The sequence below is a fragment of the Bactrocera dorsalis genome, chromosome 4, assembly GCF_023373825.1.
Source record: "Bactrocera dorsalis isolate Fly_Bdor chromosome 4, ASM2337382v1, whole genome shotgun sequence".
NCBI classification, from domain to species: Eukaryota; Metazoa; Arthropoda; class Insecta; order Diptera; family Tephritidae; genus Bactrocera; species Bactrocera dorsalis.
The window spans coordinates 65,436,921-65,576,495 of record NC_064306.1 but is presented as its reverse complement, the minus strand read 5'-3'; the positions used below and the strand labels follow the sequence as shown (position 1 = coordinate 65,576,495).

General features: G+C 35.4%; 3 protein-coding genes across 3 annotated transcripts in view; all 3 read left to right on the top strand.

Annotated features, from left to right (window-relative positions):
• Window positions 1-12,054, top strand: part of LOC105225209 (small G protein signaling modulator 1) — a 40,640-nt gene extending 28,586 nt beyond the window's left edge. Inside the window, exons 2-13 of the mRNA XM_011203578.4 lie at window positions 6,031-6,430; window positions 7,644-7,863; window positions 7,921-8,148; window positions 8,217-8,721; window positions 8,790-8,926; window positions 9,179-9,338; window positions 9,399-9,558; window positions 9,617-10,649; window positions 10,842-10,966; window positions 11,030-11,209; window positions 11,275-11,552; window positions 11,618-12,054. Coding sequence (XP_011201880.2) covers window positions 6,031-6,430; window positions 7,644-7,863; window positions 7,921-8,148; window positions 8,217-8,721; window positions 8,790-8,926; window positions 9,179-9,338; window positions 9,399-9,558; window positions 9,617-10,649; window positions 10,842-10,966; window positions 11,030-11,209; window positions 11,275-11,552; window positions 11,618-11,706 — 3,515 coding nt within the window. The 3' untranslated portion in view covers window positions 11,707-12,054. The remainder of the gene's footprint in view (window positions 1-6,030; window positions 6,431-7,643; window positions 7,864-7,920; window positions 8,149-8,216; window positions 8,722-8,789; window positions 8,927-9,178; window positions 9,339-9,398; window positions 9,559-9,616; window positions 10,650-10,841; window positions 10,967-11,029; window positions 11,210-11,274; window positions 11,553-11,617) is intronic.
• Window positions 12,055-22,445: 10,391 nt separating this feature from the next.
• On the top strand, window positions 22,446-25,051 carry LOC105225208 (elongation of very long chain fatty acids protein F). Its single transcript, XM_011203577.4, has 3 exons — window positions 22,446-22,640; window positions 24,144-24,331; window positions 24,394-25,051. Exons 1-3 carry the CDS (start codon window positions 22,580-22,582, stop codon window positions 25,045-25,047), a joined length of 903 nt encoding a protein of 300 aa, XP_011201879.2. The 5' UTR covers window positions 22,446-22,579; the 3' UTR covers window positions 25,048-25,051.
• Window positions 25,052-30,748: 5,697 nt separating this feature from the next.
• LOC105225226 (dopamine D2-like receptor) lies at window positions 30,749-130,341 on the top strand. The gene is made up of 5 exons (XM_049455249.1): window positions 30,749-31,448; window positions 104,502-104,699; window positions 106,410-106,973; window positions 126,577-126,955; window positions 128,967-130,341. The coding sequence occupies exons 1-5, from the start codon at window positions 30,860-30,862 to the stop codon at window positions 129,364-129,366; spliced, it is 2,130 nt and encodes a 709-aa protein (XP_049311206.1). The 5' UTR covers window positions 30,749-30,859; the 3' UTR covers window positions 129,367-130,341.
• Window positions 130,342-139,575: the final 9,234 nt, after the last annotated feature.

Sequence of the window (139,575 nt, the reverse complement as noted above, 5' to 3'; positions counted from 1 at the left end):
TACTACAGATCAACCACCGTATTCACCAGATTTGGCTCCGTGTGATTTTTTCTTGTACCCCAAACTGGAATTGCTACTCCGATAATTGTCTTAAAATTTAGACCCGTGTTCTTTGTAGGAGTTGCCACCCGTTTTTAAGAAAATAAATAAATAAATAGAAGTTATTAAATGGAACTTGCCTGAGTCAAAAATTCAAGGACAGATAGTTAAAAAAAATTAGGCAGAGTTGCCACTTGTCTGAAAAGATATAAGAAAAAAATAGTTTTCAAATGGCATTTGCTTGAATGGTAAATTAAAAAACACATAGCTCAAAAATATTTTAGACAGAGTTGCCACCTATTTAAAATAAAATAATTTATAATAGTTTTGGGGAGGATTATTTTCGACTTTGCTCGAAATTTCCAGACAAGTGTATCGAATTTGGAATAAGTCGGTGTTCTTTGTAATAGTTGCCACCCGTTTTTAGAAAAACTCACTGGCCAACGAAAATAAATAGAAGTTATTAAATGGAACTTGCCAAAAATTCAAGGACAGATAGTTAAAAAAATTAGGCAGAGTTGCCACTTGTCTATAAGAACTTCAATATAAGAAAAAAAAATAGTTTTCAAATGTTATTTACTTGAATGGTAATTTCAAAAACACATAGTGCAAAAATAGTTTTGACAGAGTTGCCACCTATTTAAAAATAATGTAAAAAAAATAATTTGTTATAGTTTTGGTGAGGATTATTTTAGACTTTGCTCGAAATTTCCAGATAATTGTATCGAATTTGGATATATACATAAGTTCGTGTTCTTTGAAGTAGTTGCCACCTGTCTTTAAGACAATTCGCCGCACAATGAAAATAAATAATAGTTAACAAATGTAACGGACTTGAGTAAAATTTTTGATTTTTAAAGAACTTTTAATTTAAAAAAAAATAGGCAGAGTTGCCACCTGTCTGAAAAAACTTACTTCAATATAAGAATCAAGAATCAGAATAGGTATCAAATGGCACTTATTTGATTAGTAAATTCAATAAACTTAGTTCAAAGTAGTTTTGACAGACGTTGCCACCTAATTAAAAATAAATTTAAATCAAATAATTCATTATAATTTTTAAGAGCAGTATTAGACTTTGCTCAAAATTTTCATATAATTGTAACGAATTTAGAAATATAATTGAGATTTCTTATTAATTATTTAAATTAATTGCTTTAATAAATTAATTACTTTGAAAAATAAATTAAGTTGAAATTATTTTGGCAGTAATTCCATTTGAAATATGCACTTAATTTACACAATTAGCCTCTGCAGCACAAGAACACTTCATACAACAACTAACATTTGCTTTATTTTCTAACGCACAAAACGAAAATGTAAATGTAACGGTAACTGTACATGTATTTGTGTATAATTGAACTATTCAACACCCACCTCTAGACATTTGTGCATTTCCCATGCAACACTGCTAGTCAAACAAATTAGAAACACAAGCGCTGTGGAGGCGTTGATTACCCCGCAGTAATTGAATAGAGTAGCACTATGCAGAAGCGTCGAAGCTGCAACTGCAATGCTAATAATTGCATTACATTCATTTGTAATTTTCTATTTTTAAATATTTCAGCGTCTATGTGTGTGTGTTTGTATGCGCATAACAGTAGTCTACCTACGAGTTTGAATACTGCTCTGCTACTACCCGGTTTCTATTTTTAAAGTTTTGCATAACTCTAATTAGTACTGAAAATATTTCAAAATTTTAAAATAAATAATTGTTGTTGTTGTAGTATTTTTAAATTTAAATTTTGAAAATTCAAAAATGCCAATTTAAATTTTGTTAAGGTTTGCTTATAAGGACACATCCTAAATTTTCATAGGTATGGATGGAGAAGGTCTACGGACTAAAAGAAACATCAGTCGCGCCATCTATCGAACTAATAACTTAGGAACATCAGTTAGAGTACCACTTAGCATATCTAAGGTTAATTTTGTCTCAGATTATATCAAGGTTTCTTCTAGAATAATTCCCAGAACTTCTAAAAATTCGAAGAGAAACATGAATGTACGACTTTCAAAATCTAAGTTCGGTGAAAAATACAGAAAGTACCTACAGGGTCCGGCACTCGAAGTGTAACCAATTAAAAAGCAATAAATTCGGTTTGGAAAATTATTTTTATTTATTTTAAAGTACAAAATGTGTGAAAATAATCATAAATTCAGAACCAATTCACTTTTGCTCGATATGACCACCTTTTGCCTTAACTATGGCCTTGAGACGGTCAAAAAACGAATCGCAAGCTGCCCGAATGTGACTTGCCGGTATTTTGGCCCACTCACGGACAATGGCTTTCTTCAGCATCTCGAGACTGGTGTATTTTTTACTTCGGACCTTGCTCTCTAAAATGACTTAGAGAGAATATTCCATTGGATTCGCATCTGGTGAATTCGAGAGCCATTGTGTGGTCGTAATTAAGTTCGGAACGTTGTTTTTCAGCCATTTTTGGTTCACTCGCGCTTTGTGAGATGGTGCTGAGTCTTGTTGGAACGTTCATGGTTTGTCTTCGGCTTCAAATCAGCCTCCAGAACACTATCGCGATAATATGTCGCATTTACTTTGACGCCAGGCTCGATGAAAATAATTAGAGAGCGCCCATCTGCGTTAACAGCGGCCCAAACCATTATTTGTGATGGATGTTGCCTCTTGGTGGCCAACCGATGACTTAGATTCTTGTATGAAAGGTCGGTCAAGTAAACCCTATCGTTTTGAGAGTTTACGAATTGCTCAATTGAAAAAAATTTTCGTCAGAAAACACAATGTTCGGAATTTGACCGCAACTGCTTCGCTTTCTCAAGTCTTACTTGTTGCTGCTTCGGTGTGAGATCATGGGCCTTTTGGAACTTGTAAGGCTTGACCTTGAGCTCATTTTTCAATATGCGTCGGATGCTGCGGTCGGATATTTTCAGTTCTTTAGCCATTTGATTGGCACTTCGTCGTGGATTTCGCTCAAGTCGCTTCTTCACTTTCCGAACCATCTCACGTGACGTTGCAGTCTTTTGATGACCACCTCCATGGCGTTTTGCGATGCTACCAGTATCATTGTAACGAGTGATGGTGCGATAAACAAAAATTTTATTTACATTATTTACATGTCGAGACAATCATGTAATACATCCCTCACTCCTTTATATTTCTTCTAGATAAAGTAATAATAGCAATATAAAACATTTATGCAAATCGAACACCTGTATGCCGGGCTAAGTAATAGAATTACAATAACTACTAGCTCATTGCTTGATTTTTCCGCTACTTTGCATACCTTTAAAGATGATGCCACAACAAATTGTCGCCGGTGGCCACATGTTTTTGTTTTTTTTTTTAATGCTGGCACTGCAGCCGCATTAAACCCAGTGCACGTAGGTACTATTTACATAACCCACCCAGTGTGTTGGCGCCAGCGTTCGCCATTGTCCTCATTCGATTGACTGGCGGATTCACCTCATAATCGTCAATGTCGCATCAACAAAACGCCGACGAAGGACATTGTGCCATATTTGTGTTGGCGTCGACGAGGCCACGTAAATGGGCGGCAGACGTGGGTCTCCGAGCAACCAGCCGCGTGATAATGTTCCAGCGCAGTGTAGGATTGTTGGTTGGGGAGTAGGTGCTTTGGATGCTTGTATGGAATCACTGCCGTTGCAAATGTGCACAGGGTCGTTGTCCAACTTACTTGATGTGATTGAGTGACTCAATGTTTGTTTTTATTTGTTTGACTGTTGTTTCTTGTGTACAGTGGGATCTCCCATATGTAGACGTCGGCACCGATGAGATTTGCCATTGTTTAGAGAGCAGTCGAGTCGGTACATAGGTACAGTCTGTTTAATGAAAGGCAAATTTTTGTGGCTTAAAGTTGTGCAATGTTTCTGAATGCAAAATCTAAATCGAAAATAGTTTTGACTACACACTGTTGTTGTCACTCTCGCGCTGAGGCTGTTCTGGTTTCGCCAGGCTAAGTACCTCGATTGTCATCTTCTTCTTTGTCATTGTCATAACTTCTACGAATGTTAGCCAACACGTTCATCATTTGTGAAAGACTTGGATTATATTAGATAAAAAATGAGAATTGCACCGCGACCTAAGGTCGCTTAATCCCAGCATATTGATAAATTCCATTATACTGCTCGGTGCTTATGAGGCGATGTAATCCCTCTTTGGAAACATGAGTTCATGGGCCTTTATCCTGCATCTGCAGACTCCTACGCAGTCAATCAGCAAGTGTTCTGAAGTTTCAGGCTCACTTTTACAGAAAATGAAACATCTATTGTTTGAGACCAGATACCCGCATCCGAAAGAGTAACGGACTTGGACTAATATCTGTCATAGGAATGTATTTTTTCACTACAACAACAAAAACTTGAAAACCGAATCGCTTAGGTGATGGTCGGGTCTATGTTTTCTTCTTCTTTATCTACCTGGCCTTTTTAACGGAGTGGTGGACTTCTCCTTCTCTGCTCCCTCCGGCGGGTACTTTGTCGAATACTTTCAGAGCCGCAGTGTTTCATCCATTTGGACGACATGACCTAGCCTGCGAGGCCGCTGTCTCTTAATTCGCTGAACTAAACAGGACCATAAATATTCTGAAGAACTTTTCTTTCGAAAAATCGTAACGCTAACTCATCACATGTTGTCTTCGTCCAAGCTTCTGCACCATATAGCAGGACGGGGATGATGAGTGGCTTGTAGAATTTAGTCTATAGTCATCGAGAAAGGAATTTTGCGTTGAATTTCGAGACTGAAGTTGTTGTTGGTATTAATGCTGGTTCCAAAATATTCGAAATTATCTACGACTTCGAAGTTATGATTGTCAACAGTGACATGGGAGCTAAGTCGGTAGTGCGATAACTGTTTGTTTGATGGCTAGAGTCGGGTCTTCGTAGCCATACCGAAACCAGATTTATAACATCAAAAAATATCTGATGCATAAGTCTCGGGTCAAAAGCATATCCTATGTACTTATATACAGCTCTTGGGTTCTGAATGCTCCACAGTTCCTATTCGTAATATTAATCCCGCCAGCTATTGCAAAAGTTGCTACTTTTTTTGTGATTATTTAAACGAACTTTTATGGGTCGCCTCGTAAATAATACAATTAAGCAAAATGCCCGGAAGGAAAGTGTGCGAGAATATTTCGTTTCATTAACTCAGCTGCAACATTTTGTGGCACACATCACACGCCAGTATAGATATTTTATGAGTAATGCGGCAGCAATTAACGGTCAATGCACGTTTTGGTTAGCCACTTGTTGTTCCATTCGCTGACTGCGACGCTTGTATACTGCTTAATGACTGTGTTTAGTACTTAACGCTTGCTGTGTCGCGTCGCGCCATGCAGCCAGCATGCTTTTATACGAGTATATTTCACGTATCGTTGTTGTTGTTGCATTACTTTTCTCCTTGTCATTCACCCGGCGCTGACATTGCGGGCTTTATTGCCAACAACGGAACTTTCTTTTGATCCACTGCCGCTGTCCGACCGACCACCGACCGAGCACTGACCGGTCGACCAATCGCCCAGCCAACCAACTGACGGACTGAGCGCCGCTGCCACCCTCGCTGTCGCTAAGTGTGCTGATGTCGGTAATGGCGAAATTTTATGTGATTTCAATCATAAAAATTATACGAGCGCATACTCAATTACGGCAAGTCTGCACTTAGCCGGGAACACAGAGACACCCATGGCTATAGCACAATACTTTGTGTAACGGTTTATCGGTGTATCCACACGCGCAGATGGCAAACATTTTTTACTGACATCGGAGTGGTGGAATCGTAATGAATTGGTGACTAAGACCAGTTCTCATTTCGGACATTTTTGTGCTGTGATAATGTAATAAACTAATAACCTTATGAGGGTATGAAATCTTCGCTGGAGTGTTGGATATTTTTGGTAATCTGATGCTTCTAGTGTAATTATGACTTTACTTTAATTTCCAAAAGCACATTTAATCATAGCACTCCTAATATGTTGTTTGTTTAACTTCTCTTCCTTACAGAAGTTGAGCTCAAGGAGCGTCTAGTTGCCGCTGTTAAAAAGGAGGTCAAACAGCTGATGGAAGAGGCTGTCACCAAGAAATACATACACGAAGAAAGCAGTTCGGTCACACAGTTATGCGCCGCCGTCGAAGCTTGTTTGAGTCAGGGTTTGCGTCGACGTGCTTTGGGTCTATTTAAGACCTCCTCCACAACAGCTTTGCTACATAAAATCGCTAAAACCTGTGAAGATGCCGAATGTATTAGCAAGAAAGTGTTGGAAATCGAAGCAGCCGACCCAAGTAAACGCTCATCATCTAGCAGTGATAGTGTAAATCGTCCGCCAATGTTGAAAAAAGGTAGCAGCACTTCGGTCACGACGATGAGTTTAAGTGGTTCCAATATCACGATGGCGTCAATGAAGTGAGTATGGTTGAAGTAATGATAATAGAACAATTTCTCTCTCTAAATATGGTATTTGGTAAAACCACTGAGGTGTCGATCAGGTTCTTCTGCTTCTTCTACAGTAGCGTTAACACCGCGATTATAGCCGCGTTTGTAACAGCGCGCCAGTCGTTCTTCCTTTTCGCTGTTTGGGAAATTCCAAGTGTAGCCAAGTCCTGGTCTTTCCAACGTAGTGGAAGTCTTCTCTTTCCTCTGCTTCTCTTTGCGGGTAATGCGTCGAAAATTCTCAGAGCGGGAGTGTTTCATCCATTCGGACGGCATAACCTAGCCAGCGTAGACTCTTAATTCGCTGAACTATGTCAATCATGTTGTCGGTCAGATTAGGTTAGGTTAAATGGCTGATCCCTCAGTATATGATTTTTGTCCTCAATCTAAGATTTCCATATCTGCTCAGCTACGGTTACTAGATGAGGACAACGTCGGCACGATATCGAGATAGACAGAGTTTAGGTTTGCGGAAGACGCCTTAGCATGCTGGAGATTAACCTATATTCTTAAGGCTTGGTCAGTTCCCTGCTCCTTAACGTTCCGCTCCTCCTCGAACAGCCGTTCCAAACTGAAGACAGATTTGCTAATTGACGGTCCGCCCTGGTTATTTATGGCTAGGTTCGATAGAACCAGGTCTACCTCCTCGGCCTAGGTCGTCTCCTTCTTTCTCCTTCACTATATTAGTATTTACAGTTACCGTACCGTTATCCGTAATTAGGATTTTAAGAGCGACCAACTCAAGCCATAGCCTATTACCCCCTCGAACTCCTTGAGAGGACTGTGGAACTCCGCATTGAGCAGTTTTGGCGCTTGCCAGTAAGGTTCTTCGGTTCGTAACGAGAGATTGACCACTTTATAACAATCTATGTAACTTTGAAGAAGCGAAGTTAGCCGAGTTTTTGTTAGATTTTGTCGAACTTGTAACTCCAGAAAGTAATCTACCCATTACCTAGATCCAATAGATAAAATCGTAGTATCCGACTCGTCAGCCGCTTCATATAGTTATCCCAAATTCGATGAAAGTCTCTCTACTTTATTTAGGTATGACAACGTCAAAAACGAGAGAGATAGAGATAGGAAAGGAAGAGTCAGAGAGAGAAAGAAAGAAAGTAGTTCGGGAAAGATTTAGGCATATAACGAGGTACAGATATACAATAAATAAATATATTCGTTTCTTACTCAGATACCTATGGATCCGCTTGGCTTTGTTCGAAAAGAAGTTAGCTAAAATAATTGAATATTTAGTGGCCAACGCTAGTACCTATTACGATCGGGACTCACTTGTAGCCGACTCAGACTATGGCTCCATATTGAGTTCGCTTTTGGTTGGACCATGTGCGTTGGAGTTCACACGTGTCAAAACTGCCGATCACTACTGGACTGATCCGCACGCTGACGAACTGGTTAGTAAATCAAATCTCAATGATTCCAAATTATTGCTAATATCTGCTCCCCAACAGGTCAAACGCCATCGCATCAGTTCAGGACGTCGTTCTTCCTCAACTTGCTCAAGAGCACCAATATTAAATTTCAAACGTAGTCTAAACACCAGCACAGACGATTGCACCACCGCCGCCGGCTTCAAATCCATAGCTTCGACTACAGTGGCCAAAGATTACGTTGAGTCGTTGCATCAAAACTCCAGAGCCACGCTGTTATATGGAAAGAATAATGTCTATGTGGTGCCGGTAAATAAATGCTTTTGATTTATAATATTAAAGAAATTCTTTACTGCTAATTTTTTCAAAACCCATAGAAAGACGTAAATGAGAAAATGCCCGGTTACTTGAGTCTACATCAACATGTGCAGACGCTCATCATTAAGTGGACGCCGAATCAACTTATGAACGGCTACAATGAGGAGGAGGAGGAGGAGAATGAGGAGCAAGATAAGGAGTCATACTGGGCCTATGCGCTCAATATAAATGTAGATGAGATTGTTTATGTGCATTGTCATCAGAATCGTGGTGAGGATAGTGGCGGCATTATTGTGTTGGTCGGGCAGGATGGTGTGCAACGTCCGCCGATACATTTTCCCGAAGGTGGACACATGCAACAGTTCCTAAGTTGCTTGGAGACAGGCTTACTGCCGCATGGTCAGCTGGATCCACCGCTATGGTCACAACGTGGCATCGGCAAAATATTTCCATGGCCGAAGAGTGTACGCAGGCGTATTTTACCCTCAGTCATGGAATCGTTTGATGAGACCCCAATTGATTATGTCTTTCGCATTGTGAGCAAAAGCAAACATGAGGAGTTTGGTAAGAATGTCTTTGGTCTAATAAATGGATTGGAAAATATTTCATGACATATTTTTTACTATTTTCAGCTGCCACTCATTCCATACTGGACTTTGTGCGCAGCACTCCACGTCGTGCGCAATTAAGCAGCTGTTCGACAACTGGATCGAGTGATTGCTCGAGCAAGAGTCTCTCTATGGATCAGCATCCACTGGAATCTCCATTGGTAAGAGATTATTTAAGTTTGCAGACGATGTTGATGAGTTTTTTGCACTGGGAATACTTTACCATAATATTTAAACTCTACATGTGGGAACCAAAAACTGACGGCCTTCACAGCCGAGTTTTGAGTGAGGTTCCACTTAAAAATTTTGTAAGAATCAGCATTCCTCGCTCATAACTGCAAGGCTTAATAAAACTTAACGAATCCTTCGAGGACCATTCTGTAAATTTGACTCCTCTCCGTCTTTTTCTGCAGGTCCAGACAAAACAAAATACGAGTATTGAGATGGTTTGCTCAACAATGAGAAGACAAATAATATCGAGAGCATTTTATGGTTGGCTGGCCTACTGCCGACACTTGTCAACTGTGCGCACTCATCTCTCAGGCTTGGTAAATGGACGCATAACACCGGAATGTAAGTTGAAAACAGTTCTCATATTTGTCTTTTAAAACAAAACCTTACCACTTCGACCAGTAAAAGCCGATGAGGATGGACTAACAAAAGAGCGCTGGGAAGCTTTGAATGTCAATGGTGTTGTTAAAAACGAAGTGGACGTCTATCGGCTTGTGTATTTTGGTGGGGTGTGCCCAGAACTGCGCAAGGAAATATGGCCGTATCTGCTTGGACACTACAGGTTAGTCTTCAAAAAGAAATTACCAACTAAACACTCTCTAAAGTATTGATATCAACAGTTTTGGTTCGACACCAGAGGAGCGACAGAAACAAGATGAGACCTGCAAACACTACTACGAGACGACAATGAGCGAGTGGTTGGCAGTGGATGCAATTGTACAGCAAAGAGAAAAGGAGAAGACAGCACGTGCTGTGGCCAAACTGAGTTCGGGCAGCAATAGTGGCAATGATAAGACTGTGCGTGCCGCCTATATAGACGAGGGCGAGTTAGAGAATGAAGTCTTTGAAGATATATCTGATATTTCGGATCCTGGTGAGTTAGAGTACGACGAAGAGCAACAACGGCAAGCACAAGTCGAGGCAGCAACAGGAAATGCACAAAATTACCTAACCGTCAAACCCATACCACGTGCTATGAAGACAAGCACTGACTCGGGAAATGTAGACGAAACAATGGAGGAAGAGGATGAGGAAGAAGAAGACATGGTAAATAAAGATAGCTACAGACCACAAGCAGATGATACGTTGCCAAAGGAGCAGGTCACTGATGCGGGCGTCAATGAACCAATTTCGAATAAGAGCAACAAAAGCGAGCAAATGCCGACTGAAGCAACTGAAGAGTGCACACAACCCGGTCTGAGCGAAAAGACCTCGCCCTCTTCGTCTTCATATGAAACGGTTGGCGCTGGTTTTGGCTATACTGAATTGAATCTGCATACATCAATATCGGCGAATCTGAATTCCACCGAAGAGCGAGATAAGAGCGTGCTGAGTCCAGAATTTTTGAGCGCGGACGACTTGCCAGCACAACTGGACGTTGCCGACGAAGTAGAGCGTGAACTGACAGCGGTAGAGACGAATGTTGCTGGTCGACCTTCGGCTGTGATTGTAACGAACGCTTCCATTGATGTGGCAAATTGGCTGCCGGATGTAAAATCGGAATGTGAACAAATGCCAACTTTATTGGAACAAGGTTCTATGGAGGCGCATACGGAAGTAGCTGCTGTGAGTAGTAGCTCTATTATGGATGCACTGCAGGAGCCGAAATCGGCTTGTGTTTCACCGGCGAGCTCGAATGGTGGTGTTTATAGTGTAAGTTGGTTGCATAATTAATTGAAGTTAATAAATTCAGGGTCTCAAAAATTTTTTAAGTCTCAGTAGAACATTTGACGCCAGAGAATGAGTTTTAGAGGAGTTTAAGATCTTTTAAAAGATTGCTATCTTAAAGCAACTAATTCTAATATAATTTTCTTTCATATTTTGTTCTCCAATTCTTCTTTTCAGAGCGAATTGCTGGAACAATTCGGATTAAACCTACATCGCATCGAAAAAGATGTGCAACGCTGCGATCGAAATTACTGGTATTTCGCCAACGAGAACTTGGACAAACTCAGGAATGTTATATCCACGTAAGCGCTTCTAGTTTAGCCTCACTTGTACTTTGATTAAATGATATCTGTCTTTTTGCGCAGTTATGTGTGGGAACATTTGGATGTCGGCTATATGCAGGGCATGTGTGACTTGGTCGCACCATTGCTCGTAATATTCGACGATGAGTCTCTATGCTATAGCTGCTTCTGCAAGCTTATGGAGCGCATGATCGAGAACTTTCCGAATGGCGGGGCCATGGACATGCACTTTGCGAATATGCGGTGAGTAAAATTGCCTCCTCCTTAACAATTGTAGCACAAAATTAAACCTTCAAACAATATTACAGTTCGCTCATACAAATTTTGGACTCGGAGATGTACGACCTAATGGATTCGAACGGTGACTACACACATTTCTATTTTTGTTATCGCTGGTTCCTGCTGGATTTCAAACGTGAGTTGGTCTATGATGACGTCTTCGCTACCTGGGAAGTCATTTGGGCGGCAAAACATGTGGCCTCCAGTCATTTCGTGCTCTTCCTCGCTTTGGCGTTACTAGAAACTTATCGTGACATAATATTGTCGAACAGCATGGATTTTACGGATGTCATCAAGTTCTTTAATGGTAAGTCGTTAGTTTGGTTTGCTGTGCTGAAGTATAATAACTTAAAACTGTTTAACAATTTCCAGAAATGGCCGAGCGACATAATGCCCAAGCGGTGCTGCAATTGGCACGCAGCTTTGTCTTGCAGTTGCAAATGATAATCGAAAATAAATAAACTATTTATTGTTGTTATTAAATCCAGGAAATCATCGCATGGAGTTGAGTAAACGAGCGCTTGCATTCCAGTTCGTAAGCGCCAACTGACAGTGGCTTCCAAAAGTAAAGTTACTAAAGCGAAATGAGAAATATTTATATTTGTGGAGGCAAATATGAATATTTACAATTATTCCAAAAGAAAAGAAATATAAATCATTTTCTATAGTTAATATTTTAGCAAAATTATTTTAAAATTAAAATTAAAATGATAAAAAAATAAATTTACTTATGTACCAAATATTTCATTTAAATTAGTACGCAATAGTATTAATGAAAAATAATATGAAGAAATTTAAAAGTATGCATAAATATAATGAAAAAATTATTAAAAAAAACACATACACACACACATGCACATCATAATAAAAAAAGAAGACAGGTAAAACTCATAGTTCCCTCAATAAATGTAACCTGATATATCTTCAAAAATATTTGAAAGTAAACCGGAAAATATTTTTTTTCATACAAACTAAAAGATAATGTAAAACAAATTTACTAATATGTAAAAATTACTAATATTTCTATTACGGTTTTCAACTACACTCAGTTGAATTGGAATTGAAGCAATTCAACTTAATCTCAGCACTTTTTGGTGCCACGAATTTCAACTATTTGCAGTCGTAGATTCATTGATGTTGCCAACCTAAAAAATGAAGACTTGACAGATAATTAGGTTAGGTTAAGCGATTGATCCTGAGGAGTTCTCAGTTGGACAGCGTAGAACGCCGATCCGTTGTGTTACTTGACACTCCAATATAATAGATCATAAGACCCTTAGAAATCAACAAAGCGCTTTGAGCCTATTAAAAAACTTATTGAGACGGTCAACGTCAGTTTCAGCTATGTCAATTTCGGCTATATCTTTTAGTTTGCCGAAGATAGTCTGCCGCTGCTTTGTACTCAGTTTTGCAAAGGTTGGACAATGGAGAAGGAATTGTCTGGATGTTTCCAGCTCACCATACTGTTTTGACAATTGCGTCCGTCTAGATTTGTAGCCTTACCGCATGAATGTCTATTGAACAATCTCCGTTATGAACCGCCACTACTAAAGCGGGTAGATTTTTTTATTATGCAAAATCGCGTATGCGGGAAATATTCTATGGATCATTCTGAACAATTTTGAGCGAGACTATAGATCTGAAACCGGTTTCAAGTCAACGATTTTTAAGGTGGAATTTTTTAGGTTTTTAAAAATTGGTTCGTCAGTCGTTTTCAGATATCCCAATGACATTAAGTACTTTGATATTCTCTTGAAAAGCCTTCGTGATCGCTTAAATCCATTTGAACTTCTTTACACCAAATAAGCCAAAATTTTAATGACATTTAAATGACTTCAAAATACTTTTTGTTGCGTATTCATAAGTAATTTTCGATTAAATTAGAAATAATTTTGAGTTGGAAGTTGAGGAACATTACCACAAATTCTACGCTTCCTTGTTGGCGGTAGTTATGAAGAATGTATATTAAGTGAGTGAGTATGTAAGATTTTAGGTTTTAGGATTTCAGGCTGCAGCAACCTACGATATTTATGTTTGTTACGAAACCTGCTTTTTAAATATTATGAACCCCAAAACGCGTCCCGTGATTCCCCAATTTTATTTCTACTGTTTCCAAAATTTGGCCTGACTCATACAGATGCCGGATTTCTCTTCACGAGTTCACTTTAACATTTCCATTATATTTTTACAATATAACTCATTAAAATAGTTTAGCTACAAATTTCCATTTTCTAATATTTTTCCCTAAATAAACGCGGCAATCTTCAATTACAACTACTTGGTACCAGTTGAAATTTTTTGATACTTTTGTCAATCCTACTGGCACAGAGTTGAAAACTGTAATACCACAAAAAGTTGATGTTTCACACCACTTTAACAGATTTCCCCTTTTTTGACGGGTTGAGTGGATAACCATAACACCGAATTTTAAAACTTCAACCACAATTCAGTTGGGTTGAAAACCGTAATATAGGCCTAAATTTATTTTTAATTTTTGTTACACTTTGCAACTATAGAATAATTTTTAATAAAGGTTCAACATTTTAGGTAAAAGGTTAAGTTGTTTTATATTATTTTGGAATTTTACTTAATCAAACATAGGAAAGTATTTAGTTAAATTTTCTCCTTTACTTTTTTAACTCTTTCAAGCCTAGAAAATTTAATAATAAGAAACTGCTTTGCTTATTTAAAAAAAAATATTAAATTTATTATATTTTACTTTATTACACTGTATAAATTTCATAGCTAAGACAAATAAAATAATTTTTTTTTTAAATCTTTAATTTACCAAAACTAATTAATTAATATAATTTAATTTAGTTAATAATTTTTATTTTATTACACTGTATAATGTGTATAGTTAAGATAAATTCCTTTTCTTAAATTTCAAAAATTTTTCTTTTTTGCAAATTTTCAACCAATTTTCCACCGGAAATAATTAATTGATTAAATTATTAATTAATTAAATAATTATTAAATTAAATTAATTAATTTAAATTAATTAGTTTTGGTAGAAAATTATTTGAAAATTTTTAAAAAGAAACTTAAAAAAAATTAAATTAAAATTTAGATTTGATAATTAATTAATTTAATTTAATTAAGAAAATTGCTTGAAAAATACTTATTAATTATTAATAATTTATAATTTCATTATATTTATTGATGTCGGTATAAAATAATTTGAAAATTTTTGAAATTAAAAATTTAAATTGAATTTAATTTTAATAATTAACTAATTTCATTTAACAATTAATTAATTATTAATTAATTTATTTATTTTCAGTTAGTTTAATAATTAATTAATTACTAAAATTAAATTATGTCGGTAATTTGCAAATTTTTGAAATTAAAAATTTAAATTTAATTTAATTTTAATAATTAACTAATTTAATTTTCTACCGAATTTAATTTAACAATTAATTAATTATTAATTTATTTTCAGTTAGTTTAATAATTAATTAACTTAATTATTAATTAACTTAATTAATTAATTACTAAAATTAAAATAAATGTAAAAAATATTTTTTTTGTGATTTCAGTCATATTAGAAAAAAATATTTGTTTAATTCAATGCTAAAAAACAGTAAAATAATACGAAACAAATAATAACCACTAGTCATTCCTCACACCCAAAAACGCAAGAAAAACGTCTACTGTATGTATATCTAGTGACTAGTTAATAACGCAGAAGAGAAGCATCTGAAATGCTGAGTATGTATACTGAATATCAATTAGAATGTGAACCACTAACAATCAAAGTAGAATTTAATAAATATTCGATGAATTTTATTGAAGTAGAAAGTTTAAAACCCCAAAATATGTATAGAAAAATTTAAACACGAAGAAAACAAATTATTACAAATAATAATAAAATTATGTGCGCACTTCCAAAAATATTTATATATACTTAGTATACCTAGTAACAAAGCAAAAGTTAAGAAAAAACTGAATGAAAACTGCAAAATTGAAAGAATAGAAAATAAAAATAATATTTTTAAAGGAAATTTTTTTGAGTGACACAAAAACTTAATTGAACAACTTTTTTGAATAATTTGTACTGTCTACATATCGTCACTTGAAATGCAAAAGAAGGTCTCAACAAAAAACTTGAAATTGTGTTTTTTATTGCTTACGATTCACGACATCATAAAACCAGTTCATAACCAATACATAACCAGTTCATAACCAATGCATAACCAATATATAACCAATACATAACCTGTTTATAACCAGTATATAACCGTTTCATAACCAAAACTCAATTTTTATTTTAACAAGTGTAGTTTCTATTATATTGTTTTTCCTTCACCTGTAAACTTATGAAAGTGATGTTGCATTATTTTGAATTTTAGGTGACGATATACAATGTGTTTATGACAAGTTGTTGAATTTATACCAAAGTTTGAGGCGACTTATGTTATTTTACGAGTAACATTATTAGAACAGCTATGTGACAGCTCCTATTTAGGCATTTTATTTAAGTGTTAAGTTTAAAATAAAAATAAATATTTATTTTACAGTCATTGAAGAGCACTCCTTAATTAGAAAATTGCAAAGCTATAAAAAAATACTTTATATTGCAAACCGATTATATTTGAACCGGTAATTTTCATATCACAAAACTGAAGAATTTATAAATCTACCGATATACATATGTATATGTATCTTCTATGTATCACTTTACAACTTTTTTGAGCAAAACTTATATACACATGTAGTTAGACTCTTTAATATTATTTCAATTTAAAATGGTACAGAAAACTTCTCACCAAAGCTCTCAAAATAAAAACCTATGTAAAATTGTACATTATTTTTGCACAGAAATTTTGTACCGTTATTATTACAGGTATTTGCATATGTAAAATATTCAGTATACTTATCAAGTTGGTTAACATATACTATATACTATATATCATAACTACTAGTTATTGGTTTCTTTTGTTACCGAGTTTCGAAAACAATACCACAACTCAGAAAGTCGGACGACATGACCTAACCAGTGTAGCCGTTGTCTCTCAATTCGCTAAACTATTTAATGTCATCTTATATCTTGTACAGATTATCGTTCCATCGACTGCGGTACTCGCCGTTGCCAATGCTCAAAGAACTATAAATCTTCCGCAGAACCTTTCTCTCGAAAACTCGTAAGGCCGACTTATAAGATTTGTCAACGTGCCTCGGCATAATATAGAAGGACGGGGATGTTGAGTGACTTGAAGAATTTGGTTTTTGTTTGTCGAGAGAAAACGTTATATCTCAATTGCCTACTCAGTCCGAAGTAGCACCTATTGGCACCTATTCTGTATTGGATTTCAAGGTAGATGAAATTATCTAAGATCTCGAATTTATGACTGTCAATAGTGATTTCTGTGACCGTTTCTTTGAGAGCAGAACATATTTCGTCTTGCTTTCGCTCACTAGTAGACCTACTTGTTTTGCCTGGGGAAAGCAGAATTAACGGCGCCGTTGTTGATGTCACTGATATCAATATCATCGGCGCACTTCAATAGTTGTACGTTCTTGTAGAAGATCTGATCAGATCAGATTTGCAGTTCGAATTATTTTCATCAACAGTAGATTGAAGAAGTCGCCTTGTTTGGTATCGAACGGCTCGGAGTGGTCTTTCCTGATCCTTATAGAGGTTTTGATATTACTAAAGGTCAGCTTACACAGTCGTATTAGCCTTGAGGGGTACCAAATTCAGACATACTGGCATAAAGGCAGCTCCTTTTCGTGCCGTCAAAAGCAGCTTTAAAATCGACAAAGAGAAGGTGTGTGTTGATCTTCTTTTCACGGGCCTTTTCCAAGATTTGACGCATGGTGAATATCGGGTCAGTTGTTTGTTTTCCAGACCTGAAGCCACACTGATAGTGTCCAATCAGTTTGTTGACGGCGGGCGTTAATTTCTCACATAGTACGCTCGATAGAATCCTACATGCGAGATTGAGGAAGCCTATCCCATGGTATTTGGCGTAGATTGTGGAGTCTCCGTTTCTGTGGATTGGGCAGAGCACACTTAAACTCCAATTGTCGGGCATGCTTTCGTCGAATATATTCTACAAAGAAGCTGATGCATTCACCTTATCATTTCTTTGCCGCCGCATTTGAATAGCTCGGCCGGCAAGATGTTGTGCCGTGTTCTTCAGACGGGTAATTGCTATTCGAAATTCTTCATTGTCTGGCAATGAAACGTCTGCTTCATTGCCATCGATTAGGAAATCGGGCTCACCATCTCCATGTTTTTTCTGCCGTTCAGGAGGATGAATAGGTGTTTCCTCCATATTCGAACTAGTCTCGCAGATGAGATATCGATTTGAAATTTGGCACACGTCATTTTCTCATCAAGAAATTGCGCATTTGTTGTTGTAAATCGAACGATGAAAACCAAATTCTTGTATGGAGACCTTTTTATTTGTGCTTCGGTGCCACGAAAGTTTTTATGGTTTATGAATGTCCAAAAAACATTGAAATATATGTATAAGACTTCAATGAGAAGATATGGTTGAATTTGAGCTAGTTTATCGCGAAATAAGATAATATATAACTCTCTTTCATGGGATTCTTTCTAATATGAGTAAGTATCAGAAGAGCGAGCGTTTAAGGTTAGTTGAGAAGTAGCTCACCTCGTTATCAATGGCATCACGTTAGGCCACAGCGACAACGCAGGTAACTATTAAGGCAATGAGCTAGCAAGGCACCATAGTCCCGCTATTATTAGAATAGAAACGGATCGATGTTTCATACTTCTCGTGTGTTCTACTCGTGGACAGCTGGGCTACGCGGTAGCTTGATCAGCGCTAGGTTAGCGTGGGCTCTTATACTGCCGCAAGATACTTTTGGCCCAAATCCGATCGTAAAAAATCCAGGTTTTGCACTCAAAAGTTATGAGAGATCTAACAGGCTATTGCACTATCGGCGTTCACGCTGTAAGGCGGAGAGTCTAAACTGATGAATGCTACAGAAGCTGTATGGAAGAACTTGATAGAAACATTTTAACACTTCTTTCTTGATCTTGATTATAGAGGTTTGTAAAAAGTAAAGTTGAGAGTCAATTTGATATATAATCCCACATATTAAAATATATAACTATTTTTTTATCAACTATTTGCACTACAAATGCAATATATCTATACTTATAGACACACACACAAACAAACACCGATTTTAATGAGAGTTGCCAAATATATTTAATGTCTCATGTACCTACATACAAACTAACTAATTTTAAGCTAACTATTTGGATACCGATCTATGTATTTATATGTATGTACAATCGTATTATTTACCTTTTATATGACTAACTGTTTTTATATGTACATATATATTGTATGTATATTTCAAGTGGTGTTATTTGCCCTTTATACTCGTATAGACATTTATATTACGACGCGTCTGTAATAAAATCAAGTGTACCGTTGAAGAGTTTGCAAATTTGTACCTAAATTGTAAAATACTTTTTGTTTTTTTTTCGAATATCAAGCAAATTTCCGAAACTTTTTACGAATACCAAAAATGGAGCGACAAAAGCACAAACAAATATATAATTACTATTGTTGAAAGAATTTGGCTTTAAGCAGCTCAATTTAGTCAAGTAACTGTACTTAAATACATATGGTTACGACATAAGTGTTGTATTGAAGTTATATGTTGAAATTTAACTTAACTGAAACTGAAATAAATAAGAATGTATTTTTCTCTCTTAAAAATTTGCTTTATTTCTTATGATGAAAGAGAAAATTGAAAGAGGTCGAAATGCGTGAGTAAGAAGAGCTTGATTAGCTAGTCGACAAGGGTAATGCTCGAAAATTCTACGAAAAGCTGCGGAGACTAACGAAAGGTTTCAAGACCGGAGCTTATCTTGTGGAACCGAAAGTGGTGAACTAGTGGCTGTTGTTCAGATTAGAGAGAGATAGAGAAGTTATATAAGAATATTCTTGAAACATCTGGAAATGCCAAACCCGATTCCCCAATCGATGACGTGGAATAGATGTTCCTTTGCCCGTCTATGATGAGGTTTGAAAAGCAATTACCCGTCTGAAGGAAGCGACGGGAACCATTGGATTGCCGACCGAGCTATTCAAATACGTTGCACGCATCAGCTTCATTGCAAGATATGGTCGTTTGAAAGCATACTCGACGGCAGGAACCATAAAAAGGTGAACCCTACAATCGGCACCAATTACAGTGGGATAAGCATCCTTAACATCGTATATAAGGTCTTATTGAGCGTATTGTGTGAAAAACTGCAGCCTTCCGTCAACAAACTGAATGAACCTTATCAAAGTGGTTTTATACCTGGAAGATTTACCATCGACCATATTTTCATAATGCGCCAAATGTTGGAAAAGACCCATGAAAGGAGGATCGACACACCGGAAATGCGCCGAAGCCAATAAGTCTAATTTTGGTATCTCCGCAGAGCTAATACGGTTGTGTAAGCTGACGTAAAGTAATTACAAAAGCTTCATAAGGATCGGGAAGGACCTCTCCGAGCGGTTTGATACCAAGCGAGGTTTCAGACAAGGGGACATTCTATGGCGTGACTTCTTCAATCTATTGCTGGAGAAAATAATACGAGCTGTTGAGCTAAATGAAGAAGGTTTAATTCAGATTAAGTCGATTCAGTTCCCACAGGTGGAAGCAGAGGAGAGAAAGACCCCCACTCCGCAGGAAAAAAAAGAAGAATTCAAGAGCGTTAAACGGGCGGCACTCATCAGCATGTGTGGAGCACTAAGGTCCACTCCAATTATGGCACTTAACGCCATCTTGCATATATTGCCCGTGGACAACGCCGGAAGGTGTATGGCTACGAAACTTACTATCAGACTCAGACAATCTGGGTTTCTAAAAGAACACACGTCTGATCATTCGGAAATCCTTACTCACTTTGACTTCATAGCGGATCACTTTGATCATAGAATCGACAATCCGAACTCTGGCGGCTCCTTTACTGCCCATATACCGGCGAGGGAGTTGTGAGTGGAAAGAAGGTGTTAGAGAAGCGGGGAAGCGGAGGAGCTCTCTATCAAGTCCAGCTTCAGACTCCCTGACTATTGCAATGTCTTCCAGGCCGATGTAGCCTTAAGTTAGTGGTAGATTTACTGCTTCTGTGTGTAGCCTTCTTCATAGAAGTGACCATCCGCTCAGAAAGCAGAGCGGCGATACCAGCCTTGAAGTCATTAACAATGAGTTTAGAACTGGTCAAAGAGTGCCTAACCTCGCTATTAATAGCATCGAGTGTCTTTGTAATAAGACTGGTATGGCTGCCAGGTCATAGTGGAAACACAGGAAACTGTAAACCCCTATCGGTATAATGGGAGCGGGTCGGTGTTCCCGTATCGTATTGTGTTCTATTATTAGATATCTCGGCTTCGCGGAAACTTGACCAGCGCTGGGCCATCATCAGTACATGTGCTGTCGCAAAATCGATCACAAGAGATCTAGTGATCTCTTTGCCCTCAGTAAGACTAGCCTCTAACAGGTTTTGGGACTTTCAATAGGCCATTGCTTTATTGGCCTCCGCGTATTACCAGACGCCATCTTCAGAAGCTGTATGGAAGAAGATGCTGAAAGCAACTCAACACTTCTTTCTTGACTGGCCCACGTTTAAGAGTTCAAGGTATAAACACTTCGTAGCGCATATTTTCAGACATCCCACCGAGCTGACAGGAATGGAAATTAAACGCCTATGCAAATTTGTATTGGCTACTAAACGTTTTTCTAATTTATAAATTCGAACACAGGAGTTCTTCTTTTCTATGACCTCACAAAGACCGTGCGACTTTTTCCTTTTCGGAAAAATGCATTTGCCCATGAAAGGAAAGCGTTATGCAGACGTAGAGGCCATTCAAAAGGCTTGCACCGGCATACTGGCGGCCATACCGGCCAACAAACTAAAACTCTCATTCGACATGCTTTTGCAAAAAGCTGTATTGAAGCAGAAGGAGACTATTTGAGCGCCGAAAAACCATTTATGCTTTTTTAACGTTTTGTTTACTTTGGAAAACACCTTGTATAACACAGAACAGTAAACTTTGAGTGGTACAAACCACATATCGCCTGAAACAAATGCATTTTTGAGCACTCAAAACATCAATTTGGTAAGTCATCCACCGTATAATTTTAACTTCTTTTTATTCCCGTACGTAAAAGATAAACTAAGTTGTCAACGTTTTTCGTTGCCTTAAGAGGGGTTTCGATCCTCAATCAGAGTGACAAAAGCGCTTCGACAATTGGTTCATCCACAAACAAAAGTGTATAGATCTTAATAAAGAACGATTTCTCTGTTTATTTTGAATGCTACAAGCAACCATTTATACTGTTGCACCTAACAGAACTGTTATACTCTCTGCAAACATAAAACTTATTGGAATAGCTCTCTGCATTAAATTATTTCTAACGAACTAACTACAAATTACAAGTGACTTAACTTAAACATTAATACATATTAAGTGACTTAATTCGTATTGTGTAATTGTTATAAACATGAATATTTATGAACGCACTGGGTATTTATTTACAGTGCTATATTTTGTTTTTTACATATCGGCCATTCCATCAATTGGCGACGTGGTTTTGCACCCGTGGTTCTCCGATTTCGACCAAACTTTAGAATATCATATTATAGACCAGAAGAAGAATATCTGTTAACTTTTTAGTGGGCAAAGTTTCTCCACTGTTTTTAGGCGCGCAATTCAAATTGCGATCAAACAAAAAAATGACTATTTCTTTTATTTTTTAATGAGCTGAAAATTGAGTTATCGAATTTTATATAAAAAAATCTCAGCTTTCTGATAAAAATATATTTTGTATTGTAAATATTTTGTATATATACAAATCAAACCTAACCTAACCTAATAAAACTGACCTTCAAATTTTGTCTAAAATATGTCTCAATACACTTTCACTCATTTGACTCTTTAGCTTTTGTTGATCGAATTATTGAAAATTAAACACATTTTACTTACAAGTCACACACATATTCATACAAATATTTATGGCATACATGTATGTGTGCATGGTTTGTGTTTTAATGTAATTCATTTAAGTGTTCCATTAGTGAGGTGCATTTGCATAATACATTCGAGTTGCAGTTTTTTAGAGGCGATTTAAACATCCAATGTTTCAATTATATTCATGAAATACATATTTACATATGTAAAGCAACTGCATTTCCCTGTTTGCTGTCATTGATTTTGAGCTGCAGTTCTAAGCTCAGTTTAATTCCAATAATGGTTCTAGTTTGTGCGGAATTCACTCGTTCTTGGTGTTTCAAACTTGGAAAAATTGCAGAAATATTGAATAAAATTGTGCAATAATAGAGTAAATAGTACAATGTTTATGCTGCTGCGATTGTTGTGGGAGAATCTTCGAGAGTACGATAAGAAATATAAAGGTGAGAAAAGTGCAAATCCTTGACGCTTTCGGTTAACGAGTTTGGCCAGACTTTGGATACCAAACATTCAGCGGTATGATTGAATAACTTTTTTTCTTCTTCTTCTTTAATGAGGTAGACACCGCTTACGCGATTATAGCCGAGTACACAAGAGCGCGACAGTCGTTCTTCCTTTTCGCTCTTTGGCGTCAATTGGAAATTCCAAGTGTAGGCAGGTCCTCTTTCCAACGGAGTGGAGTTCCTCGTCTTCCTTTGCTTCCCTCGGCGGGTCGTCGTATATCTCGTCTCATCGTTCCATCGACTGCGGTATTCGAAGTTGCCAATGCGCAAAAGACCAGAAAACTTCCGCGGAACCTTTCTCTCGAAAACTCGTAACACTGACTCATCAGATCTTGTCATTGCCCATACCTCTGGACCATATAGCAGGACGGGGATAATTAGTAACTTGTAGAGTTTGGTTCTTGTTCGTCGAGAAGAACTTTACTTCTCAATTGCCTACTCAGTCAGAAAAGTAAGGAGAATATGTTTATCAAATATAATTTTTCTGTTTACTCTTCAAAATCAATTTCGTCGCCTTCAAAGTAGTCCATGTCCTGCAAAATTCCCTTTTGCCAACGCTTTTTTCCGTCTTCGAAACGCAAGGAATAGTATTTAGGCTTTACTAGCTTGAAGACCTTCTGCAATTCAGGTTTTTTGCCTCAATTACCGCGTCCCCACATTCGCCTTTTGAGTTTGTTGAACAGCCAGAGGTTTCACGGAGCCTAATCAGGCGAATACAGTAATTACGGAAAAAATTTGTGGGAAACAAATACAGTATGACAGCATTTGAGTGATTTTTGAGACAAAAATATTTCTCAAAATGTTTTTCCAACGCTATCAGCAAGGTCTCTAGTTGTCAATTGACGATGTTAAACTACCAAGTCTTTAATGTTTAGGACGTGGCCCTTGTCGTTAGAAATTGATGGTCATTCCTTGAATAATAGTAAGGAAGCTACAAATTTGGCAGTGATCGACCGTATAAAAATGCGAATTTGGAACCGGAGACCAAATAAACGTTTGACTTGCTGTTAACCGATTTGTTCTGACCTTATCTATTTGGAGGTGAGATAAATCCGGCACTTTGACTCACAGTTTCTGATTAACTTCAACACATTTAAATCTATCGTATACCATAATATTATATTGTATCATACAATTGGGTGGAAATACTCAGTCAAGTCTTAAGAAAAGTGTCAGGCCTAATATATGCATCGGTGCTATGGAAAAGGGCCATAATGAGAAATTTTAGGTATTCCTGTTATGGATAAACTAGGACCATAGCAGTCGCTTTCTGGACAAACCGTATGTGCGTATCGCTTCAGTAAGTCTCAAGAATGTCGCAAACTGCATTTCTCTCGACATTTAACGCTTACTTTTTAAAATACTGTCCTTTCCATAGGCTAAAACATAAACTTTCCATTCGTTTAAATAAAAACCTGCATTCCATTTAAAACCCTCTTTCAGATGAACGTTCGGAGAATTATTTTCTATTGACTACGCTGCAATTCTTTTTCATGTTAATCGCTTACTATGCCTTCGTCAAACATATTGGTCCGAAAATAATGGAAAAACGCAAAGCTTTTGACTTGAAGTACGTCTTATTGGCATACAACGCTGCACAGGTGCTCGTCAATGGCGGCATGTTTATATCGGTAAGCATATAGGCGCATATTGAAAAAACTGAATCGAATTTATTTTAATGAATTTCTTGCAGTGCATTTACATCATCTGGCTATATAAACCCTACGATCGCTTGTCTTGCATGATGCCTGATAGGCGGCGCACGGAATTCGGTATGTTGGAGCTTAAATTCGCGTACGGCTACTATTTGCTGAAGATAGTCGATTTCGCCGACACTGTGTTCTTTGTGCTACGCAAACGCCAACATCAAGTGAGCTTTCTCCATGTTTACCACCACATCCTGATGGCGTGTGGCCTTTTTTTCTCTGTGCGTTATCTGACCGGTGGTCATGGCGCATCACTAGTTATTGTGAATTTAGCGGTACATACCATTATGTATTTCTATTATTTCATATCGGCGCTGCGACCAGAGCTGAAACACTCGATGTGGTGGAAGAAACATATTACTCAGGTGCAAATTGCGCAGTTTTTGGTATTGCTACTGCATTTCACACACGCTCTCCTCGATATGGAGTGTGAATTTCCTAAGTGGGCTTTGGGTTTAGCCTCTTTTCAAACGCTTGTTATGCTGGTGCTATTCTCTGATTTCTATTATAAAGCATACTTGCGTCCGAATAAGAGAAAATTGGTGTCGCAAGCGAATGTTGAGCAAGTTTCTGAGCATAAGGAAGAAGACTTTAGTGCGGAGCAGTTGGCCGTGGCGGAAAGTAAAAAGAACACAAATTAATGTTAAATCTGTTATATTTGAATTAATGTGATGAGTTGTATTTTAGTTTAGAAGATGAAGCTTAATTATGTGCCGAAGTTCAATATTTTAGTGCTGTTGAGCTTTCATAGTCTTACTTACAGTATAGGTGCTTGACTTGGGTAACTTCCATGAACGCAGTGCCTTTAAAACTGACATCCCTTTGCGGAATGCGAACTGTTTTTGAAGCTGTCTACAGAATCTTACTCGCAGCACTGAACCAATGACAGCTTACGCTGTCTTTTCTTCATTCAATATATATTTTATAAACAGAACTATTGTATTTGTATTGTTTTTTAAGACGTTTATGTATCGGAGGTTTATTGTTGAAGCCTAAAAAGCTTACAGCTTTTCTAAGTTCGGAATAGAATCACACACCGAACCAAATTGTAGTATATACATATATGATAACAGTTGCTAAAGTTGTCTTCAGAGTGGCTTTTGCAGACCTGGCTTTATAAAGCTTACACGTTATTTCAGTAAACGTTTTATAATTCGAACTATTGTCTTCGGAAACTTATATATTTTTCCGATGTTCCTAATTGAGACCTATAAAGCTTAGAGCTTTTTAATAATACGAGTTTGTTAAAAGCTTTAAGCTGAGTGGCTTTTGAAAATCTAACTTTATGAAAGCTTACAGGTTATTACGCTAAACTTTTTTATATTCCGAACTATCGTCTTCAGAGGTTTACATATTTTTTCCATGGTTATTATTTGAGGCCTATAAAGCTTAGTGCTTTTTAAGGTTCAGTTTCGATTTTCATAACAAATTAATAATTTTGTAAAGCTTCTAACTTTTTAAGACCATTTTTGTTGCTAGCTCTAAAGCTTTAATATTCAAAAAAGTTAGAGTGCAAAAGCTTTTACTGGATTCCCTAAGTGTATGACTTTAATATACTTAAAAGTTCAGAAAGCACAAGAAGACGACAATGGATAAAAATTTTCAATCGGAAACGAAAATTAGAGTGGTTCGAATTTTTGGTATAAAATCGTGGATGTTCTACGGTTTATTCTGAACAAAAAAAAATAAATATTTTATATGATTTTTTTACAAATGGTTTGTGTATAAATATTTTATATGATTTTTTTACAAATGGTTTGTGCATATACTCATCTACCGGTAGGACAGTTTGAAGAGCACTGGATGTATATTTAAGCTAATTGAAGACAAGAAAAGAAAATCCATACCTCTATTGTAGCCATAATTTAAAAATAACCGCAACCATAATTGAAACCGTTACTTTCTCCCCAACCACTTTCTAAACATGTTTCTTATTATTTGTTGCGGCAACATTGTTGCTGAGCATGACTTTATAAATACTTGTATAAGTGCCATAATTATGCGCAAAGGTTCATACATCTGCTTGTATAACAGTTGTATAACAGCAGTTGCGCCACTGCAAACCTCTTGGAAAGCTTTCTAAATACCATAAAATTCAACTCCAGCTCCCCATAAAGTCATACATACAAACACTGTTTGGCTTTTATCTAACTGCATTTAACAGTTAACAGTCGCAACCCACCCCGCTAACCACTATGCAGCCAAGGCGTGGTGAAAAGCTCACGGGTCTGTTGCCACAGCAACGCCTTTCATTCATACCGACCGGTTTGTTATTCTTGGTGTGCGCCGAAAGCCGGTTTACCACGCAACACCAAAGCAAAATACAAAAAAAAAAATCGAAAAATAACAACTGCAGGATGCTGCTTTCACCGCTGCCTTGTGAGGCTTAAGCCAGCGACCACACACATGAAGTGTTTAGTCCACGTTGACGCGTTCACGCGAATGGGTGCATCCAAACGAAAATCGCTCCGCTGAGAAAGTGGTTTATTTACAGTTCAGTTTGGCTGAATGAGCAATGTGCCATCACAGCTGTCTATTAAATCATTGCATTGAGCATGTGACAGATTGTGCTGTAGGTGACAAGTTCACTTAAGAAAAAAAAATTACTACATGAAAAAATTATGGTTTCAGTGATTGTAAAAGTGGTAAAAATAAAATATTAACAGGTATTTAAAAAAAATAAATATATATAAATATAAATAAATATATATAAATATAAATAAATATATATAGTGATTAAAAACGAAAATTTTGACAGTTATGTATAAAAAAAAAATTTTAATAAAAAATTTGTTTGATTATGTGTTTTACAAATATCTAATATATTCAATCAATAAAACGAATTAATTATTGTTTACCGTTATTGTATCGTATTGACTCCTGCTTGACAAATTAATTGCTGCTATTTATTCCTCACGTGTTCTTAATTAGTGTGAGGCAGTGCGCTGCTGTTTTTGAATAACTGTTTTTTCTTCAGCTTGTGTTGTTTACCGTTAGTTTCTGAATATTAGTCACTTAATATTAATTGAATTCCATGGCATTAATGCGCTTAGTTGTTATTATTAAAAGCGCTAAATGCTGATACTTTACGAATTTCAAGGAAAATACTCGAAGTGGTTACTCATACGCAGCGTGCAACAGTAGTTAATGTGTGGTTATTAATATTATAATAAATATAAATAAAATATAAGTAGCTATTTTATGAATGAAAATTAACATAAAATAAATTGATGAAAAATCTCAAACAAAAATAAAAAAAAAATAGAAAATTAAAAAAAAAATATTTCAAAGAACTGCTGATTTACATAACTATTTTATTTTGTGTGCAAATTGTTTAAAATATAAAAAAACTTAATGCAGTGTGTCGTAACGAGGGAAACGGGCCACAAAATTGATGTGAGAAAAATTAAAAAAAATTTTAGAATGGATTAGAAAAAAATTTTTTTTAAATAATAAAAAAAAAAATATTTTTAAAAATTACTGGGAAAAATATTTCATAAAAAATGTGCCATTAATTAAAATAAATAAAGTTAAATAATTAATAAAAGAAGTTGTCAAAAATTATTCAGACACATTTGAAAAAGATTCTACAAAGAAAAAAATCATAAAAATAATAGCAAATAAATAATAGCGAAAATTAATCATTTAAACTAATGTTGAAAATGCGTTAAAAATATACCGAAACTATTCTAAATAATATGAAAACATAAATAATATTAAAATTCGCAATCTAACCTAAAAACTATGAAAACTTAAAATAGCTATAAAATTACCGAATTTATACAAAATTTTTAAAAATCAAACGCAAAACTGAAAGAAATATAATTTGTATATTAAAATGAAAAGAAAACACAATACAAAAAATTAAAAAGTAGTAATACTAGTTTGAAGTTTGCTAATTTTGATAATTAGAAAAAAATTGTATTAAAATAAATATTTAAATTATAAATGCAGTTAAATAAATCAATTAAAACTAACAAAAATTGCTAAGAAATGTTGAAATATTGTAAATAAGTAAAAATAAAGCAAAAAAATAAAAATAAATTAATAGAATAAATACTCGAAGTGGTTACTCATACGCAGCGTGCAACAGTAGTTAAGCTTCATTCTTAATAAATAAGTTAAACTAAACAAAAAAATGCAGAAACATTAATAAAAAGTAACTAAAAATATTGTAAAAAAGTGTAAATGAAGTAAAAGAATAAAAAAAAAAAATTTTAAATTTAAGAAAAAATTAAAAAAAAATTAATTGAAAAAAATGTGGTAATAAAAATATAAAATTTAAACACGTTTTGAAATTTCCATATATATATGTACTATATATTAATAAGTGAAAGTTATTGTAAATTTATCTCAAGGGCTTCGTATTGGAGCTGCTAATACAAAGGAGCGAAACTGGTCCATGCCTGGCTCATTTGATTACCAGTCTAACCAAAACTAAGCCATTGTAAATTGAAAATATTTAAAAATTGTGTGTGAGAAAAAACTAATAAAATATACAATAAAGTAATATATATATTTAAGTAATAAACCAAAAAATGAAATTTAATTCAGTTGGGAATACATAACGGCAATTACAAAAATATTTAATTTACAAAAAAATCAAAGCTGCCTCCTTTTAATGTTCGGACGAAATGCGTCTACAACGAATATACTCGTATAATGTATATCATTTTCAAATCAAATTTAAACCTATACTAATCTTGTATTTTCACAATGCTGTTGTTGTTACTGAAGTATACAAATATTTTACTGAAAAAAGCAGCAAAGACTAACATAGCAATGCTGTTAAATTATGGCTGCTGTAAGCAATTTCCATGGATGAAGCTTTAATCTGCTCGAAGAGAAAATTGTGAAGTGATTTTGCATAATGAAAGCTTGCCAAGATAAACGGATTAGTATAGAACGTGATTAAATTTTGATTTTCATATGATATTAAAGTGAAAATAACAAATTTTAAAGCATAATTTAATATAAACATTTATTTTTTGTAAATAAAAAAATATAGAAACACAGTTATTGCATATAACTGTGATAAAAAATTTATAGAATGCATGCAATAGTCCCTAAAATCAAGTGAAATATATAAATATTTTTTATTTTCTATTTTTTTCCAAAAAGGATAAATATTGAGTAAAAACTAAACTAAAAATATTAAATGCTTCCGCAAAAAAAAAAAATATTAAAAAAATATTTGAAAAAAAATTTAATAAAAAATATAAATATTAAAATAAAAAAATATAAAAAAATTTTAGCAAGATGTTTTAGGAGCTTTCGAAAATCATAAAAATAAAAATATTTAAAAAAATATTCATTTGTTTAAAAATATTAAAAAAATATTCTTTTGTTTGGAAATATTAAAAAAATATTTTTTTTCAGTGTTTAAAATATTATTGTTGAAATACAATTAATCAAAAATAAAAAAAATATAAAAAATACTTGTAAAAAAAGAAATACAATATTTAAAGTGCTTAAAAATAAGAAAAAACTAAACAAATATTTTTTTATTTAAAAGTATTAATTTTTTTTTTAGTGTACAAAACATTATTTCTGAACTTCACTTAACAAAAATTAAAAAAAAAAATATATAAAGAAATATTTAAAAAAAAAAAATATTAAAAAAAAAAATTTTCCTAATAAAAAAATAAAAATATTATTTTTTTTGTTTTATTTACTTAATATTTAATAAGTGCATAAAATTATTTTTGAACTTCACTTAATATTTAAGAATTTACTTCTGAAAAAAAGATAATCTTCTGAGTAATTAAAAGTATAAAAAATACTATTTTAATAATTTTAAAACCTTGTGCACAAAAAAAAAATAAAAATAAAAATATTGTTTTTCTTTCAGTGTATAAAACATTGTTTTCGAACTTCGCTTAACTAAAAAAAAAATATTTTTAAAAAGAATAAATAAAATATTTAAAGTGTTTTAAAATATAAAAAAAAAATTGTTTTTGTGTTTCTATAAAAAATATAAACCTATTTAAATATTTATTTTTCAGTGCATAAAATTATTTTGAACTTCACTTAACATTTAAGAATTTACTTGCGAAAGAAAGAAAACAGTTTAATGTGTATGTGTTTCATCATAAAAAAAAATAATTAAAGGTGATAAAAAAGTTAATTTAAAAACAAGAAAAAAATATATGAAAATAAATAATAATTCATTCATTGGTGGAAAAGAATATTAAATTTAAAGGAGAAGATAAATAAAAAACAAAAAATAAAAAAAATTTTTGTTGGTAGAAAAAAATTAAGAGGCGAAGATTAAAAAAAAACCAAGATATGTATGTAAATTATACCATACTTATGAACCCATTTTAAAAATCAAAACCCTAGCAGCACAAAGCGATTTATGTCAAGTGTAGCACTCCACCAACTAAAAAAATCTGCAAAACAAAGCCTCAACAACAGCAACAACCCAAACACACCGACCGCACCGCGCTCATCATGTCAATTACAGCGAACCAATACAGCGATTTGCTTGCGTACTTCAGCAACGATTCCGCCGCCAACAATATACTCTCACTAGCGCTCACACAACTAAATGACACACACACATTGACAGTTGGCAATTTTTCTAACTTTTCCAACGTCGCCGGGGAATCGAACATGTACGCCACCACAAACGACAGCAGCGACACCAGCCTGCTCCTCTTGGTCACACAGTCGGCCATGTACGCGAATGCGTCTGCGAATGCAAGCGACTACGGCGACAACGAGGCGAGTGCGGTGGCGAATCGCAGTGCATACGTGGTGACGGCCGCAGGACGACCGCGTATGCCGACCGAGATGCCATTCTGGCTAATACTCTGCTACAGCATAATATTCTTCTGTGCGATAATTGGCAATTTGTTGGTGATATCGACGCTAATACAGAATCGTCGTATGCGCACTATCACTAATCTCTTTTTGCTGAATTTGGCAATATCCGATATATTGTTGGGTGTCTTCTGCATGCCGGTGACATTGGTCGGCACCTTGTTGCGTGACTTCATATTCGGCGAGTCCTTCTGCAAGCTCATACCGTTTTTGCAGGGTAAGTAGCAGGTTGTAGATATATACATATATATTTTATTATGTTTATGTATATATATATTGACAGTTTTACAGAATATGTGGTTTTTTGTTATGTAGGCACTCTATATTTATAGGCTGTAAGCTCTAATATACATATTTACATATATAGTGTATTCTAAGCCAACTTCATTTGCTATTTTTCATTGCACACCTACACACATACATACATGTTCTTGGTGAGACACGTGTCTGTACGCATTTGTAGGTCTATAAATTGAGTTGTCAATTTTTCGTAAACGTTACGGACGATGCTGAATCAGCCGCAAACGCCTTATCGGTTATTCATTGGGGTCAATTCTGTGTGTTAGGGCGTTAATCCGACAAACCAACACTGTCACATACATGCACACATATGGACATGTAGTTGGTGTTATATATACATACATAGATACATGTGCATATATGTACAGATATATTCATATAAACATATATGTATACATATGTATATACTTGTATTTATAAACACCCGCGTATGTCTGTCTGAGCAGGCTTTTATTTATAACTTTCTTTGCTTACTCGGCGACAAATAGATGACAACGCATACTTTTATAATTTCCTGTTGCCAATACACATATACTTATATATATTTTCTTATTATAAATAACTGTTATATACATTATGTTGGTGAAGTGCCGAAGTACGTGACAATTGGCTGAAATATTGCTTCTGCTGCAATGTAACAGTGATTAAGCCTGCGTGTTTTGTGTTTGTAATTTTGCTGCTTTTCGCCATTGTTCTTGCTCTTCGTCTTAGAAACATGTTTTTTTATGAATATTGGCATGTTGGTTGAGGTTAATTCCTGAATCTAATACATAGCAATTAGTTCGCATGAATTTGTATGCGGGCGCGGGGGAGTTCATTAAAGTATATCTAAAGTACTTAAGAGATTTTTTGTATATTAATTTTTTTTTCGAAAAAAATGTTTGAAATTATAATAAGCTTGATAAATTAAATTAGCTACCATCAAATAGAGATTAAAATTTATTTACAAGGCAAGCGCTAGAAAATGTGGGGGGTCGCCAAATGATAATAATCGCTTTATGATAATTTAATTTTGCGTTGGAGGAGAGCAAAGGAGACGGAGAGGCGGCGAATTAATAGAAAGTAACCAAAAAAACGTGAGTTCGAGTACTTTTTTCACTAAATAAAGTCATATGTCATAATTAGCACGTTCAATATTAACTTCTAAAGCTTGAAGAGAGTTTGGTTTATTGCTAAAGACCAATGGCTTCAAATAACCCCATTAGAAGTAGTCTAAAGGTGTTAAATCACAACTTCTTGGGGGCCATTCAATGTCACAATTTCTTGAAGTAATTGAATCTCCCTACTTTTTTCACAAAAATTCGTTTGTGGCATGTGTTGTGTGGCACGTAGCTTCGACTTGTTGGACCAGATGCTGTTAAGATCAACTTCTTTCAATTGCGGCCATAAAAAGTTGGTTATCAACGATCTATACCGCTCTTCATTGCTAGTAACGTTGTCACCAGCTTTATTTCGAAAAAAGTGCGGATCGATGTTTCCACCAGACAGAAAAACTCACCAAATTGTCAATTTTGATGAATGCAATAGTTCTTCATGAACAATTTGTGGATTTTCTTGACACCAAAATCGACAATTTTGTTTATTTAGCGCATCATTCAGATGAAAGTGAGCTTCATGGGAGAAGATGATTTTCTTATGACAATAGTTGTGAAAGCGGTTCCAAGGCAAAATCATCAAATTTATGACATTTATGGTGGTCTAATGGTTTTAGTTCTTAAGTGAAAACAATTTTATAGGATCCAAGCCCGAATCCTTTCTCAAAATCCGCCATGTTTTGGTTTGAGTAAGTCTCAATTCTTGAGAACGTCTTGGAATCGTCAAATTGTGGTCTTCAGCAACGCTTGTCGGAACGGCAGCAATATTTACAATACTTTGGGCGATTGTTTGTCTTATTCTCATTTGAACATTATGTAAAGAAAAGGTACCCTCGACATTTGCTACAATTCGACGAATAGCGGGTACAGGGGGAAGATTATAACAATTAAAACGACTATAATTACTTCTTTGTAATTAAAATTACTTCAGCTTTTGTCGTTTTTTTTATTTTGATTTGACGGAGACACCTATAATGTGAATGCCTGAAAGTCAATACTTTGAATGGATAGCAACGGGTTCTTAAAACTGTTATTTCAGTTATTCTGTTGTTAAGACAGCAATTTTCAAGTACAGTTCTCTCAAGGTTTTCGAGCATATCGTCGTATGTCCCATAAATGTATGTTTTATGAATCACTTTTTTCTTCTTTATTGGCGTAGACACCGCTTTTAGCTGGAGAGGATGTAGCCATGAGTAGAAGTTCACGCAAGTGTGGAAAGTTCTCTGAGCGCCATTTACTTGGGAATGGCCATAAATAATAGTTCTACAATGGCTCAAGCAGCTCACGACTTCCGCTCATAGACCAAGTATCCTCTGGGTAGCCAAAAAACATCAGCTTGAAGGCGAGTGAAAAGGCGAAACATCCCTTAGCTTGGGACACAGAAGAAGAACAGAAAAGAGGAAAGCAGTCTCTGAGAGAAAAAAATCTCTTGTCATAGACTTTCCAAAATGCTTTGATGTCGTCAGACGTCATCGTATTTTTCAATAAAATGATATTAGCGGTCATCGATTCGCCATTTCCTTGAACAGCACATACAAAGTTTGCCACAAAATTTGTAATGTCTACTTTCTCAGTTTTCGAGATATCGATCTGACCTTCTGAACGCGTCCTTTACTTCCCAAGAAGCTGCTCAAAATTGCTCAGCGCTTTCAAAGTATTGAGTCAGTGCGACCAAATATACATATTTAACCTCCATTTCAGTGGTGCCAATCAGTTTGAACTGCTGCTATAAGGGGTTCGATTCCTTGCACATCTATTAGGTTGAAGACGCAATTTTCATTAGTTTTTAATTCTCTTATTTATTCAATTCTTGGCTTCATACCGAAACTCTTTTCATATCAAAAGCTTTTACTCATCACTAGTTCTGTATCTTTTCATTTAATTTATGGAAGGATATACGATGTCTCCTCTATTTACGCTGTCTCAACGAAATTCAACCAACCATCGCCGCTAAAGCCACATTTTATGACTTCTAGTGTACGCTTTAAAGCACAAATCTCCATCGTTTTAGTTCGTCTCTGCGTGGCTGATCCATTAATTGGACGAATCGAGCACGATTGATTAGTTGTGCCTTTTATGGGATTTTTCTTTGAACTTTTGCTATTACCTTGTGCTATTAATTAAATACTTTAAATGCAATTGCTGGGAGAGCAGACGTAGTTATTAGATAGAAACAGCTGTAAGCGTGCTGAAGACTGCCGTGTGCAGTTAGGAGCGCGTGCTAACGACCCGGTTGATATATATATGTATGTATGTATATATGAGAGCACATTCTGCACGTGAACGGTAATAAAGTTCGCGTGTTAAGAAATTTTAACTTGACTTCAAGTGCACTCGATATTAATGTGCTGTCGGGCGGACAGCAAAGAAAATAAATGCGTCTTCGTATGTGTCGTCGGCGTGCCACAGCTGGTGTCTTACTTAAGTGAAGTGTGTATATACTATTTACACGTGCACATATCACCGTCTGGTGCAGAAAGCAAGAAAGAAAGCGATCAATTAAGCAGATTATAAAAGACGCCCAGGCGCTTGCAGCAATTAATTTCCGATGTGTGCGAGTGCATCTCAAAGTGCGCGCCGTTATAATACATTCTGCAGTTAATTTGAGCATACCGCTTGCTCCTTTGTTTACCCAATCCTCCTTGGTAGTAAGTGAAACCGTCTACAAAGCATGAAGGTTAAGCTGCTATTTGCCTCTGAAGAACAATAAAGAGTTCATTCTGTTTGTGACTTGTTGTTGTTCTTGTTGTAACGATTACCTAGTCCCTGTTAGGATGAGATAAGGTATGCCGAGGAAACGAGCTGTTTCAAAGTGGTTGGACCATAGGGTGAGGGGTGTCAGATGTTTGGGGTTAGCAGAGCATGCAAAGAGATGGTAAGTCTCATGCGGACACTCTTTGCACGATGGACCTTTATTTGATAGGCCAGGATCGATCAGTAGGAGCTTAACCTGCTACAGTATCCAGAACAAAGCTGCGCAATGATCATTCTAGATTCTCGCGGCACCTCCAGCTCGTCGTCTACAATGGATGATTGTTTACTCGAAGTCAAACAAACGTCATTCACTGAGAGGGAGTCGGTGAAGGTGTTGATGGCTCCACTGTGAATGCCGGTCAATGCATGTCTAAAGGTAGTTGAGGTCGAACTCTGGTCGGCGTTATACACCAAATTACGCCATTCACTGAGAGGGAGTCGGTGAAGGTGTTGATGGCTCCACTGTGAATGGCGGTCAGTGCATGTCTAAAGGTAGTTGAGTTGGAAGTCTGGTCGGCGTATTGTTTTATGTCGCCAATGTAGTTGAGGAAGGACCTCTTGATGCACCTAGTAGGCGCTTCGACTACAAGCAGATGACTGCAGGGATGTTTTTTACTAAAGCCCCCAGCTAAAACTACTTGGAAAGGAGTTTATCCTGTTCCTCAACTGGGAACACTGTGTAAGTCTTCGATGAGTATCCTATTCTAGTCCGGAGTGCAGTTTTCCGACATGTCTATAGCTTCCTCGTCTGTGTTTCACTGCATCCAGGCGACCATATTGGTATGGGGTAGTTAGGGATCAGCCAGCCGATTATCTTGAATGTTGAAAACAATGTTTCTTTGTCTTTTCCCATGTGCTGCCGGCTAGCGACTTGAGGATTTTGTCGCGGTTCTGTACTTTAGCAATTACTGCGGTCGTGTGAAGAATGTGGGAGCACGGGCTGTCGAATGTCACACCTAAAATCGTAGAGTTATAGACGTTTGGCTAGTGATTTGTCGCTATCACTCATTGTATTTTTGACTGTAGTTCGTAACGAACTCTAAATCAGCAGTAATTTTGTTTTTTCTTATCTCTATTTTTGGTGGAAGAATCTAGGCACTTTCTTCTCCATTGGATAAAGGCGGTCTTTGCTAGACTTGATGAAACATCTCGGCCGTCGTAAAATCGACGAACCGGGGCATATCCGAAACTGGCACTAGTCGTCTCAACAGTTTTGTGATATGCCTAAAGCGCTTTGTCGATTTGTTCTAGGATCCTTTTTCTGAGATCCCTGTAAGGATCCACCTCTTAACCTAACCTATCCTCTTTCTATTTTCTGAAATTCCCGCTGAGGAGCTGAATATATGATCACGCATTTAATTTAATACAAAGGATTCCAACTCGTTGGAGACCATAAAGGTTTGTGAAGAAAATATTATGGTGTTGTTGTGTTGTTGAAAAATATAGAAAATTTTCTTGTTATAGCTTTTAAGGTATACATGTTTGTGTTACATATAAATTTCTTCTGTTTAGAGTATTTTGCTTTTCTCTCCATAACGCACAAGAAAGTCTTTCGTTTTCATTTTACTGATGAGCTGCTGCACGCAATCCCCCACTCTTTCTAAACATAAGAGTTGAGACTGTCGCTTTTTGTAATTTTCCAGTTAGTTTGCACAGGTATTTTCCCCAGAAGTTTCCTTTACGCCGAATGGCAGTGCAATGGCTTCGCGCTCATCTCAAAGGAAGCAAAACGAAGATTGGTCCAACCACTTCTCTTACTCAGCTATGCATAATCTCATTTTCTTATGCTCGCACAATTGACTTTGGCGTGCTCATAAATTACTTGTTTGTAGTCAAGTCGTTGCGAAGAAAAATTACCAAATTCTTTTCGCTCGCATTTTTTGGCACTTTTTGGAGGCATAAAGTTTGCGTATTTCCAGTTGCTTTGGCATATGGTTGGCAGAAAGAGTGAAAATGAAAGTTCTTTTGTTAATTAATTTTTGTTATATTTTTGCGAAAAGTATTGCCGTTTAAGTTTTTAAACTGTTTTAAAACTATTTGCTCTGCGAGAAGATTGAAGAAATCGCACGAGAGGTGTTGCCTTGTTTGAAACCTCGCTTGGTATCGAACGGGTCGGAAAGGTCCTTCCCAATCCTGATGGAGCCTTGTTGTTCTTCAGACTGCTATTCGAACTTTTTCATGGTCGGGCAATAAAACGTCTGCTCCATCGTCATCTATTGGTGGTGAATCGGGTTCATCAACTCTAGGTGTTATGTTTTCACTGTCATTCAGCAAGCTGGAGAAGTGTTCCCTCCATAATTTTAGTATGCTCTGGGAATCTGGGCATCACTAGAGCACCTCTGAGGGTTCCGAAAGATTATGCTCCGGTCTGGAAACCTTCTGTTAGTCGCCGGATCTTTTCTTAGAATTTAGCATTACCTTTGTCAGCTTGTCAAGCCCTTCCTACTCACACATTTCGGTCTCTCTCTTATTTTGTCTGAAAATGCGTCTCGCTTCCCTCTTTAACTATCGATATCTATTCCATCACGTACGTGTTGGGGTCGATTGTAACGTTGCGAAGAAGGCAGTCTCTTTTCAGTCCCATGCGGCTCGGCACTATTCGTTGTACCAGCTGTTCTTTTGCCTTTTCCGAATACCAGTGGTTTTGTTTGCAGCTGCACTTAAGGAGCTTGGAACTCGGCTGATGGATAAACTCTCTTTTATTTTTCGTTGGCGTTTTGAGAGATTTTGCCTCTTTTTATGCCTAATTGTTAATATGGGGGCTTTGCTTGTGATTGTTTAAGAGAAATCTGATTTTTAACAATATTTTAATTCTCTTATTATTTACTCCAATGATAGCTAAAAGCAATAGCGATGATTTTGTGTACAGAAAAGAGCGATTAAGATCATATATTTATATAAGACTGACAACACACTCGACGCTCCATTGCATTCAGTGCTTACAACAGAGACAACCTTAAAGCACATATACTCATACAAATATATCTGCGTATGCAAATACTTATAGGCAAACATAAACATTTCTTTTGCAATAAGACTCATTCTTACGAATTCACTCTGATATATGCCGCAAGTGGCACGCCATGTCTTCTTACGCATTTTATGAGTCTTAATGAGACAGCTGCTGGTGGCGGAGCTGGTGCAGTAAAACGTAGCAAATGTTGCCGAGCTTGATTGAATATGGCAATTGGCGACATAAAAGCGTTATATAAATCCACATTGTAAATTTTATTGGCGGTTGCTATTATATGAGCCCAAGGATGCAATGGCATGCCACAGAAGAAGTGGTGCGGAGGCGTTTGTCAGAAGATTGCATCGTAAATCTTGAAGCGAAGATATATGTGAAAGCATATCTTCACATTAATTTGTGTACGTGTGTATGTGGGTATGAAATATGGAGTTCATTTTGCAATTCTTTTTAATTAAATATTTCATTCCTTTTTTTTTGAAAAGTCAATGAGAGAATGAAAAAAGTTTTCTACATGGATATTTTTTTTTAATCTTCTAAAGCTTACCAAGTTACGCAATTTAATTCAGCCAAAAATTAGTTCGAAAAATTTATTGATTTTCTTCTCGTTTTTTGGTTATTAAACTAATTCTTAAATTCCAGTTATTGTTAGTTAAATATAAATAACAATATTTCAGTAAATTGCCCAATCTATTCCAATCCAAGCTAACTGTCACATCAAATCTTCTATTTGCTGGCATTCATATTTTACCATTTTCTTCCTTCAATATTAAAGCATATTATTTGTAGGCGACATCAGCCTGAGACTGCCAAGTATGTCTCAGCCGCACTGCTTTTTCATTTTTATTGCCCAATATCAATAACAAATAAGTATGTATGGCACATCTCAACCACTAAGAGACACTTCCGCCGGCAAGCGCACAGCCAAGTGCATTTAATGTAAATCGAAAGCTCCATTGCCTACATTTATTGGCTCATTAAAATTCTTGTCGAGCGTCGTGAAGTTGTGGCAAGCAATTTGCCGCTACTTATACACTTTATCTCTTATATCCTGACACATATTGCTTTTCCTCTTTCGCGTCTTTTGATTTAAGATAATTTAAAGAACTGCTTTCTTGGGAATCACTGTTTTAAATGATCTTTTTCATGACTGAATAGTAGAGGAGGAGAATCTGGTTTTAGTGTTTGATTTTTTTTTCATATACGAGTGGTAAGTGGTGTGGTTGATATTCCATATTGACAAAGACTGACTGTGATGAGTTTGAGCGTAGTTTTAATATATAATTTTTTATATTTCTCTCTCTATATATATATTTCTCTATATATATGGTTTCAGTATATATGAATTGGTTGAGTCTTCTGAACGTTTCTAGTTTCATTTTGAATCTTGGCTGCCGATTAATAGTCCTTTGGTGGAGTTTACTCTAAACTATTCGGGTATACATATAGACTGATTTTTTAAAAGCATCACTTCTAATTACAACAAAGGACTTTTCATTTATGACCGATAAGCGAAAAGTAATATTCAAATCTAATTGGAACCCTTCCTAGTCACAAGCTCAGATACTTCAATTATATGTAATAACTTCTTACCACGGACTCAGTGTTAGAAAAGCTGCTGTGTCTAAATTGTCTAAATAAGGTACGAAGACAAACGAAACTCTCTTCGTTTATTTTAACTAAGACCTCGGACTTTTATATAACCAGTGCTGCATTACATAGTACCTTAACGCCTTCTGTTAGAAGATCTGATCTGCTTTAGCTCCGATATCCACGAAGTGGCTTTTATTTTAGCTTTCTGAGTTTCTAGAGAACGGAGAGATAGAAGTCCAACATACAGAGCTAAAAACTACTCGTCAAACGTGCTCTTGTCGGGCATGGTTGGATGATCGAAACAACTCGCTTTCATACAGGTCCCACTTTGTGTTCCTAACTTTACTATAAGTTCTGTTACATGGACCCAATTTGCCGAAGCCAAAACTAATGCATCTATGATCAGAGAAGGAATGATCATCTAGAGCTCGCCATTCCGGCATTAAGGGAGAAATTTATCTAGTTGCTAGCCCTTATTGCAAATAAATAGCTATCACACAGATAACGATCGGTTTCGCATTTGGATATAGATTGACACAAAAAAAATACCCGAAAACTGTATATAAAATGTAATACATTTAATTCTTCATCAATATCTATTTTGTCGCCTTCAAATTAATACCCACCAGATGTAATATGTACACTCATGCCAACGATTTTTCCTAACCTCGAAACACTTTTTATAATCCCTTTTTGGGATGGTTCAGTTGCTTCAGCGAATTTTGTTGTATCTAGTCGATCGACCGAAAACAAGTTCCACGAAGCGCCAATTTCAGTTTGAGGAACAAGAAAAGATCAAGCGGAGTCAAACCTGGTGAATATGGTGGTTGATCGATGGTATTCTCTGGATTTTTGGCGCTAAATTCAGTTAAAATCGTACCCTTTTTGAAAAAAATTCAGCTTGATCGGGACGATTCGAGCACAAACGCGTTTTATACCCAAAACATCAATCAAAATCATTCGACGGTACTCACGAGAGATGTCGAGATGTCTCTTGCCATCTCTTTAAGACTTGCCTCACGATTTTCAAGCCCCATATTCTTTACTTTTTTAGTATTTTCATCAGTTGAAGAGGTCGAACGTCGTCCAGAACGGGACATATATTCAACGATCTCTCGACCGTCTTTGAAGGCTTTGCACTACTGGTAGGCTTGTGTTTTCGATGAAAAAGAATCAACGTAAGCCTTTTGTTTTCGAAATTTTATTAGAAATACAGATATTTAGGTATACCAACTTAAGCGGCTTCTGAAAACAAACTGGTTGACAGATCGCGCTCATATTTGGCTTAGTAATTAAAGACAGTCCCAGCTACTTAGCACATCTTTTTGAAATATTACTTACCTAGGGAAAGTATATATTTTTCAGAAATCATTTGTTGATTCATTTTAATGAATAGGTATGTTTCGCAATTTTATTTTTGAGTTACGTTAAACATTTTTCTTTTAAACACCATTCATCATAATTAGCAAAGAAAAGTAGTATGGCTTTGTCATCATTCAACTTTAAATAAACTCAAACGCCCGCATTGGAAAAAACATGTGTGTGCATAACTTTCTGAGTAATTAAATGATTCTCAGAAGTACTCATTGGCAAATTAAACAAAAATTTTGAGATTTACAAGTTTTAGAAACTTGTCGCATGTTATTTTCGTCGCTATATGTACCATTTTACTCAAAAATGTTCAGATGCACTGCAATTGAAAACAAGTTCGCCTGAAGGCCAAATTTTTAACAGTCTTTTGTTACCAAACTGCTACTAACTTTCACGATTGCTGTACTTGTTAGTTAGTATGTTTGGAGGTGGAATGAAAAGCAAGTTGGATAAATTCACTGTGTGAGCGAAAAATTGCGGCATTTATTTTATAGAAATGACAAGATTTTTGTTGTACATTTTGTAAACGTAAAAGTGTCTACAATAGCCGTAGTTTGAGTGCATGACAAGTCAATGGGTGGAAACTGGAAAAAGTGAACAAAAGCTTCTCAAAATATCATTAAAATAAGTTATTTAGAGGGAACTAGATTTGTGGAGCAGAATGAGAAGATATTCAATATTTTGTAAAGATAAAATTATATATAAATACTATACATACTACTGTGAGCAAAACATAGTAAGAATTTGTTCATAATTTTAAAATTCTTTATTTATTTTTCAAAATCTATGTCATTTCCCTCAAAGTAGGCCACCTTAGCCCATTGCACTTGTGTCAAGGTTTTTTGAAATCCTCGAAACAGTTGTTAAAGTTAATTTTCGGAATAGCCTTCAATGTGTGAAGCCATTCATGTATCCAATTGACTCAAAATGGTTTCCGGGTCGTAAGCACAGATCCAAGACTTATCGCCAGTAATAATACCTTTCAGGATATTCTGGTAGTCGGAAAGCATGGTTTCACAGACGTTAACGCGACGCTGTTTTTTGAAAATAATTGAGTGATTTTGAGACACATCGTGTTTTCACTTTTCTTGGGCCCTTGATCTTTCAAAATGATTTTCATTTATCCTTCCGATATTCCAACGATGCCAGTAAGATCTCTGGTCTTAGTTTCTACGAACGCTTCTTCATTTGTCGAAAATTTCTTTCCAGAAATATAAAGAAATAGTCACTGGTGGCCAGATCTGGAGAATACCGTGTGTGCGAAAGCAATTCGAAGCCCAATTCATGGATTTTTGCCATTGTTTTGACTGACTCCATTGCCTTTTCCTTCAAATGCGGCCGTTTTACAGTGATTTCATCCTTCAAACGGTCCAATAACTCTATATAAGAACCGCTGTTGATGGTCCTCTTTCAAGGTCGTTAACAAAAATTGTTCCAAGCGCATCTCAGAATACAGACCCCATAACCTTGCCAGCCGACTGCTTTGTTTTTCATGCTTTGGAGCGGGCTCATCGTGTGCAGTCCATACAAATGACTTGGACTTTCGGGAGAAATGTTGGAGCCCTGTTTCATCCTTTGTCAATTTCGATGCAAAAACTGGGATTTCTTGTGCTTGAACATCTCCAAACACAGCTGCAAATCATTAACTTTTCGTTGTTATTGATCAAAAGTGAGCTCGCGCGGCACCTACTTTGCACAGAGCTTTCTCATACCCAAAGATTCGTGAATGATTTGATACATACTTACGTTCCGTTGATATCTTTAGAGTGCCTTCTAACTCGAACAATTTCACTTCAAGCTCATCCAAACTTATTTTGTGGACTTTTTTGATGTTTTCATCGGTAACAACCTCTTTTGGACGTTCACTGCATTCACCGTCTTCGGTGCTCATTTCACCACGTCTAAACTTAGAGTATCAATACGAAAATGTGAGTGTCGTCTAAATATACAAGTATGTTAATGTCGTTATAGAAAAGTTGGTGGTTTAAATCTCTACAGAATATTTTTCCAAAAGTCTTATAAAAGTCTAGACAAAATGACATGGTGATGTATGACCCCGGTGTACAATTTCGTACCGATTCCTCTTATATTCTCTAATGATATAAATAGTGCATGCATAAGAGCAGTTAAGATTTCCATTAATTCCGAAGTTACTAAAACCCATAACTCTTAATTTTTACTTATTAGAAATATGTAAATACTTCCGCACTCCAATCGAACAGTTTCTTCTAATTTCACCGAGCTGATTGGATTGTGATTTGAACATATGGTTGCAATAAAACGGCACTTTATTGCCAACGCATGTGATATTTAATTACTTAGTAGTGTGAGCATAACTATAGGACGCGTGTGCTAGCGCGCTTGCAAACGGCTTGCAATAAGAGCATCAAACAGAGGACAATAATTTCATTAATTTAATTTACGTTCACATTTTAATGTACCGCACAGCTGATGTTACAGCATTTCGCATAGCTAACGGAATCTCCATATTTGCTAATGCACACGTGCAACAAATGAAAATACACTTAACCGTGTGGTGGGTGTCAGTATGTCTAAGCATGCCCTGCAGGAAATGTCTGCTCCTCAACCAGTTTTATTGTGATTTCTCACAGCCGCGCTTTCGTGCGAAAATCCCTGCTGATTGCTGCTGAAAGGTGCTGAGCTGTCTGGTCGCCCACTCAGTATAGCTTTAAACACGCTCAGCTTGAAGTCTGCGCACTTTTCCGCAGGGCACGTGTGCACTTAGGTGCGAGTATGCGACACGAAAAACGAAATCAAATACGCATTTGGTTAGTGAATGAAGGCTGTATAAATGGAAAAACCACAAAAAAGCAACAAAACTGCTGCACCTACCAATTACGGTGGCACCAGCGTGTGCGTGCTTGGAATTCACGAAAAAAAAGGTGGACGTGTAGCACGCATTTAGGCGCACACCACTGGTGCGCCATTGTGCCCATTGTGTTGATTGTTTGAGACTGCGACGAAATAAATGCGAACGCAGGCATTAATGCAGCTGTTGTTTGCTCAATGGCCGCTCTGAGTGCGGGTCATAAGTGTGCGTGTGTGATGGTGGTCAAAAATATATGATAGTTATATAAACAAAGGAAATATAAAACAGAAATATTATAATGAGGACTTATGTCAATTTGACGCATAAAATGTTGGTGGTTTGGGTTGCCCGTGTGAAGTGCCTGGTGATGACATATGTATAGAGGTAATCCTAGTCTCAATTTATTGTTATCACTTGTTGGTGGACGGACAATATTGCAGACAATAATTTTTTTAGGTTACATACGTTTAATTTCATATATTTTGAGCAGGTTTTTGTATTATGGAAATAGAAATTATAAGTTATATAATATTGCGCCGAAATTTAGTCTTTTTTTTTTATTTTTTTGATAACGACATTTTTGTCACATTGTATTTATTGTTATTTAAGTTTTGTTAAATTATGTTTGAAAAAGGTGGTAACCCTTAAAAGAGTTATTTAAACTGCAAATATTTTATCATATTTTTGTTAAACATTAATTTTTTCGCTTTTATTGAGAAAAAATATTTTAACAGGTGGCAACCCTATTAAAGTCAAATCTTGGGATATTAATTTTTTTTATTTTTATACCAAAATTTTTGTCACATTGTATTTATTTAAAACAATTTTCTTAAATTAAGTTCCAAACAGGTGGCAACTCTAGTTATATCAAATTTTAAATTATTTTTTTTTATTTTGACACCGATATTTTTGTCACTTTGTTTTTGTATTTCAAACTTTTTTGTTAAATTAAGTTTGAAATAGGTGGCAACTCTTACAAAAGTTTAATACTGCAAATATTCTAATGTATTGTTATTATGCATTAAGTTTTTCGCTTTAATAGAGAAAGACTACTTTAACAGGTGGCAACCCTATTAAAGTCAAATCTTGGAAAATTCTGTTTCAAATAAGTGGTAACCTTTAAAAAAGTTATATTGCAAGTATATGATATATTTTTATTATGTATAATTGTTTTTTATTGAGAAAAATCATTGCAGGTGGTAACCCCATTAAAATCAATCTTAGGAAACTCAATTTGAAACGGGTGGTAGTCCTTAGCAATGTTCTATCATATGTTTTTATGCATTAGTGTTTTCGATTTTATTGAGAAACAAATATTTCAAGAGGTGGCAACCTTATTAAAATCAAAATTAAGAAATTCGATTTCCAAATAGGTGGTAGCCCTTAGCAATATTTTACCATACTTTTATTATGCATTATTTTTTTTCTTATGAAAAAGTATTTTAACAGGTGGCAAGCTTGTTAAAATCAATTCTTTGTTGAAAATTAGATTTAAAAAAGGTGGTAGCTCTCACAAATTTATTTTTTATATATTCTTCCAAATTTTTATCATACACAGAATGACAAAATATCTCTTGAAAAAAATTGTAAGTGGTGGCAACCCTGTCAAATCAAATCTTGGAAAACTCAATATGTGATAGCACTTAGCAATATTCTACCAAATTTTCACAATGCTCTTATTTTGTCACTAGATTGAGAAACATTTTTTGATGAGCTGGCAACCCCATTAAAATATTTTCATCAGAAATACATTTTAAAATTGTTTTTACCTATATTTCCTCTACTTGTTAGTTACAGCATAGTAATTTTTAGCATAATTGAAGTAGCTTAACATTTTTTAACAGATGGCAACGCTTTAAAAATATTTTTTTTTTTGTAAACATATTTAATTTAATGAATCCAATAAAATATTTGTTAAATTCGGCAATTAACTAAATTGCAAAATATATTAAGAGTGGCAACCCTTGTCAGTCCGTGGCTGAAACCCGTATACATTCGGGAGTCTAATATGTTAAACACGTTGAAATAAATCATTTGAAGACAGAGGGATTGACAAATTTATTGTTTTCCTAAATCACCTCCTACGATCTAAAAGCATTGCTGGGTCAAGGATGCTTTTTTATAATTTAATGTAGTCAATTTGCTATTTTTGTTCAACCTTTTCACATTTGTAGGTTATTTTCTTTTTTATTCTCTTTGCTTCTTCACTTTTTCTTTATGCATAGAATAACAAGTTTTTGATTTTATACTTCTGTATGTATATGGAAACCCTCATTTCATGCCTGGCATTCATGGGCAAAAGCGGAAATTGCAAATTGCACTTTGAGATCTAAATACACACACACATATGAATAATTGTTGAAACCCTCTCAATTATGCCTTTCCGACCTTACAAAAACACCAGCAACATATAAGCACAGCTGAATCTTAATGACCTCTATTTGCTTGCAAGTGAATTGAATTGAGAAATGTTCATCATTTCTCTTGCAAATCTACTCCTACGCATAGCTTATAGGAAAATCAAATCTACATCTGCATACTTTTAAAACTACTTCTAAATATAGTTTCCTCAAAACTTCTTTGTGGAATTGGACAGCCAATTACTTTACTGGTTTTTTATTGCAGATGTTCGAATGTCTGTAGTACATATATATGTACGTATGTACTTACATAAGTGTGAAGAATTGAATTAAAATGCCGATCTAAGCAAGATACGTCGGCCAGTGAGAGATTCTTAATAACTAAATAAGTATGCTTTTCTAAGAAAACAGCATGAAATGTTGAATTAAGTGCCAGTGGTCGGGTTAGGTCATATTTAATCACTTATCTATGTATGTACATATGTATTAGTTTATTAGAAATGCAAACAGTTGGCCTGAGTTTTTCTAGCAATACTCTTAATGATTTTGCTATCAATTCTTTCTTGTGCTTTCAAATCAAATATAGATTTACCAAGAAGTGATGTTCTGCTGCAAAGGTTGTCGTTGAACCATAGCTACAGAAGAAATCCGAGGCCTAATTCACACAATTCTTATAGACTTTTAAGATGGTGCAATGTCTTTTTTTCCAATGGTACCGTTTTTCAGTGATTTCACTTTACAAAAATGCCATTACTTGACCTAAATCGACCCAAAAAAATGATGTCCGGCTACGTTTAATTCGGTTGTTCCGAAGTTATACTACCCTTCACAAAGCCGTTTTTTCGAGTGGAGTTTAAGTCACCGAAAAGCACCCGGATTTTTATATGGCCAACGACTGTTAACTCGGCACTATTTCGCGAAATAACCTAAGGATACTTTGCTGCCGCTATAACAAGAACAACAACCTTTCACAAATAAAACCGTTTCCATAATAGAAATTCATATTGATCGTACAACTTTCGATGACCAGCATTTTGGGTGGAGTTTCAGCTATTTCAGTACGCTAAATTTTCTTTCGAGCTCCTCGAACGTTGCTGTTTGACTCGCGTAAATTTGATATTTAACAAACACGCAGAGAATATAATATAGAGCCTTAAATTACACGATCTTGGCATCCTTTTGACTGGGTCATTTCTCGAAATTAACGAGTCGCCAAACTTTGCACCCAATGAGTCCATGTTGAGACGTGAAACATAAGGCGGTGCAACGGCTCGTCAAATTTTGGAGAAAAATTGGTAAATATCGTGTTATAACGTTAGCTATTGTTGGTAACCTGCCTCATCTCGAAAGAAATGCCTCAATTCGCTTCAACCGGTGAAATTTCCGGAGGCAATTGCGTTATCTGAGAAGATGATGAACTTTGCAGAACGATGTTGAGCGTTGAAAGCAATATTTCTTTCACTATGAGCTTTCCTTTGACGGATAGGTGGCACACTATCGTGGAGATTATAATTATTTTCGAAATTTGCAATAATTTGTTGAATAACGCGCCCAAAGGTATCATTATGACGGCAGTATTTTGCACGAAGAGCTCTTACTGTAAGACCACCGGTCAGCCAGGCACGCGGGATGCCTTAAAGTTTAAATTTTCATCTCCCAAACTCGGGACAGTCAAGGAGGAAGTGTTGATCTGTTTCCACATAATTTTTTTCCATACAGCTTCTGCAGATGGCGTCTAGTAGGATTGCCAGCCTTACTGCGTGGACGCCAAAAGGGCAATGGCATGTTAAAAACCCCCAAAAAAAGGGGGGGTGAGTGGTGTGTTTAGTTGGCTAGATCACTAGATCCCTTGTCTTGTCGGTATCGGGCCAAAAGGCATTTGCGACAGTGTATGAACCGATGGTGGTCCAGCGTTGGTCAAGCTTCAGCGAAGTCTGGCTATCTAGTAGTAGAATACAAGAGGTTGCGGGGCCTCCGACCTACACCCACTCTACCGATAGAAGGCTCTGGGGTCCCTTTTTAGTTAGCTCATTAGCTTAACAGTTTCCTGCGATTCCGCTGTGGCTTGGCACCCATACCAGTCTTATCACAAAGACATTGGATGCTATTAATAGCGAGGTAGTATCACCGCTCTAGGAGGCTGTACTCCGTAGCAGTGAATTAACTACTACCTTAATGGCTACAAGCTCGGCCTAAAAACACTCTAATGGTCAAGAAGTCTGAGTTGGAGTTGATAGAGAGCTCCTGACATAAAGCCCCTCCACCAACCTTCCCTCAAGCTTTGACCCATCTGTAAAGAAGCTCACGGCCTCTCTCCTCTAACAGCTTCTTCCCACCCACTACTTCCAGACTCAGAGACTGATAGCAACTTTCTCAGCCATACACAAAAAAACGATTTCCGACGATTTCTATGGGCAATGTGTGCAAGATGGCGTTAAGTGCCATGAGTGGAATGGACCTTAGTGCACCACACATGCCCGTTGTTCAGGGTACAATAAACTAAATTGGTTTGGTTTATGCATACATTACTCTCTCGGCCATTAGTTTCGACAAAAAAATGGTAACGTATATGCTAAATTAATGAGTATTCACCCCGTATATGCCCGTGTACTATAGAGTATATATGAATATGTGAGTAAAAAAAACTTGTGATGCCCATAAATCATCTCGCATACACCATTACACATAACATATTTTGAAGAAATGTTATATTGCCATTTGGGCAGCTTTTTTCCTGTTGAAAGTAGCAACATTTCACCGAGCAGCTGCTCTCGAGCACCCTCTGAGTATATAATTCTATTTTTTATATTTTCTATTTGGCTTTCCAGCATGTAAATGAGAATGCTGCTGTCAGTTGTGTACATTTACCGTTTTACGAGTATGCAAGCATGTATGTGCTGAAACACACACTATTTTTCTTGCCTTATTTGCTTGCTCGAACGCCTGAGTGTCACAACGGAGAACTGCCTGGAAATGGCCAAATGCGTTTACAGTGGCAGGAGGCGACGTTCTTGTGATTTACACAATAGTCATGGGAAATGTAAGAACACAGCAGAGACCGTAACACACTTTTCATTACCGTTATGACGGTAGCTACATGTGTCGGCATGTAGAGGAGGAAGGAAAGTGCCGTGTAGTGACTGAAGCGGAAGCGGCTGTTTTGTTTCACTTTTCATTTTCGCATTAGCAGTAAATTAGTTGAAGCTGCTTTTTTATTGCCTTCTACTTTTTCCAGCCCACTTGCACATACACACTGCCCGGCGCACTAGCACTACACTAAGGCTGAAGGAGAAAATAATATGTGTGCAATAGAAAGCGCGTGCACACCTCTACATACATTGTAGAATATAGTCCATAGTAGTTGTGCGTATAGAAGACGCGGCTCACCGTTCCGCTTTTCGGCCTACTTTTTGCCTTATTTATTTTGCTGGGCTTTCTACTTTTCGCAAAGGTACACTGTGTGGCCATAAAATCTTGCCGAATGTCGGCGCCACTTTAAAGATCCCAATATTTTAAATTTTCCAGCGCGAGCATAATCATCACCGCCCGTATTTCATTAACACTTGTGTCCGGCGAGCGGCGAAAGATACGACTACACGGCCACTAAGCCCTCATAAAAGTCAGCAGCACAACAAGGGCGAATAAAATACGGCGGCAAAATGAAAATGAAAAAAAGATTAAGAATTAGTGCGGCACAAAGTGCATGGCATGAAAGTAAAAGAATAACCACAACAACTATGTAAAGTAATAAATACCGAAATTCAAGGGTTTCCAGGGTATGAGTTATCACAAAGGTGATCCCTGCGGTTGTGGTAATAACGAGATTGCTTGGCTTAGCTTCGAAGTGCTCGTGTATTTTTAGGCATTTTCGGCGAACACACTTTTTGTGAGTTGATGGCTGCCGTAGCCGAAATTTAAGAAAATATTTAACGCGCAAATACTCACACTGCGAAATTATTTTGCGAATATGGATGAGTGACTTTTTTGGGAACGGCTAAGTTTCATAAAACTTGTAATTAGATTATATTTGTGTTCTCAGAAATTGGTCGGAAATTTAATTTGTGCTGTCTTTAATTATGGTAGTAAACAAGCCTTTTTTTTAATACATGGTATTTGAAAGTGAGTAATAGAGAGTTTGGGATTTCTCAGAGTAAATTCAAAAACGTTTTTGTTTGATGTTTTGAGAGTGCACTATACACTTAATAAATCTAAAACACTGACATTTTTACATTAATGCATATATGTTTACATACGAGTGTATCTTCCAAGATGGCAAAGGGATCGTATTTAGCCGGAAGCAGTCGTAACTACTCTATAAGGTCTTGGGATTGAATCAAACCTCAAACACGGAATGAAACGGAATGGGGAAACGCACGTGCTAAACGAAAGGCGCTCTCCACAAGGTGGATTTCTTTCCGTAGTTCTATGAATCCTGGTTCTTAACGGCCTGCTTAAAAACTTGACGATCGTGACTGCTGAGTTATAACCTATGCGGTCGATGTAGCACTTATGGTCAAAGGAAAGTTCCTGACTAGTTCTTACGAGTTGACGCAAGGATATTTCTGAGGAGCTCTACGACACCATAGTGAAACCCATTATGTGGTAGAGAGCCCTAGCAAAGACCGCACTTGCAAAGAAACTCGAGAGCTTTGAACGGGCGGTGCTTATCATCATGTGTGGTGCGCTATGGTTCACTCTAACCAGAGTCCAGGCTCCTTTAGAGAACTGACCATCCACTCATATAGAATGGTGGTGATACTAGCCTTGAACTCATTAACAGTGGTACATGCGCTTCCGCAAAAGTATTTGGCCTAAGAGAGATCGCAAAGGATCCAGTGTTCTTTTTGCCCTCAGTAAGGCTAACCTCTCCATAGTTGTGGAGTTTTTAACAGGCCATTGCCCTATTGGCGTCCATGTTGTAAGACTGGAAATCTTAACAGACGCCATCTGCAGACGCTGTATGGAAAAATATGAGGTGGAAACAATTCAACACTTCCTTCGTAACTCTCCCGCGTTTGGGAAGTCAAGACTTAAACACTTGTGAGCGCTTACTTTCAGATATTCCACTGAACTGGGGGGAATGAAAATTAAACGACGGTGCAAATTTGTATAAGCTACTAAGCGTATCGCTAATTCAAAAGCTCGAATATAGGAGTTCTTCTTTTATATGGCTTCACAAAGAACTACATATACCTGTGCCTGTAAATTCAACCAACCAACAATCGCTGGTAGATTTCATCACTCTAAATTCTACCATTTTTTTATTAACGCATACTCTGAACCAAAAATTAGCTTCATCGCTGAACAAAATTTTCTAGTGGAAGTCGGGTTTAGGATCTCGTTTTGGCCCCTTTCACCGAACGTGAGACGCGCTTCAAGGACTTAACCTTCAATTCTTATACGAGTACAAACCAAGATCATTCCGCAGAATAATTCGTAAAGAGGAAAGGCGGAGCTTCACATGTTGCTCTCATTTGTGGGTGGACTCATTCACTTCACATCAGCAGTTCCGTTTTCAGTGCGCTCAGTACGTGGCCTTTGAGGCGCGCTTTATCTGGTTGTCTAAAGATGTGAAATCCGATCCTTAGTCTTTATATGCCAAGGACAAGAACGTATTGAGACGATTCTGGCTCATTCTCCTGCAAGCAACTTTTGCATCTGGCATCCAGTAAAATTGTTTCCACATGATTTTCCAATCGTTCAACTTGCAGTTAGAACTCCTATAACTGTGGAAAGCTGAACTGTTATGCGGATGACGATCTCTCTAGACCTCTTACGGCAGAAAAATATTGCGGTAGCGCAGTTCTTGGCCTCTGACCAGCGCATGCCGAGCGCGCATGCCGAACTTGCTGGAACAATCCAGTAATAAACCGCAAGAAGCCAACGGAACTCCTCGTTCCTTTCTGTAACTAGAGAGGCAGAAGAACCTAACCTAGTATGGTCATGAGCCTTCAGCTATAGGCAAACAACTAAATCACTATAATCATGTGGGGACCCGAAGCCAGAGGTAAAGGCTCAAAAGATCGCTGCAATGATCTAAAGTCTGATTACAGAAAGGTTTAAGAATTGGCTAAGAATAAGAATAAGAATTTTATAGGAAGTTTGTAGGAGAAAGAAATCTCGGAGAGCCGCTGAAATATATGTAAATATAAATGATCAGAATAACCAGCTGAAATACATATGTCATGTAGTATCATCTTGAACCATGATCTTTTTCGCACATTATTGTCGTATTTGATCTACTTTTCGCCTCTGTTCGCTTCAGAAATGCTTCGACTTCATTTCCTTTAAGCAAGAATCACAGATGTTGATTCGGTCATTAAATTTTTCACAAACAATTCATGTGGTACCCAAACTTGAGCTTCTTTTTGTAGCCAGCCGTTTTAGATGGTTCAAAACCGTTTGATGATGAATTTTTAGTTCCTTAGCGATGTCAAGGCAGCTTAGGTCAATCTTTTCCATAATTTCATCGACTTTTTCAACGATAGGTCGACCAGAGCGAGGCGCATATTTCACATCGAAATTTCCAGAACGGAAGCGAGCGAACCATTGTTGTGCTACACGAGCTGATACAACATCCTACATGGCTTGCTGGCATTCTTCGCTTTTTTATACAAAAATTTCCAAATATAGTAAAATTCTTCTATATTTTTACTTATTTTTGAACAGCTGTAACTTTTTTTCAGATTCCCTGAATTTAATTTTTTTTTGGTTGAATGAAGCTTAATATCTCACCTCTCCAACGCTATATGATATTGCACAATATGATTGCTATCACAGCATATATACGACTGCAACGAGATCCTATGTCAAAATACGAAAACTACCCAATAGTTTTGTACATAGCTATGTATGTATAGTATATATTCTTTAATGAAATACTCTACTGGCTCCAAGTGTGGAATATATGTGCATTAAGAAAACAATAGCAAAAACTTACGCTCCATAAAAACTTTGAAACACTTTAAAAACTGTTAGAAAACCGCACTGTCAAAAGTAGCAACTTTCAAAGCGTAAAAAAATTATCGAAAAAATTCTTATCTTCTTTGTATGCAGTGTTCAGGTAGCAAGCTCCTGCAACTGCTGGTTATAATCATAAAAACTTTAAGTTGATTTCCATGCAGGATTCATGCGCATAAATAAAGATTATACCGCTGTACACTTAACAAACCCCCATGCAATGGAGAAGCGCCAGAATACAAGCATCGAAATGCATTCGCAACACAATGACTTCACGTACGTGCCCGAGCACGAGCGAGTAGGCAATCAAATTGATATTAATAGAGTGGTGCCTGAGAGCATGCACACTACGAGACTCAAGCGCATATGAGCGGGGCTTGCAAAAGCGCAATACAACAACAAAGCAGGCAGCAAATAAATAAACAAAGTAAAAGGAAAGAAATGAAATTTAAATGCCAATGCATACGATGTGGATGTGTTCTCATGCACACTTCCGCTGCTGTACAGGCGCTGCATTGCAGCTTATGTGCTCTTAGCTCGCAGCTTAAGTCCACTAGAGTACTTTGCACAAAAATACCGAGATACGAGTATATTTTACAGTTACGCACAGCTAAACGTCTACGTATATTGAAAATTCTCTGCAAACGACATTTTTCAAGTGCTAACAAATACAAATACATATGTACATACATATTTGTTCGTATGGTTGCATAAAGTGTTGGAAGAGTGGTTTAGAAATGTCAGCAAACAATTTATATACATACTTATACATTCATGTGTGTGTGGGTATAAAGTTGGAGGCAACATCAACAAGTCAAGAATCCCAATATGCGAGTTAAGTGCAGAGTTGTTAGCACACGGCGCGTTCCACAGATATAAGAGCCGTTAAAAAGTAGTGTTCATAAGAATGGAGCTCGGAGAAGTTTTTGTCAAAGTGTGTTTTAAAAAAGTGTTAAGTGTTTTAAAAAAATCTTTTGAAATATTTTTGAGTAGAGTTGCCATATTTTTAAATATAAATTTGAGTAATTAAAGTGACAAAAAAATAATTACAAAGCAATTGTATGAATGAAATAAAAAACTAAGAAATTTAAAACGGTTTGCGAATAGAAATATTTTTAAAATAGTTGCCACCTGATAAAAATGTTTACTTAAATTAAATTATTGAATACTTGAAGGTAATAAAATAACATGGATGAAACAAAACGAAATGAAGCGGTCTTAGAAAACGTGTAGTTGGAAATAAAATGAAGGTTGCCACCTGATTAAAATTTTGATTTCTCGAAATTATAAAGGTGAATATTAGTAATACTTGCTTATCAAAATAAAAAGTTTAAAAAAAAATTTTTGTTTAAAATATTTTTGTGAATAGTTGCCATATTTTTAAATATAGGTTTGAGTGATTAAGTTTACAAAAAAACAAAATTGCAAAGCAATTATATAAATAAATTAAAAAATTAAGAAATATAAGACGGCTTGCGAATAGAAATATTTTGAAAAGGGTTGCCATCTGATTAAATTTTTTATTTCCACGAAATTGAAAAGTAAGGATTAATAATAATTGGTTTTCAAACTAAAAAGTTTAAAAAATTGTTTTGTATTGTTTAAAGTATTTTTAATAGTTGCCTTATTTTTAAATATCAGTGTGAGTTAAATTTGCGAATAAAAATGTACAAAAAAAATTGCAAGCATTTGAAAAAATAAAATAAAAAATTAGAAATCCAAAACGGTTTGCGAATAGAAATATTTTTACAATAGTTGCCACTTGATTAAAATTTTGATTTCAACGAAGTTATTGAATATTATTACAACATGGTTAACAAATTGAAGGGAAAGTTGTATATATTTTTAAGTAAAGTTGCCGTATGTTTCAATTTATTATTGTTTTAGGAGTATAAAATAAATAAAATACAACAGCAGGGTGAAACTTAAAAAGTTATAGAAAAAAAAATTTTGGACATTTTTTTGAAGGGTTGCCACCTGATTGAAAGATTTCATAAACAATTTAATTTTATAATATTTTATAAAATTTAATTTATTTTAATTTGGATTTTTTTAGAGTTGCCACCTGTTAGAAAAATTTCACAAAAAATTTAAGTTATTCTAATATTTTATAAAATTTAATTTATTTTAATGTGGAAATTTTTTAAGAGTTGCCACCTGTTTGAAAAATTTCATAAATAATTTAAGTTCCACAAATATTTTACAAAATTGACTTTTTTCAATTTGGAATTTTTTTAAAGAGTTGCCACCTGTTTGAAAAATTTAATAAAAAATGTAAGTTACTTTGTATTATTATTTTATAAATTTTAATTTATTTTACACTTTATATTTTATTTCGAACAAAATCCACCAGCTTTGTACCTATCCATCTGAAATTCACTCTTTTAATGCAGCAATTCAATATCACACTTTTCCGTATTCAATATAGTATTTGCAATGAAGTAATGACGTGACCGCTGGATGCTGGAATGCTCTTCAGCTATAATGAAATACGCCTCCCCGTGGTGATATTTGCAGCACTTTTTGATTTTTTGCGACGTAAATTGCAAAAAACTCAAGTGCTCTCACCTAAATAAATTTCAAGTTTTTTTTTCAGACACATTAAAACTAGGATTTCATTGCGATGACAGCATACAATGAGGCCACGATGCAGAATTTTTTAGTGTCAAAGTAAGACTTTGAGTCACGTGAAAAAATTTTCATGAAATCAACTAAACTTTTGAATCGAGAGTTAGCTGAGTGTATATTAAGTAGAACACAGTAGCTAAAACTTAATTTAATAAAATTGTTAGTCAAGCTTTAGAAAGGTAACGGTACTGAATTTGGCATTATATGTACAACAAACAACAACAAACTTCATCTTTTCATTTCGAGACAGGCGAAAAATTTTATGCTATTAATTTATTAACCCACTTTCGGCAGGCAAATTCAGCTGACAAAGCCGACGCTGGAATGCCATTAGTAAGCAAAATCATTTTCAAAGTCACACCCTCAACTTCAGCCTCCTCCTATCAGATAATACGCTTTTAACGCTCTCCTACACACTGTAACCCTCTCAATTTAGGTGACTATGGCTATGGCACTTTATCTATCGGCAAAGTGCGTTTTTTCCAAAAGCACCTGAAACATTTTCCATTTACTAACGATATGTGCATACAGAAATGCACCAAAGTGCCTCTCATATTTGACCTTCAACCGACTCGGTGAATAATGGAATTTCTGTGTATGCATTTCCTACAATTTCAATTTCTGAGGCAGTGTTTGAAATAAAAATTAGCCTTTAGGCGTCCAACAAACGAAACGAGAGAAAATGTTTTAATAAATTTTCTGTGTTTAACTAAGCGCCGCAAGTGTTAAGCGTTCGTAATATTTTTCGAAATATTATTTTTTAAATAAACTTTTGCTTGCATTTGCTTGTTTGCTTACTGAATTTATGATAAACTTGATTGTAAATAGAAGCAAAAGCTTTTGCTTTACTAATAATTTACACATGCATGTTAGCAGAGCAAAAGTGTGCATACGCGGCGTATACGTAACATTGAAATGTGCATACTAGAATTTCGTTTTCAATTATGGAATACATGGAAATAAATTAACTACAATAATTAAATTGTGTTGAAGCTGAGGGAATTTCAAAGTAGATGAATACTAAGAACGGGCCTTATATGAAAATGCCATACTTTTTAAAGTGGAGAATTGGGGAGGTATTGTTAAATACGGCTTATAAGATAAGACTTGCATTTTTTTTTAATTTCAGTACGATAGTAAACTGTTGTTCCGTACCAATATGTTATGATGTATTTATAAGACTTTTTATATCTTTTGTTTCTTAATACGTTTTTCGATATCTCGCTTACTTTTACAGTTTGGATACATGGCGTATACGTAACATTTGAGTAAAAATTCCAAAATATATCAAGAACTCGAGAAGTATGTACTAAACTAAAGTGGTTTTAGAAGCTTAAAGCTGAAATTATTTTTGAAAGTTGTTGCCATCTGTTTACAATTTCCTATTTGGATACTTTTGTTTTAAGGAAGTGTGAAAACGAGAAAGCATTTTTTGCCGGAAAAAATAAACTCTGGTAACAAGAATCGTTACAATTGAATGCACTTTTTTTGAGTGTTGCCACCTATTCAGAATTGTTTACTAAAAAATTTTATATTTTAGGTAGTAATATTTGTAAAATAGTGATACAAAACTAAATGAGAAGAAGAAATAACAAGAAATTATTTTTATAGGGTTGCCATTAGTTTAGTACTTTCATCGTATATTTAGAATAAAAAAAAATTGTATAAGGCAATCATCACTAAAATGGAGATAAAAGTAAATAGGATGAAGAAATAATAAAAAATAATTTGTAGAGGGTTGCCGTCAGTTTGATACCTATTCGGATTTCTTACTAAAAAAAATTTGCAAGGTAATCATCACTTAAACAGAGATATGAAGCCATAAAGGTTGAAGAAATAATAGATAATAATTTTTGAGGGTTACCATCGGTTTAGTGCTTTTACTACCCATTTAGGTTTTTTATTAAAAGAAAAATTATGAGGTAAACATCACTAAAATTGAGATTGAGATATGATACTAAATGGGATGAAGAAATAATAAAAAATAAGTTTTAGAGAGTTGCCACCTACTTAGAATTTTTACTAAAATGAAATTTATTAAGAAGTTATCACTTAAATAGAAATATAAAACTAAATAGGAAGTAGAAATAATAAATAATTTTTGGACGGTTGCCATCAATTTATTACTTTCACCTTTTCAGAATTTTTACCAAAAGAGAATTTATAAGATAATCATCACTAAAATATCGATATAAAACTAAATAGGATGAAGAAATAATAAAAAATAATTTTTAGAGGGTTGCCACCTAATCAGAATTTTTACTAAAAAAGAATTTATCGGGTGGTTATCACCAAAATAGTGATGTAAAACTAAATGGCATGAAGAAATAATAAAAAATAATTTTTGGAGTGTTGCCATCAGTTTAGTATTTTTGTTTTAAATAAGAATTTTTGACTAAGTGAAGTTCGATATAGACATCAAACGCAAGAGCATATTCTAAGTTTTAAATGTTTTCAGCTTGTAGGCTGTTTTAGAAGGTGGCAACACTTAAATTTTTAAAATAAAAAAACATGTATAAAATATTCAGCAATATTATATTACCAATAAACTAGAAGCATTTAAAAAAATATTTTTTTAGACAGACCGACAGTACTAATATCAGTTTGGACCTGTAAATCTTAATAATTGTAGAATTTGAAAAACAAATTAATACTAACAATAATTTATTAGTATAAATAAAAAAAAAATATGTTGAAGTTTGATTAAAAATATGAAAAGACTTTGTCTACTACCATATGAAACATACCTACCATATAGTGTATAGTCAAATGTTCAGATTTCAACCTTCACCTTATTCTGAACTCTTCCGCTGCTATATTTCATGTGGAAAATGTGCTGAGCGTGCAACACATGTGCGATTTGCTTGCCATCTTATTTTTAGTATCTCCTCTTTACCGCCATAATGGAGCACACGTCAGATATGCAAATCCTCGTGCATTTTGTTGCGTAAATGTCATGTGGGAAGACAACTGGCTACCATGTAAGAAAATAATTTAAACTGAAAACTATTTTGTTTTTCAGTACAAAAAAATCGAGCAAAAATATCTTTGAATTTATAAGAAAAATTAATTTAAAAATATGTATGTACATATATGGATAAAAATTTTATTAAAAATATTTTCTTACCATTAAAAATTTTTTCGACAGGGTCACACTTATGTGACAACTGCAGTTGACCAGAATGTGCATTTTCTCCCATTTTTTATGCAAATTTTGTCGCACCAACGGTACACATGTAAACATATAAGCAACAGCTCACCTGTATCCACTTCTTTTGAGCAGTGAAGTGTGAAATGGAATGTGTGCATCATTGCCATTTACCAGGTAAACAGTGTGCTGCCACTAAATAAAAACATGCGAAAACATTTACTCAGCGAAAACAAAGGAGAAACAAGAGAAAGTGGCTCGGAAAGTATAGAGTAGCATATGCATTTTTGTGGATATAAATAAACATACTCCACTATAAATTTTCAAACAGGAAGAAATGTGTGCAACTAGTGCAGAACTAGTTCTTTTGAGGTGAAAACTGCTTATATAATACTAATGAAAATACCGCGGGATTTTTATAATAGATTTTTCACTGAAAATTTAAGTGATTTGAAATTTTTTGAGAGGTTGCCACCTGTTTGAAAAATAGAAATCAATAAAATGACAAGCCAGCATGGATATAACACCACAAACTGAATTGCTTTATGAAATTTGCAGTTGAAAATATAAAGAAGGTTGCCACTTGTTTAAAATTAGTATTTCAAGGTAATTGTAAAATGAATATTTCCACTGTTTGATTACTAAAGTAGAAGATTATAAATAATTTTACAATTTAAATATTATTTTGTGGGCAGTGAGTAGTTGCCATATCGTTAAAATTTTTGTGTAGTTAGATTTACAAAATAAATTGAATATTACAAAGCATTAGCAAAGACACATACTAAATGTAGTTTAATTAACTAATAGTTGGAGTTTTTTAAAAGCAAGGTTGCCAACTGTTTAAAATTTTTATTTGTAATTGAATTATATGTTAAATTTTGAAGATAAATTATATTGGTAACGTGGATGAAAAACTGAACGAAATATTTTTAGAAGGTTGCCACCTGTTAAAAATTAGAATTTGAACGGAAGGGTCAAACTGAGTACTACTATCAAACTAAAGGGTTATAAAAATTTTTGTAGCTTAAAAATTTAAGAAAGCTTCCGGTGGGAAAATTTTTTAGAAGGTTGCCACCTGTTAAAAATTAGAATTTGAACTGAATGGTCAATCTGAATGTTACTAACAAACAAAAGGGTTATAAAAAATTTCATAGCTTAAATAGTTATGAATATTTTTAAGAATAGTTGCCATATTGTTCAATTTACTACTAAAGAAATTTACAAAAAAAAAAAACAATTTTTACAAATTATATATAAAATACGGCAAATTGAAGAAATTTAAAATTGTTTGCGGTTAGAAATATTTTAAAAATGGTTGCCACCTGTTTAAGATAAAAATTTTAACGAAAATTAAAATAAATATTATTACAATAATTGTTTAATTATTGCTATAATAATTAATATAAATATTAGTATAATATTGTTAACAAAGTAAAGTGTATTAATAAGTCTTAAGGTTTTATATATTTGTGAGTAAAGTTGCCAGATGTTTACATTTTTTAATGAATTAATTATGTAAATTAAATTAAATACTACAATGAAAGACTCAACTATATAAAAAAAAAACATTTTGCAAATTTTTATAGCAAGGGTTGCCACCTGTTTGTAAGACACAACATAAAACAAAAAGTACAAAAAATTAAAAATATAAATCTTTTGGGGTACTTTGAAAAAATATTAGAAACAAATTAAATTTTTCAACAAATTACCGTTATTTTTAACTAATTTTTCTTTGAACTAATGTAAACTGAAATGACAGCAGGCGCTTTCTTGACCAATTTTCAATTTAAAGTTTGACAGTTTTCGCTCTGACGACCATGATTGCCTGCTCGACGACTATTTCACACTAGCTTAACACCAGTTTGACGTGAAAGTGGAAAATGCTTTTGTGCTTTTATAAACTTTTTCTCTATCAACGTATGTACGTAATGTTGATTTTGCTGTTGGGCGACAAAAAATGGTGTAAACGCATTCAAAAATGCTGGCGCTGTGGTTGCCAACCACTCTTATATGTTATCTTACCTCAAATATAAGGCTTTACACACACATACGCTCAGAAGCCGTTTACTTGACACACATACAAACAACCACAAATATCGCTCAGCATTTCGAATGCTCGTCCACACACAAATATTTGTTTACTAACTATTTTTGTGGCAAATTATTCAGCTGCAGGCCTTGCTATTACTTCCACTACAAGCTTGCAGTTGGTTTTAGTGTATGCTGCAAATAGTTTCCGTATAAGTTCCAATCAATGGCATTTAAGAGGCAACGCGTGCGCTTTGAAGTGCATTTGATTAAAGGATATTGCTATTTGTGCAGGAGAAGTGCCGACGGAAATGTGGATATTTGGTAAGATTAGGTTGCGGTTGCAAGTCCATAATGCAAGTGGAGAGCGGCGTGGGGCACAGTTGTGCATACTAATATTCAAATATGAGTGCATAAGTATGTGTGCAATTTTCTGCAGAAATTTTATCAAAAGTAAATATTATCGGATTTTGATAGAGCTAGGCATGCTGTTTGGTGAATTTACTACGAAACTGTAAGCCTTTTTGTAAATTCAAGATAATTGCAGTTTGCATGACATGGATTTAAGTGTCTTCAAAGGCTTTGTACAATTCGAGTTTCGTACATTTCAGAAATTTATTGTAACTCAAAGATTGTACTACAATTTAGCTCTGAACTGTATAATTCTGTTTTAGACAAGAAAAAAATGTATAATAGGCAGGACTCATTGAAAGACCTAGTCTGCTTGCATTTTCCAGGCTGTAAGGACGGGGTTAGTCCTAGCTACGAAGGTAAACGTTCCCGAACACATCCTTACGAAGACTAAAATAGAATGGGTAACCTGTTAATTCGACCCCTACAAGTTTCCCGTTATGGACAGAATGCGCTCTGTCTATCCCAGCCATGGCTAAAAGCGACTTTTAGGGATGCACAAAGTTTGGCTATGTGCGGCACACATGGAGAGAGGATAGGGTACCGAAAACAGGTAGAAACAACTCACCTACTCAAAAGGGTTTAGGTCTATAAGCTTAACTTCCTTCCTGCTGAAAACGCTAGAGAAAATCTTGCAGGCGCACATTGGATCGCAGCGCCTCCTAGAAGCTTGTTCAAGGCACAGCACGCAAATACATAGGGTAGATCAGCAGAGACTGTACCCCATACACTGGTATTTAGTATCAAAAGGGCTCTTGAATATAAGAAATACGCTCTTTAAGTATTTCAGGCATTTCTGGAATGTTAAACAACGTCTATACGGAATCTATTCAAAATAGTCAGTCAATAGGTGTTGACTGGATCATAAGCCTTTTTACCTCTAGACTGATATGAGCAAAATGGAATGGCGCTAGAATGACCAAGGAAGTCTGTAGAGGTACTTCCCAAGGTATAGTGTTATCGCCGCTTCTATGGACATTGGTGGTGGATAAACTGCTAAGGAATTTGGAAGGCAAAGCCCCTAAGATAGTGGCATCTGCGGACGACATTGCCATCTTGATAACGAGAAGGTGTCTGCAGACTTTTAGCAGTATTATGACTACCGCTCCCAATCCAGTTAAGAACAGGGCATCGTAAGTGTGCTGGGGTTGAACCCGGACAAGTGGTGTGTGGAGTGTGGTGTTCACAAGGAAGCACAAAATTCCTCTGTGGAGGTTCACTTTCTATAAATGAGACAAGCATCGCATCAAGTACCTTGAAGTAGTCTTGGAAAGTAAACTATTGTAGAAGCACAACGTGAAAGAAAGTGTGAGAAAAGCTAGCAATGCTTTAGGCAGATGCTTGGCACAACTTGAAGCCTATCTACCTCTCTCATGCACTGGTGCTACACAGCTATTGTAAAATCAATTTTGCTCTACTGTGTAGTAATATGGTGAACAGGCGTACGGAAATCCATCTACCGGAAGCCAATGGAAAAGGTTCTGAGGCTCGCTACGCTGTCCATAAGGGGAGCTTCAAGAACAACTCCAACAACGGCTCTTAAACTGGTAATAAACTTGCCACCTGGATAATTCTTTTGCCACCTGAAAACTGCGCAGCAAAATCGGCGGGACGACTACTGGCTGCAGGAGAATTTACATATAGAACCTTCGGGCATAGCTCGGTGGGTAATGGCGGTTGGGCAAACACCGACTACATGACCCCACTTTTCAACTGGGAAAGAAGGTTCAAAGTAAACATAGAAAAAAACGGCTAGCGTCAAAGTGTGTTAGCTACGCGCGACATTCTAAACATCTATACGGATGGCTCGAAAATAGACGAAGGAGTTGGTGCGGGAATTAACTTTACACATTAGGCAATTTTAAGTTGCCGGACCACTGTAGTATATTTTAATATTGCTATTGCGAAAGCCGCGGAGCTAGCCTCTAATGCACCTGCAGGCAATTCCAGAGCCTCGCCAGCTCAGCAGCAATCAAGGCAGTAACCTCGTATCGCATATCGCCCAGTTTTAAGGAGCTGGGCAGTAGTGGAGAGGGTTGTCAGAGGTAAGCCACTTCACTTCTACTGGGTGTCAAGCGGCAGGGATCCCCATGGTATGATACATTGGAAAAGGTATCTATAATGTACCGCAGAGCCTGTTAAAATTCGTGTCAAACGCAGGCATCCTAAGGGTTGACTACTCCTCTTGGACCTAGCAACTGAATTCCATCTGGTATCGCAATGGACAAAAACTGGTATATGTGTGGCTTATTGGCCTAACAGATTAACCTAGTCTAAACTATAGGGTCTCCCACGTTTCCTACTGACTATTAAAAATTTGTGGCAAAGTTACAATAATAGAATGCTCTATTCAGGGTATAAAAATATTTTAATATTTATAAAATGAACTTTTTTGAAATAATGAAACTTTGTCTTTGTGGTCTTTCTATTATTTTATTTCTTACCACTTCTGTAAAATCACTCTACTAAAAGCAGAAACACACATTTAACACGCGCTAAAAATTTGATTTTAGAATATTTCCGACATCGTGGATCTGACATGCTTCCGTGCAGTTTGCAAATATTACAATCACGCATATTTTAAAAGTGCTTGCCGTTGCGAAATTTCCCGGAAAAACACAAATTATTTCAACGGATTACAAATATATATTTACACACCAACAACAACACTCTAAAACGTGTTTTGCCTATGTGCAAATATGTAAAAGCAAGTGTTGTCTTAGTTTCTTTGCACACTCTCCGCATATTTTCATTAAAAACACTCCACTTCACTAAAATTCCTATGCGTCAGTAGAAGTCAGTGAATCACTTGGCAGCGCATGCATTGCGCTTAATTTCTTGGTGAAAAGAGCATTCAATATTTATTACTCGTGTTTTGAATATTCAAATTCTTGCGCAAAATGTGTGAAAAGCTCAAAGAGCTTTTATACTGCACTCGATGTGTTACGTTTATTTTTTCACCGAAGTGTGAACTTTGTGATGCAAGTGGCACTTTGGGGTACTATTATATATTTTCTTCTGAAAGGAAAATAAATTGTAAAAAATTTATGAGGTTACAATAAACAAAGCTTTTGCAAGTACGTATATAATGTTCTAAATGAACAACTACTATTTACATAATTTGAAAAAAGTGCTACTACTGCCAATACCATCACCCACCTTGAGGCTCAGCATTCATTATTGGATAATATTCGACCGAATAAGCCACGTTCAGCACGCAGTGAAGAAAATATAGCAACCGCAGCTGATAGTGTACACAGAAACCGTGGAGAGTCAATTCGGTGCCGTTCGCAGGTCGGGATCTTAAATTGAAAACGTGCAAAAGAAAGCTTGTGCGAGAACTGGAATCACTCGACCTTTCCAAGTGACATCGCTTCGCTCTATGGGGTCTTGAAGAGTTCCAAGAAGATTCGACTTTTTCGAGCCAAATTTTTTCCAGCAATGAGGCTCATTTCTGGCTCAATGGGTATACGAGGTATGACAATTAAGTAATGAGACTGCTTCCATAAAAACCACTTGAAAATAATTCTACAACTTTGCCATCTCCTTCAAAGTAGTCCCCTTGGGCAGCTATACAGCGATTCCAGCGCGTTTTCCATGCTTCGTAACATTTCTGGAACGCTTCGACTGGGATGTCCGTAATCGACTCAAAATGGGTTCCTTTGACCACCGATTTTGTTTTAGGAAACAAAAAAAGTCACAGGGTGACATGTCGGGCGAATAAGGCGGCTGTTGCAACACGGCGATCCCTTTAGAGGCCAAATACTGGGACACGCTGAGGGCGGTGTGGCACGGCGCGTTATCGTGATGAAGGATCCAGTTACGAGCGATGTCTGGGCGCACCCTGTTGACTCGTTTTCGCAATCTTTCGAGTTGGGATGAAGAATAACCTGAAGAAATTCAAGAAAATCCTGCTTCGATTCAGACATTGAGGCAAAAATCACGCTTGTCAGTCGAAACAGTCGAACAGTCGAGTCATCGAAAATTGGACTCAACGTATGATCGTAGCCGCGATCAACATTTAAAAGAGATAATCGTCAAAAATAAATGGCTAAGAATGTTCTTTCGAAAGATAAAAAGCATTCCCCATTAAATTTTAAGTTTCAGCGTTTTTTCCTTAAAAAAAGTCGAAATGGATCACCCTTTACAATGACAGCCAAGCCACACAATTTCGATCTCGTCAACTCTGTGCCGGAAATTTTGATGACAAAAGTGCACCGCACTCTGAAAGACCATTTGTCGTAAACAACGACAAAGTAATGAAAAGTGAGTCACTTATAACCACATCAGGCGGATGTGGTCTTGCTCGAATCATGTATGCCGGTGTAGACGGTGGATTGAGGGACAGGAATGATTTTCTATGTGAATGGTAGTATTGGTAGTGATTCAACTACTGTTGGCTGTTCCTCTACGGCTAAGCTCTTCGGATCTGCTCTGTCAACAATTGGATCATATGAGAGAAGAAATTGCCCAGTAGCGACCTGCTTTGGCCAATAAGAGTGTCCAATCAGGCAATCCATCGATAGTGATTCGCTAGTGTATCTACCATATACTATAGGTCGCACGTGGCACCAAGTATTTACTACCTGCTCCTGTCTACGACGAATGATGTGGCTGATGACTTTTTGCCCATGACAATGGTTGCCAAAAGAGTGGGATAATGAAATTAATTTTAAAATGGCAACAAGTTATACAACAAAGCCATGTATGTATATTTGGCCAAAATCGAATCATTCTAATAATGCTTAATAAGACTTTTGATTTAATGCAAAGCAAAAGATTTCTTTTTAATGGACTTTACTTGTATATACCAAAATAGTGCAGTTAGCGCTAATTAACACCGAAGAGGTTACACTCCTCGATTTTTTATATTAGAATATACTACATACATATGTTTGTTCTTATTTCCAGCTTAAGAAGCTCAACTTCGTAAGAAAACTGAGTCTGCAATTTAAAACTTAACGACTGCCAACGGTAGCAGCACCTGACTAAGCAGCTGACACGCCAGCGAAACACGGTTCCTTGCTAAGTATGACAGACATATTCGTATATATGTATGTGTGTGGAGAAAGGTAGACGTCCCCCACTTTCTAGATACGCTTGAGATATTACAAGACTTGTCTGACGCCTCAATATGCAGCGCCTAACGGGCTGTAAGGCATTTTGCCACATGCGGGTGGTAATTGGCTGATTTCGCAGAACTTTAAGCTTTTGGATAAGTTGCATCGGGCAGCTGGGAACAAAGTTGTGGCACAAGCCGGTGGCTGCAACGGACACTATGCAGCAGCGTGCTAATACGAAACATAACGCCAACTTTATGCGCTTAGCAAGCAACTAAAAGTAAAATAGATTTTTGTAAATCCCCGCCGCAGGTACACGGGCGCCACGAAAAGTTGTAACGGCAAGCACAGGGCTTTTATGACGACCACATGGCAGCTTAAGGAAAGTTTAGCTTAACTATATCCGAGTGCTGCCTGCGAAAATGCTTTACATAGAAAGTGTTTTGCTATTTATATAATTTTTCAAAATGTTGTTTTTGATGTGTGATGAGTTGAAGTAGAGGAGTCTTTAAGGTCAACTGTTGGTTGTCAGATTTTTTCTTTCTAATTTCAAGTCAAAAAGCGTTACTAAAGGTGGTCTGCATACGAAATTTAGAGCCGAATGGAAGGTATCAAATTATTACATTTGGTATGTGGAAGCTGAGGTCAAGTATGAACCGAAAGCATCCATTTTTATCAGCACCTTACTATATTGTTTCTTCAAAAACCATTTCCACTCGAAGGATGACGCGCAATGGAAGAAAAAACTGTTTTTTATCGGTCGAATATGGGATCGAATCTGATTCTTGTATTGTATTATTGGCCGTCTCTAGGTTCTACATGGCAGTGGTCGTTACGAGTATCTCAGTACTTTCAGAGGCAACTTTCCTCATCTCATATATATTTTTAAATGAAAAAAATTAAAAGCAATAGTCAAAAGTTTCATATTAAAAATCCTGCTAGATTTGCATCACAAAAGATTTTCCTCACAGTTTCAAACGCTTCCAAATTTACAAGTAACTCCTATTATATAAATTCGTCTAAAAGATTCAACTGTGAGTAAATAGTTCAAATTTGAGAAGCTTCCTCTCTCTGTGTTCTCTTCGCCGACTTCACTTTCTTAAGTAGAAGTAATAAGATTGACTTCAAGTTACAGCGAATGCTGACTGCTCATTGCAAATATCCACCAAATCGCACACTTACATATACACATTTGGTGCAGATGCGGATATTTACATATGTATTACTGTAGCCATTTGTACTTATTGAAGGTTGGTAGGAAGCACTCTGTTTGAAATCGTCTTATTCCCATTTCTCATTTCCATTTTCTTAACAGTGCAAATTGCTTAAGTAGACTTAATATCTTCTTTGAGATTAATGAATATCAAAAGTCGTTGCAAGTGGAGATATATTTAGTATATAAATGCATATATATACATACGAGGTATGACAATTAAGTAATGAGACTGATTCCATAAAAACCGTATATTTGAAAATTATTCTACAACTCTGCCATCTCCTTCAAAGTAGTCCCCTTGGGCAGCTATACAGCGATTCCAGCGCGTTTTCCATGCTTCGTAACATTTCTGGAACGCTTCGACTGGGATGTCCGCGAGTACCCTCGTCACGGCCGCCTGGATGTCCGTAATCGACTCAAAATGAGTTCCTTTGACCACCGATTTTGTTTTAGGAAACAAAAAAAGTCACAGGGTGACATGTCGGGCGAATAAGGCGGCTGTTGCAACACGGCGATCCCTTTAGAGGCCAAATACTGGGACACGCTGAGGGCGGTGTGGCACGGCGCGTTGTCGTGATGAAGGATCCAGTTACGAGCGATGTCTGGGCGCACCCTGTTGACTCGTTTTCGCAATCTTTCGAGTACTTGGCTATAGTAGACTTGATTCACAGTTTTCCCACGGTAGAACGAATTCTTTGTGGACGATTCCACGGCTATGAAAAAAGGCATTAATCATCGTGTTCACCATCGACTTGCTCATGCGAGCTTTTTTCGGGCGGGGGGCGCGCGGAGGGATGCCGGAAAAGGTGAAAGGGAATTTCAAGGTCACGGGTTTACCACAAGTGCGGCAATAAAATCAGTCTCATTACTTAATTGTCAAGCCTCGTATGCTATTTAGTTCTAACTTATAAGTTAGAAATCTGACGTGAGTGATGGCGCTGGTTTCAACTTTGAGAACTGGGCTCACAAGGTTGACTTGGTTCCAAGTCAGATCACTCTTTGGGTCATTCGATTCTTACTTTTATGCATATATCTTAGAATGTCTTAATGCACTGGAAACCCAAACTGTCTATCACACTATTCGCCCAAATCTTTTCCTTGGTAAAAGTCGTCTGACAAACTGTTTACAGCGTAAATAAACAGCTACTAAACAGACACAGATTGACCACAAAATTCCCACGAAAATAAAAAAGGTTGTATCAGACGAGGAAAAAAAATTTTATGAATTCAGTTTGATTTGAACTTCGGTCAAATTTTGCTTGCGGGAAGATCTTCATAGCTTATCCCTGTCGGCGAGCTTGTCAAGCTCTCTATTCAACTTCGGTATCTATACGTTGCGACACGACACACGATGATGAGTTTGCAGCTATACGTAAGGAGTTTGAAATGCCGTCCCACAGTTCCCTTATACCAAGTTGCTGATGAGTGCTGTCAAAGAGTATGAATGCGAGCCAAGTAGCAAATCATTCGGCTGTCTGTTGTGATTGCAACTTCTTGACGTCGAACCTTCCTTGTGTTTCTTGACATACATTTTTTGTGTTTTTCGCTGCAATACGATAGTGATCTGAGTTGATGCTAGGACCGCGGAACGTACGCACGTCTAAAACATTTCAGACATATCTTTCGTCTATCACAACATAATCGATGTCAGCCTTTGTTTTTACGAGGACAACAACCAGCTAGACAGCGGCATCTTCCCACTTAAGGGACCCGACATTCCGGGCGCACGACCTTAAATTGTTATCCTTAATGCGTTTGCTATGGTCGTCATCAAAGGGGAAGTTTCTCTTCAAAGTCCATTGTTGCGTTTTCATTGGAAGCGTTTTTTACGTGGTGGGTCACAAACCCAGCGCACAACCCTGGTAAGGGATGGTTCGCCTTCTTACTTTAGCTTGCCTTTAAACGGATGTTCTGTGGCTACCCAGAGGATACTTGGATTCGGACCGGATTGTTTTTAGTTACTCCCAAGTCAATGGAAGTCAGAGAACTTTCCTCACTTGCGTGAACTTCTACACATGGCTCCATAATCTTCCCCTCTCCTCCTTCTTTTGGTATTTAGGTAAACATTGGTCACATTTTGATATTGCTTTCAATGCTACTCTAGCAAGCTCAGTAAGTAATATATAAGATTCAAAATAGCTTCTACAAAAACAAGATGCGGTGTTGGTCTGATTTATACTACTTTTAGACAAGTAGGGAAAAGTGAGACAATATTCAAGACTATGGTGACTATGGTGTCTTGAATATTTCGTCTTAAACTGCTGGACAACTTTAGAACTGATTAATGTGCTCGTTTTATGCAGCAATTGTTTGAGAGTTCGGGCGTATTCACTGGTTTGGAAGAATATGGCAATAAACGGAGACGGACAGTTTGGCTAATATGAATGCAATTGTTTATGCAGATTTTATGCAATGATTTGTCAGTAACTGCTTCAACTTACGAGCATTTAAACATCAAAAGCAAAAGCAGCAAATAATCACAGTGCAAAATTCTCTCACTTGATGGAAAGCTTACAGCTGTTAGAGATAATTACATTCCGTCTACGAATTTATTTATTTAGCGAATGACTTTGGGGACGTCTGTTTGACTATTGCGGCGTTTTATAACTGCAACAACAAATCACTTATATTGCAGGCACCGGAGTATATGTACAAAGCAAACACTCGGAGCTGCTGGAATAACAAATTTCAAGCCGACTGATTTGGTGGAATTTCTGTTGTCAGCACATATATATGGGAGTTAGAAAATATGTGGACAGAATACTACTCGTATGCGACATCTCCCGCATATACAGACAAACATATAAGAATTTTAGAAGCCTGAACACTTTAACGCTTTCGCACCGCTTGGAAAGTGAATGAGAAGTGAAGATTTGTGCAGAAGAAAGGCATAGCCTCTCACAAGCTTTATTGAAAATTAGCAACGAGGCCAAGACAAAGTCACAAGCTACGACGACAAGCGCGAGATGTGGCATAGCATATGCGTCACTCGATATTTTTTGCTGCTTTGGCAACCAACCGCTGTGGTGGCAGACTTTTTGTGTAGAATTCCCAAATGCAGCAGCAATTTTCATTAAGACACTTTGTTTGGCTGCTGCTCTGGTCACATATGTATGTGTCAGTCGGTTGAATTGCTTGCTTCTGTGATGTTTATCAGCCCGCCATTGTGTACAGTATGCGGTTGAAAGGTTAGCTGGTTAGATTATTGTCAAAATGCTTGTCTCCTGCGTCAGTGCGTTGGTTTTGCTGTTTTGGAGCAGTTAGTAGGCGGTTTGATTTGGTAGCGTATCTTTTTGACAGACAGTTGTCCTTCGATATGCGCACTCACTTGCCTGGAGCCAAGCGCAGGGTCGCATTACCATGGGAGTTGCGCTTTGAGGGCTTGCAGACTCATGACAATACATGTGTACGTATGATAACGAAATGATTCTCAACCACGCAGCTGTTAGTGTAGAGAACATAAGAGAGATGTGGAAGGCAGAGTGGGATGCGTGGCTCTAAATTGCTGAAAGGATGAGTGGCACATGTAAATGCGCACTAAGAGTTCTATAAATGCTTCTGCGACTGTCGAAAGTAAGAGGATTAAAGTAGTGTGAAATGCACGTGAATCTTCCGTTGAGATTTTAGGCTGCAGCTCAGAATAACATGCTTGCCTACAAGCTTCCAATTTGGGGCTTCACATGTGGTTTAAGTTGCTGTTGTTCTTGTTATAAGTCTCTTCAACTTCTTGAATTGATGCAATATGCCCTTGAACCAAATATACGATAGTCTATATCTTGTTCAAGGGTTTATAGTTCAAGGGCTTATTGGACCAGTTGACTAATGACCTCACAGTACACAAAGTCGCAAAACCTAAGAATGAAATTGCCAACTCTTGACTTTCACACAGACATATAGAGCAGTTCGACTTATCGAGTTCTGTTTCAAATAAAAATTCTGCTCGCACTAAAAGTTGTCTCTCCCGAGCTCCGAATATAAGAAAGTGATTTCAAAAACCTTCCTTGAGGAACTAGTAGGTTAGATTAATCTGGTAGGCCAATAAGCCACGCATAGACCGGATTTGATCCTTTGTGATACCGGATGGAGTTCAGTCCAAAAGGAGTGATCATCATTTGACTCTGCGGTCTGACCATCGATGCATCCCTCAGTTTATCACGGAGACCCCAGATGCTTACAACGTAGTCTTATCAATGAGGGACAAGTGGACAAGAGATGATCCATTGTCTCCCTGGTGCCCTGGTCTAGATATTTCCTGCATCGATCTGTCAGCCCCATTCAGCGGACGTAAGTTAGTATTCCCATCATGTTCCTACAGTTTCCTCTTTCGAGTGCCAATAAGAATTTTGTGTACCTCAGGAAGCTCGTTCCAACGGGTTTTGATTTTCTTTACCATGCTTCTGCCGAGATCGTCGTATAGACATTGCATGGGTTTCCCAATATTGATCAAGTTTTCGGGTGTTAGCCGAACACGATTCTTGGCAATCTCGTCCATTTATTCATTGTCCTCGATGTCCTTGCTACCTGGCATCAGTAGAAGTGAAGTTGGTTACTTCTGGCAACACTTTCAACTGCTGCTTTTCTTCCAAGACACTTCTGGCTGATATGCGCTTTGATGGTTTGAGGTTACTGCCTTGATTGCTGCTGGGCTGTCTACGTAGATGTTGACTCTAGAATTGTCTGCAGGTGCATTAGAGGCCAGCTTCGCGGCTTTCTCAATAGCAAAGACCTCAGCTTGAAACATACTGCAGTGTTCTGGCAACTTATGCCTAACTCTGGCCCATATATGCCCGCTGAGGAAGTAGCAAGTAGTTGTAAGGGTCAGTCTATTTGATATTTCTTAACTGCCTGACTTAGCTTCGCGCTAACAAATATGCAAATAAGACCCCCACCGCAAGAAAATTCAGCATACGCCCTGTTTACGCATCCGATTTATATTCGCTTGCCGCTGGAAAACCAGAATCAAGTTTTCTTTTCGCTGCCATGTTTTGACTTTTGTTTGCGGCAATATGTTGCCTTGCTGTTCGCCACAAAAAGGCATGTACAATGTACTTGTACATGGTTGCCACTGAAGGGAGCTCTCACGACGTTCTTCAATGTCACGGCCATGCTCACACATCAAGGCAGACACATATAGATATAAGCCTGCTGACGCGCTGACAAACTGACAAGGTGACGAATGAGTAAGTGACTTTCTATTGAAATTTCTGACTAAGACAGGAAATCTCAGGGCAACGGTTTTTTCTGCGCTTGGCTGGTGGTTTGCGGCTTTTGTGGTTTTGACGCTTTATAAGCCTGTTAAAAAATATGATTTTTTTCCTTTCAATGCACTCCAAAAGTCGCGGGTGTCCTCCGGTATTGTAGCTAAATACAAAAGATTGGAAAAATTTGAAGAGAAATCAGCGGAAGAAAGCAAATTTTAAGTATCTTATATACTTTTGCTTACTTTGCGCGAGAAATATAATTCCTTCTGAAAAGAATGGTGGTAGGGCGTTAAGCAGAATGACATATATGTCAATTCCACGTGTGCGCTTTTATTTCATTTTCACGCATATGTATGTATGTATGGGAAATAAGTATTGTTTCGAAATAATGAAACGTTGCTGCGGCTGCAAAATGCTTGACAGTTAAATCTTCATTCATCGAAGAACAACAATATTGCAAAGCCGTAGTCACAACATTTTGGCAGGAAGTTTAATAATTGGCTCTCGACTCTGTTTTCTGAGCGCGCTGTTGAGCTCATTGCGATATTCTTTTTGTGTGTGATTATATGTATATCATATAGGTTACTGTAGAAAAAGTAGGGAGCACAGCCATAAAGCTAAGCGTATGTGTGTTGTTAAATTTCATATGATATTCACCATACGCTAGATGGGTGGACATTATTTATTATAAAGAGCGATCCATTACGAGGTTCCCTTCCCTTCATGCTAAATGGGGAATATTTATCATCATTCGAAAAAAGATTCTTTGGCTTTAATTTTTGAAAATTATTTCCTTCAATGTGTTGGTTACATCTCAGATAGTCCATCCGTTGAACCCTAATTTTGTTAGTTTGCATACCCATTGAGCCAGAGCCTTTAGCGGCCAAAACGTAGCTAATTTCAGGTTGCTTCTGGTTCGTCACAATCGATTTGTTTGACCTGGCGTTGTCTTGATGGAACACAATTCCTCTCCTACTGATCAAAGCTAGCTGCATATGAGCGATTGTTTTCTTCAGATTATCCAATTATTGACAATATAGGTCTGAATCAAGAGCTTGGTCGTATAGGAACAGCCCATAAGTAATGATTCTCTGTCAATTCTATCAAAAACGTAATCAAATCTTACTGACCGCTAATCTTGATTTTGCCACCGTTTGAGACTTTTTTCCGAAATTCAGCAATTTTCGCTTGATTTTATCGCAAGTGAGCTACTTTTTATCGAAAGTAATCACCCTACATAAGACTTTGCCAATTTTTCGCCTCTTTCGAAGAAAATTTATAAAAGATGGCGTATGAGTCAAGCAATCATACAATTGGTTGAGAAGGTTGCTCTTCCAGTTCAATCACACGCGAGGTATAACCCACCTTTTGGAAAAATACTGGGTTTTTTTATTAGGCTTTATATTAAAAATAAATACTAAAAAAGATAATATTTTAAATCCAACTTTCATTATTAAAATTTATTAAAAATATCATATCATTATTTTTATTTGTTTAGTATGAAACGCTGGAAAAAAAATTTTAATTTCTACATATATATTTTTTTCTGAGAAATTTAAAATTAAAGAATAAAATTAAATTTATTTTTGCATTGAACAATTTTTAAACCCAACAGCCTTTAAGAAGTAAATCCCACTAGTGGCGAGCACTTGACCCAAATGTGGACAAAGCTTCACACCCACACTTTATTACAGACTGCTTACACATGCATTCAGGCATAAATCCAGACATGTTTACCGCCGAAACACATACTTTAAAATCGTAGATGCGTGAGCAGTGTACTTCGGGAGATAAATATAATGGGCAGGCAGGGTCGGTCATTACGCACTGGTTAAGTGTTCGGCATTTATGGGTCTTAAATTATTATTGTGAAAATCCTACACACATATTTACATTAACTTAACGTGTATGTGTGTATGTGTTAAAAGTACTTGAGTGTGTACATATATGTAGATTTATAAAAACGGCTGTGTGAGCAGAGGCAGGCACTTGCTTTGCTCAATATCGTGATTATAACAGTCATTGCAGCGATTGTTAAAGCAGAAGGTTAATTCCAAAGAAATATATATGAGCATTCTATATATTCACTACATACACACACGCATAACGAGCCGCGGTAATGAGTTACTTAAGTGTTGCATTGTTGCCAATTTACTTTTGAATCTGAATTACACCGGTGGCTGCTCGTAAAGGCAATAACAATTGAAAACAACCGCATAAGAGAAAGAAATGGTAAAAAGTGAAGGAAACATTATGTACATACATTTATGTCATATATTAGGGTGGGTAAAAAAATTTAATATAATTTTTCGCTCATATATATACGAATTTCTACATATATTAGGGTGGGTCAAAAAATATTAAATATTATTTTTCGCTTGGTACTCTGAAAAGCAGGTTTTTGTTTCCTCTATGGAAGTCTCTCCAAGTGTGAGCACTTAATTGTAACGAGAAGGTTACCCAACATACCGTTTTTCTATTTTTTTTATTATGAGAGAGATAATTTTAAATCTCGCTTCCAACTACTTAAAAACTTGTTTCGTTTCATTGATTTTGTAGAAAATTAAATGCTCTGAAAAATAGGTCTGTAGCTATTTTTTCTAAAGCCCAAACATTTAAAAAATATTAACGGTTGCAATTTCATTATTTTAAAACATTTTTTCTTATAAAATTTTAAACTCTTTGAAAACAAAAAGCTCTATAAATTGGCTAATGCATAGTTTGTAAGAAATTTTTGTTACTCTGAACCAAGCGAAGAAAAAAAAAAATTTTTCTCACCCTAATGCATATTAAGGTAGATCGAAAAAAAAATTGTAATATATGGGTTAAAACGCTAGTTTTCATATACAAAATTTTATAACTTTTAAACCCTTTGCAAAAAAATCTTTTATTTTTGAGTCACCCTAATGCATATTGAAGTAGACCGAAAAAAATTTAGAATTTATTATTTAAAATGTCAGCATTTCAAAAAAATGTCATAACTTTTGAACCTTTTAGCAAAAATTCGTTTTTTGACACACCCTAATGCATATTAAGGCGGACCGAAATAAATTTAGATTTTATATTGCCTTAAAATGACAGTTTCAGACAGAAATATCGTAACTTTTGAACTTTTTGGACCCACCCTAATGTATGTTCATTAAGGTGGACCTTAAAAATTTAGTCATCATGGGTTAAAATGACAGTTTTCATAAAAATACGTCGCAACTTTTGAAATTGAAAATTAAGTTAAAATGTGGGTTGTTGGAATATTTTTTCTCTGTAACAAATATAGTTTAATATTAAGCCATAGATTCGTTTTTAGAATTTTTTTTGGCTCTCCCTAACTTAAATTTATGATTCTATATGCATATACCTATATCTATATTCTTATTTTTTTATATGGAAAATATATAATTTTAACTCATTGATTTGATATTAGTAATTTTTTTTGGCTCACCCTAATGCAAATTTATTATTCTGTATGCATTTATCTAAATCTATATTCTTATTTTTGATCGAAAATATATAATTTTAACCTACAAATGCGTTTTTAATATTTTTTTCGGCTCACCCTAATGTACATTTCTAATGCTATATGTAAACCTATATCTATATTTAATTTTTTATCGAAAACATTTAGATTTAAACGATATATTCGTTTTTATTTTTTTTTTTGGCTCACCCTAACGCAAATTTATTTTCTTTATTGAAAACATATTTTATGGCGTGTTAAATGCCATGTATTGAACACTTTAAATAAGCACGCAGTACATATACACTCATACCCATACACCAGCTTATGGTGTGAAGTTTTTATGGCATTGTTGGAATTTATTACACTACAGCACAATAAGTGTTTCCTCGCCGCAATTTAGTATTCAATTTTACTGCTTGTGAACAAGTATAATAAAAGTGTGAAAAATATTAAAAGTTAACAAAATAAAAGAAATAAAAAATGCATAAAAATCGCAGGGCCATAAGGGTATTGGTATAAAAAGTTTTTAAATTAAATTTGCCATGAAAGCAATTTTAATCGGCTTAACTGCTGAACGTGTGTGTGTAAATTTAATGAAGGGTTCTGGCCAAAATCTGCGAATTCAATTTATGCGAGCCACTGGTGCGTATGAGTAACATGAAAAGCATGCACAAACAGTGTACAACATATTGACAACAACAACAACGACAACAAATGCAAATATGCATAGCATATAAATATAAATAAGAAATATGTAGTCAGTAGAAAAGGGACAGTAATAACTTAAATAGCTCCGGAAAAAATCGGTATCCTGGCGTGCCTTTCGACTGCGCATTGACAAATGAATTTTCCCCTTTCTACAGTTCAACAATCAATACCCGTTTACACACAGTTGCACTTGTTTGTATTTAAGGGACATGCGAGCGTAAATATCCTGCCTTTAGTTGAATAATTTATGATGTTTGTGTGCACAATTTGAAGAATGGGCAATATCAAACGAAGTCTGGCGTCAGCACGTACCGTATACTCTACATACATATATGAACATATTTTATGTTTACATAACTTCCTTTAATGTAGTTTTGGATTATCAATTGAAATCAAAATCAAATATTTATTAAGTTGAACTATAGAAAAATGTAATGAAGCTAGGGTGAGCTTATTAAACATTCATTTCTTAAATACATCTAAATTAACATAAATACATATATAATATATTTTAGTGAAGTCGTGTAGTTTACATTAACAATATTAAGTCATAAAAAATAAAAAAAATATATTTTTTTTGAGTCACCCTAATGCATATTGAAGTAGACCGAAAAAAATTTAGAATTAATTTATTATTTAAAATGTCGGTATTTAAAAAAAACTGTCATAACTTTTGAGCCTTTCAGCAAAAATTCGTTTATTGGTACAGCCTAATGCATATTAAGGTGGGCCGAAAAAAATTTAGAATTCACATTGGTTTAAAATGACAGTTTCCGCAAGGAAATGTCATAACTTTTGAACTTTTTGGACCCACCCTAATGTATGTACATTAAGGTGGACCTGACAAATTTAGTCGTCAAGGATTAAAATTACAGTTTTCATAGAAATACATCGGAACTTTTGAAATTGAAAGTTAAAAATGTGGGCTGTTGGAATATTTTTTCTCTGTAACAAATATAGTTTAACCCATAAATTCGTTTTTAGTATTTTTTTGGCTCTCCTTAATGTAAATTTATGATTCTATATGCATATACCAATATCTATATTCTTATTTTTTATATCGAAAATACATAGTTTTAACCCATTGATTTGGTATCAGTAATTTTTTTTGGCTCACCCTAATGTAAATAATGGAGCTAGAGTTAGCTTATTATACATTCATTTCATAAAAACATCTAAATTAATATAAATATATAATATATTTTAGTGAAGTCGTATAGTTTACATTTACAATATCAAGTCATATGTATGCAGTTTAAAACGATCAGTCATTCCTTATAAGTACTTCCTGCTTCCGTCTTGACACACCATAGCATGCTTCAAATGCTTGAGATCCCTTGTTCAAATGACGTTTGCCGCTAATAATTGATTAATGATGTTGACTCAGCTTTTATTCGCATACATTTCGTACAACTAAATTTTCACCAAAAATTAATATATACTTCTTAGAGCATGTAAAACTAATACTTTTAAGCAAACATGTGTGAAGAAGCGTTTAGCAAGATGATGTAATATATTACGGTATTACATAAATTCGTGCTTTTTGACTTCAAGGTTTAGTTCAGGATAATAAATTATTTGGCTGTCAAAGTTTCGTGTCACTGCTTAGCTGTTCATTTGCTTTCGTATATGATTATTGAGATTGAATTGCTTATATGCTTGTTTATAACAATATCGCATCGAAATTGTAAGTGTTTTTTGCAGGGCAATAAATCTAGAGATGAATATAAATTTATAGATTTCTCATTACTAATTCAGTTCGATAGTGCAAAAATGTGAGAATAGGAAGTACAAGTATATAAAATATAGATTTACCACAGTGTTGTTCTATATCTATACCATATCGACATTATTATAGCGATCTTGCCACTTCTTATTTTTATGAATGTGAAAATGCAGTTCGAACCAACTTTTCGACTTTATTCGTAAATAAAAATTTTACTGTATTGTACTTACACATCTTTCAGGTAATATGTACTTATGAGAACTCCATCCCAATAAATTTGCACCGGCTTCTCGGCCCATTTTTATACCCTGGGTATATTAAGTTTGTCACGAAGTTTGTATGTCGAGCTGAGTCGATTTAGCCATGTCCGTCTGCTCTCAGTTTTTAAGATATCGTTTCGAAATTTTGCAAACGTCATTTTCTCTTCAAGAAGCTGCTCATTTGTCGGAACTGCCGATATCGGACCACTATAACATATAGCTGCCACACAAACTGAACGATCGGAATCAAGTTCTTGTATGGAAAGCTTTCACATTTGATAAGATATATTCACGAAATTTGGTACAGTTATTTTCTAAGGCAACAATGTAGTCTCCGAAGAAATTGTTCGGATCGGATTACTATAGCATATAGATTCCATACAAACTGAGCACATATTCACTAACAGAAATGTACCTGTGAAGGGTATTTAACTTCGGTGCAGTCGAAGTTAACGTTTTTTCTTATTCTTACACTTCTTTGATGTGAACCGTAATTCAGTGAGGGTGTTCTGCTTCGACCGGGATATATGGTAGTGATAAGGGGCGAAATCTGAGTTTCCAACTGCTGTTTTCCAAAGTAACTGGTAGAACTTGCTAAATACAGGAAGAGCTCAAAGAATTTTTGGGAGTCATTCAAGCTGTCATTTCGAAAAACAAGGAATATGGGTAGCAAATTAATGGAGGTCAAGATATATTGAAAGACGATTTTGCATGTGCTAAATTCTGCTTGAACGCCAGAAAAAGAAACCGATTTTTCATCTCTATTCATTATGACAAAAAATATATTTATATAAACACAAAAATCACATGTGACACTTGGGCAAACAACCCAATCAACAGCAAAAGTAAAGCTACATGATTCCAACCGGAATTTTAACGCCATCGACTGCAATATTAAGGTCAAGTTTGTAGTCCTTCGACCAGTTTGTGAATATGGTCGCTGTGGATTTAGTGGAGGGTAGTGACAAGTTCCGTGCAGTGAGGAAGCGAGAAAGGTCGGAGAGATAGTCGTTTACGTTTGAGCACATGTCATTGATTCCATTGCCATTGGTGGTTGGGGGAATTTCGAGATGTAAAAGTAAAGTAACGGAGAGAGGATACCACTCAGTGGAACCCCTTCCTCTCAGTTTGGAGTTTTTACCTCGAAACAGTACAGATGATTGTCGACCGCTCACATAGCTCATGGTCCACCTATTCAACCCTGGAAGGAGCGTAGATTTCTCGATATCCTCAAGTAGCGTTGAATGATTGGCTGTGTCAAAGACTTTTGACAAGTCCAACGCTACGAGCATCGTACTCTCGCAGGGTTGTTTCTGGTTAAAGAAATGAACTATCTGAGTGTTTATGACGCTAAGTACTGTGGTGGTGCTCTGCACTTCGGATGCCATGCTGGTGGTTTGCTAGGCGCAGGTGGTGTGTTATGGTCTGGAGTAGCAAGATCTCAAGTGTCTTCGCTACTGGGGAGAGGAGAGTTATCGGACGATAGGACTCTCCTTTGTTTGCGGGGTTCCTAGGTTTCAGTAGTGGGACCACGCTTCCGATTTTCCACACATCATGTATTTGAAGAGTGGAAAGTGACAGCTTGAGAACCTTAGCGAGGTAGCTTACTTCCGTCGAGCATAGATGCTTTAGCATCAGCATGTTAATTCCATCAGGACCAATGGACTTGGACGATATTGCCTTGTTGACGACATTCTGAACCTGCTCATCGGTGGAAGTAGTGAAAGAAAGGAAGAGAAAGTAAGTAGCGCGCACTATGTACCTTGCGCTGGGAGGAGAATTTTTTAGAAAAGTACCAGCTAATCTAACATACCAACACACCAATAAATATATGAAAGTACTAACTTCGAATAGACAAAATTAGTTGCATAAGTAGATTAACCTTTCTCAGCATTCACAAAATGCTCAAAATTACTTAAAAGTACCTAAACTTTAAAGAACTTCATGCAATACTTTTCCTTGGAAACGTTTCAAAGTAGTTCCCAATTGACCTTTCAGTACATAATATTCCACACATTCCTTCCGAATTTTATTGAGATTTCTTACATATAATGTAATATTTCACAGATTTTTGCAATTCAACTAAACTCTTATTATACAAATTCAAGGCCAACACACTATGTGCAAATAAATTCATTTAAGCACTATGCCACACAACCAACAAGTGTTTGAATACAGAAAAAAAGATTGATATTTGCCAAAAAGATTATTCAACACACATATTCACCCATTTATACACACACACATTCATATAACAATATTTATTGGCATAGAAAAGCTTTTTCTCGCTGCACGCCTGCTCGTGGGCGGACACTTGACACAAATTTACGAGTAGGCTAATTGCCATTCGAGCCTTTGCGCTTCTTATACCAACTTTTATTAGCAAGAAATGCGAAACTCCGACACATATACATATATATATAAACAAGAGCATATAAATATAGCCGAAAGCCATTGCCATTTGTTTGCTTTCACTCAAACTTTTTATTGCTGTCAGCCTGCGGTGTCAAGTATAAAGGCAAATACACCAGCATAACAATAAGCGAAGCGCCCCTAAATACGATATCACCTATCCACATGCATACATATACACATACACACATTGATATTTGAACTTCTGCTTCATGTATTTATTTTCTGGACGGTGAATGGGTAATCAAAAGTTTTTCGCACAAACTTTATTTTCACAATTAAATAGTTCTTGAGAAGTGGTAAGAGCAATTTATTTCGGTGAACAAAAGATGAAACCGAGACACGTAGAAGAAGGCAGACAGCTTAAATTCGCAGTATATGGAGAACACAATAATCCTGGAGTAAAGATTTTACTTCAAATTTTTGCTTGAAATGTGATAAGCGCTCAGACTGTCTGTGTGTGTGTTTAAGCTGCACATTGATATCGCCGCAAACCACAAAAGAAAAATATATGTGAGAGAGATCTATATTTACTCGGACGTTAAATTGCCGAGTTGCTAAGACAAGTGAGCATACGCACAATGACACACTTCAATTACCGCTGAATGCTCTGCCGGATTTGCTGAAGTGCTTATTAGCATGTAATTCATGTGGTGCCTGCGGAGCTTACCGCAGCTTACTTGTTTGCTGTCGTTTTTCCGAACTTTTGGCGCAAAAAGTTTGCCAGTACAATTGAGTGGGACTTTTGTTTATAGAATTGCTATATGATATGTATTGGGGTGGGTCAGAAAAAAAACATTCAATTATCTACAAAAGCTATGAAACGAAATAATTTTTTTATGAAACGAAATACATAATTTTCAAGTAGTTGGAAGAGAGTTATGGTAATAGTAAAAAAAGAGATTTTGCAGACGGAGGACCTTTCCGCTACAATTAAGAGCTCATACTTGGAGAGACTTCCTTAGAAAGGTCTAATAATGTATTTTTAACAAAACTAAGCGAAAAACTAAATTTTCAAAATTTTGTTACCCACCCTAATATATATCTCATATACTAGGATGGGTCAACTATATAAATTTTTTTTAGAGATGAATATTTTGAACAGAAATCCATTTCTTTCAAATTATACACGGTTAAAAAATACATCAAGTGTACCGAATATTCATATAGTACACCGTGTCGTATGAGCAACATATTGTATAATTTAGATAGAGCTCGTATTTGGAGAGACTTGCTTAGAAGTGTCTAAGAATCTATTTTTAGAGTACTAAATGAAAAACTAAATATTCGAAATTTTTTAACCCACCCTAGTATATAAGATATATATTGTAGTTGGTTTATATACTAGGGTGGGTCAAATAAATAGATCTTAATAATTTTTTTAGAAATCTAATGCTTTAAAATTATATATAGTTAAAGTTATGCTACTTCAAGTGTATTGAGTACTCATACCATACACCATGTCGTATGAGTAACATATATATTAGACAGAGCTCATATTTGGAGAGATTTGCCTAGAGGTGTCTGAGAACATAGTTTTTAAAGAACCAACCGAGAAACTAAATATTCTTATTTGTTTTTTACCCACCCTAGTATATATTAGGGTGGGTCTTATATACAAGAGTGGGTCAAATCTTAATAATTTTTTCAGAAATCCATTTATTTACAATTGTACACGGTTAAAAAATACATCAAGTATACCAAAGGCTCATACAGTACACCGTGTCGTATGAGTAACATATAATGTATGCAATAAATTGAAGAATTTTATTACCGCAAAAAATATTAAAGACCACTTACACATTCCAGAGAAATCTCACTGGCAAGCTTCTTGAATAACATTATTCTGTTAGAAATAGCTTAAGCCGTTTAAGCACTTGAATGCTACGTCTTCATCACAAAGTAGAAAGCAGAAAATCCGGAAAATGAATTTAAAGTTATACAGTTATACAAAGCCATAATAATAATGAGATGCTCATTTAATCAATGGTTCATTAAACAAAACAATTTAAAATTGCATTAAAATCCGAAAATTCTAAATGTATATGCCTCTTTATAGAAATAATCATGCTATTTTCTTGTTTCTCAATTCTCGTTGTATATGAAAATTTATGAAATTACGTGTTGCTCATGCGTTGCCGCTGAACTTTTTTCTCTCATGCGTGCTGAAATTCCATAGCTTGCTTTGTTGCTTGATGCTTATTTGTGTCAGCAGGATATTTGCGAAATCTATTATCGTGTTGATAGGATTATTGGCGTGCTTAAATAAGAGTTATTGTATACTTTTGTGCTTTTTTCGGCAATTTTGTGCGTTTTACGCTTTCATTGCGGGGTATTTGCGTGCAACCAAGTGGATAATAGGTTTGTATTTGTATGTGCACTTGGAGAGTTGTTTAGAAAAAAGCTACCAGAGCATGGCCAGGGATATCCAGAGGGGCTTTATTTATGTATATACCTCAGTGTATTACAGTGTCTATATATAGAATATTGGAGAAATTATATATTTCGTGAAGCTAAAAAGCTGAATATTGTAGTTTATAGTATGTCTGCAATTCTGCTTTGCTACCAAAAAAATTTTATATCATTAAAATATCTTATCAAAACAGTTTTTAACTTCTATTTTCTTGTAACTGTAAAATTTTTGTATTATAACATATTTTATTCAACTGTAATATTCGTATACCCAATTTACCTGTGAAAACATAATCAACATTCCTACACTGCTAATATGTTGCTCATACGCCATGTTGTGCCATAGAAGCAATAGTTACAGATATAACTTAAGCAGTATTAATTAAACACATTCAACAAATAACAATTTAAATTTCAGAGTAGTAGACACAAAATTAAACAAAAAATACACAACTCTTTCAAAAGGTGGCAGCACTGGCAAACAATTGCGAAGAAAATGAGTGCATTTCATGTGCAACTTCAGCAGCCAACTTGAACAACTAATTATATAAAGCAGTAATTTATGCCGTTGTGCTGTCAAAAGTTTTGGTGATAATAAAAACAACAACACATATTTATTTATTTGTCTCGAAAGAGTAAAACACGAAGCTATCTACTATCAGATATTCATATACATAGCTGTCTGCTACTATATATGCATTTTCAACTGTTTAATGTCACTGCAAAAGTAAGACAATAAAATAAATTCTTGTGTCTATTAAAGCACAGTTAAGTTATTTTCTAACTTTAGCACGCCACAACAAATTCTAACAAGTTTTCTGCTGTCTAGCAAGGCTTTCTTTGAATTTTCAGCTCATATATAAGCAATGAACATTTAAACTAAATGAACGTTGACAATTATGCAGTGTTGGCAAATTGGTTTTATTGTAGTTTATGAACATGCACTTTTAAGGCACGTTGTTTTGGTGAAAAGTTTCAGTAATTGCCAGTAGTTGTAGTTTAAGGAAAATAAGAAGCATACCCACATAGTATAATAGCCTAAAAAGGCGATTTTTGGAATTTAAAATCAACATTTTATTAATAGTTTTAAAATTGTAAGTGTGGACTTATACATAAGGAGTGTATCGAGAAGAAATTGAACAATATTTGTAACGAACAGGATTTTATTAACTTGCTTCTAACTTGTTGTTTTTTTTTAAATAAGTGAGTTTTAATCCACTTTTAATTAAAACTTGTAAAAAAAATATTATAAATATTATTTATTAAAATATTATATAAAATCTATGCCGAACTTTTCGTTCGATTTCCTTCTTTAAATTCTACGCAACTTCTTTTGTAACGGCAGCAGTTTGTTTTCGTCGATGTTTTCGGCAACTCAATGAACTTTTTTCAAGTTCCGTTTGACAATTTCCCAATACTTCTCTATCGCGTGAAATTTGGGAGCGTATGAAGGATTCTCCTCTTTTTTAAAGATATCGACGTTGTTGTACTTCAACAATGCCTAGGCGGACTTGAGCGTACTGTGGCTGAATTGGGCCAAAATAATGTTGACAAGATGTGTTTCTTATAAAATGATATATTGCGACGGTTTAGATAATGCTTCTTATAATTGTCGACCGATAAAGTACTCATTGAGAAAAATGGAGTGGTTTTAAGGCCGTAAGAGCAAATAGTCCGACAGATGAGTATTTTTTAGCAAAATTTTTCTATTTCAATTGTTGACACTGACTGGTCGACTCTACTATACCAAAGGATAGTCGTATATTCGTATAGAATTAGGGACCTGGTAATGTTCTTTAGTCCATTTTTATGCACTCAACAGAACCTGTAAGCAAACGATCGTACAACTTGCGTAGCTTGTTTTCCCTATTTTTACTTGTCGTTCACTCTTTTGGGATGCTTTTGTTTTTTATAATTTTTTAAATTATTTCTTTGCTTCACTCTTTGAATCATAGTAGCACTAGTTTTAACGTTTTCCGCCAAATCGCGCAAGGAGATTGATGTGTTTTGGTTTATTAAGATTTGACCACTTTTTGATAAATATTTTAGAGAACAGGTTTTCTTGAACTTCATTATAATATTTGTCACACCATTTTCATTGACTTTAAACAGTTCATTTAAAAAATATACAGCGAAAAACAAAATTTTGATGTCTTTTGAGTTTCAGGCGATTTTCGATGGTTCAAAGCAAAGGTCTGATGCAGTGAGTATGAACCTTTTCGTAGATGAAACCAAAAACAAAGAAAAGTTGTCTTTGGTACTTATAAAGACTTACGGTAAAAAAAAACTAATAATAATAATAATAGCAATAATAATAATAATAATAATGATAAGGAAAAGTAAAAAAATTGAATTTTTTCCAAAATTTCGATCATTTTTGGGCCTAAAAGTACAAAGCGGAAAATTCAAATAATGAAAAGATAAATATAGAGCTACACTTCAGAAAACCTTCGTTCAAGAAATGTATGAAATAATCATTTAAAATTTGAAAACGTTATTTTGGCAGGTACAGATATATAAACGAAATAAAGAATAAAGTTTTTCAGAAATTTTACTTTAGGTATGCCTGTTAAATTGTAATGAAAGAACAGTTTTAAGACAGTTGAAGAAACCGCCATGAAATTCAATATAATTCACACTATATACATGCATCGAGGGCATTAGCTCCGGCTAAGTGAAGTTTTAGTTACAGTACTAGTCTGAAAAAAGCTTTTCTGAGTTTCTCCTCCAAACTAAAGGTGTCTATTTTAATTTTGTTTCGAAATTAAAAAAAAATAAAAAATTTTAAAAACTTTTTCTATGCTATTAATACGCTCAAAGCTTCGTCATTCACAGACTATTTTTTATTCTAAAAAAAAATATTTGTTTGCAATTATTTGATAAATCATATTGCTTGTAGCTAGCAGTAATTCACACCCAAAAATTCGATTTATTTCTGTACAGAAAAATATAATAATTTTCTGTACTCGACAATCTATGTGCCTGACCTATACGCTTACAAGCAACAAAACATAATTAGCTTTAGTCGCATTCACTATTCAAAATTGTGCATACTATATTCGCAATCTAAAAACCAATTTAAAGTGGTGTTTTGCTTTACAAAACAAATAAAAAATAAAGAAAATAAAAATTCGAAAGCACTAGTTTCCATTCGTTTAAAAGCTTCAGCTCGATTTCGTCAACAATTAAAATGCTCTCGATTCACGCCATATACGCTGAAGTTGTACTATGAGTGCACACAGGGGTGTCACACACACACAGATAAAGTGCCACTAAAACCAATTTTGCTTTGTGCGAAAATATGTATAAAATTTGCCGAATCACGAGAGTTCATAAATTTTGGTTTTATCAGCAGAAAGTTTTCATGGCGCTGGCTTCGCTTATCAAATATTTAAATAAATATTTTTATGTATGTATATGCAGTGATGAGAATAAATAATTGCTTTGGGGTGCACAAATATATGCAAATATTAAAAAAGTTGAAGTCTGCGAAATTTCGAGCTGCTCAGCGTTAGTGATATTTTTAGTTTTTGCAGTTTTCAAAAACACATGAATGCACACATATTATATATATACATGATTATTATATGCGATAAAAACCGAAAAACAATTTTGTAGCGAAATTTTACCTCTGGGCGTCGACATGCGTTAATACTCGTATTTGGGTTGTTAGCGTTAAACTGCATGTTTCGGCAGCTTTCAAAACTGTGCTTGAGTTGTAATGTTAAAAAATGCTGGTATTAAGTTGCAAGAATAATGAAATGCAATTTTTAAAAGCCTCCAAAACACAATGAACATTTTTTTCCAGCTCTTACTGCTTAGCAGACTGGCATTTGGCGGTTAATTATGTATTTACTCGAATATGATTTGCTTTATACCCGTCACAGGTGCATTTCTTTTAGTAACTATGTGTTCAGTTTGTATGGAAGCTATATGCTATAGTAATCCGATCTGAACAATTTCTTCGGAGATTACATTGTTGCCTTAGAAAATAATCTATACCAAATTTCGTGAATATATCTTGTCAAATGCGAAAGTTTTCCATACAAGAACTTGATCCTGATCATTCTGTTTGTATGGTAGCTATATGTTATAGTGGTCCGATATCGACAGTTCCGACAAATGAGCAGCTACTTGAAGAGAATATGGAGTTTGTAAAATTTCAAAACGTTGTCTTAAAAACTGAGGGACTAGTTCGTATATATACAGACAGACGTATAAACATTCGCTAAGTTTGAAGAGGTTGCTCATACGCCATGTCAAACACATGGCTACTAAAGCGACTTAAGCAGAGCGCGCTGAACATAAACAAAACAAATTTTTCCATCAGTTTCTTGTTATGCAGTTTTATTCTCTACGAGAAATTGGCAAAATAGAAAATGTTGGAAATAAAATTTTAAATATGAGTTGCTTAAACTGATGACAGAAAAAAGGGGAAATATATTGAGAAATATGAAACTATACTTTCTATGTAATAAATAATTGTGATATGTATCAAAATAAAATATTAAGTGGAAATTGATCTCAGGTACAACATGAAAACGTATGCTATATCGCTAAAAACTGATAGCAGCTGACTATTTCCTTACTGAGGCATGAAAACTTGAAGAGCTTTAAATCAATGCAATAAAATCAAATTTTATCGCAGCAATTGTCTACTTTTGTAGTTATTTTCTCAATTAGTTTAAAACGTTTGTCTGATTTTTGAGCCAAAGCGTGCACTAGTGATTTTTTATAATAATAAATATATATTTTTTTTTAATTCAAACTATTTGTACTTGTAAAGCACAAAAATCCTCTAAATTTCAAAAAAAAAAATCTACACCCTTTAAATTAATGTATTTTATATTCGTTAAAATCACTCCTCCACAACTAACTTGTATTTGCAAACAATATTTTTGTCTAATAAACATACATACACATCTACATGAAATTATTCCGGCGCCAATATGTTGCTCATACGCCCTCATGTCCTGTATTGGCAATTACCATATATTTGCTTTACGTAGAGTTATTTAAATCTATGCTTTAAAAATAACTTTATTTCATAGTAATATGGGCATAGTTAGTAAATTTTTATACGAAATAAAAAAGGTGGCAGCACTGAAAAAAATTGCAGAAATTTATTGGATTTACTATTGTACACTAAAACTAACATTAATTCTAGCAATAGTACAAACAAAGTTAGTCAAAATATTCTATCCAAAACAAAAAGGTGGCAACACTTAAAAAAGGTCACAGAAAACTATTGCCTTTATAGACACTTAATGTAATTTTAACTCAATGTAATATATGTTAATCTAAATAATAATCGATAAATAATACACGATTTTAGGGAAAGGATGGCAACGCTTACCAAAAAGTCACAGAAAATTATTGCCATTTTATACTATACACTAAAAATACTTTAATTTATTATAATATACTTTTACCACTTAGTCGAAATATTCTAAGTATGTATTTTTAAATAAAGTGGCAACACTCCCAAACAAAAACAACGCAGAAAATTTGTTTATGTACTATGTACCAAAAAATAATTTATTGTAATCAACATATTTATAATCAAAGTTAGTTAAAATATATTTTTAAAAATAGGTGGCAACACTTAAAAAAAAAATAATACTAAAAATAACTTTCATTCACTTTAAACTAACATAATTAGTAAAAATATTCAGCGCATTAAAAAAAAGGTGGCAACACTTACAAAAGAAAATCACAGTTAATTATTGCATTTATATACACTAAAAATAGCTTTAATTAATAGTTATAAAAATCTAATTAGTCAAAATATTTTATGCAATTGAAAAAAGGTGGCAACATTTACAAAAGATAAATCCAAAAAATTATTTGTTCGCATAGAAATAACTTTTAATTACTAAAAACTAGGCAAATCTATTGAAAATATTTTCCGCTTTTGCAAAAAACAGGTGGCAACACTCTGCGTAAAAAAATTCAGAAAATTGTTGCATTTCACGAGTAACTTTAGCAGCCAACACTAACTACTAATTATATAACACAATTACTTTTGCGCTTACAGGAAAGTGTAAAAAAAACCAGGAGCTGTTGTTAAAAAGTTAAACCATGTGTAGCATACCTATATGTATGTACACATATGTATATATCTCTGCACAACCAACGTGTATATAATTACATAAACACGGTTTCGAATACGCATCCAATCAGGGAAAATCAACTCTGACAAATGCCATGTAACCGCCAACCTGTATTATTTCATATGTATTCCCATATACCGTTGCTTTTGTAGAAATAATTTCCATGCTCGGCGAAATTCTCATTTAATCTCATTTTGTCATTTTGCAACTTCACTCACATACTTGTTGTTGCACGATGTAACCACTTTGTAGTTCTGCCATTAGCAACGGTAACTTTGTTGCAACTAATCGCACAATATATTTTCCCGTTCGCTAAATGAAAACGATTAAAGCAGGTTCCTCTAATGGCAAATATCACCACAGGCAAGTCGCGCTGCGTTTCCCCTTTAGAAATTAATCTTCGTTGTGTATACACATAATACTCGCATCTACTGCATAACGGTGCAGTGCGGTTCGTTTAAGCTTAATAAATTTCCGAATGCAAAGCGATGAGTGTGAAGTGCATATTAGGGTGTGTGCGTGGTGTTCAAGGAAGAAAATTCGCTCTCTCTCTCTTTCTTCACTAAAGTTGTTCGAAACTTTGCTACGCAGAAAATGAAGTAGAACCATAGAAATGATCACAGATGGACCTTTTTTTATATATTGAACAATTCAGGGCGGATTCAACAATATTCATCAACATTTTGATCTGAAGACAATATCAAAATATCTGTTATCAAGCATACAATGTAAACTAAAAAATAATAAATTTTTTTTCTAAAAATATTTCGAATATCCTTAATATAAATTGATATAGTTGCACTCTTACAAGTACATATCTGTGGATAGTATATGTATACACATTAAAATAGTCTTAATTACAGAGCAACATTAGCTGCAGTGTAATTTCATTACTGCAGCTCGTTTTCACTGACATTAAATACAAGTAGAGAATACAAAAAAGCGCTACAGCTGCGGTTAATTTCAATTGGATATACTTGTATTATATGTTTCATTAACATAAATATCCAAAAATAAAGACATTGTTATAAATTACAGGTGTGAAGAAAATTTTCCAATTGAAAATTTAATTAACTCTTGTAATGTTCTCAGCTGTGCATTTCTCTGTCGCAAAAACTTCTTTTGTAGTTTTAGGAATAGTGAAAAGTTCAAGTAATTTAGAAAGCACTGAATAATAAAATAATATTGTATTGAATCTTATAAATATAGAAATTATATATAATGTTCATGAACTTTGAATGTTTGATATACTTTTTAGTAGCTATGAAATTTTTAGAATTTATTAAAGAGGCATATACGTATAGGATTTTCTGAAAAAATTATACTTATTCTGCTTAAATAAAGTACACTTTAGGATCTCATAAATATTACTCATTGGCAAAATAAACAGTTGGTCTGCTCTATCCAAAAAACTTTAAACGTAAAACGATTGTACTCGAAGCTTTAACTATATATTCACGATAACATTATCTAATAAAACACAATACATATTTTTATTATTGGAATTTTTTTCCAAGTTACTAATTAACGTTTCCTTTGGTCAAAAATTTTTTGTATTTTTTTTTAAGAAATAAAAGAATAGGGAAGACTTTTAAAAAGGCACAGTTAGTCGACACGCGGACAAGCATTGACCCGGTTAAACTGAACCGATTTTCTTCAAATTTCCTTTAAAATATTCGTAATGAAATTTTTCTGTGTTTGAACGATCGACTTTTTACTCACAAACTTTTTTTCGCCGAAATGAATTTTTTTGTGAAATTTCTAGTGACCAAGAAGTTAATTTTTTGCATAAAACGTTCCCGTGTGCACAAAAAAAAATCATACAAACAATCGCTCAAGTACAAAGAATTACACTAAACTAATGTAAATCGTTTACTTTTATGGTTTCAATTGACTTGTTCGACCTGGGGAATTGTCACCGCAAGGCTCTGCCAAAAAAAGGCCTCTAAATGGCCACTCCTTAAAAAATATTTCATATTTTTGCACGAAATTTCGCACAAATATTGTTAATAAAGTCTACTATCAAAAATTAAAAAACATTCGTGTAAAGAAATAATTGCTACATACCTTAAAAAAATCCAAACTTTCCTTTTTTCTTCGACAAAGAAGGTATATAACCCTTTAAAGTAAACTTTTGTGTAAAAATAAACTCTAAACATCAGCTTAATAAAATCAAAGTTAATAAATAAAATATCGAACTCTTCTCTTAAAACAAACGTACACTTAAATAAACACGAACCAATCCATATACATTTATATTAAAATTTGAAGGAGTAGAACTTATTTAAATTTTCTTAAATTTGGGTTATATAAATGTGATGATTAAAGCCCTTGGCGAGCTCAAAGTAGTTTCAATTAATATATTTATATAAAATATTATTTTCCAATTTTCTGATATTATATTTTTTCTTATTCGTGCAAAATCTTGGCTGGTACTTGAATGCAAACTGTCCTTGAATTTGTCAAACAGGATCGTGAATAGTGGTGAAAGCCGAATGTAATTCCAGGAGATTTTTTTTAAATCAGCAGCTACTATCCTTTTGCACAAAATTTTCGACTCTGTGACAATCTGTATCTCGCGACTTGACCCATTTCTTTACAAGGAACTGCTCATGTGTTGGAATCACAGTCTATTCACAAAATTTGACATTGATTATTGTCTAAAGCAATAATGCATTATCTGAAGAAATTGTTTGTAACGGAAAACTATGAGCAAAGAATAGTAAGACTTTGTTCAAAATGTAAAATTATTATTCTTTAAAATTCTCTCAAAGCTGTCCCCTTGGTCCCAATACAGTCGTGCCAACATTTTTTCCAATCCTCGAAACAGTTATTAAGGCCAATTTCCGAAATAGCCTTCAATTCGTGAAGCGATTCACCTTTAATATCTTCAATTGATTTAAAGCGGTTTCCCAGGAGCGATCGTTTGAGTTTAGATATTGCTTGAAAATTGGCGAAAAACCCAACCAAGAGTTGTCGACCTATAACTCCGGCCTCTTTTTACAAATACCTTCAATATAACCTTGAATTTTGACGATGAACCCAATTTTCGATTACTATTTCCACTAAGACAAGTCGTACGCCATTAAATAGTTAAATCTCCAAACTTCTCTCGCAACAATGGCATTGCAGCATGTATTGTGTGGCACGTAGCCTCTTCTTGTTGAAATCTGATGTTGCCGAGATCAACTTCTTCTCCAATTGCGGAAATATAGAGTTGGTTGGTTATCATCCAACTGTACCGCTCATCATTGACAGTAACAGTGTCATTAGCTTCATTTCGAAAGAAATACTGACTACTGGTTCTTACAGACCAAGAACCACACAAAACTGTCAATGTAAGTGAATGTATTTTCTTCGCACCAGAATCGAAAGTTTTGTTTATTGACCACACCATTCAGATGAAAGTATGAGACTTATAAGTCGGAGAAAGTGATTTTCTTAAAAAAAATCATTTTTGTTTTCAAGTTGTTTCAAGGCGAAATCAACACATTCAAGACGTGTACGATAGTCCAATGGCTTTAGTTCTTGAGTGAGAACAAATGTAAGCGGATTGAAGCCCAAATGCTTTCTCAGCTTGGTTGCGGTTTGAGACAGTCCCAATTATTGAGAACGTCTTAGAAATGACAAATTGCTTTCTTCAGCAGCACGTGCCTGAACGGCAGTAATGTTTTCATTACTTTTCCCGTTCTTTGTCTTATTGGCACTTGAACATTATGTAAAGAAAATAAAGCTCAAAATTTTCAACAATTCGACGAATAGCTAGCTTAGATGGACGATTATTACGACCATAAAATGGCAAGAGCGCACAAAAAGTTGCAATTGGAGAGCGATTATTTTGATAACAAAATTTAGTAATTCTGAAACGTTGTTCTTGTGTATATCTTTCAATAACGAAATTTAAAACATTACTAAATACAATGAAAAAAAATTCCAGCTCATGACATTAGCTAAGAAATCATGCCATTCCTGTTAGAGAACCCAGTGTATATTTCTCTTATTTGTAAGTATATAGATGTGTGTAGAGCGACACATTTCACTTGCATATCACCGCATTTCAAGTGTTTCTGCACGCATTACTTGTTACAAGTGATGAATGGTGGCAAGTGGTGCCTATCGGGGGCGATCACCGATTTATTTTTATTAGCGCACTTCCTTTGCATGAACTTCTTGGAAAAATACGCCGCCTACAGACACACACGCGTGTCAGACGCATGTGAAAATACACCAGTCGGCTGCCAAACGCCTGCGGATAGTCTCCAAGAAGCATGCGATCGCAATCAGTAAATTACGAGCACCCACTCGGCATGGCGGAAACGTGTCGGACATGAAAACAAACTACTGCGTGCGAATACTAACGGTAACTAGCATGCTGAAAGACATTTCGTTGAATATTAAATGATATTAGGCCATTCATGCAAGGCGTTACATTCACATAACTTACATAAATATGTCGGTGCATGTGTGCGTTTGTGTTGTTATCGTGGTATTTATCAGCAGGAAGAGATTTCCACTGCATTGCCAGGGAAATGAGAGACTCGCGGTTTTAAGATGACGGAACTGGTGATTTGTATGCAAGAAATTGCGCGCCTGCAAGCGTAAAGCTGTACGTAAAGGCACGCGCACATATGTATATATTTACATGCATACATACTAACACGTGTACGTACACGTCGTGCTGCGTATTTGATCGCAATTTCTCACTTGGCGTGCGAAAAATAATTTAATCAACAAGTCTGCGCAATCACCATAAAGGTGTCAGCGACTGTTCTTGTTACCACTGCAGCGTACCCACACTTTTATTTACCGTTATCCGCGCTAAAGCACCTGAAGTAAGGCATACCACGGCGCTGCGGTTATTTATTTATAACTCGGTGTATAATCGAAGGTTTTCAATGTTAATAATATATGTGAAAGCGTTTAAGTCGTATGAAAGTCTACGCCGAAAGCTCATCCTGTACTCGCTTTCCACACGCTGACTACAAGTACAGTGGAGTGGCACAAAGGCGCACCGACAACAGCTGCGTGACGCACGCAAGTCTGAGGCGTAAACTAAAATGTGCCATTATGCCGGTGAACACATACAAGTGTACATGTGTATGTTTGTGTGTTATATATGACGGCGCAATGTTAATGTGTTGATAATCAGGGCTAAATAAGCGGTGGCTTCTGCTATAACAACGCTAATTCGATTTTCATAACAAAATGAAAACACATGAAAGCAACAACACACAACAAAACTCAATGAAAACATAAACAACAAAAACAAAACATAAACAACAAAAACAAAGCACAAACAACAAAAAAAAAAACACAAGCAACATGAGATTTGGTGGAATATACATTCAGAATCGAACAAATATACAAAGGATGTTGTTTAAACGCACGTTTTCGTTGCTTAAATCGTCGGCGCTTACTTGTAATTCAAGGACAGCTGATACGCACAACAACAACAATAATAAAAAATCAAAATCCAATTCAACCTGAACTTACCTCATAACCACGGTTAGACACTTGACTTCTGCCAACGCGTGTAGCCTTACATACTAATAGGGGAGGGGGGTACCCGTCGCGTTGGTTTTCATAAAATCTAATCCAAATTGTTTTGCGTGATTTCAAAATCGTCAAAATTTTCCAAATTCTTTGAAACAGCCGCTACTCGCTTTTAATTAAATTTTGCACTTGCGGTCGAAAATTAAATTCGCTTCATGTATTTACCTTGCAGCATAGTTATATGCTTATAAGAGCTTCAAGCATATACATTAGGGTGGGTAAAGAAATTTTTTTTATTTGTTCTCAGACACCACAAAGGAAATCACTCGAAAAAGAAGTTCATAATTGTGACAAAAAGATTCTTAGACTAACGGTTTTATATTTTTCTTGTTAAAAAATACAAAACAAAAAATTCGTTTGAAGGCGTAGAGCCTTTTACGATTTTTACGTAAACTGAACCGTTTGAATGATATTAACAGTTGATTATTTTAAGGCAATTTATTTCTTATGAATTTTATCATCGATGAAAAAATATATTTTAAATTTCAAAAATCATATTTTGCATATATTGCAGGAAATTTATAGCTTTTCGGCACTTTTTTAATCTGTTGCACGAAGCAAGTAAGCCCACAACCTTGAAACGATGATATTTGAAAACAAAAGTTGCCACTTTACAAATAAATTCTTAATATATTTTTTCATAAAAACTTTTTTTAAGTTCTACGCAGTTGAACTTATACAACAAATGTACTCAGCTTTCTTGTTTGAACATTCTTTTCTTTTAAATTCTATGTTACTCATACGACATGGTGTACTATATGAAAATCAATATGTTCGATGCAATGAAATAAAGAGCTTTTATTTTTTAAAGTGAAAACTGAATAAAAACAAAAAAAAAATTAACTTCGGCTGAACCGAAGCTGTAATACTCTTCACAGGTGTAAGTTTTCATACAAGAAATTGATTTTGATCGTACGGTTTGTATGGCAGCTGTATGTTATAGTGGTTCAATTTGAATAGTTTCTTTGGAGATTATATTGTTGCTTTGGAAACTAATCTGTATCGAATTTCGTTCAGATGTCTCGTCAAATAAAGAAGTTTTCCATACAAGAGCTTAAATTTAATTGAACAGTTTGTGTGGCAGCTATATGCTATAGTGGTCCAATATCAGCGGTTCCGACAAATGAGTAGCTTACTGGAGTGAAAATGATGTGTGCAAAATTTCAGATCGATTTCTCGAAATCTCGATTACCTATATACAGGCGAAAGTACGCACATGGGTAAACCAACTCAGCTCCTCCGCTAATCATTTATATATATTTTTTTCCTTCTCAGTGTTACAAATTTCGTGACCTAATTGATATAACTCACACCCTAATATACACATATAAATATACATATATATTACGTAATTATCTTTAAAGGAAGTCTTGTAGCTGGTTCGCCACAAGCTTGGCGGGCATTTAGCTGCAAGAAGTCGGAAAAGCGAATTGCTTTGTTTGTCATCACAAAAACTCATTATTAGGCTGAGAGTTGGCCAAGAATAAAGCTGCTCACAGGTACAGTTATACATACAAGCATTCAAGCAGTACACGTCATTATTAATATGTAAGGCTGACATGTGCTTATTTTCTATGTATGGTTGCGCACCCACTTGGGATTACCTGAACAACTTTTACAAAATTTTGACATATTACTGCTTAAATAAGAATTTACATCGGCTCGGTATGATACAAAAATGTTCTTAATTTATAATAGGGATTTTGAAAACTTTGAGGCGATTTTTTTTTTTTTTATTTTTGTGCTAAACCTAATTGCTTCGACCATAACTAATGTTTGATAATAAAAGTCAAATGTACTTGTTCTTCAGCTTATCAAGAAACATTTTGACACACATGGAATACTTTGCGGAAAAAAAGTGTAGGTCTGATCCACAAAACTTCTGAAAAAGTTTTCTCTCGCAGTGTGGTCTTATGTCTCCTCGTCTCTCCTCGTACCAAGACTATGTACGCATTTCGAGCTATAAATAAACAAATCTAAGTACAGTGCTATTGTAATGAGTCAAACAAAGCCAAAAACATTGTGGTTTCGAAATATAATACCTGCTTTAAAGCCTGCAGCACCTTTTCAATCGAAATTTGTACGCCTTTTCCTGCAAACTTGCATTGCTTTTCTCTATACGGACTCGCCTTCTGCTATAATAAGCAATCCCGCTGGCACTTTTCATGCCCACTTTCATACATTGTGCACTGTACACACGTGTAAGCTCATAAATATATATATTTTTTGGTAAACCGAAAAGACAAACAGTTACTTGTGCGAAAAATTGGTTTTCACAAAATTTCGTACACACATGTGCATGTCGTTTTATGAGGAGGCTAACGTGCACATTTTACACACATAACTTGTTGAAAAGTACAAAAGTTCTCGCAGAGTTTTCCTAATACTTTTCAATGTATTTATACACATGTGATTGTGTAAAACGGAAACTCATGAATACAACTGCTTTGAAATGTCAACAAAGTCTTCTTTTGAGATTGCTTTGAACGGCAGTCAGAAAGAAGCTTAGAAATAATTGAAAAATAAATAAAAATATTATTCTTCTTTTGTGGTGATTATCTATTTACAATGTTATTTTATTTGAACGCGTTAAATAATTAATAAAGAAGAAAGTAGAAATATACAAGCCCACAAATAGACAAACACTCACTTTCAGTAGTTGGAATTGTATTTGCTGTAGTGCAGCAATAGCGCCTGATATTAGAAAAAAATAATAAGGTTTCACAATTGTTGTAGATAAGATTATAAGATACTTTAGTATACTCGTATATGTAAAGGTTCTTCTCCTTCATTCTCTTAGACACCGCTTACGCAGTTATAGAGGTTAGTCTGGATAATGTTATGAGTCGATTACATTTATAATAAAAGTGTATATAGAACTTGTCTATACATGCACTTATCTATTAAAATCAATATGATAATGAAAATCTATGTACACTTGCACGCGTTTGAAGCAATTATCGAAGCACTTTGTCACTTTGATTGTGATATCTTCAAAATATGAGTTCTGAACGCAAAAAGAAAACTGGTTTTGGACGACCTTCACAAAATTTGAAGTGATCTACGACCTCGATTGATTTCACCATACCGTCGCAAACACTGATCCTTAATAGAGCTTCAGTGCCAAAGATTGAATGTATGCACTGTTGGTGCGTTAAATCACCACGAAAGTTGTAAAAGTAACAGCGCGAAGATGTTCGCGATTTATTTCCATTTTCTGGTTGAGATGAATATTTTAAGATACTGTTAATAATACAAACAGCGCTGATATGCCAAAACTAATTATAACATCAAAGATGTCAAAATTTACAATAAAGTTGTGAGTTGCCAGATTGTAACACTAGAGTTTCTAAGTCCCGAAATATCAGAGACAGCATACATAGGTCATTTTATGAACATTATTTTGCATAAATAATATTTTTATTGGCTTCAACTTCTTCATTTATAGTGTCTACGATCAATGGAGGTCTTTTTTAACTCGAAAAATATAAAATTTTTATCGTCAAAAGTTTCACAAGGTAACCTTAAAAAAAATATAAATTCAAATCCATTGGAATTCAAAACTCAAAACAATTGTAACTGGGATTTTCTCTAGAATAGTGCTCCATTAAATAAGAAACATCGTTTAAGGACTAACATGCTTCAAAGTTCTATCCATGCCAACTTTTCTTGTCAAATAGGAAATTTTATTTTTTCTTTATAACCAACAATATCCACCAAGTCTTTATTGACTATTTTTTTCTGCAAATTGTTTATGTAGATGAACAGCATCGCAGTTCACATTGATTGGCGCTTGCTTGCTCTTAATGTATGTATTGTAGAATTCATCCATTTTACTATGTGAGAATTTTCTTTAAGTTCTCTCATAATCAGTTATTCATATAGAAGAATCGTATGAACCCCTCTGTGTTCCAATTGAAGTTGTTGAATTGATTTTAATGTTGGCAAAAGTGTAGTAAATTCTGATTCTACAAGTATGTTACTAACGAAAGCATTGCTTAGAAAGTTATAAACAGATAAATTTATAACTATATAACTTATATATTTTAATTATTATTTAACTTATACTTATATTGCATTATGTACTGAGCATTCTTGTCTGAATATCATTCCCTTTTAAATTCTATGTTACTCATACGACATGGTGTACTACATGAACACCGATACGGTCGATGCAGTAAGATAAGAGCATTTATTTTTTTAAAGTGAAAACTGAAAAAAAAAATATACCAGACCCAATTGTCTGACAGGTAAAGTTGGTGAATTGATTTTAATGCAAAAAATTCTAGTAAATTCAGATTCTACAAGTATGTAAGTAATGAAAGCAGGTAGACAGTGAGAATGACTTCTGCTCCTATTCTCCAAAGTACCTATAATTATGATAGCACAGTAATTTAAGCATAATATGACCGAAAATATATCCAAAATAAAATATCTGAAAATTTATGAACAAAATCTCTCGCTGAGTTGATTGGGAGGTGATACATCCTGATCGAAAAAAAACTGTATTGTCTCAAAGGCTTGCGTTTCGAAATGTCAACCAATATAAATAGTTAATAATTTTCATTAAATTGTCTTTTTAAATAAAATTATTAAATTTCATGTGCAAAATCTTGTTATTCCTACGTATAAGTACTTACTAGAATAATTTCAAAGCATATAGCACATTCTCTTATTCATATCGTCGTACTTAATAACCCGAGACAAGTGTCATACACAGCAAACGTTTGTAAAGCATTTATTACTCTAAACAACTACATACATACATATTTATATATATGTATTATGTGTACTACATATTGTTCCACAAACAGTCAAAGTCCCCTTCAGATTGAGCTGCATGGCTTGCCAGTGCATCTAAGCATTTGGATGTTCATATAGGTATACATAACCATTTCTATGCAAATGGAGAATTTTGAGTGGAAAATTGTTAAGCTTGTGAATGTGGCATTTGCTGGCTGTGCTTTATTGCAAAACTAAAATTCACTGAATACTATAGTGGCAGTGTCAGCAAAATAATTTAGTCTTGGATGTGTTAGGGGGAAATTTGAGAAGGTTAAGTTATCATATATTGTATATACTATAATATAAAAGGTAAAATGTGTATAGTTTAAAACACAGATGTACATATTTACATACTTGAATATAAAGAGTTATTAAAAATTTAATATTTATTATAGAATTAAGATTCTTCCTCATTTCCTTCCTCTTCTACCCACATAAGCTTCCAAAAATTGCGCGGACGTACAAGCAAAATACTTGAATTTTATTTGAAATACATATTTGAGCATATTTCATAGCCTAGTTCTCGGCTATTTGACCCATAAAAACTACTAAAACCTATTTTAGACCCATTGCCATAAACTCTTCCGCCACAGCTCCTGTTGCAGTTCCTGTTTCTACTTGGTGATTACGATATGAAATATTCTTGTGTAGGCACCTACATACTATACTCGTATTTAGCTGTAATCATATACTCGCATATGCCAGTGTAATGCTGCATAATCAAGAGCTAGGCAATCGTGTTAATTTAGTGGAAAATTTCTAATAATTTTGCCAGCTGAATGTGTGCAAACAACCTCGAGTGTTGTTGCGAGAATTCTGTGTTAATATTTGATGCCACACTTGAGTCGGCGTAAATTAGTTTAGGCTGTTAATTTTAAGTGGTTTATTTGGCTTTAATTATTTAAGTACATTTGGAATTTGAATTCGTAAGCATAAGCAGGGACACAAATAATATTTGTGCAAATAGTTACAGAAGCAACTTAACCCAGGCTTAGAAGCAAAAGTAGCAAATTAGCTCTACATTGCAATAAATTTAAGTTCAATGGTAAATTTGAGCTTATTAATCGGAATTAATTTTAGTACATAAAGTACATGTATGTAGTTTTCTAATAAATTACTATTAAAAGCATTTGAATTTTCGATGATTTTGTAATTATTTCTCTATACATTTACTAAAATGGCAAATACGTAGAAATTAATAATAACACGTAAGAAATACAGTACTATTTTGGGCTTAAATACATTGCATGCGATTTTGGAGAAATTCAAATTTAATTCTGAATTCTCTCTAGATTGAAAAAAATAATACTTTATGGAGCAGGTCACCAAGTGTTCATTATTTTATAATGATTTTGAAGTCAATGTGTTAAAAAAGATTATTAAGTAAGACTATAAACGTATGTTATGGAGTCTGTCTCTCATTTCAATACTAAATTTTTGTTTTTATCTAAGGGATTTAGTCAATAAATGCCTAGGTTAGCCTAAGTCGTTGAACCCAAAATTGATGGATCTCACATGTACAAATATTTGTATTCAAAAGTTGCTTAAAGTGTATGATTTCATAGAATGACAAAGCATTTTGCTTCCAACAAGTTCGATTAAAGTCAATCCTTGGCTCCTGCAAGTGACAAGATTATTTCACCTCGCCTTTCAGCATACAGCGTTGGTAATTAGCGTTCAACAAAATATTTGGTCGTACCGCGCCTATACCTATTAGACAGTGTCCAATCTAAACTCTTACAATAACTGCGATATTGTCTTTGTTAAGAGTAAGAAGACCTCTTACGGTTCATTTTTGGCCAAAAGGATCTCAATATGTTTACAACCGCCTGCCAAACTCATTGAAGGTCCATAGGCTACCTTGTTGGCAGCCACCAGTACTTGAAAGATGCTACAATGGTCTGGTAGTCTGAAACCAGAGTTGATGGAAAGCTACCGACAGAAGACTCCACCTCCTACCCTCTATCTTAACGTCGAACCATCTGTGAAGAAGCTCACTGTACCTCTTCTCCAACGACTTTGCAACGTCCACAAATCACTCGCAGGTGTGTGAGCAGAGAAGGAATCGCCAGCTTAAGGTTCCACATAGCAGTGATCTAGATAATATGAATTGGTTTCGAAGTAATGAAGAATTTCTAAGTATCCTTGCCCGGGCACCTCATCTACCCAACTTCCCTAAGTCAAATAGCACTTTTCGTCGCAAAGTAGCTAACAGCTATTTCTACAAGTGTAGAATGGCATTGAGTGCAACCACCAGATAGCGACCACGTTAAACGTTACTGTGGCTTTAAAGATCCACATCAGTACTTTTGATGAGGGACCTCACCAATTCTCAATTTCTTCTCTAGAACAATATATGTAGGGCGACCGATGCCATCCTCACTCTTTCCTCGAGTATTAGCTTCCAAGAGAGCTTCCTATTCAGGACAGAGCCACCCAAAGAAGAGTGAGTATCATCAGTAATTTTTTTGTTTCCTAGTAATTAAAACTAGTTCAATACTTTTATCAAAAGGGCTTTAGGGTCCGCATAAGCCACCAGCCAGCAGTTTTGATTCTCAAGTTACTTTAAAAGGTCGTTTGCCCCTATAATCCACAACTTCTATACTAAACTAGTTCTGTGGCATAGAAGACTACCTAGGATATGCTTGTAAAAAAGTTTGACTTGGACAATTTTTTCTGGGTGTAAGGCAAAAATTAATCTGATTTCCTTCTTTCAGACTTTCTTGAACATAATTTTAAGTAAATGAAGAATTTTTTATGTAAATATACTACTAAGTCAATCTTCGGAATCAGTTTTTCTAAGAGGATCTAATTGGCAATCATGATTCTGCGACAGCTGATTGAAAATGGAAAAATTTTTGGAATTTTTCAACATATTTGTGAATAGATTATAACTTGATTCATAACAGATCAATTGAAAAGTCCCCGGCCTACAATAGTAAGACATTTTTTTGGAAAAATTTGTTGTTTTTATTAATCATGGTTCTTCTTGAGGGTGATACACAGATAATATCGACCCTTCAACTTTTCGATACCAATTTTGTAGTACGATTTGTCATTTACTTCAAAATAGGGCCCTTTCACCTTTGTCACTCGATGAAAATTTTTTCCCAACGAGCATTCTTTTGAGATCTGAGAGCAGAAAATTGTCGCGGGGGGACAGATCTGGAGAATATGGTGGTTGCAGAAGTAATTCGAAGCTCGTTTCCTAATATTTTATTAAAAACTGCGAATAACCAAATTTTTTTATAAAGAAGTATTTTAAAAATGTGCATAACATTGATTCATAAAATTATAAAACAAAATCGATCAAATTAAGCAAATATTTTGTCAGGCCTAATTGCACCCAAATCCTCACCAAGGCTGTGCGCTGGGTTTGATACCCGCCATCGGCCACAATTAGCACCAAACCGCAAAAAGCAAGAAGGACTGGCGCGCTGTTATAAAATCGGCTATAACGGCGTAAGCGCGTCTACGCCAATAAAGAAGAAGAAATACCACCAAAAGCTACTAAGCAAGCCATAATTAGTGGAAATGAACCTAATCCGCTAATAATAAGCAAAACCGAAATCAAAAACAAAAAGCCAAATTTTCAACCATAAAAGCCATCCACGCTTTTTACCAGATAATGACGCTTATCTTTATTCATCGTTTATTAACACCCGTACAACCACGCCGCCGCAGTGCTTTTAAGGAATAATAAACCTTTACACACATAAACACATATTTATATATCTAAATAGATAAATACATTAAAGCGTATGCTAACAGTCTGCTCAAATACACACAGCGCTTATCATGATTGCCTTCTATATTTATGTTTATAACAGCCTGTAAATATGTCTCTAATTAAATTCAACATCATTACTTCATTAATTCCTACATTTCATAAAAGATTTTATGTTTCTCTCTTTATTTATAGCGATTTCCGTGGCTGTCTCCTCGTGGACGCTCGTCGCCATATCCTGCGAACGCTATTATGCCATCTGTCATCCGCTTAGATCGCGCGCATGGCAAACGCTCAATCATGCCTATCGCATTATCGGCTCCATTTGGGTATGCAGCCTTATTTGCATGACGCCCATAGCGATATTTAGCCAATTGATGCCGACCAGCCAGGGTATGTAGTACCATAAATGTTTGTTACATAATTCTAAATATAATATATAAAAGGGAAGAGGAAGTGCAGAGAGCGCTGAGGACGGGAATATAAGGAAGAGTGGCAGTGAAAAGAGCTGTGCGCGTTTATAATGTTATTTGCCTACAAAAACGCGTGCTTAAATGCTTGCTGTTTGTGCGCGCCCACCATGGCGTATGAGTAACTTCTTGCTATTATACTATATTTTATGTAGGGAGATGAGAAAGCGCGTTGCTGTCGGCTTTTAAATGCGATTTTATGATTTTACACGTATTTTGCCATTTCATAATGTCGCTATTTAAGTGACTAAAGAAAATTTAGCGATAAAAATGCCAAGCGACTGAGCCGGCTGTTTGCTAACAATGGCGGCCTGCCCTGCTTCCATACCCCACTGTTGTATAGTAAACACATTATTTGTTATGCTTACATTGCTGACGCACATCTTAAATGCCAATAGAGCGCAAATAACACAATAATAAAGCAGAATAACTTTGATATTCGAAGTATTTTGTCGTCAATTTATTTATTCGTTGTGTTTACTTAAATTTATTTTCACTCGCTGCATATCTTAGGGATTTTGATATTCAGGGAGTGAATGTTATAGATTGAGCAGGGTATATACAGTTTGCTATGAAGTTAATAATATTGTAAAGGAAATGTCGGATTCCTAATAAAGTATATATAATATATGTACATTAGGGTGTTTCTTTTTTGAACTATTCATATTTTTCAGTCCCAATAGATGGTTTAGAGCCCCGTACTACCTCGCCGGCGTGAGTTTCGATTTTGTCCCAATGGACACTATTGCAGAGTGTTCAATTCTGAGTAATATGTGTCTAAAGTCAAAGCGATGCCATAAAATGCCTCTGAGCTATAGAAATTTAAAGATAAAAAATCACGATTGTCGTGTATTTTCAATGGAAAACTTTTACATGCCGTGGTCCAGTCCTTATGTTAATATTAAGGGCTCAAATTTTCAGGGAATTTTTTTTAGGGTGTTTCCAAGGAAATTTCATGATGGGATTGAAAAAAATTAATAGTTAAAAAAAGCACCCTAATGTGCATATTAAAGGTCGGCGTGATGAACAGAATCGTGTTAGTCGTGTTTGTCTGTCTGTAAATACGCAAATTAGTTCTTCAGTTTTTGAGATATCGATCTGAAATTTTTTTCGAGTCAAGAAGCTGCTTGTTTGTCGGAAATGTCGATATCAGAACACTATTGCATATAGCTGCCATACAAATTGAACGATCCAAATCATGCCCTTGTATGTGAAACTTTTTTATTTGACAAGATATCTTTACCAAATTTGGCATAGCTTATTTTTCAAGGCAACGCTACTAGCTCCAAATATGTTGTTTGGATCGGACTTCTATAGCATATAGCTGCCATACAAAGTTACCCTTCAAAAACATGTTCAAGTATGGAAAAATTATTTGTTTGACAAGATATCTTCACGATACTTCTTATAGACGATTGACCAAAACAACCCTACAATATCCAAAAATATTTTTTTAAATCAGGACACTATATCATATAGCTATCTTACAAACTGAGCGATCAAAGTCAAGAAAAAATCTTTTTATGCTCCTATATGCTATAAAAAATGCCCCTGTGATGGGTATATAACTTTTCCACAATCGTAGTTAACATTTTTCCTGTATTTCTATTTTTTGTTATTGTACTCCTTGCAGGTTTACGCAAATGCCGCGAACAATGGCCCGCTGACACACTCGCTTACGAGCGTTCCTACAACATCTTCTTGGATCTGATTTTATTGGTGTTGCCACTGTTGATACTCAGTTTCGCCTATATGCTAATAACACGCACCCTCTATGTGGGCATGCAGAATGAACGTGCCATGATTTTTGGCAGTGTCGCGCCGATTGTGGCAGGTGGCAGCGGTGCCGGTGGCGGCCTGTGTGGCATTAGTGTCGGCGGCGGCGGCGGCGGCGGTGGTGGCAAATTGTGCAGTGAGCTAGAAACTTTAACTACCGCGTTGGTACCGAATCCTGCCGCAACGTTGACTACACAGACTACAATAGCAAAGAAGCCGACGAGTCGATTTCAATTCAATGTATCGTTTCGCGTGCGTGGGCGCAGCGCTTGTAACGGCAGTGTTGATGATTTGGCTGAACAGCAACAACAACAACAACACAATGCGATGAAAAAATCGAAATCACAATGTCGTCAATTACAACAACAAGCAATGCAGGAACAACAAAAACAATACAGCGAAACGAACCAACCATGCTACGGTAAGTAAAATACACACACACAGCAACACATTTACATGTGTATAAATAAATGAAAATGAATAAATGCGCATGTATATATGTTGTATTTGTGCTCTTAAACACACCTGATTGCATTTGATTTGGGTTTTGGGGCTTTTATTTAATTGTACGTTACGCATACACAGTGGTGGCTGAGTGGCACAGCTGTGGTGTGACATATATGCTGTTGCTGCGCTGGTGGGAGGGAAGCAAGCAAATAAAGTAAGCGAATAAAACAAGCGAAAGCAGTGCGATAGCACTCTAGTGTGCCATTGCCGGAAGCTGTGAAAATCCTTGTAATTTGTGGTGGAAAATTTAAGCAGCCAAATATTTAAGCCAACGCTGCGAGCGCGGCGTGTGCTTGAAAACATGTTGTTGTGGGCGGAAGCTGGCAAGCGGTTTTTATATTTTTTGGTTTTTTTTTTTGGTTTTCGTTTATTTTTCGTTATTTTTTGCACATTGCTATGGATACAGCATGCGCGCTAAATGATGATGTGCACTATTCCCAAACCAGCTCACGTAGGTATTATAGTCACTGTATATTAAACAGTGCTTTTATGTAAGCAGTATGCTGATTTCACAGCGATTTGCGGTAGCTACAATTTTTTTTTTGGTTTGCCTTTTTTGTAGATTTTTTATGTTCGAAAAATGTTTTAAATTTCAAGAAAAAAAAAAATATTTTTATAAAATATTTAATAAAAAAGTAAAATTATTTTTTTTTATAAAATTTAATATTTAAAATATTTTTTTTAATAATATTATATTAATTTTAATTTTTATTATTAATAAATTTTGAAATTTTGTTGAATATTAAATATTTTTCTCACTGATTTATAAATATTTTCATAAAAAAATAGTTTTTAATATTTATTTTAATACTTTGCTTAAAATTAAATAATTTTTTCACTGCTTTATTAAATTTCATTGTTATTGAAATTCTTCACGATCTGCAACCATATTGACTTACTCTCTAACCAAACAGTTTCCTGTATTTTATATGCCACAATAATGAGAAAATTAAGAAGAAATTTCAATAGGCCGCTGCTATTAAGCTATACTTGTATATCGTCACCTAAAATGTAAAACAACGTATCATCAAAAAAATTTAAATTGAGTGTTTTATTGCTTACGATTCGTATAACGCATATGTAGACTAAAATTTTCAGCTGCCGCTATCCGTTTTATACACAAAACCCACATTTTGTTTTAATATGAGCATATGATAACCAATATATAACTATACCATAACCAATACTCAAACCATTTTTTTCCAATATGAATATATGATAACCAGTAGTTAACCATTTCATAACCAAAACTCAATTTTTGTTCCAATATTAGAGGGTTCTATTGTATCGTTTTTCCTTCGCCAGTAAAATTATGAAAAGTGATGTTACGATATTTTGCATTCTAAGTGACGATATATATACATATATATACATTTTAGGTCTACCGCGAAAATATGATTTCCATAGAATCCATTATGCTGTATGTTACTATGTTATCGAGTTCATTAACATGATTATTCGTAGTAAGATATATGATACTGTAACAATTGGAGAAAATTTTCTTAGAAATTTTCTTAGCAGTTTACTCAATAATAAACGTATACTTACTATAAGTATGTATATGATCGCCTATAGTGCCCATTTCAAATAACTACATTTTCATCGCATGCGACCTTTTTGCGATTTCATAGACGTTACCATAATTTTGACCTGTTTGGTAAAATGAAAATAACAAAAAAAAATATTGACATTTTTTAAATTCATGTTTAGGCTTTTATTGGAGTTTTTCAAAATTTTGAAGAATATTTTTATTTTATCGCAAGGGAGAATTAATATTATTAGTTGTTGTTTTTAGAATGAAGAAATTAATCCAATAATTTATTTTTTGTTGTTGTTTGGAATGAAGAAATTAATACAATAGTTAATCGTTGATATTGTTGTTGTTTAGAATAAAGTTGTTTAGAGACAGTCTCTAATGGTTAATTGGGATTCATTTCAGATATACAGTTCAGACATTCGTACCCAAATATCAGTGAATTAATTTTCGCCTAATGTTGGTGTGTTCTCTAAAGTCACAAGCTAGTTGTTCCCTTTAATTCTATGATATCACTCACTATTAAAAATACATCGCTCAGAAATTCTTCCTGAATAATGGAACATGTGGTAAGTTTCAGCATTAATTTGCACACTTCTCAATGATTTCAAATAGACGTATAATTTATAGCACAAAATGAGTGAAATTTTCAACAAAAAGTTGGCAAACCATTATATTTCATAATTTGTGTGAGAAACATTGTCTATCTTCCTTAAAGTCTTATTACTCTGTGTATTTTATCACTAATAATGTATATCTGAGATATTTTTAATATTAGAAAAGGCTTCCTTTGGATATTATCCCAATGATATATTTGTTGTCTGCCTATTTTTACCACTCTCCCTGAAGGGAGTCAGACTTAAGCTAGATCGTTCATTCATCACTTAGGTCACACTGAATTCTCATTAAAAGTGCATTACCCAAAATGCTTACGACGCTTACGTCAAAACGCGCTACTTGATATAGTAAACAAGGCAATATAATATATATCGTCACCTAAAATGCAAAACAACGTATCATCAAAAAGAACGAAATTGAGTTGCTTACGATTCACTACTTCATATTACATATATATACCATAAAAAGTATTCTGCCGCTATCAGATATAACCAGTTTATAACCAATATATAACCAATATATAACCATTTTATAACCAAAACTTAATTTTTTTCCGATATGAGTGGTTTCTATTGCAATTTTTTTTCGCATGTAAATTTATGAAAATGTAACGTCATTTTGCATTCTAGGTGACGATGTATAAAAATATACATTTTTCTTAATCAAAACCCAACTTTTTACGCCTTTTTGACATGTTTGGCATAAACCTGTGAGTTTATTTATAATTTAAATCTGCTCCGCTTAATACGGTTATATTACATAAATTTATTCATACTCAATATGTATTGAGTAAGTGGCGCTTGAGCCACTGATTGACGGGCTGTTCATTAAACAAACATTTTGATTGATTTGACATTAAGTGGGAGGGAAAGAGCGGTGTATTACATCCATTGCAATTGCCCTCTGCAAAGGTAGTTAATATACGTAATAACGGTAATTTGAGGCTATATGCAGCAACTCAATACCTTGGTGGGTGTAATCCCAGACGCGTCTTAATTCACAAAGCATTTCGTCTATAAATAGAGCGACGGCAATTTTGGCATAATTTGCTATGGCTTTTGAGGCAAACTTGTCAGTCTAATCAATTATTATCTCGGCAAATCAATACGTATGTCAATATGGTTTTTCATTTAAATACTTGAAGTTGAGGCAGGTTAATGGACATTGAATAAGCGAGCTCGCTTTGGCTGTGAAAAAGAAAGAGAGGGATAAATGTGGTGAGCAGTGGTAAGGAGTGAAAGCATGCTGTCTATTTTTTATTATCCATTATATTTTTAACTCAGCATACAATAACTTCAGAATATTGCCAGATATATGAAAAACTTGTTGTAAAAACGTTAATTTCGCTTCTTCAGGATATTGTTGGCTTCTGACAGTAATACATGCCAAATTTCGTGAAAATATTTGGTCAAATAAAAAAGGACAAATTTCAATCGACTAAATTCGTTACGATGATCATGTATGTATATATCACAGTATATACTTTATATAGTCGATGAATCCTTCTGGGTATTACAGAATTCGTGGCAAATTTAATATTTCTGGTTTACAGTAGAGTAATCAGAGAAATTGAAAGACTTTAAGATTAATTGAAAATATTGGGTTGAAAATATTGGGTAGTCGAAAAAGTCTTTTCGTATTTCTAATCAAACTTCAACTTAATTTTTTTTTTTGATATTTATAATGATCTTTAATGAACCAAAATGGTTAACCACTTTTTGCCATTTTTCCGCTAGAGACATTATTCCTTCAGTGTAAAACTTTTCTGGTTTCTCAGCGACAAACTGTGACCAGTAATTTTCACAGGTTTCTCTTTTTGCCAACCTTTCTCCATTAAGGGAGTTCTGCATTGACTGAAAGAAATGATAACCCGATGGTGTTAGCTCAGGGCTATATAGGTTGGATACATCAGAACTTTCCAGCCAAGTTCTCCCAGTTTTTGCCGAATCATCAAAAATATGTGATGTGTGTGGTCTAGCGTTGCCCTGATGGAAGACGAAGCCTTTTCTGTCGAACAGTTCTGGCCGTTTTTTCGATTGCTTGCTTCAATCTCATCGGTTGTTGACAGTAAAATGTGGAATCAATCGTTCGTCCAGATTGGGTCCCACCAAACACGGAGCAGGAAAGAAATTTGAATTTGAATTGGATAGTCCAGCATACGTATTTTCTAGGATATATGTATTACATCCAAAAACTTTTTATGTCCTTATAAGTTTATTTATTAAGTCTTTGTAATTTTCTGATTTATGGTTTCCTAGAAAATTTTGGTCAACGTTCACAAAATCTTTCCAAGTGAGTTTTGAGTTCATTTAATTTTTCTTCAAAGCTTTTATCCTTTATAAGCTGCCGTTTTTTGTACCTACAAATATTACTTGCACAATTTTTGTCTCGCTGAGTTTTGGGAATTTAGAATCATGATTTACTGATCGATTTGGTTTGTTTTGGTCTATGTAAGATGGGTGAGATCTGTTGGTCGGAGCGAAGTTTGGATACTAGATAGTATCTTTGGCCTTCGTTTTAATGTCTTTTATTTGAGTCAAACCAAAATAGCAATAATTCAAATGATCTCTTGGTTCGCTACAAATCATTGTTACAGCAATAGGCATATGTCTGGGTTCTTGTTTAACCCAACCTGATGACAGTCTCACACATGTTACACAATATTTATGTGGAACCCAGGTCCTCACAAGAAATCCTATAAATAACATTGTTCAATTAATGGCTTGAAATTACGAGGCTGAGATTTAGAAGTTAGTTCTCCAAACACATAACAAAAACTGTTAGAGTCGTTAGAATACTAAATACACTAATACTAATAAACGAAAATCATCATCTTGTGTGACAAAAACAGTGTTTACGAATGTTATGTATTATTTGCAACATTTATTTGCAACCTTTGATGTCCGAAATATCGAAATATTCCAAAGAAATCTATAAACAGTGTCTTGCACATTTTGCATGGGTGCCTTAATATACGAGTATAATTGTTGGTTGAATTAAATTAATATCGAATTCTTTTGTTTCTGCGAATATTTACGTAGATGACAGAGTTATAATTGGAAGAAGAAGAGAGTTCACTTTTTCTACAAAATTTCAATTTTCCAATTATAAAGGATATTCCTAGCTAATGAAAATTCAAATTCATATTTCAAAGTATATTAATAGGTTCTATCTACGCTTGTATTAAACTAGTGTAAATGACATATTTCACATATTTCACAAACCATTTTCATGCTCCTTTCAAATATAATTTGATTCTTTGTTTGTATTCTATGTTATTTGTTGTTATTACTTATTGTGATGTTGATTTCTTGATACAATTTATTACTCATTGATATAAGTTAGTGGGAAATATTATTTCTAATTCTAGAGAAAAGTCGAATATAAAAGTGTTTTAAAGGTAATATATATTTTTTCATATTTATCGAGAAATTTTTATTGCTTCTTGCCAGTTTATTTAAAAATAATTATTAAATCGGCAAATATTTTGGATTATGGTAATATAGATGTATATATATGTATATGTACATATGAATGAAAAAATAACTGTTTTCAATTATTAACACACCACAAAAACAATTAGTTGCTCTAAAACATATGTAAATGCAAATTTATATTGGAGGCAATATAAGCATTTTTTTGTAAATGAAGCATCGCTTAATAACTTTTAATAAACTCTACTTGAAGAAAAAATTCATGAATTTCAAATTTAAATATTTTTTAGCAAATATTTATTTATTGTACTTCTCATTCCAAATAATTTCATTTTAATCGCATATCACGTTTTAAAATGAAATTTTTTTAATACAGATATTTTATTTGAAATATATACTTCATTGCTAATTCAACCCTTATTTCGCCATTTTCAATAAATAACACGAAAAAGTACTAAATAAAAATTTGTAAATGTAAATTTCGACTAAGCTTTTAATATCATTAAATTGCTTTTTTTCTTTTTTTTTATTAGTAATCCATAATAACCTTAATAAGTGCTTATGCGTAGAGTTATGCAGATTTTTTTAGAATTTTTTTATATAGTGTATTAGGGGAAAATGAAAGCGATTGGTTAGGTATTAAATTACTTTAACATACACAGTTAAAAGACCGAAAAAATCGATTTTCCAGAATTTTTTTTAGAGAAAAAATATTGATTCAAAAAATTGTACACTTATCATGGCATCTTTTAACTGTGTTTTAAGATTAAGTAATATAAAAAATATTTATTTGAAAAGGAACTACGTCTGATTTCCGGGAGCTTCTCTCAAAAAACACGTTTTGCGGTAGCCACTATAGCTCTGAACTGGATCCTCTGGAAAAATAAATCAAAAGAGATTTCTTTAAAGTAATGTTAAATGTAGTAAATCAAATCGAAGAAATAATACAATAATAAAATTTTTTGACAAAATGGCGGTTTCGAAAAAAAAAATCAATTTTGGACCAAAATTTCGGCCTTAATTTTTAAAAAATATTTATCGTTGAAAAAGATCTTTTTTACCCCCTTAAGGGGTTATATCCACTTGCGAGGCAGAAAAAACGAGTTTTTTTGTGAATTTTTCCAAAGAGGCATTTTATTTTATACACTAAAGGAAAAAATGTATTTAAACAGAATTTAATGTACTTTAACAATCAGTGGTTTTTTTTTTTTAAATATTGGATCCCCTAGCTCCTGTAGATGATCTGCGGAGAGACGTCCAAAAAAAGTGCTTGGCGGTGAGCAAGATATCTCTGGTCAAAATTATCTGAAAACCAAAAACCAAAAATATTTAGTTTTGTGATAAATAAATACAGGTAATGATCGAAGGTCTAGTCAAAATTTTGATTTTTGATGAAATGGCGGCTGTTCAAAAAAAAATTAAGTTTTTCATGAAAATTTTTCGCTTCAAAGTTGCTTAAAAAATCGAAATTATTGTCCAAACCCTTATTCCTTCGATCATTACCTGAAAAATATATCTGAGTAAATCGTGTGATAATTTCAAACCGATTGGTTTAGCGGTTTCGGAGAAATTTTTCTCACCAACTCTGAAAACACTGTTTTGAGAAAAACGCGTTTAAAGTTTCGGGAACGGCTACTCCGGCTCGTGCTCCGCCTACTTTCGTACGCTCGGAAACGTTCTTAGTAATACGCTCATATCTCCGAAACTAATTGTCGGATCGATTTGAAATTTTCAGAGAATATTCTTGAATATATGTGCATTCAAAAATGAAAAAAAAATCGATTTTTTGAAAATCAAAAGTGGATATAACCCCTTAATAATTATATTTAAAAAAATACAACAGCCCAATTATTTCTTTAAATAGTAGAAGCAATATTAACGAATACTTTTATAAAAATAAAAAAAAACTTAAGTCAGTCAGATCATTCAGTCTAGTTTGTATTTCTAATTTCCTGCCTTTTTGCCAAGAAGAAATCTAATGTAGTCTACATTTTCCTTTTGCCTCCTGTTAGAAGTTGCTGATAAGTGGATAAAGCATCGATCACATCTCGTCTAATTTTTGAACTCCTTCAAAAAATTTGATAATTTTCAATAAATAGATACATAATTACAGCTCTTGTGTTGAAACTTCTTTCTACAAACGTCAATGAAAGTTCTTTTTGCCCTTCTTCGAAATCATTACTGTCATAAATTTAATTTTCTTCTTGCTCAGCTTATACCATGAGCTAAATGTTAGAGAGCTACCTGTTGTTTCTTGAAGTATTTGTTCGACGTCTTCCACATTTACCTCATCTAAACTGGTTTGTTTTGCTAATTTCATTAATTCTTACACTGTTTCACCCGTATCGATAGAGTCTCCAATAACTTCGATCTTACTTAAATTTGGACGACTGTTGTGACTCAGTTAACACTCGGGAAAAAATTAATTTAGTTACACAATAGTAAGAAAGTATATAAGCCTTTATTAATTTGGAAAAATCCAAAAGTATTGACTGCTATTAAGGATTATTTGGTAAAAAATGCTCATTTGCTGGAAAAAATGTTAACCGCTATAATTTAAATCTCGAAGCACAAAAATGCAAATGTTTCATCTAATATTTTATTTACGCGAGTTTGTGAAAGTGAAATGAATAAAAAGCAGATGTGACATTTATGTAATATATATAAATTTAGATAATATACAGATTCATTTTTAGTCAATCAATTTACATCAATTGTACAATTTTTTTTTTGTTCTTTTGATGTATACCAACTGATCGTGCGTTTTATTCCTTTTTTCTCAGCCGAAGTATGGACAAATGTTATACTTGTATTGTGTTTATTTAAATCATTTCCAAAAAATCGTATAATTTTCAGCAAAATTACAGAAAAAATAATGTCCATTTAATTTAGAACAACCTTAATGGGTTTATGCAGAAAAACAGTAAAGGCTTCCAGGCAATTTATTTAAAATACATGAGCTTAACGATTACATACTGACATGCGTTTACACTAAGCTTACACAAGGCTGCCGTTATTGCGGTAAATATTGACATTTATGTATTTGTTTTTATGATTATGCCGAAAAACGTGCCGTTTTCAATTAAAAAATTTCCCAAAAAATGCAAAATAAAAAAAGTTTGGCAATTATGGAAAATAAATGCTTTGAGTTCAACTGATTGTAATGTTTTAAGACTCTTCTATTAAAATGGAATTAAACTTAAAGTCGGTCACGCTTTTTGCGATTTCTCGCAATTTGCCAACAAATTTCATATTTTCAATGGATGCAGTGACTTTAAAGAGCTACGCGCCGCCCGTTATTGAAAGCGAAGGCTTTGTAAATTTTTTGTAATTTGATTTCTGTAATAAATAAGATATACAAAAATATCATATATTTGATTATTATAAAATATTGAGTATAAAGAATGGAAGATAATGTTTGTGAACAATTTTAAATAACATAACATAGTATCGGTAGTATATTTTTTATATTCTCCAAGTGCAACAGCAACATACCAGAAATCTCCATTTTTTTCATCAAAGGCCGTGACTGAAATTATTAGAGAGCTTTTTGGGCCCTTTACAAATCGGTGCTCCGAAACGGATTCGCGAAATAATTTATCCTCGTTCTCCACTCCAATCCTGAACCCAGACTAACATCATCGAATTGATACATTTGACGCGTGCTTCTTTGTATTCATCCTCATACCTGCTTTTGGAGTACGAACAGCGATTTTGTAAAGGGTGATCCATTTCGAGGTTCTCTATTTTCTTAAAGAGAAACACAGAAACTTAAAATTTAATGAAGAATGTTAATTATCACTCGAAAGAACATTATTTAGCATTTATTTTTTAAAGATTATCTCGTTCAAATGTTGGCCGTCGCTACGTCTCAGATAGTTCATCCATTAAGTGCAATTTTCGATGACTCGTTGGACCATTTCGACTGGTAACTGCCGAATGACAAGCGTGATATTTTGTTCCACGGCCTGAATCAAAGCGGAATTGTCCAAATAGACTTTAGACTTTACATATCATACGATCTTGATGGCCAATCGACCGGCCCAAAACGTGAAATTACCTGCACACCGAAGTGTTCTCTCAATAAAACCATATATTGATGTGATGTGTAGAAAATAGCACTGTCTTGTTGAAACCAAATGTCAACGAGATCACGAGCTTCAATTTCAGAGATCAAATAGTCGATTATCATGGCTGTTATGTTCTCACCGACATCATATTTGAAGAAATATGGACCTATGAATCCACCGGCCCACACACCAAACCGTTCTTTTTTCTGGCATCTCTTTGGGTTGTTCTTCGTCCCAAATACAGTAATTTCGCTTGGTTACATACCCACTAAGCCAAAAATCGGCCTTATCGCTGAACAAAATTTGGCTCGAAAACGTCGTATCTTCTTGGAGCTTTTCAAGAGTCCATAGAGGAAAGCAATGTAGCTTGGGGAGATCGAGTGGCTTCACTTATTGCACAAGCTGTATATTGCACGCTTTTAATTTGAGATCTCGACGTAAAATGCGTCAAGTCTTCCCATACGTCAGTCCGAGTTTCTGCGAATGACGCCGAATCGTCTTTCCAATCTCGTACACTCTCAGCTACGGATGCAAAATTTTCTTCACTGCGTACCGGACTTTGTCTATTCAGTCGAATATTGTCCAATAATGAATGCTTGGTCTCAAGATGGGTGATGGTGTTGCGAATAGCACGCTCAGTAGCCCGATTATGTTGACCATAAGTTGAACAAAACAAGCGAGATATATTCTTTACAGAATGTGAATTTACATAATAACGTTGAACGATTTGTAAACGTTGTTTCAGTGTAAGTTTTTCCATGATGAAATGCCAAAGAATACTGAACAAAAATAACATAACTGCTTGACACTAATCAAGCGTGATCTATCAAAAAAAAAGCTATTGAAAAAGTAACTCTACTTGGATCACGCTTTACAAAACGATTTAGTTTTTGGGATAAGCAAGAGCAAGATTCCCTGAAGAAATATAGACTGTTGCGACTTGACAATGATGACTGTAGCCAAAGATGTTCTCGAAAGACCAAGCGTGAATGGATATGAATGGATAGATATATTTCAAGTTTAAAGTAGTCTTCCAAGTAAGCAAAAACATATACTTTATTGTGGCCTCGTCTAAAATTTTGTATGTTCAGTTGCAATCAGTCAGAAGGAGAACATATCAAATATCTCTTCGCGTTGCTTCTGATATTATTTTAAGTTCATTCACTACGACAAAAATAAGGGCAGAATAAGTGCGCATATCAGTTATTGTCTCACTTATTCAACTTAAATAAAAGCTTTACTGATTTTCACTGACTTCAAAAACATTGAAAGACTTTATGCACTCCTCTATAATCCTTCAAGAACAGAGTGCAGATAAGGTGGTAACACGACTCTGAAAAAATAAACTCGTCTCACGTGTATTTTCATGACTACACTATACAACAATACATGTTTAAGCTAAAACCGCGAAACTTTTCAGGTTCTATAAATAGCTTAACACACAGACCGCCTTGACCGACTTACGCCACATTTGCTTGCCACTGTAGCATTCGCAAGCAATCGTGTGCGCTTAATTACACATTCAACACCGTCACTGGTGTCTGGCAACTTCAAAGTCAAAACAACAACTTTGGCAAAGAAAAGTGAGAAGCGAAAAATAGAAATACTGAATAGCACAAATTCTTCGCCAACAGAAAATTTCAACTTTCACTAACTGCATTAAATTTTGATCTCAAGCCAAAGCATACATTTCGGCGGAGTACCAAATAAAGAGCAAACATTTCGTGACTCCCGAAAAATGGCATATTTGCGTGCAAATATTCGGGCATAAATATTCCATATGCTTAACTGCACAAATTTTTCAGCGCGAATTTTAAGTAAGTAATCAATTTATCTAAGACGTGCCTCCCTTACTGCCAGCTGTGTTGAATCTGGGAGTATTTCACGAATGGATTTCCGTAAGGGTTGGCGGTGACTTGTATTTCTTGCGCTCAACAGCCGAGCAGGAAGCGGCAAAGCTGCCAATTTTTCAACACATTTTCTTTCCCTTCGTTGGCAAACAAAGTAGAAATTGAAAAATTTCACAAATTTTTGTTGGCGAAGAAGCCAAGCAGCTGAGCAGCCGCGGAATGGGTAAACGTGACGCTTAGCACTTCTGCGGTATTTGTATCAATTTGGCTTCGAGCAAACGAGTTTTCAATGTGCAAATCTGCTTTGAAAATTAATACGCGCACACAGCTGTTTACAGTTACTCTTGGCTGCCGCATGCTACACGCTTACACTGACAATGCGCTTACAAAGTGAACACAGTGATTTGTGTTTATGCTTTTCATAAAGCGCGCAAGTGAGCGTTTAAGCGCAGCTGACGCCACAATAGATTTATAAATCGCAGTGATTTGTAGCACTCAATTGCTTCTCGCTCATCCATGCCGCAAATATATTTTATATTTACAAATCTGTGTGTGTGTGTATTTGTTGTTGATTGGCGTGTAGCCAGCTGTTGGTGATGACGGTTTTTGCTGCATTGCTAGAGTTTTTCACATGAATAAAACATAATTTACATAACACAAGCTAATATTTGTTTATTTCGGTTAATCAATTGCATATGTGAGTATATATGCAATGTCATTTATATTTCATCACAAATGAGCCAACTGGGAACATACATACTATATAATATCTAGTTTTGGTTTTACAAAAGTCACTTCACTTCATTGGCAGTAGAGAGAGTGTAGCTAAAGATGTTGGTCTTACTACTAATAAAAGAAGAAGATACATACGAGTATAGCATAAGCTTAGCTTTAGTCATCTCAAATTTGACTATCTTTGACATAGAGACGTTTCCTTTTGTGACTTAAGACGCAAAACAAAATAGCAAAAAAAAATTTTGTTTTTGAACGCAAACATCTTAAATTTGAATTAGAAAGTGTTTAATACCAAAAGTTCCCACTAGAATGTATTTAAGGAGTTTTATTCATCACGAACATAAGTGAAGAGCGGCACAAAGCATTCAGTGAAGATCGTGTTACATCGAAAACTTGCCGCAATACCTGAAAATCGTTGCGTCGGTATCAGAACGAATACAAAAGAACTCAACATCTCTTACTTAAAGACTCAACAAAAAAGACCTGAATCGTTTGCAAGAATGACAAAGAAATTCTTGGTAAAAAAGCTGAGTACCTTTCATAAATCATACGCATTACAATGCGTCACTATGTTTCGAAAGTGTACAATAATGCAGCAAGTGGAAAAAAAAACTTAAATTCACTGAAGGCACAGAAAGTCATGCCAGTAGTAGAAGGAGGATTCCTCCTCATTCGAAAAAATGAATGTATGGAAATTTGACTAGGTGTTGGCATGCTTGTATTAGTTCAAGCATCTGCTTCGAAGAAGATTTTTATTAAAATACGGCGAAAAGGTGCTTTTTTGTAGCAATCCGTCTCAAATATGAAGGTGATATATATAGGTGTGTCCAAAAAATAAGGTGACATTTGAATTTAAACTGCGCGCGTCGAAGGATTTGGAGAATTATTTTTTTTTTAGGTTGGTAGTACTGTCAGTCACATTTATGTCAAATTTCATGTCAAAATATTCATTAGTGTTTGAGATACGTGTGGTTTTGTGAGCTGCTAAAAGTGAGTTTTTCGGTTTTTGCGATGTCGAAATTTGTTGAGCAAAGAATTTGCATTAAATTTTGTTTACGGAATCAATTTTCTGCTGCGGATACGTTGAGGATGGTGCAGAAAGCCTTTGGTGATGAGGCTATGTCTAAAAAAAAATGTTTACAAGTGGTATAGTGAGTTCCAAGCCGGCCGTGAACGTGTCGAATACGAAGAGCATCCAGGGCGACCATCAACCTCAACCGACGAAGCTCACGTTCAACAAATCAAAGATTTGGTGTTGAAAAACCGTCGATTAACAATTAGAGACCTTGCTGATGAAGTTGGCATATCGAAAGGCTCAGCCAATACCATTTTGAAGGATGTTTTGGGCCTCAAGCGCGTCAAATCTTGACTGGTACCGAAAACATTGAATTTTTTGGAAAAAATTCGTGATAATTTCGCCGACCCATAACGTTCCGCAACCACCGTATTCACCTGATCTGGCGGCGCGCAACTTCTGGCTGTTAACCAAGCTCAAAAGACCGCTCCGGCGACACCGTTTTTATACGATAGAGGAGATTCAAGCCGCAGCGAAGACGGAACTGAGGACCAACCCGGAAAGTGACTACAACCAGTGTTTCGAAGATTGGAAAATCCGTTGGCATAAGTGCATTGCATCGGAAGGGGATTACTTTGAAGGGGATGAAATTGATTTGGAAGAATAAATAAAGAATTTTCAAAATAAATACAATGTCACCTTATTTTTTGGGCACAGTAGTACAACAATTTTCGTGAGGTCTCAGTATATAGAGCTAGAATAACTTTGGGAGTACAAGTAATTTTAATAAAAAAAATTTGTATTACCAAAGCGATCACTAGGGTTTCCCTTAGTAGAAACATAGAACAGTTCTATATTTTTAAATGAGTTTTATCAAAAGAAGAATTTTCTATAATAACCAATAAAATTTGAAATATTGCAAAAATCTACTCTTAAACTGTTGGCTGCCAGCGAAGCGATGTGATCCCTATTTAGAAACATGAGTTGAAGGGCCTTTATCCTGCGTTTGCAAACTCCTTTGCAGACAATCACCAAGTGTTCAGGTTTTTTAGGCTCTCTGTCGCAAAAACGGCAATTTACGCAAGAAGCTAGACCCTTGTTGTGGAAGTGTTTCTTCAGCTTGCAGTGGCCAGTGTAGAATGCGACAAGACGATTCCCTCTGACGTTTTCGAGCCTTCAGTGTATCTCTTCATTGTACTATCCCTAAGCAGTAGCTCCAGAGTGGAATCATTCCATTCAGCCTTGCTGCTAAGGGTAACCTTGAACTTCCTGATGAAGTTAACCCTTTTGTTATGCTGTCCCTTGGGAGAAGGACCAATGGTATTGTACCACTTAATACGTCCGCTGGGACGAGATTACCTTACCTCTACCACACCCTTCTGCAGTCATTTGTAATAGGGTGTGAGCTCAAGTATGACTTCAAGGGCTGCCATCGAACAACTACACATTACAGATGCATGCGAGTCGCCGCATCTTCGATAGTTCGAGCCCTACCGAATTATGAGAAGTTTTTTTTCTTTCCTACTTATATGCTTCTTGGTTAATATTTTTATGGCGGCCCCCAGCAGCACACAAGTGTGATTGTCTTAATCAAGTTTGATGCAGTGGGTATTTATATAAAGAATCAATCAGGTTTAATCTGTAATTGTGGCGATTGGGCAGTTTGACGCGTAGGCATGTCGCTAGTAAACAAAATGCAAAGAGTTGTTCCAGGGCACTTCATTGGGGTACATCAGTAAGCCATGGCGCCTTACTTTATCGAACGCCTGGGATACATCAAGCTTTGCATTAGTGCTTTTCTTCCTTCGCCTCTTCTATTATGCTCGTTATTCGATGAACTTGATCGATTGTGGAATGTTAAGATCTAAATCCTACTTGATGAATTTGTATTAGGCCCTTTTCTTTAATTATAGTCTTGTAATAATTATAGCTTCAAATAGCTTGGACAAAATAAGCAAACGTGAGATTGGACAATATGGTGAGCTCTCATGTGCGCTTTTGCCAAATTTTTGGTACCATAATGATTTCAAATACCTTCTATAACGAAGGGACGTATCTGAGATTTAATTAAGTGTTGATTATCAATGTAAGCTTTGCTAATGCTTTTCGCGCAAGAGCATAGTCGCTAAATCCTTAAAGTAAAATTAGTCTTCGAATAAATTTAATGAATCAAGTTATTACGAAACATCTTATCTATTACATAATCTCCATTTTCGATGGACTCCCTTAAAGATTACTCTCTGTTAAACACCTAATAATGAACATACTGTTGGATTTAAGGCGAAAATGTGTCAAGTACTTCAAACACATATAATATTTTTATAGTTCTGCAATTCACTCTGGCAAGTGGATCTACTAAGTTGTACACATGAAAGCAAAATCTTTAATTTAAAGCTTTCCTTAAAGGTATAAAGTGTCAAAAGCACTTACAATTTAATTGCATATTTTAGTAATCGCATGTAAGCCTTTCTCTGAAACAGCAGTAATTGCCTTTTGCTTATATAAACGAGTGTGTACGTATGTATGTGCCAGACATTAAGACAAAATGAGATTCAATTGCAAAACAAAGATTGTGTTAATTCTAATAAAGTACATTTGTATATCTAGATACCTACATAACTACTATAAATATCATTTGCACTTCAGGACAAGAACTCTTAAGCGATTAAGCTAAAAGTAACGTATACGACACGGTGTCCCACCGGAGTAGTAGTAGTAGTAGTAATAATACTAATCCTTGCAGTAGTATATATGAAGCTGCTACTTAAGCAATTCTATAGGTATAAATACGTTCACGTTGAAATTTGTCATTTCGCGCTTCAAAAGCCATCAAACTAGTGACAGGAGTGTCTGTGGGCGTTGAAAGCGTCAACATTTTGAACACGTGCCAACTGAAACAGCCTGTAGGTAGTTGAGGCGTGTCTTTTTCGCTAGAAACATAGCTGACATGCACACATACATACATAGCTATGTATACTTAAGGCACTAAAAGCGTGTTGATGCCAAAAACTGCTTGAATTGTTGTGTGCACGGCAAAAGAGGCTGAAGAAGTCTCTGCACTGCAGCGCTAATCATATTTAATCAGCGTAAGCCGGCAATCATTTCACAGTCGAATGGTTTTTGAGCGTGAAATAGCCAATAAAGTTAAACCCAAAATAAGCTCGTTACGTTGCGCATCATCAGGCTTTAAATATGCTACATTATAATTGCGAAAACTTGTAAGCAACAAAGAGCTGCCTGCATGGATAATTTTAGGAGAAAAGTAGGCACGCCAGGAGCTGTTTGCTATTGACAGTAAAAAATATGAAATTAAAGCTATTTCACGATTGAAGGTGAAGAAGAAGGTAAATGTTTAACGAATGGATGTGTACAGGAGAGCTGAAAAATTAATTTGAATCAATAAATTCTTGTAGTATAATAAATTTTTAAAGAGTATAGTGTGTTAGATGTAAATTTTTCTTTAAACTAATGTTGTAAAATTGGAATTTTTACAGCACTTTAGAACGAGGTATGTATAGTGATAGTGAAAAATAATCAAGTTTTGTCCAATACAAATATTGTTAGGAAATAGTAACTCAGTTCGAAATTTTATTAGTAATCAATTCTCCAAAAAAAAAATCAAAGATTTATTGCTTCCATTGAGAGTACAATAAATTTTTTCTGAACAGTCTTTCTGAATTTAGTAAGCTCTAAGCATCATATGTATAATGTAGATAAGTAAATGAGGTTGCACCGCGATCTAGGATAGATTGTGCCTTTATTCATAGTGTGAGAATGAGCCGGTACTATTCATAATGATGCTGAAACGTTTCGATATTCCTTTTGTACTCATACCTACCACAATGACCTACTGTTGAGTACACTCCCATAATTTTTCAAAATTGCTTGTTGATCCTTTGTTGCCAAGCTAGGTAAAAATCGTGTAGGATATTTTATAGTTGAATGTATAGATCCACCAGTTTCACCAGGTCGCGGTGCATTCCTCAACAACTTCATTCATTTATTATAACTACTCAAAGTATTCACTAGAGATTCTCCATTACCACCTAGATACGAGTACTTACATTCAGCAAAGAAGATAACATATTATTCAAGCTGTTTGGTAAGAGAGAGCTGAATATGCTTTTGCAGTTACCAATATAAACCATATGTATACTTCTAATACTACCGTTTGTATACTGACTAATGCTGACAATGTCTGAACATTCAAGCGTAACAGACAAGCGATTGCTTTGTGTATTCTTCCGCTGTGGTCAATTGACTGTTTCCCACGTCAAATATGATTGGCGAGTTTGTTAAAGGAAAATAGAAGAAGATCTTCTTGAGCTCTAAAAAAACCTATTTGCATACGTGCACAGTTTATCAGGACACCCATTTTCATATATCGTTATATTAATGATCTTAGTAGTTCTTATATAAAAGAACACCGCATCTCTTAAAGTCAACACTCTATAGAACAAACTGACTTACTGAGTGATAGTCTCAATAAAATATTATTATAACCAAATTAACTCTTATTTCATCATCTAAATTCCGTCAGTACGACAGGTGAAACTTGTTTGCGTTGTCTTACATGCCATTTGATCAAATTTGAACAGGTCTGGCAAAGAAAACTCCATTTTCAGACATTTCAGCATACAACTTTTTTATCACACTGCAAATAGGCTCTTTTTGATAGGCTACTAAAGTATAATAGAATTTTTCTCACAATTATTACAAGCCTCTGTCTCGGATGGCCGTCAGTGCCGTTAGTGCCTTCGGCGAATTTAGCTTTTTCGGTTATGGCTCATTTTTAAAGCTCTATCCACTATATTGTTGAAAAGTTTCGACGTCATATTCATAAACCAACGTCTCGTTGTCTGTAATGATGCATTTGATGAAAGAAGGTTTCTCACCAACGTTGTCAAGCATTTCTTTCGCTACCTCTACAAGGACATAATTTTTTTTTAATATTGATGTTTTTTGCTAAAAACATAGCGTTGTGACTCCTCATACCAAAATATTAACATACAATATGCTTGACTCTCAATTCATTGTGTTCGTAATAAAGTCGACTCCGCAAAACAGTTCTACAACGATTCCATAGTCATCATTCAATTGGAAACGCAAAATTGAAGCAAATGCGTAGCTCAATTTTTTCATGATAAAAATGTCTGGCGCACTTTTCTCGCAGTAAACAAACAGCTGCCAAGCGCTATATAACTTCAAACGAAGCTTAAGAAAGGTTATATAAATCTAGGAAAAAATATTTATCGTTTCAGTTTGCATACGCAGTATTATACGGATCAGTCTATTAAACAAATACAAATGCTCCACATGACAGGGAGGTTCAATGAAGAGCACGACTGGGCCAAATTCAGTATTCAAAATTTAGTTTGGTACGTATATTCATCCTCACTTAGAATTATGTACCAGAAGCTGCTGAGATATGGCAACTTCAGATAAACTGAGCTGTGATGTTTCTGCCAAAAGTTTGATATTCAAGTATGTATTACAGTAATAGAGAAGAGAAAACCATATTGTTATCTCAGCATCATCCAAAAACGGTGTACTTGTGTCTCCTACTGTAATCAGCTGTCAAGATTGCTAGGGCTATGATTTACATATAGTGAGAAGCAGCCTAACGATATTATTTTATATAAAGTAAAAAATATCTTTCCGAATTTTGGCGAGTCATACTAATTTGAATTTGTTAGCAGGCTTCATACTGAGAAAGACAGCACTCAGCCTCAGGAAACTTAACATTTCAATATACCTTCGGCACAGTTCAAGTTAAAGATGAGAAAGTACTAATGGATGGTTGTGTATAGCAGATTACTACCTGTTGGCACTTAATATAACTTTTCATATGCCAGAAAATTGCCCTCATGACTTCTCCAATCCAATCAAAATACACTCAGTACCTGTCAGCCACAGTAATCATTCATAATTGAAAGGCAGAGTCTATAATTACGCCACTTTCATTAAATCACTTCCGATTATTATTTACACTCGCTTTCGCCGCCAGTCAAATTGAACGCGGAAAGGAGTTTATCACACAATTTAACTGTACTTGACATCCATCTTTCATCAACGGCCTTCGGCTGATGGCAGCGTGAGGCATCTTCAATTTGCATTTAAGTGTTTACGCTTGAGAATGTACACGACACCGATGCAGTCGGGACTCTCGGGCTTATGCACGTTTTCATGCCTTTTCCTTCTTGGTCATTTCCGGTATTTGTGCAATATTAAATTCTTAATTCATTTCAATTTCAATTGCAGACGATATCGTTTCAACGCAGGCGATTGCAAGCACGGCTGTATCGCATAAGCGCAAGCTGCTGACGGCGACAGATGGACGTCGTCATTTGTATTGCATGCGCTCCGGCTCGATAAAATCACTCAATCACAACAACAATGATCGCAACGGCGGCCTGGCCGGCAGCAGCAAGAGCACATCGACGTCCTCATCGATGACGGTGATTAATGTGCCGCAGCAGCAACGTTTCAAGCTTTATCAGCAGCGCCACCAAAGCCAACAGCAGCTACATCAGCACCAACAACAACAGCAGCTGCAAATGTATATGCAGCAGCAGGATATCGAGCGAAGTAAATCAACGTCGACACCGAGTCTGCGGTTACACGATACCGCATTAAGGAGGTAAGGCCGTGGAAAAATATATTTATTCATATTATTTATTGTTGTACACATTTCTGTGGTGATAGGTATGCATATAGCAGTAAATCGCATAGCTATGAATCTAAATAAATTATAGACCTCTAAGTGAATGGGTCACGTTACACTACAGAGACATAAAGTTTAGGTACAGCTAATTCTGTATCAGCAAAACTCGGAATCCCGTGATTTGCCTTATGCTTAAAAATCAAAATATTTGTCTCATCGTTGCATTGGTGATCGCTGAATGCTGAATCGCCTCAAACATCTGAAGCAACACTTTACCTTACCTTCCTTTCAAGGGAATTTTTCAAACTTTCAAAGATATTACCCATGTTTAAAATGTGGAAAAATCACAGTAACTAAACTTGTGTTAATTACTTTGCAGAAATAAGAAATTCAGGTTTCGATTCCGAAATTTCGAGACTACAATAATTATATGGTAACTATATTATAACGTGCTATTACTTGCAGAAATAAAGAAAATTGAATGGCTGATAACGAAAACCTCGATCCCGAAATTTCGGCATTGTGAAAAATTTATTCTGAACTCTACAACTCGTAATTTTACAAATAAAAAAAATTGAATGCCGAATTGGATATCGAAAACCTTAAACCCGAAATTTCGGGACTAAAAAAAATTGTGCCGGAACGGAAACTCATTAACAGTTACGTCGAAAATACAAAGCATTTATTTTAAATGTGAAATCTCGAGATTTCTTTCATAAATAAATTCCAAATCTACTGCGGGATTTTTAAAAACGTCTTACTTCCTAAATTGCGAAAACCTCGAACCCGAGAACTACTAAAATGTCTTGCAAACTCAAAATCTCGTGGTTGCGTTCTTTCATAAACAAAAAAATGTTAAGCACTGAATTTCGGGATTGTTAACACACTTCCAAATCGTGCATCTCAAAATTTGGGAACTAAGTACAAACAATTTTATCCAAAATCAAAATCAAACACGTTCTTTCAAAAAAAAAGAGAAAACCCGAAATTTCGGGACGACGGAAAATACTCCTTAGTATTTCGGGACTACCAACATACTTCCTATCGTTTATCACAAAATCATGACAATAAAAAAAATAATTCCGAACTCCAAATCTCATGATTTTAAAAATGGTCTTTCATAAAAGAAGAAAATATTCGAACCCGAAAATTCGGGACTAAGAAAAAATATTTCTTGATCGAAATATCGTGAATTTAAGCAGTTTCTTTCATAAATAAAGAAAATCGAAAGTCAATCCCGATATTTTGGGATTTTCAACATACTTCTATGTATATCCCAAAATCATTACAATACAAAAAGAAAAATCCAAACTCCCAAAATTCGTGATTTTAAAAATATTCTTAAATAAAAAACACACTCGATCCCGAAATTTCGGGACCAGGAAAAGTATGCCTTAGTCACTAAACATCGAGATTTTAGCATGTTCATTCATAAAAAAAAGAAAATTGAATGTCAGTCCCGATATTTCGGGATTACCAACATCGAGATATCGTTTATCCCGAAGTCATGACAATACAAAAAACAATACAAACCTCTAAATCTCGAGATTTAAAAAATTTTATTTCATAAAAAAAACACTCGATCCCGGAATTTCGGGATTAGGAAATTTACTCCTTAATTCCGAAATATCGCGATTTTAAGCAAGTTCTTTCATAAATAATAATATCCTAATGTTAGTCCCGAAATTTCGGGATTATCAACATACTTAGCTATCGTTTGTTTTAACGACGACTTTTCCGCCAACGCGCCGTTGAGCCGCGGCAATCACTTTATGACACGTGCCATGCTATTTGGCGGAAACTCGATTTAAATTTAATGTAGCACATCAATAGCATTCAAAGCGAGATTTATTGCACCGCCACTACCACCCACCACCCACCACCCACCAATTTATCTTATTAACGCTGCTGCCACTTTTATTTGATTTCTTATACCATTTTTGCTCTTTGTTTATTTCATACATACACACGTGTACGCTGCGCGCAGATCTAACAAAACGAAGAGTCTGGAGAGTAAGAAGCGTGTCATCAAAATGCTCTTCGTGCTGGTGTTGGAGTTCTTCATCTGCTGGACACCGCTATACATCATCAACACAGTGGCGATGTTCATCGGCCCAGTGATTTACGAATATGTGGGCTATCGATGGATACCGTTCCTGCAATTGCTCGCCTACTCGAGCAGCTGTTGCAATCCAATTACGTACTGCTTCATGAATGCGGGTTTTCGGCGCGCCTTCCTCGACACCTTCAAGGGCATCCAGCTGAGCGGCGTGTTATTTCGACGCAAAAACTCATCCAACAACTCGGTGGCGGGAAACTCGATTATAATGGCCAACAGCGGCACCATAATGACCACAAACACGGTGCTCGACAGTCCGCGGCTCTGAGGGCAAAAGCGGCGCCGACCAGGCCCGAATTCCAAATGGCAACGACAGATGTCTGATTCGGTGTAGGCGGCCTGATTGCCTACGTGGTTGTGTGTTTCGGTGTTTTTATGTGTGAGTGTGTGCATGATTGTGGATGTGTTTGTGTGGGTGTGTGATTGTGTGTGGGCGTTTGCGAAATTTATCACAAAATATTTTAATGTTATTATCCATAATTGATATTCGCATGTATGTATGTAAACAGCACATAGTCCTAAGTTTAGCTAACTACTTAGCATAAGCTGTTATTTTAAATACTGTTATTCATCCATGCAAATATCGGTTGTAAATATCAGCTAAAATTAATGAGAATTCATTGAAAAAAATTGTTGAAAATCAAAATTATCATAAATTCAATTAAAACTCGTTTGAGCGATTTAATATTGCTGTGTGGCTCGGCAAGCGTTAATTGAAACTGAAAATTCAATTGAATCTAACATAAAGCGTTGCATATACATACTTTGCATGTATGTGTACAGTTAATGAACACATACCAAAATTGTGATTTTCGAGGATATGGCAGCCAGAGTTTCGGCGAACTAGGTTTCAAATTTTGGCTTTTATATCAATCCTAATGCGATTAGAGTGCATCATAACCAATAACCAACAATAAATATGACTAAATTTCATTAAGAAAAAACAAAAATTTACAGTTTAGCCAAATATTCCTATGTATTTGTAAGCCGTGTAAATATATATGTACATTTTGAAATTGTATCTATGTTTGTATGTACAGTTGTTAATTCATCCGATTGTCCATGTTATTCAAAATATATATATATATGTATAAACATATATACATGTGATTCGAAATCTGATACGTTTCATTCATTTTATTCCAATTCGCTTTTAAATATTAGATTAAGCAACACTTTTATTTTTATGCTGTAAAATTGAATAAAATGTGAATTTAAAAATTAAATCTCTTTATTAATGCTATTAAAGACAGAGAACTGAATTGGCGAATAGAGGTAAGGTATATGATATTGCTGATTTTTTACAATTTTTGCAAATTTTTTCTATCTAGGATACATGAAAATATATATGTTTTTTAAGAGGCCATGGCCACAGTAGCTTGTCCTCCTTTCTTACTATTGGGTTTAATATTTTGTACATATATTTTACCTAATAAAATTACAATAATAAGAATGTTTTTTTAATTTTCCACCCAAAATATACGAGGTGTCTTCAAAAAGAGCCTACCAATAGGGGTGAAGTAAATTTGACGGCTTGTGACGTCCATGTTTGCATAGTGATTTGTGTCAAATTTTGTCAGCGTGTTCAGTAAGACTTTCCGTTTCATCATGTCGCTTTTCACTTCGGTACAACGGTTGGAGAAATCATCGTCTCGATTGAGGCCTCAGTTCTGGTTTCGCCAACAAACAAAATTCTCGCAATTGCGGTGAGTCAAATCTTTGTATAGTTCAGGAAACGCAATTGCATCTCCGAAATTTCACCGTTTGGTGCGGATTATGATATGGCGGCATCGTTGGGTCTTATTTCTCTCAAAATGAAGCGAGCGAAATAGAGGTACCTTTTTTCAATAACCGTTTGTTGACAGATCATGGGTGAGTCGTGCCAAGCTGCCATGTTATTGTTCAGTATTGTTTGGCATTTAATCATGGAAAGACTTACGCCTGAACAACGTTTAAGTACAAATCGTTCAACTTTATTCACGATATGTAAAAAAATACGCTTCACGCGCTTCGCTCAACTTATAGTCAATATAATCGGCCTACTGATAACCGACTATTTGATACCCGAAATTGAAGCTTGTGATCTCGGCGACATTTAGTTTCAACAAGACCGCGCCCTTCTCACACATCACACCAATCAATGGGTATATTGAGAGAACACTTCGGTGAAAAGATAATTTCACGTTTCGGGCCGGTCGATTGCACACCAAGATCATAAAAAAACCAGAACCAATTTTGATCAAATTTGAGTGTTTTATATATTTAATTTTAACATCAAGTCGTCTTTTTGGTAGAACCTATATGCCAGCAACTTTTTCACGCATAAAATACCCAAATTTTAATAGTATTAATCATAAAACCTTGATGATAAGCTCTGAGCTCTACACACCCAACGTCGTACACACATTTGGCTTCTTGAGACTTCTTTTTGTTTTCAAACGTCAAAAAGTCGTTTCCTGGGCAGAAATTTTAACTTTATGCACAGATTAAGGCCACGGAGGTCTTTAAAAACTTTTTCCAGACGGGTTAAAAAAATTGGGGAATGGTTGAGCCAAGTATATGTATTGAGAAATAAATCGATCTTGTTGAAAATATTGTAGAAATGTTTTGGAGAGTCTAATTATCACGAACGCGAGTATTGGAGTGGCACAAAACATTCAACGAAGGCCTAGAAGTCATCGTAAACTTGCCTCATGCGAGGCGACCATTCACCTATGTTAATGATGATATCATTGGTAGAGTTAAAGAAACAGTGCTTAAAAATCGTCATAATGGCATCAGTGAGATAGCAGAGGATCCCAACATTTCCTATGGATTGACTCAACAAAATTTAGTTAAGGTTTTGATTATGAAGCATACCTGTGGTAGACTCGTATCAAGAGACCTGATCTTTTGCGACTTGTCAGGCAAAGGATGGATGGCAACGTAGCTGAAGAACCTTCTCACCCTCAAAGGATGTATTTTTGTTTGTAAACGTGGGTTTATCAAATGAAATCAAAACTGTCCAAAAAACTAGCGAGCTCCAAATGTGAAACTTCAAAAATGAAACTAACCTAAATTAAAAAAAAAAGAAAACCAAATTTGTTAAAGTTACTGATAGTGTTCGGAGCTAAGGAGCTATGCTTGGTTTGGCTGGAAAGGAGCCTACTTTTAATAGATAATCACAAAGATTTGTAAATTAAATGCCTAAAAATCTAGTCCGAGTCAAATTTGATCATCACTCTTAACAGCCATCGTTCAAGCCCAGTGTCGTAGAACAAGCTGTTTTGAGAATTGTTTGGAATGGGGTTCTTAGAGTTCAATCACTAGTTCAACTTTGGAGTTTCATCGATAGAAGAAGATGATCTCGAGATATCTACGGAATTTAAAGGGACCCAGCGCAACTTTGTTCGTGGTATTGTAACAAATTAAACTCCTACTCTTCTAAAATGGACACTGACATATCAAACCTATGTCCTGCATGTAATGAGTCCCTCTTGACTCCAATTTTCTCTTTACATGTTACCTGAAACCAACGCATCTAACACCACTTATCCTCTGGTCCGAACACATCGAAGCAATACGTTTCCTACACCATTCATTAGGTGACTTCGCTTACAATAAACTTGTGCCTTGGCCCCCCAACTGGATCTAAATAGCCGATACAACAATAATAACAGATATATTTTGGAAAAAATTTCAATAGTTAGCAAACTGGTTAGCAAACCGAACAGAACGAATATGGCAACATTCGAAAGCGATGCGACTGAGCAACCAGCAATCTTCGAAATCAGTGGGCATACTGTTTGAAATGATAGAAATTCTTGGAACTAAAGTAATCCTTTATTTTGTTAAATCATTAAGGATCTGTGAATCGATGATTTTCGGCTCAAATATATTTACAAAATCAATTTCCATTGCAAAACTCAACGTTCACTCATCGTGGATATTTCGAGGAAAGCAATACAGTGAAACACAAAATTTGAAATATAGTTAAAAAAGTTGTAATTAGAATTTAGTATTTCATCACCAAATTTAGTGCCTGTTCTATTCTCCTGCTATATTTTGCAGCTTTTTCAAAGTATGTTCAATGAAGCTTTCCCGGAAATTTTCAGTATTATTTGAACTTAACGAGGAAAATAAGTGCACCACAAATAGCACCGCAAGAGGAGTTCCATGCAACCCACATTACATTTCTGAGAAACATAAACAGTTTCGAATCTGCCTAATTCGTAAACATACACAGCGACTTTATGAATCCATTCGAAGAAGAGTACTATTTACAGGCAATAAATCAATATTTTTGGAAGCGATGGCCATTAAAAACAAATTAGAGCAGAGCTCTAATAACACAACGAGCCTCAAATTCAATATAAACTGTGAAATATGATGGAGGTAGCATACAGTTCTGGGAAACGATTAAAGCGACTGGATGCTATGAATGAGCCAAAATTTGTATCAAAGCTGTTTGCAGTTTGACTCTTTTGCTTTCGCTTGCCTTAGAAATTCATAGATATTCTTAATGGAGAGCGACTACAAGCTTAAAATTAGTTTAAAAAGGGATTTGTGCTAATTAATGTTCATCTTAAGCTGCTCCATAAATAAATGACTTGATCTTTATAAAGCATGTTTTGTAATTATTAACTCGAAAATCGGAATTTTTGCCTGCGACTAAAAAACAGAATGTTGGATTCATTTATGAGGCTCTTTCAAGCGGTTATTGAAGCACAGTGTTGCTTATTGTGATGCTAAGATCATTTTTAGACCTTTTTCTTTATATAGCTTGTCAAACATCTCCCTTCCGCTTTTTTGCTCTTTATTCAATGCTTTATAAAAAGCGTTACAGTGATCGGATTTAGTTCAAATATACGCCGTTTCGTTCGATAATCTGTTTCCATCTGACGAGTCATCAACGAAGTGTGTGGTCTAGCGTTGTCCTGGTGGAACACTACACCCTTCCTGTTGACCAACTCTGGACGCTTTTGGCCGATCGCCTGCTTCAAGCGCTCCAGTTGTTCGTAGTAGATTGTAGAATTAAGTTCTGGCCATATGGAAGCAGCTCATAGTGCATGATTCCCTACCAATCCCACCAAACACACAGCAAGACGTTCCTGGCCATCAATCCCGGCTTGGCCTCTGTGAGACGATTCACCGGCCTTCGACCACGACCGTTTTCGCTTGATATTGTCGTATGTAATCCTTTTTTCATCGCCAGTCACCATCCGCTTCAGAAATGGGCCAAGTTCGTTCCGTTTCATCAGCATATCGCAGGCGTTGATTCGGTCCAGCAAGTTTTTTGGCCCAAACATCAATACTTCTTGTGTATCCAGCCTACTGCAGATGGTTTAAAATGATTTAGTGACTAACTCCCATCTTCTGGGCGATGTCACGAGATGCCGCATGCCGGCCTAACTCGACGTTTTCCATGATTTGATCGGTATTCAATGTCACAGGTCTTCCGCCGGCTGACTTATCCATGGTGTCGTTTTCACCCGCTCTGAATCGTCGAAACCATTCCTCCGCAATTCGAAGTGATAGATAATCTCACATCATGCATAGCGTCGTTTTGTAGGTTATGTCAAGACCTTTCAAAAATGTATATTATTGCCAGATTCGAGCTCTGTAGCGCTTTATACATAGTCACGATATTCAAAAGACAAAAAGGCGGATTTTACCCTTCTTCCTCATTACGATTGATAAATTTTAATGACTTTTGCATATGAATAACATAAGAGGAAAGGTAGAAGGCACAATCTTTCTTCCTTCAGGAGTCTGTTTATACCGTCAGCTACTCGGTTGTTCGAAATCCTCTTGCTACCTACCCACCTACCGCTGGACCTCTGGACCTCCAGTTCGTTTGGCAGGTCTGGTTACCATCTAAAATGTCTGTGACAGCGAGATCCTTCTGGCCCAAAGTAAACTGTAAGAGGTGCTCCGAGCTACTTGTAAAATAATATTCACTCGGTAAAACTAAATATTTAATCGAACTCTAGTTACCAACGCTGTATGGAGGGAGACTATAAGGAATCATCTCGTCACTTTCTGCTGTGTGGCTTTTGCCAGACTAGGATTGAAATATTGTATCTCGGTGGTCACAACTTTGGAGAACATAGCGGCTATGATTGATATTAATCCACATAATAAATTTTGGATAAACACAAAATGTACTTTTAAGGGACAAATATTTGTCCAAGTGATATCCATCGATTTTGGATCCAGCCAAAGACCTAACCTAACCTACCAGCCAGGTGAGCAGATGGAGATTGTAAACAATGTTTACGTCTTGGTTTCTTAATTTCTACAGTCTGACACAGCAGTGCCATACATATGTATGTTTTGAGGTCTCCACTTTATTGACATTCTAAACCGATGAGCGTTCTTTAACAACAGTTGCCTATCAGCGGCGACAGTATCGAAGCGTGCAGAAAAAAAGAAAATGTGCGTGAAAATAGTTATGTAGATGTCATTGGCTTTCAACACTACTCACATTTCAACTTAACACGCGCTGTGCGGCTCACAGCAAAATACTCGAATATCTTGTAAAAAAAAACTTTGAGTAGCGTTATAAAATAGAGGCATGCCAAGCAAATACAGACAAAAGTCATCAGTCAGCCACCAAAAAATGTCAAATAGAACTCACTGTGCTTTTCACTTTTCAGTTTCAACTGAAATATCCGCTTTGTGAAACGCGACGGTCGGTTGACACTTATAAAAAAAAAATCGCTAAAGGAAATAAAGGTCATTTGCCTCCTCTTACGAGGGTATGAAAATGCTCGATTAATTCTTCACACGCTTGTGTTGGCAGCCAACTTTTGTGGTGAAAATAAATGAAAATAAAATATTGCAATAAAAAAACTTGGACACTTTGCTTATTTTTAGCTACTCGAATTAAATTTGATGGAAAAGTGCGCACTTTGACACTTATTGAGAAAATGTAAGCCGATAAAACGTGTTGCGGATTGATTTCAAATGATTTTTAGCTTGAAAGATGTTCGGAAAACATTCCATTGGTATGGATAGCTTGGTATGCGATTCCGCAAGGCCTGCTCCAATACCTGCCAGTGTTTTCTAGCTGTCAGTGTAGCAGTGCTGCCCTTCAGTAGTCGGTCGGGTGTGGAATCACTCTACTCCGCCTTACCATCGAAAGTAACTTTGAATTCCTTTGTGACGTATACTCTCTTCGTAACGTAAATCTTCATGCGGTGGCCTTCATTTGTTGAGACTTTGAGTTTTTGCTTGAAAACAATAGATAAAACATGACTCGATCATTTCATTCCTAAGTTCAATCGACAGTCATCCGAGTGGACCGCATACGACAAACTCGCTCAAATGTGAGGAAAACGCTACAGTTGTCTATCATGGTTATGGCATCTACTTTGGGATGTTTATTGGCTGCCTTAAAAATGGAAATACTATCAACCGCGACTATGACATAACGTTATTGGACTATTTGAAGGATGAAATCGTCGAAAAGCGGCCGCATTTGAAGAAAAAGAAAGTGCTGTTTCACAAAGATAATGCAATAAGCCGCATGCTTGCTGGTAAGAAATTTCGTCAAATGAAGAGGTGATCGCCAAAACTAGAGCCTTTTTTTGAAGTAAAGTACAAGTAGTACAAGTAGAGGATCGCTATGAGCTTAATATACTGCTTGAAGGGAACTATGTTGAAAAAAAAACGAATTTTTTCAAACAAAAATGTGTGTTACTATGGTAGGCCGGTGACTTTTCTGCAGTTCGCCTCGAATATACATCCGAATATGTATGCATAGAAATAATGAAGGTCAAGCACAGAATAAATAGCAAAATAAATTTCCTGGACATTTTCTATTTTTATATTCACTCACATAAACGCCGATTTAAGTTCACTTCAATTTTTATGTGATATAGTGGCAAAAAGCCATAACTCTCGCTCTTTAACCATTGAATTTCTGTGTGTGAAAAACAAAGTTGACCCAAATGAATATCAAATATCATTAACAGGACATAGACCTTGCCCACAGCAATCAGCGAGTGAGAGTAACAGCGAGTCGACTATTGTTTTGCGCTCATATATTATATCATATTGTATATTCACAGACACACACACACACACACATGTGCACGGCGCCACGCAATGTGCGTATAACAAAAAGCAAACACACCAGACACCTATTGTGTATAATTTATGCCTGTAATAAACCACTAAGCCTGACGTATTTCACATTATAACAAAAGCAATAGCAATAGTGTAGCGCCGCATTGCGAGAGGAAGCATTCCACCGCTATGAGCACGTCATAGCGGCACACAAATGCCGTTAACAAATGAGCGGTATGAGCCATTGGGCTTCGAGTCATTTAAAAAAGATAAATGACATTTGGTTGGTGGTATAAAATTCATATGACTTTCACTATGAATATACGAATGCTGGCCAAAAAGTTGTTATGCAATGATTTGTCAGGCGGTTTAGTAGATACTAAAAGCTGATAAAAGCTGGAAAAGTGCACTAGAAATATTATTTATTTCAATTAAAGTTGGATTTTTTGAAGAGTTAGTATAATCTATCTTCTTCATTAATGCAAAAAGCGGGTTAAAATAGCAGTGTATACTAACTACTACTTTTAGCATACTTACAGGCGCTTACCCATACTATATGCCGCTATACCGAGCACTCATAAGTTTTTTCTTAAAAAGCCGTGTGTTTACATTTTATTGTTATTGTGTGTGGACACGCTACGAAAGCACTTCTAACCACTTCTAGTCACTGCTAGCCGCCACTTGTCACTCTAGTCACATGCCTACAAGAAAGTGTGTCATTAGTCAATGTCATTAACCTCAGAGCAATAAAAAAGCGGCTGTAAAGTGAAAGTGATTTTGTTAACAGTTCGTTGCCGCATTAAATTAATGAAAGTCACCATTTAATGTGTGCCCTCAAAGAGTATTTGTGTTATTTTTTTTTCTTTCCCGAAAAGTGCCACGTGCGCACAGATAACTCAAAGCGATTGACGCGCTTTCTCGCTTCCTTTTAGTTTGTCGCAATTTCTTGACACACGCTAATTAGTTTTATTAGTGAATTTCGCCTATTTAGTGCCTTCATTTATTTCATTGCATTTCAGATAGTAAAATTTTATTTTCTTCTTACTAGCGAGCATAAAAATTATGTCCTTACTTTGACTGATTTCTTTGAATTTTGAGTTAGTACTCACTTTGTTGTTGACGCTTCGTATTATTAAGTAAATAAAGAGAGCATAAAAATTGCAAATGTGCAGATTTGCATTTTTACGTACTTCCTTCTCAGTGATTAAATATAAAAACTAATAAGAGACTCTTGCTAAAATTCTTTCCTAATTTTAAAGAGATTTCTTCATATCCTCAAAATAATCTTACTATTTGGTTAGAAATCCCTAACCATCCACCATACGAGGTATGACAATTAAGTAATGAGACCGATTCCATACAAAACCGTATATTTGAAAATTTTTCTACATACTCTACCATCCCCTTCAAAGTAGTCCCCTTGGGCAGCTATACAGCGATTCCAGCGCGTTTTCCATGCTTCATAACATTTCTGGAACGCTTCGACTGGATGTCCGTAAACGACTCAAAATTGGATCCTTTGACCACAGATTTTGTTTTAGAAAACAAAAAAAATCACAGTGTGACATGTCGGACGAGTAAGGTGGCTGTTGCAACACGGCGATCCTTTTAGAGGCCAAATACTGGGACACGCTGAGGGCGGTGTGGCACGGCGCGTTGTCGTGATGAGGTTCCAGTTTACAAGCGATATCTGGGCGCACGCCTGTTGACTCGTTTTTCGCAATCTTTCGCTGCAGAGTAATTACCTATGCAGACATTGTGAGACTCATTATGGCCGGAATTGTCCTCCCCATTGATCCAAATAAAATTGAGATGGTTTTATGTACTTGCAGATCCTAAAGGCACCACTGCCACGGATAGGTAGGTCATTGGCAAAAGATAAGGCTACTCACTGAAACTAGTCATCAATCATATTATGTTCTATGAGAGGATCTTTTTTACGGATGTTGTTAAAGCTTGAGAGAAAAATTGGAGTAGTGGCATACATTATTATCGGCAACTCTATATAAACTTTAGTTTCAGACTCCCTGACTATTGCGGTGTTTTTAAGCCAAAGTTACAGAGATTAAAGTTGTGGTAGTATACTGCTACGGAGTGTAGATTCCTTCAGATACTATACTAGCCTTGATCGCACTGATCGTGCCGTCTACTAGTATGCGCTGGGCCATTGTCGGTTCTCTAGTTCGATCGTATGAGATCCAGTGAGCCCTTTGCCAGCCTCTCCATAGTTGTGGGTTCTATCAGGCCATTACTCAATCGGCGTTCATGCCGTAAAATTTAAAGTGCCATTTCCATATTTGCCATCGAACGTAAGCTATCTGACTAGTAACTACTTTATTATTATAACTAATTATATACCCGTATGGTATACCCGCACTATATACCATATTATTATGATATACCCGTATGGTATACCCGCATTATA

Bases quoted from the DNA above. Each gene is read 5' to 3' on its own strand.
- LOC105225208 (XM_011203577.4), top strand. From the start codon at position 22,580: ATGTTTATGCTGCTGCGATTGTTGTGGGAGAATCTTCGAGAGTACGAT. The intron at 22,641-24,143 runs GTGAGAAAAGTG...ACCCTCTTTCAG, and splicing joins GTACGATAAGAAATATAAAG to ATGAACGTTCGGAGAATTAT. The intron at 24,332-24,393 runs GTAAGCATATAG...AATTTCTTGCAG, and splicing joins ATGGCGGCATGTTTATATCG to TGCATTTACATCATCTGGCT.
- LOC105225226 (XM_049455249.1), top strand. From the start codon at position 30,860: ATGTCAATTACAGCGAACCAATACAGCGATTTGCTTGCGTACTTCAGC. The intron at 106,974-126,576 runs GTAAGTAAAATA...TTTCAATTGCAG, and splicing joins AACGAACCAACCATGCTACG to ACGATATCGTTTCAACGCAG. The intron at 126,956-128,966 runs GTAAGGCCGTGG...CGCTGCGCGCAG, and splicing joins CACGATACCGCATTAAGGAG to ATCTAACAAAACGAAGAGTC.